Consider the following 123,765-nt stretch of genomic DNA (forward strand, 5'->3'; position numbering starts at 1 on the left):
TATGGCTTACAGCCAATGAAAACCCAAAAGTCATTATCTCAGTAAATTAGAATAAATTAACAAAAAACACCTGCAAAGGCTTCTTAAGCGTTTAAAAAGGTCCATTAGTCTGTTTTAGTAGCTCCACAATCATGGGGAAGACTGCTGACTTGACAGATGTCCAGAAGGCAGTCACTGACACACTCCACAAGGAGGGTAAGCCACAAAAGGTCTTTGCTAAAGAAGTTGGCTGTTCGCAGAGTGCTGTATTCAACCAAGCATAATAATGGAAAGTTGAGTGGAAGGAAAAAGTGTGGTAGAAAAAGGTGCACAAGCAACCGGGATAACAGCAGCCTCGAAAGGATTGTTAAGAAAAAAACATTAAAAAATTTGGGGGAGATTCACAAGGAGTGGGCTGCTGCTGGAGTCATTGCTTCAAGAGCCAGTTTGCTCAAACATAATCTTATAAATTGCAATACAACACATGCCATATACCTTATTGAATGTATAGAATGTAGAATTCAATATGCAGGATGCACAATAGGTCCGTTACAGAAAAGCATTAGAAGGCATCTGTGATTAGTTCTGCAGCAGTCAATATTTCAACCAATTTTCACAAGTTCATAAGGGGGATACTAATTGTATGAGATTTATGGGCATAGAAAAATTGTATAAACCGATTAGAGGTGGGAATTTGAGAAGAAAAACTTTAAATAGAGAATCATATTGGACATTTAAGTTGCAAACGAGAGCCCCACAAGGAATGAACATAAGCCAGGATTTGTATCTACAATATAATTAGGATTTTTTTTTCATTGATCTGTAATACTTTTATTAAGCTTTTCTGTTTGAGCCTATATAGGGTTCATTTTAGTCTTTTTGGTTAATTGCAATTATACTCACAGGTGACTAGCAGGAAGGGGTATATAAGCATGGCTATATCGCTAACAAACAGACCATGATTAAGGCTCCATAGCCTAAATGCGTTGCCTTTTTCTGTAGGGCCCTTGTGGTTTGCCAGTAACCTTTGCTGTTTTTACGAATGTATGAATAAATTTGAAATGTTATCAATATTACATCTATCATCGCTGGAGAATTTTTTTCCTTGTTTCTGATTCATTAAGAGGCGCATGCTTTTACATGAATCAGGAGTGTCTGACAAGTGGCGTGCGCCTTGCCACAAATCTTACTCCAGGCAAGGAATAGAGTAAGATTTCTAGCATAAAGGAACATCAAATCTCGTCAATAATTAGACGAGCTCTGGTGTCACACTCTAGTTCCGCCCATTTTCGCAGAGTTGGGCAAAACTGACATGAAAATGGCAAGTCCAAAATTTTTGCGCAACTTCGAATTGCACAAACAGTTGGATAACTCTTCAAAACTTTTTACAACAGTTTTTTGACATGAAAGCTTGGATGTTTTGGTGTTTTTTTAAAACCTATATGTACTTAAAAGTACTCAAAAGACTTAAAGTACAAATAGCAAATTTTAAACTCCACAGCACCCTGCGATCGTAATATATCTGGGTGACTGGTGGAGCCCCCTGCCTTTTTCTAACCACTTAATTGAGGGTGTTGCTATTCACAGCAGCATCTAATGGGTTAAACTGCTAACTCCACAGGAACCCCATAAGGATTCAAGGTAACCACCTTTCCCATTAAAATCTGTGGAGAGGAGGCTGACTGTGATTCTGCGGGGTTGAGTGTTGTAGTAAAGGACTAAGTAATGTGTTTACTATTATCTACTATATAATTGTCTAAGGGTCACTTCCGTCTTTCTGTCTGTCCTTCTGTCTTTCTGTCTGTCATGGAATCCAAGTCGCTGATTGGTCGTGGCAAAACGCCCACGACCATTGCCACGACCAATCAGCGACGGGCACAGTCCGGGGCCGCTCTTTCCTCACCACAGTCAGTGCCCGCTCCATACTCCCCTCCAGTCATCCAGTCAGCCCTCACACAGGGTTAATGCCTGCGTTACCGGAGCGCAGTGTAACGCACTCCGGTTACGCAGCTATTAACCCTGTGTGACCAACTTTTTACTATTGATGCTGCGTATGCAGCATCAATAGTAAAAAAAAACTAATGTTACAAATAAGAATAATAAAAAAAAGGTTATTCTCACCCTCCGACGTCGCCCACTGTCCTCGGCAGTGCAAGTGGCAGGTTCCGGTGCTAAGGAGGCTATGCGAGAAGGACCTTCCATGACGTCACGGTCATGTGACCGCGATGTCATCACAGGTCCTGCGCTCATACCAGCCCTGGGACCGGAAGCTGCCGCGTTCACCACACACAGGGCCAGGACTTCAAGGGGCCTTCGGAAGGTGAGTATATGTTTATTTTTTATTTTAAGTCTTTTTTAACCACGCATATAGTGCCCATATTGCTATATACTACGTGGGCTGTGTTACATACTGCGTGGGCTCTGTTATATACTACATCTCTGTGCTATATACTGCGTGGCTGCTATGTACTGCGTGGCCTGTGCTATATATTACGTGGCCAGTGTTATAAACTGCGGGGGCTGTGCTACAGTATATACTGCGTGGCTGCTATGTACGGCGTGGGCTGTGCTATATATTATGTGGCCAGTGTTATATACTGCGGGGGCTGTGCTATATACTGCGTAGCTGCTATGTACTGCGTGGGCTGTGCTATATATTACGTGGCCAGTGTTATATACGGAGGGGCTGGCTATATATTGCGTGGCTGTTATGTACTGCGTGGGCTGTGCTATATATTACGTGGCCAGTGTTATATACTGCGGGGGCTGTGCTATATACTGCGTGGCTGCTATATACTGCGTGGGCTGTGCTATATATTACGTGGCCAGTAGGGTTGAGCGAAACGGGTCGATCATTTTCAAAAGTCGCCGACTTTTGGCTAAGTCGGCGTCTCATGAAACCCGATCCGACCCCTGTGCTTGTCGGCCATGCGGTACGCGACTTTCGCGCCAAAGTCGCGTTTCAATGACGCGAAAAGCGCCATTTCTCAGCCAATGAAGGTGAACGCAGAGTGTGGGCAGCGTGATGACATAGATCCTGGTCCCCACCATCTTAGAGAAGGGCATTGCAGTGATTGGCTTGCTGTCTGCGGCGTCACAGGGGCTATAAAGGGGCGTTCCCGCCGACCGCCATCTTACTGCTGCTGATCTGAGCTTAGGGACAGGTTGCTGCCGCTTCGTCAGAAGCAGGGAGAGCGTTAGGCAGGGTCCACTAACCACCAAACCGCTTGTGCTGCAGCGATTTCCACTGTCCAACACCACCTTCGGTGTGCAGGAACAGTGGAAGCTATTTTTTTTTTTTTTTCCCCTCAGCGCTGTAGCTCATTGGGCTGCCCTAGAAGGCTCCGTGATAGCTGTATTGCTGTGTGTACGCCACTGTGGAAACCAACTGCTTTTTTCAAAGCACATATCCTCTTGTTCCTTCCTTTCTGCACAGCTATCTTTTTTGTTTGTCCACACTTTTTATTTAATTTGTGCATCAGTCCACTCCTATTGCTGCCTGCCATACCTGGCTTACATTACTGCAGGGAGATAGTAATTGTAGGACAGTTTTTTTTTTTTTTTGTTTTTTTTTTGTGGGAGATTAAGATTGGCATTTCTGCTACAGTGCCATCCCTGTGTGTGCCATCTCTCACTGAGTGGGCCATAGAAAGCCTATTTATTTTTTCCGTGATTTGTGTTCTAAAATCTACCTCAACACAGAAACACTACATCAATCAGTGGGAGAAAAATATTGGCCTCAGTCAGGGCTTGTGTGCCACTGCTGTGTGTGCGCTATCATTCAGTGGGCTATAGCAAGCCTATATTTTTTTTTTTTTTTTTTTTTTAATATTATTTGGTTTCAAAAGTCTCCCTGAAAAAAAAAAAAAACCTAAAAAAACAGTGGGAGAGTAATATTGCCCTTTCAGCTTGTGTGCCAGTCTTGACTCCTGGGTGTGCCACCTCTCTCCCTCTCATTCAGTGGGCCATAGAAAGCCTATTTATTTATTTTTTTAAATATTATTGGGTTTCTAAAGTCTCCCTGAAAAAAACAAAAAATACATAAAAAAACAGTGGGAGAGTAATATTGCCCTTTCAGCTTGTGTGCCAGTCTTGACTCCTGGGTGTGCCACCTCTCTCCCTTTCATTCAGTGGGCCATAGAAAGCCTATTTTTTTTTTTTTAATATTATTTGGTTTCTAATTCTCCCTGAAAAAAAAAAAAAAACCTAAAAAAACAGTGGGAGAGTAATATTGCCCTTTCAGCTTGTGTGCCAGTCTTGACTCCTGGGTGTGCCACCTCTCTCCCTCTCATTCAGTGGGCCATAGAAAGCCTATTTATTTTTTTTTTTAAATATTATTGGGTTTCTAAAGTCTCCCTGAAAAAACAAAAAATACATAAAAAAACAGTGGGAGAGTAATATTGCCCTTTCAGCTTGTGTGCCAGTCTTGACTCCTGGGTGTGCCACCTCTCTCCCTTTCATTCAGTGGGCCATAGAAAGCCTATTTATTTTTTCCGTGATTTGTGTTCTAAATTCTACCTCAACACAAAAACACTACATCAATCAGTGGGAGAAAAATATTGGCCTCAGTAAGGGCTTGTGTGCCACTGCTGTGTGTGCTATCTCTCATTCAGTGGGCTATAGCAAGCCTATTTTTTTTTTTTTTTTTTTTTTTTTTAATATTATTTGGTTTCTAATTCTCCCTGAAAAAAAAAAAAAAACCTAAAAAAACAGTGGGAGAGTAATATTGCCCTTTCAGCTTGTGTGCCAGTCTTGACTCCTGGGTGTGCCACCTCTCTCCCTCTCATTCAGTGGGCCATAGAAAGCCTATTTATTTTTTTTTTAAAATATTATTGGGTTTCTAAAGTCTCCCTGAAAAAACAAAAAATACATAAAAAAACAGTGGGAGAGTAATATTGCCCTTTCAGCTTGTGTGCCAGTCTTGACTCCTGGGTGTGCCACCTCTCTCCCTTTCATTCAGTGGGCCATAGAAAGCCTATTTTTTTTTTTTTTAATATTATTTGGTTTCTAATTCTCCCTGAAAAAAAAAAAAAAACCTAAAAAAACAGTGGGAGAGTAATATTGCCCTTTCAGCTTGTGTGCCAGTCTTGACTCCTGGGTGTGCCACCTCTCTCCCTTTCATTCAGTGGGCCATAGAAAGCCTTTTTTTTTTTTGGTTTTTTTAATATTATTTGGTTTCTAAAGTCTCCCTGAAAAAAACAAAAAAAACATAAAAAACAGTGGGAGAGTAATATTGCCCTTTCAGCTTGTGCGCCAGTCTTGACTCCTGGTTGTGCCACCTCTCTCTCTCTAATTGTGGGCCATAGAAAGCCTTTTTTTTTTTTTTTTTAATATTATTTGGTTTCTAAAGTCTCCCTGAGAAAAAAAAATAAATAAATTAGGTGGGAGATTAATATTGACATTAGTGCTTGAGTGACAGTCCTGCGTGTGTGTCATCTCTGTGATTTTGTGCCACAGAAAACAGAGTGTGTAACATTGTGCCTGATTTTCCTTGTGGTCTCACCAACCTGTTAAGGGATATTGAAATCATACTGAAGTTATAGCTCACCGTGTAAGTTGTTTGATAGCAACAAATAAAGTTACTTTGGTTAAGATTTTAAAACAATGAGGAAGTCTGGTGCAAGAGGTCGTCGTGGGCGTTCATTGTCAGCTGGTAATGATGGTAGTGGTAGTGGAGCATCAGGTGGTCGTGGGGATAAAAATATTCCACCTAAGTCTGGAGCTGTGGAGCCAGTTTTGTCGTCAGGCTACACAAGGCCTCGAACGCTCTCTTTTCTGGGAGTAGGAAAACCGCTTTTAAAGGCGGAGCAGCAACAGCAAGTTTTGGCTTACATTGCAGACTCAGCCTCTAGCTCTTTTGCCTCCTCTTCCGAAACTGGTAAATGTAAAAGCAGCGCGTCGCTTGTGGATGTTCACGGTCAGGGACAAGTCGCTTCCTTGTCCTCCTCAGCAAAAACTACAACAAGAGAGAAGGATGCAGCAGGCGACACAACGGGTCACTCCATGGAGCTCTTTACACATACCGTCCCTGGCTTAGAAAGTGAAACATTTAACAGGCCATGCCCATTACAAGTATATTCTGACATGGAGTGCACTGATGCACAGCCACAGCCAGAGTACTATGCTGCTCCTTTGACTCAGACCACCACATTGCCCTCTCAGGGTACAGATCCACAATCAGACCCTGATGAGACTATGTTGCCCCGCCACGAACGCTATACCACCGACCGACACAGTGACACAGACGAAGTTGCACACGAGCTCGAAGAGGAGGTAATAGATGACCCAGTTATTGACCCCGATTGGCAGCCATTGGGGGAACAGGGTGCAGGCGGCAGTAGTTCAGAAGCGGAGGTGGAGGAGGGGCCGCAGCAGGCATCAACATCGCAACAGGTTCCATCTGCCGGGCCCGTATCTGGACCAAAACGCGTGTCAAAGCCAAAACCTGTTGGAGCACAGCGTTGCCATCCGGTTAAAGCTCAGTCTGCAATCCCTGAAAAGGGATCAGAGTCTAGGAAGAGTGCAGTCTGGCATTTTTTTAAACAACATCCAACTGATCAGCGCAAAGTCATCTGTCAAAAATGTTCAACTAGCTTAAGCAGAGGTCAGAATCTGAAAAGTCTAAATACTAGTTGCATGCATAGACACTTAACCACCATGCATTCTCAAGCCTGGACTAACTACCAAACGTCCCTCAAGGTTGTAGCACCCTCGGCCAATGAAGCTAGTCAGCAACGCAACATCCCTTCCGTCACTGTAAGGCCACCATTTTCCGCACCACCGGCAGTATCTGTGCAGGTTTCTTTGCCAGCCAAAAGCAGTCAGGGTCAGGGAATCACCAGTTTTGTAGGAGGAAATATTGCATGTAGGGCACCGGCGGAAACAATACCGTCTCCAACCGTCTCTCAGTCTGCCATGTCCACCGGCACACCCGAAAGTTCCACGATCTACAGCTCTCCAGTCCAGCTCACCCTACATGAGACTCTGGTTAGAAAAAGGAAGTACTTATCCTCGCATCCGCGTACACAGGGTTTTAACGCCCACATAGCTAGACTAATCTCGTTAGAGATGATGCCCTACCGGTTAGTTGAAAGCGAAGCTTTCAAAGCCCTGATGGAGTACGCTGAACCACGATACGAGCTACCCAGTCGACACTTTTTTTCCAGAAAAGCCATCCCAGCCCTGCACCAGCATGTTAAACAGCGCATCGTCCATGCACTCAGGCAATCTGTGAGTACAAAGGTGCACCTGACTACAGATGCATGGACCAGTAGGCATGGCCAGGGACGTTATGTGTCCATCACGGCACACTGGGTGAATGTGGTGGATGCAGGGTCCACAGGCGACATCAATTTAGGGACAGTTGTGCCTAGCCCACGGTCTAGGAAACAGTTGGCTGTAGGCGTTCGCACCCCCTCCTCCTCCTCCTCGTCCTCCTGCAGAAGCTACAGCTCTTCCACAGAACGCAGTCGGCCAACCACTCCATCGGCAGATGACACTGTTGCACACCAGTTGTCCCATTATGGGCCAGCTACTGCCAAGCGTCAGCAGGCTGTATTGGCTATGAAGTGTTTGGGCGACAACAGACACACCGCGGAAGTTCTGTCCGAGTTCTTGCAACAAGAAACGCAGTCGTGGCTGGGCACAGTAGATCTTGAGGCAGGCAAGGTAGTGAGTGATAACGGAAGGAATTTCATGGCTGCCATCTCCCTTTCCCAACTGAAACACATTCCTTGCCTGGCTCACACCTTAAACCTGGTGGTGCAGTGCTTATTGAAAACTTATCCTGGGTTCTCCGACCTGCTCCTCAAAGTGCGTGCACTTTGCTCACATATCCGACGTTCGCCTGTACACGCCAGCCGTATGCAGACCTATCAGCGGTCTTTGAACCTTCCCCAGCATCGCCTAATCATAGACGTTGCAACAAGGTGGAACTCAACACTGCACATGCTTCAGAGACTGTGCGAACAGAGGCGTGCTGTTATTTATTTGTGGGAGGATACACGGGCAGGCAGTAGGATGGCAGACATGGAGTTGTCAGGTGTGCAGTGGTCGAAGATACAAGACATGTGTCAAGTCCTTCAGTGTTTTGAGGAATGCACACGGCTGGTTAGTGCAGACAACGCCGTAATAAGCATGAGCATCCCCCTAATGCGTCTGCTGATGCAAAGTTTGACGCACATAAAGGAGCAGGCGTCTGCACCAGAGGAAGAGGGAAGCCTTGATGACAGTCAGCCATTGTCTGGTCAGGGCAGTGTACAGGACGAGGTAGCGGGCGAAGAGGAGGTGGAGGACGAGGAGGATGATGGGGATGAGTATATTTTTAATGCGGAAACTTTCACGGGGGCACAGGAAATTGGTTGCGTGTCACGGCCGGGTTCTGGTTTTTTGAGGGACACAAGTGACGTAGATTTGCCTGCAACTGCCCCTCAACCAATCACAACCGGAGATTTGACAAGTGGAACTTTGGCCCACATGGCGGATTATGCCTTACGTATCCTACAAAGGGACACACGCATTACGAAAATGATGAACGATGACGATTACTGGTTGGCCTGCCTCCTTGATCCACGCTATAAAGGCAAATTGCAAAATGTTATGCCACATGAGAACTTGGAACTAATATTAGCAACCAAACAATCAACTCTTGTTGACCGTTTGCTTCAGGCATTCCCAGCACACAGCGCACGTGATCGTTCTCACACGAGCTCCAGGGGGCAGCAGACTAGGAGTGTTAGGGGTGCACACATCAGAAGTGGCGTTGGACAGAGGGGTTTTCTGACCAGGTTGTGGAGTGATTTTGCTATGACCGCAGACAGGACAGGTACTGCTGCATCAATTGAAAGTGACAGGAGACAACATTTGTCCAGTATGGTTACTAACTATTTTTCATCCCTTATCGATGTTCTCCCTCAACCGTCATTCCCATTTGATTACTGGGCCTCCAAATTAGACACCTGGCCAGAATTGGCAGAATATGCATTGCAGGAGCTTGCTTGCCCGGCAGCAAGTGTCCTATCAGAAAGAGTATTCAGTGCTGCAGGGTCAATATTAACCGAAAAAAGGACTCGTCTGGCTACCCAAAATGTTGACGATCTAACATTCATTAAAATGAACCACAACTGGATTTCAAAATCTTTTGCCCCACCTTGCCCGGCCGACACCTAGCTTTCCTATGAAAAGCTCTTGCCTGTGAATTACTTTTCTAATGTCTAATTTGCTGCTGCAGATTGTACAGCATACGACATGTTTACACCTCCCTAAATGGCCAAACTCCCCACACGGGGCCGTGGTATCGCGACTTGGCGCAAGCACCCGTGAGACTGCTGTTTGTCTGAAGAGGTGGGTGTGCTCGCTTTTGGTTGACGGCATTGCTACTGGGTCCCTCATAGTACAATGTAGTGTCTCTGGCGGTGGTGGTGCGCACCCAACGTCAGACACACCGTTGTAACATGAGTGGCCCTGGGGCGGTCCCGCCGGCCTCAAGAGAGTTCCCCCCTACCCCAGCTCAAACTGGGCTGTACTACGTGCAAAATTATGTCGCACAGCTCCACCAATCTTTAGTCTATTCGCTGACATCATTCAATGTCTGGCACTGACAATACAAATTTGTAGACATCTATGATGCAACTTAAAGTAGTCTGTGTCTGTGTCCTATATTGGCACCATTAAATAGTTACTGCCAAATTACTATGTCAGAAACACAGCAGATGAGCCCACCCCTGTACCTAAGTATGCCATCTTTTTTTTTGTTTTGGTTGTTTTGCGAGACATTAACATCTATTTATATTTTGGGAGTACTGGGACAGACACTCCTTGCACTACTCCTCCACTCAGCACCAAGCTGCCTGCCCGTGTATCCATGTAACCGCTGTAAAACTGCCATGAGCCTATTGTTTGTTATTTTAGGCCTTTGATAGCCTGTCTGCGGTCCCTACTCCTCCACTGACCACCAAGCTGCCTGCCCGTGTATCCATGTAACCGCTGTAAAACTGCCATGAGCCTATTGTTTGTTATTTTAGGCCTTTGAAGCCTTTCTGCGCTCCCTCCTTCCACTAGTCCTCCACTGACCAGACCACTGCTGCCCGTGTACCCCTGGAACCAATTTTAAAGTGCCTACAGCCAGCCCATTTTATTGTGTTAGGCCTTCGAAGCCTGTCTGCGGTCCATACTTCCACTAGTCCTCCACTGACCAGACCACTGCTGCCCGTGTACCCCTGGAACCAATTTTAAAGTGCCTACAGCCAGCCCATTTTATTGTGTTAGGCCTTCGAAGCCTGTCTGCGGTCCCTCCTTCCACTAGGCCTCCACTGACCAGACCACTGCTGCCCGTGTACCCCTGGAACCAATTTTAAAGTGCCTACAGCCAGCCCATTTTATTGTGTTAGGCCTTCGAAGCCTGTCTGCGGTCCCTCCTTCCACTAGGCCTCCACTGACCAGACCACTGCTGCCCGTGTACCCCTGGAACCAATTTTAAAGTGCCTACAGCCAGCCCATTTTATTGTGTTAGGCCTTCGAAGCCTGTCTGCGGTCCCTCCTTCCACTAGGCCTCCACTGACCAGACCACTGCTGCCCGTGTACCCCTGGAACCAATTTTAAAGTGCCTACAGCCAGCCCATTTTATTGTGTTAGGCCTTCGAAGCCTGTCTGCGGTCCCTCCTTCCACTAGGCCTCCACTGACCAGACCACTGCTGCCCGTGTACCCCTGGAACCAATTTTAAAGTGCCTACAGCCAGCCCATTTTATTGTGTTAGGCCTTCGAAGCCTGTCTGCGGTCCATACTTCCACTAGGCCTCCACTGACCAGACCACTGCTGCCCGTGTACCCCTGGAACCAATTTTAAAGTGCCTACAGCCAGCCCATTTTATTGTGTTAGGCCTTCGAAGCCTGTCTGCGGTCCCTCCTTCCACTAGGCCTCCACTGACCAGACCACTGCTGCCCGTGTACCCCTGGAACCAATTTTAAAGTGCCTACAGCCAGCCCATTTTATTGTGTTAGGCCTTCGAAGCCTGTCTGCGGTCCATACTTCCACTAGGCCTCCACTGACCAGACCACTGCTGCCCGTGTACCCCTGGAACCAATTTTAAAGTGCCTACAGCCAGCCCATTTTATTGTGTTAGGCCTTCGAAGCCTGTCTGCGGTCCCTCCTTCCACTAGGCCTCCACTGACCAGACCACTGCTGCCCGTGTACCCCTGGAACCAATTTTAAAGTGCCTACAGCCAGCCCATTTTATTGTGTTAGGCCTTCGAAGCCTGTCTGCGGTCCCTCCTTCCACTAGGCCTCCACTGACCAGACCACTGCTGCCCGTGTACCCCTGGAACCAATTTTAAAGTGCCTACAGCCAGCCCATTTTATTGTGTTAGGCCTTCGAAGCCTGTCTGCGGTCCATACTTCCACTAGTCCTCCACTGACCAGACCACTGCTGCCCGTGTACCCCTGGAACCAATTTTAAAGTGCCTACAGCCAGCCCATTTTATTGTGTTAGGCCTTCGAAGCCTGTCTGCGGTCCATACTTTAAATACTCCTCCACTCACCACCAAGCTGCCTGCCCGTGTATCCATGTAACCGCTGTAAAACTGCCATGAGCCTATTGTTTGTTATGTTAGGCCTTTGATAGCCTGTCTGCGGTCCTTACTTTAAATACTCCTCCACTCACCACCTAGCTGCCTGTGTATCCATGTAACCGATGTAAAACTGCCATGACTGCCTACTGTTTGTTATTTTAGGCCTTTGATAGCCTGTCTGCGGCCCCTACTTGCAATACTCCTCCACTGACCACAATGCTGCCTGGAGTGCCTGCCTGTGTATCCATGTAACCGATGTAAAACTGCCATGACTGCCTACTGTTTGTTATTTTAGGCCTTTGATAGCCTGTCTGCGGCCCCTACTTGCAATACTCCTCCACTGAGCACAATGCTGCCTGGAGTGCCTGCCTGTGTATCCATGTAACCGATGTAAAACTGCCATGACTGCCTACTGTTTGTTATTTTAGGCCTTTGATAGCCTGTCTGCAGCCCCTACTTGCAATACTCCTCCACTGACCACACCAATGCTGCCCGTGTACCCCTGGAACCTATTTAAAAGTTCATAGAGCCTAGTTATATATTTTATTTACTATTAATAAGGCCATGATGGACTACGCTGTACCACGCTACAAGCTAACCAGTCGACACTTCTTTTGCGAGAAAAGCCATCCCAACCCTCCACCAGCATGTAGAAGACCGCATTGTCCATGCACTCTGGCAATCTGTGAGTACAAAGGTGCACCTGACAACAGACGCATGGACCTGTAGGCATGGCCACGGAAGATTACGTGTCCATTACGGCGCAATGGGTTAATGTGGTGGATGCATGGTCCACAGGGGACAGCCTACTAAGTCTGTCTGCAGTCCCTAATTCAAATTGTCCTCCACTGTCTAAATCGGAACTTCCACCTTCTGGCTTTCGGCCTATAGTATCAGAAATTAAACTGCATTTGGCCTTCAACTTTGGTTAGGGCCTACTAACGGCTTCTGCCCCTCCCTGGTGTTGTCCTCAACTAAATAAAGCTGAGCTTCAACCTTCCGGCTCTCATTATGTGGTTTTAAAAAAAAAAATGGTGGTTAGGGCCTACTAACGGCTTCTGCCCCTCCCTGGTGTTGTCCTCAACTAAATAAAGCTGAGCTTCAACCTTCCGGCTCTCATTAAGTGGTTTTTAAAAAAAAATGGTGGTTAGGGCCTACTAACGGCTTCTGCCCCTCCCTGGTGTTGTCCTCAACTAAATAAAGCTGAGCTTCAACCTTCCGGCTCTCATTAAGTGGTTTTAAAAAAAAAAAAATTGGTGGTTAGGGCCTACTAACGGCTTCTGCCCCTCCCTGGTGTTGTCCTCAACTAAATAAAGCTGAGCTTCAACCTTCCGGCTCTCATTATGTGGTTTAAAAAAAAAAAATGGTGGTTAGGGCCTACTAACGGCTTCTGCCCCTCCCTGGTGTTGTCCTCAACTAAATAAAGCTGAGCTTCAACCTTCCGGCTCTCATTAAGTGGTTTTAAAAAAAAAATGGTGGTTAGGGCCTACTAACGGCTTCTGCCCCTCCCTGGTGTTGTCCTCAACTAAATAAAGCTGAGCTTCAACCTTCCGGCTCTCATTAAGTGGTTTTTAAAAAAAAATGGTGGTTAGGGCCTACTAACGGCTTCTGCCCCTCCCTGGTGTTGTCCTCAACTAAATAAAGCTGAGCTTCAACCTTCCGGCTCTCATTAAGTGGTTTTAAAAAAAAAAAAATTGGTGGTTAGGGCCTACTAACGGCTTCTGCCCCTCCCTGGTGTTGTCCTCAACTAAATAAAGCTGAGCTTCAACCTTCCGGCTCTCATTATGTGGTTTAAAAAAAAAAAATGGTGGTTAGGGCCTACTAACGGCTTCTGCCCCTCCCTGGTGTTGTCCTCAACTAAATAAAGCTGAGCTTCAACCTTCCGGCTCTCATTAAGTGGTTTTAAAAAAAAAATGGTGGTTAGGGCCTACTAACGGCTTCTGCCCCTCCCTGGTGTTGTCCTCAACTAAATAAAGCTGAGCTTCAACCTTCCGGCTCTCATTAAGTGGTTTTAAAAAAAAAATGGTGGTTAGGGCCTACTAACGGCTTCTGCCCCTCCCTGGTGTTGTCCTCAACTAAATAAAGCTGAGCTTCAACCTTCCGGCTCTCATTATGTGGTTTTAAAAAAAAAAAAAATGGTGGTTAGGGCCTACTAACGGCTTCTGCCCCTCCCTGGTGTTGTCCTCAACTAAATAAAGCTGAGCTTCAACCTTCCGGCTCTCATTAAGTGGTTTTAAAAAAAAAATGGTGGTTAGGGCCTACTAACGGCTTCTGCCCCTCCCTGGTGTTGTCCTCAACTAAATAAAGCTGAGCTTCAACCTTCCGGCTCTCATTATGTGGTTTTAAAAAAAAAATGGTGGTTAGGGCCTACTAACGGCTTCTGCCCCTCCCTGGTGTTGTCCTCAACTAAATAAAGCTGAGCTTCAACCTTCCGGCTCTCATTAAGTGGTTTTAAAAAAAAAAAAAATGGTGGTTAGGGCCTACTAACGGCTTCTGCCCCTCCCTGGTGTTGCCCTCAACTAAATAAAGCTGAGCTTCAACCTTCTGCTCCAAATTACCATTTTAAAAAATGCAATAGGCTTTTCCGGCCTACTAAAGGTGTCTGCCCCTCCCTGGTGTTGTCCTCAACTGAACAAAGCTGAGCTTCCACATTCTGGCTTTCGCCCTATACTATCAGATATTAAACTGCATTTGGCCTACTAGTGTGGTTAGGCCCTTGAAACAGTGTCTGCTGCTCTTGGGTTTGCTACTCCACTGAACAAAGCAATGCCGCCTGTTTAGTCCTGTTACCAATTTTGAACTGCATGTAGCCTACTTTATTCTTTGGCCCTATATCTGTTTCCTCCTCATCCTGCCCATTGCCCAGCCACTGCTAAATGAGTCTGCTGGTACATTGACCTAGACCACTACATTCCCCTTGTACTCTACACAGCCAGAATCTGACCCTGCTGAAAGTAAGGTTCCCCTTCCCGCATGTTATACCACCTTACACAGGGACAAAGAGGAAGGTGCAGATGAAAGTGCAGGTTCCTTCATCAGGTGGGGGGGCATACTCGTTGGCGACGTCACTGGCACAGGGCCCCTCAGAGTACGCAAAAGTGTCGCTGCTGGTGGGAGGCGCCCCCGCCATGCAAACACACCGCCGTACTTTGAGGGGCCCTGTGCCAGTGGCAATGCGAACGAGTGGGCCCCCCCTGCTTGCTCAGGATCACAGCACTTGCAACTTTTAAATACTTACCTTTCCCTGCAACACCGCCGTGACGTAGTCCGCATTTCCTGGGCCCACGAAAAACTTGAGCCAGCCCTACTCCCCCCACAACTTTCCCCCAATTCCTTATGCCCAACTATTATTATACAGTTAATTAAGATTGGCAAGCTTCAGAAACAAGAATGGATGTTTTTGGCATTAAAATGGGCACTGTAGGTGTTTTCCTGGCCTCCACTCACTGCCGACTATGCTTCCCCATTGACTTGCATTGGGTTTCGTGTTTCGGTCGATCCCCGACTTTTAGCGATAATCGGCCGACTGCACTCGACTCGACTCTGGACAAAATCGGGTTTCCCAAAACCCTACTCGATCTTAAAAAAATGAAAGTCGCTCAACCCTAGTGGCCAGTGTTATATACTACGTCGCCTGTGTTATATACTGCGTGGCTGTCATATACTGCATGGGCTGTGTTATATAGTACGTGGGCTGTGTTATATACTGTGTGGCCTGTATTTACGCACCGGGTATTCTACAATATGTATGTACAGTGGGGCAAAAAAGTATTTAGTCAGTCAGCAATAGTGCAAGTTCCACCACTTAAAAAGATGAGAGGCGTCTGTAATTTACATCATAGGTAGACCTCAATTATGGGAGACAAACTGAGAAAAAAAAATCCAGAAAATCACATTGTCTGTTTTTTTATCATTTTATTTGCATATTATGGTGGAAAATAAGTATTTGGTCAGAAAAAAACAATCAAGATTTCTGGCTCTCACAGACCTGTAACTTCTTCTTTAAGAGTCTCCTCTTTGCTCCACTCATTACCTGTAGTAATGACACCTGTTTAAACTTGTTATCAGTATAAAAAGACACCTGTGCACACCCTCAAACAGTCTGACTCCAAACTCCACTATGGTGAAGACCAAAGAGCTGTCAAAGGACACCAGAAGAAAAAATTGTAGCCCTGCACCAGGCTGGGAAGACTGAATCTGCAATAGCCTACCAGCTTGGAGTGAAGAAATCAACAGTGGGAGCAATAATTAGAAAATGGAAGACATTCAAGACCACTGATAATCTCCCTCGATCTGGGGCTCCACGCAAAATCCCACCCCGTGGGGTCAGAATGATCACAAGAACGGTGAGCAAAAATCCCAGAACCATGCGGGGGGACCTAGTGAATGAACTGCAGAGAGCTGGGACCAATGTAACAAGGCCTACCATAAGTAACACACTACGCCACCATGGACTCAGATCCTGCAGTGCCAGACGTGTCCCACTGCTTAAGCCAGTACATGTCCGGGCCCGTCTGAAGTTTGCTAGAGAGCATTTGGATGATCCAGAGGAGTTTTGGGAGAATGTCCTATGGTCTGATGAAACCAAACTGGAACTGTTTGGTAGAAACACAACTTGTCGTGTTTGGAGGAAAAAGAATACTGAGTTGCATCCATCCAACACCATACCTACTGTAAAGCATGGTGGTGGAAACATCATGCTTTGGGGCTGTTTCTCTGCAAAGGGGCCAGGACGACTGATCCGGGTACATGAAAGAATGAATGGGGCCATGTATCGTGAGATTTTGAGTGCAAACCTCCTTCCATCAGCAAGGGCATTGAAGATGAAACGTGGCTGGGTCTTTCAACATGACAATGATCCAAAGCACACCGCCAGGGCAAGGAAGGAGTGGCTTCGTAAGAAGCATTTCAAGGTCCTGGAGTGGCCTAGCCAGTCTCCAGATCTCAACCCTATAGAAAGCCTTTGGAGGGAGTTGAAAGTCCGTGTTGCCAAGCGAAAAGCCAAAAACATCACTGCTCTAGAGGAGATCTGCATGGAGGAATGGGCCAACATACCAACAACAGTGTGTGGCAACCTTGTGAAGACTTACAGAAAACGTTTGACCTCTGTCATTGCCAACAAAGGATATATTACAAAGTATTGAGATGAAATTTTGTTTCTGACCAAATACTTATTTTCCACCATAATATGCAAATCAAATGATAAAAAAACAGACAATGTGATTTTCTGGATTTTTTTTTCTCAGTTTGTCTCCCATAGTTGAGGTCTACCTATGATGTAAATTACAGACGCCTCTCATCTTTTTAAGTGGTGGAACTTGCACTATTGCTGACTGACTAAATACTTTTTTGCCCCACTGTATATATATAGCAGCCACATAGTATATAGCACAGGCCACGTAGTATTTGTCTGCTATATACTACATGGCTCCTATATACTACATGGCCTGTGCTATATACTATGTGGCTGCTATATACATACATACTGTACATATTCTAGAATACCCGATGCGTTAGAATCGGGCCACCATCTAGTTTCTAATAATCTGCCTGTCCTGGTACCAATTACAAATCTCCTCTTCCAGTGTCATTATGCAAGATGTATTTAACATGTTGTAATATGAAGATGTGTTTTTCATTACACGGAACGAAGTCTCCCTTGGTAATTTGCAAAGTATTTTAAGACCCCGGTATATATGTAAACTATAGGCAGAGTCTCCCCTAAAGAGTGTATTTAATTAATGAGACACAAGTGTTAATTCCCTCTCTGACCATCACAACACTGAATGGATGTGAGGCACAAGGTTCTGATATTAGTAAATGTTGCTCTGCTCCTTTTGTGATACTTAACCTACATCATGTAACAAAGAGTCCTGAAACCAACCATGTAGTGTAGTAGGAAAAGTTGAAATTTAGCCTTAATGATTTTGGACACCTTTGGTGACCTTTTAATATATAGCTTCAGTTTGCAATTTTCATTCCTTAATTCATTTTTAGATTCCCTGATACGGATTAATTGCAGAGATTGGGCAACAAGATACAACATGATTCTTTAAATAAATAAGTGTCCCAAGGAATGTGTGTAACTCATCACACCGTAAAGATCACGGGAAAAGGTTCAATATAAAATTCCTAGTGTTTCCTCTTTATCTGGTTCCCTCCTTCTCTATAGCCTGTTTTTGCTGACCTCTCTAATGCCATACAAGCTTTCTCCCCTCTCCAAATTATGATTATATCTGTGTACAACGTTACCCCCTGCCCTTTAACACTGATAGAAGGTAGATGGAGAACAAAAAGAGCTGACAAATTTGTAATGTTTTTTTTTTTTTGTTTTAAGCAAAATGGTAGAATTTTTTTTCCTGATGACTACTTAGCAAGTTTCATAAATTAAGAAGTTCATGAACAATAAAAAACTGTGCAATAGTGTATAATGCTTTACATAGAAGTGCTTTGTGACCTGTTTTAGTCTTGTTGATGTTTCCACAAGTATGGAAGGTGGACAACCGTCGGTTTCAGTAGCTTCCGAGCTACATGAGATATATAAGATATGTGATTCTTGTGCCAATAAAAAAAAATATTGTTTTTTAGACATAAGTAGATGTTTAAATTTTGTTGATTACTAAAAATGTTATATACCATAATTGTTTAGCTAAGATGTTGTATCTTAAGATCCTAAATAAAGTAAAAATTCTACTTTAAAGGGGTTGTCCACTACTTGGACAACCTTTTCTCTATCAAAATGTTTGGCCCCATAAAATAATAAAGTTTACACTTGCCTCTGGTGTCGTTCCTGCGGTTTCGGCACTTGCTCTCCCGGGGCTCCCGTGCATGAGGAAGTTAGAGATCAGTTGCAGCCCGGACTTTCTCTTCATGCTCGATTCGACAGGACGCGGGGACAGTGAAACAGGCACGGATTAGGCTCTGGTGTCGAAACTGCACAGGAGCACCGGGAGAGTGAGTGCCAACACCGCGGGAACAATGCTGGCACAGAAGGTGAGTATAAGCTTTATTTTATGGGGACCTAGTGAGGGGTATAACAAAAAGTTGTCCAAGTATTGGACAATTTCTTTAATTTATGTTTATTTATCTATATGAAAACTGGGGTTCCATGGATCCAAGCTACTAATAGTGTAAGTATCTTGGTGCAACTAAGGGTTAATGTTGTAACACCCAAGACCCCATAGTTCTGCTAATACTGAGCCCGACTGACAGCAATATAGGGATCTGACAGTAGTGAAACCTAATTTGTTTGTATGATCTTTAGAAGGGTGAAGACCACTGTATCATCGTAATTAGTCTAAAAGGCATTTTGGGGATGATAAACTCCATTAAACCAATTCAGGTGATGCTAAAAGTGTTTTTTATCGGCAGCTATAGAAAGATGTGCCCGTCTTATAATTATTACTATTATTTATTTATATAGCACCATTAATTCCATGGTGCTGTACATGAGAAAGGGGTTACGTAGAGTTATAGATATCGTTTACAGTAAACAAATTTACAATGACAGACTGGTACAGAGGGGAGAGGACCCTGTCCTTGCGGACTTACATTCTATGTGATAATGGGAAAGAGACAGAAGGTAGGGGTTGCGACAGCTCGGGTGGTGGTGAGGCGACAGCTCGGGTGGTGGTGAGGCGGCAGCTTGGGTGGTGGTGAGGCAGCAGCTCGAATGGTGGTGAGGTGGCTGAATGGTTATTGCTGGCTTTAGGCTTTCCTGAAGAGATGGGTTTTCAGGTTCCGTCTGAAGGATCCGAGGGTTTTGAATAATTGGACGTGTTGAGGCATGGAATTCCAGAGGATGGGGGATATCCAGGAGAAATCTTGGAGGCGGTTGTGTGAGGAACGAATAAGTGTGGAGGAGAGTAGGAGGTCTTGGGAGGATCGAAGAATACGTGAGCGAAGATATTGGGAGATTAGTTCAGAGATATAGGGAGGGGACAGGTTGTGGATGGCTTTGTAGATCAGTGTTAGTAGTTTGAACTGGATTTGTTGGGGAATTGGAAGCCAGTGGAGGGATTTTCAGAGGGGAGAAGCAGGCGAGTAGCGAGGAGAGAGGTGGATTTGCCGGGCAGCAGAGTTGAGGACAGACTGGAGCGGTGCAAGAGAGTTATCGGGGAGGCCAGAGGAGGGTATTGCAGTAATCGAGGTGGGAGATGATGAGGGTATGCACAAGAGTTTTGTTGGATTGTGGGTTTATAATGTTGAGGAAGACCATCTGAAAAACCTCATGGCCTTGATATTAAATTCAATTCTTTGTTTCAGTTCAAGCACTTTTTGGGGATTAGCTTCATTTCATTCAATGCTTAATCTGACATGATACCTTAAAATGGATCCAAACGTCTGACTGCAATCAGATCCGGGAGGCAATTGTAATACACCACAAATGGGGTAATATTTGTGTAGCTTTCCTTGGGCTTCTCTTATCCTCTCCTCGATGTCTCCAATTACAAAGGGAGACAAAATGTGGTTATGTATGGCATTGATTCAAACAAAAAGCAGGCAGCACTCTATTGTTTCTTGGTCAACTGTGCAAGCTTTAATCAGACCCACATGTCTGTACGACGTTTCGGCTCTAAATGAGCCTTTCTCAAGCTTGAGAAAGGCTCATTTAGAGCCGAAACGTCGTACAGACATGTGGGTCTGATTAAACTTTGCACAGTTGACCAAGAAACAATGGAGTGCTGCCTGCTTTTTGTTTGAATCTATAGACTTTGGCTAGCCGGTGGATGGGCTTCCTGGAGGCTTTGCACCCAGAGATAAGTGGAGTGTTGTGCTGTTCCTTTTTTTCTATTATGTATGGCATTGGCCACCACAGAACTTGCCTCATGTCACTTCCACATCAAACCATATAAGATGCTTTTCATTTGAACAAGAAGATCTGGAAACTGACCAGAACAGTCCTGTTTCTGTGACTGCGCCACAGGACTCCACTATTATACAGTATAAACCACATCAAGGGCTGAGTCTGTCTGTAAAGCATCCATCTGGTCTAATGCCACATCTAGGTCACACTACGTGGTGGACACTTTATTAGCTTTGATATTGAAAGTGTAAATGGGGATACGTGCTGCACTTCTCCATGTAAATTATATTGTAATCATTTTCAAAAAGTGAAAATTGTCATTTATGTTTCTAATATGTGTAACTTCCATCTCTGGTTATGAGACTGTAATTCTGTATCGGTTATATCGTCCAACCAGTTAAAACCAGACTTGCTTTTAATTTGAGGAACATGTGGTTTTTCCGCGTATGATACATTATCATGGTGTCTGATATCAAGCAGCAGATGTCGAGTCTCAGATTGCATAGCAATGATCTGGCGTTTAGAGAGTGAGGCCCCATTATAAGATGATGGACACATTACTAAGTGGTTAGTGAAAACTAAACAATGACTCTGTTAACCCCTAGGAAACATCTGTGAATATACAAAGTTCTAACCAAGAAGCACAATTTTCTGAATATGGAAGGGAGTTGTTATCCACCTGCTGTGAGCTAGCCTCAGTGCTCCGCTTGCAAGCTGTATAACAAAGAGCTTGTAAATGCTGAGTTCCATGCCTGGGAGTCCAGCCTCCTCGATACACTGCAGAGGTGGCCAGCAATCTAGTCTAGAGAAATCTGACTATGTCCTTTTCATTCTGTTGCAGTCAGTATAGGCATTTGCTTATATTTGGCACAGGACTGCACATTTTAAGCAATTCTAAAGCCCTCAAACCCTTAGATCGATGTCAGCCAAACAGTGGTTCAGCTGATCATTTGGCCAGCAGCCATCTCAGCAGACTCTCCCATACACAGAAGCGCATGTTTGGCCCAACGCTCTTGTGTCCTCCATGAGAGAGTCCTAACCAGACATGTCTGACATCGACTGTTCTCAAAAAGAACAAAAGGATTGTCTGAAATCTCACATGTCAGATCCTTAAAGGGAACCGGTCACCTGAATTTGGCAGGACCAGTTTTGGGTCATATGGGCGGGGTTTTCGGGTGTTTGATTCACCCTTTCCTTACCCGCTGGCTGCATGCTGGCCGCAGTATTGGATTGAAGTTCATGCTCTGTCCTCCGGAGTACACGTCTGCGCAAGGCAATGTACTCCGGAGGACAGAGCATGAACTTCAATCCAATACTGCGGCCAGCATGCAGCCAGCGGGTAAGGAAAGGGTGAATCAAACACCCGAAAACCCCGCCCATATGACCCAAAACTGGTCCCGCAAAATTCAGGTGACAGGTTTCCTTTAAGGAGGTTGTCCCATTTTGGGATGAAAGTTCTTCTGAATTCGACTTCTGAATCCTGGTGGCGTGTGGTGTGCACGCTGTCAGGATTCACAGGTATTGCTGGTGTGAACAGGTGGTCACATGATTGCATGTATGTGATTTGCATACTTCCGCTCACATGCTTGTCCTGTCCTAAGTATTTTTATTATGATAATACTTCCATTCTTTTAACCTCGATTCCACCACCAATATTGGAGGATCCTTGCAGTGTGCGCACCATACAAACTATAATTATCGACGACTTTCACCCCAAGCTTGGACAACCCCTTTGCAAGCGATTGTCGGGGGCTCCTATATACATTAGTCTGTTGGCCAGAACCCGTCATTTTCAGTGGGTTTGGACGACACTAGTCTAATGTTTATTGAGGGAGGGAGACTTTTGCAGTTATTTCAGAGTTAATTCTTCAAATATACCTGTTTCAAAGGATTCTAGATGCCAAATTCCACTGTGTAATCTAAAGTGCCAGTAGCACCACCTATACCTCCAGAACAACATATCTTGACGGGATGGATTATTGAGACAGGACTAGTAGCAGAACTAAATCATTATATAAATTTATTAAAATCAACAAAAAAAATGGCTGAGCTGGGTTTCATGGTTTTTATTAAAAAAAGCACCATCTAAAATCAGAGAGAAAAAGATAATAAAAAAGAAAAAAAATCTTAAAAAGCCACAAATGCTTTAGCGCTCCTGCTTGTCTGCCTGTACATCAATGATGCCTATGTTATACACTTTAATGGACAGATTAACCTTTTATCGACTAGCTGTCGACAATGTATGGATGGTCCGAGTCCTCCAGGATGAGACACATTCTTTGTTACTGCTTCCAGCTCTGGATAACAGATTTAGGTCCTAAAAACCACAACGGTTTTCTATTTCCCAGACTAGATGTTAGATTTAATGAATCTGCTCTACCCTGCACTAAAGTTGTAAAACTGATTTTATTTCATACAGAGAAACCGCTTGGTGCTGAATGTGGCACCTCTAAAGTAAAAATCTTGACTAAAATGATTACACAAGACGTTTCACAACATGAGAAAGGACCAGTAAGTCATTGCTGAACCGTAAACCCGAATCCACACAACTGGATGAATCCGTGGCACAAACGTATGTATAAAAGGCTTTCCATGGGCCACATGTATTAATTTGTGATTGATTTATAATCCATTTGTGATTGATACCTGCTGATTTATCTACACAATTTCCATTAGTCACGGAGCTCTAGTTGTCCTCTACACGTGTGTACCTGGCCAGACTGCCACCCTATACTGTTGTGTAACTGTTCTAGAAGGAAAAAAGATAAAATATTCATTTTCAGCATTTCTGATGTCCACAGTGTTTGTCACCAACAATTACAGAGGATTTTGATTGTAACAATCTTCATGATTTGCTCCAAGAATAGAAAACTAAAAGGAGAAATTGATATAGCAATGAGTGAGCTAAAAAGAGGTATCTTCCTGAGCGGTGGGTTGGATTGAGGTACAGCAGATCCGTTGCCTTTGATGCCTTTTCCTGTTCTTGGTTAATCATGCAATGTTTGGTTTAATGTGGTGATCCAGTGCTAAACAGAGGACATTTTTGTCTTAATGGTGAAAGGAGGACAATAGGAACAGTTGGAATCGCTTCTTCTCTATGCCAAAGCACCCATAGGGTCCCAGGCTGGTAGCACCACTGGGTCCTGCTTCAGCACCTCCAAAACTTCCTCGGGTACATGTTTCTTGTCCACAACAACTTCGTAGACATACTCTGAGAACCATTCATCAGTCATGATGAGGTAACCTAGGCAAGAGCAAAAGTATCTTAATTATTAATAAGTTATAATCGCCCAAGACTCATCTGGAACTTCTTTTTTGCTATGTTCTAACATTTTATACACATTATGTAATTTTACTCAGAAGACCTGTAATTTGCTAAAAAAAAATAGGTAAATGCCTTATAAAAATCCCTGAGCACCCCAGATTATGTATCTCTTTTCCAACTTGAACTGCATCACTCCATAGCAGAGATATTTACATTTGCTTTTTCTGGAGGGCAGTATGTGAGATCTCTGCTATGCCGTCCAACTGGGTGTTTCTTCAGTCTTTCATGGGGAGTGTACTCGACCCCTCTCTCCTAGATGCTGCTAATCACAGCTGGGCAGCTGATCTAAACAAACAGTCTCAGAAGCTACCATGCAGTGATTGGCAGCATCTGGGAGGAAAGGGTGAAATTTCACGTCCCCATAGAAGACTGAAGAAACACCCAGTTGGTTTGCAAAGGAAAGATTTCACATACGGTGATGCATATATGTTTGTGCGTGTATATGCGATATATCTATCTGTCAGGAATATATTGCAATCATACAACACACAAACATAACCATAAACAATCAAAAGTACTTAAGCCTTGAACCCATCTGTGGTGGTACTGGGACCTTGATCTGGGGACTGTAAATTATAGCAGAGAATTCATTATTCAAACACAAAGGTTTCTGGAGATCTAAACACTCTTGAGCTTACAAGTCATGCAGGATCAGAGAAATGTGACGTCAGTTTTTTTTGCAGCTACAAAGTAAAATAAGTTCTTCAAGGTCTGCCAAAATCAGAGGGAATACGTTTCTCTGATTAGAATACAAGCAATTGAGCTTAGCTGAATCTGTATAATACACTTTCTTTCAAGATCCCACCCAAATTCCTGCAATTATGCGGAAAACAAAATGTTTGGAATGTGAGAGCCTTCCAGGGATTGTTAAAGGATTAATGATTACAATTGCGGTAGACTAGTCAATGCTTGACCAGTTTAGCGGTCACTTTTTTCTAGTTGACCACTTGCACCAGTGGCCTTTACAGAGTTGGCCCTACAGCTGTTGTAAAACTAAATTTCCCATCTCATCCCAACAGGGGCATGTATAGAGTTGTAGTATTGTACAACTGGAAAACTAATTTACAGAAAGATATAATTAATAAACTTAATTCGGTGAGTGCGGAAACCCAATCTAATTCAGAAAAGTCCATTACTGCCTGTACAGAACGATCAATGGCGGAGTCCTGGGTACATCACAACAATTAATAATGGGGACCAGCAGGACTGTTATTTCACGACAACTTTATGAAAGTGGAATGCAATACAGGGATTTGTGGAATTGTCAGATGTTCTTTGCATAAACTCAGGTGTCTCTCATTTGCGTAATGGATCTCACCCAGACTGATCCCAATATTGCCCCTGTTTATACAAGGACAGATGATATTACGGTATATATTAGTAGAATTACTGGCTCTGCGTGGATCCATGTGGTTTTACGGTTTGTGTGTGGTTAAAATATGAAGCCAACATATCAGGAGTTGTTGTGCACAGAAACTTTCAGTCTCTAGTAGCGCTCTGAAGAGATTTCAATTTTGGCTTTTGTAATCAAGCACCTGTTTGATTTTACACCCCTTCTTTCTGTATTTCTGCTCGATTACCTTTCTATTATTACAAATCAATAAAAATGTATTTGATTAGAAAAATATTATTTCAAACAGTTCCAATAAGGGAAACCGGTCAGTGCATTGTTACATATGAAGGTAGTGGCATGGCTTTATAGATGCTGGTCAAACAATAAAAATGATCCTTTCTTTATACTCATCTGATGTGCCGCTCATGAGAAATCTAGAGTAGAAGCCATATGCAAATTGGGCTGTAAGCGCTCTGAAGACATGTTCATGCACTTGGCCTACTTGGGCCCTCCTCCAATGTACCGCAGTCTGTTTTGCATAAGGCTTCTACACTCGATTTCTCATGACCGACACATCGGATTTCTACAAATAAGGCACCATATTTATTAGGGGACAAGAGCTTATACAGCCATACCGCTACTTCCATATTTATAAATCGTGCCGACAGGTTCTCTTCAAAGGAATCTAGTCACCTTGAAAATGAAGTCCAATCTGCTGGCATCATGTTAGAGAGCAAAAGGAGTGGAGTTGATTGAAATGTAGTTTTGTGAGAAAAGATTCAGTTTATCTTGTGTTTTAATCATTTAAACCTTAGGTATTTCTGGGATTTTCGGTCCAGTTGGTGGTCCTATCTGCAATTTCATGAAATGCTGACAGAGTAAGAATTTGAAAGTAAGTTTGTTTTCTTTTTAGAACTTTCAATATAACTTGAAAATCACGATACTTCCTCAAACACTACTAAAGTCCTGGCTAACTCTCTTCATTTTCCAAAAATAACGGATAAGGCACACAAAAATCACGAGACTCTGCCTTTTGGTGACGTTCAAAACCTTTCTACATTTTCGGATTCTCTGAAAAAGATTCAAAAAGATATTGTTTCCTTCAGAGATTGCTTGGCTAACTACAAAGATTTTAAAAAGAAAAACAACTTAAAAATCAGAGGAGTTCCGGAATCGGTCCAGCCCTCTCAACTAAAAGACTATATTTCAACTATGATATCTCATTTATTACCTAAAACTAAAGGGAGAAAAAATTTGATCGAGAAGGCTTTCAGACCTTCAGGCCACTCTCTCTCCCAACGGACATAGATGTTATTGTGTCCTTCTACCCGACATAGCAAGAGATGTTATTATGTCCTTCTACCCTAGTTGGGTAAGAAATTATCTTCTGGTCCTAACAAGGGATTCAAAAATACTCCCATCTCCGTACAATAAAATTACTTTTTTTAAAGACCTTTCTAGGGCCACTCTGCAAAAACGGAAATCATTTTACCAAACTACACGTGAGCTTCTGCGCGCCGGAATATCTTATTACTGGATCCAGAATTCCATCTTCCAAGTGAAATTCGTATCAAAACTAATCGCCATCTCTTCTCCAGAATGGACTTCTTAAAAAGATCAGGAATAACATATTCCGCAGCTCCTCGTGGACTCTCCTTCTCATCTCCACCGGACTTTAGTCCCACTTGAAGATCCAGGATTACAACACTTGCTACATTTATATGTGTACCTTACCTGGAGTACATCTTCAATCGTACCCGAAACAACGGACTTTAATATTTAGCTTAAATAATTTAAATATCCAAGAGGTTTCCTAGTCCATTTGATATTGTTTTTATTGAACCGAACTTTCCCTCCAACAAGTCTTAGGGTCACCTACTGGTGTTCCCAGACGCGACAAGCTCTCATATATTTCAAATATTACTGTATATTTTATAGTAGGTTTTGCATTTTTGGATAGTACATTAAAGGGACTCTGTCACATGAATTTGGAGGGAACAATTTTCAGCCATAGGAGCGGGGTTTTCGGGTGTTTGATTCACCCTTTCCGTACCCGCTGGCTGCATGCTGGCTGCAATATTCGATTGAAATTCATTCTCTGTCCTCCATAGTACACGCCTGCGTAAGGCAAGATTGCAAGACTTAACTATGTGTAAACTTACGGAAGTATATGTACGCTTGTCTGTCCCTTATTTTTATAGGGGGTTTCTTTTTTTATTTCTTGTCCCTTTTCCTTCTTGCCCAAGTTTACTTGTCCCATTCCTTCCCATTATTTTATCTTCCTTTCCCACTGCCCCTTATTCTATATCCTACTTCCATATCCTTTAAAATGTTACATTTGGTTCTCTTTTTTTATTGTATCCCTTTCCGTTCCCTTTCCCCATTGTTCACAGCTATATTTTCCCTCCCCTATTCCCAATTCCTGGTTTTTATTAAAAAAAAATTATAAAAATATTTAAAAAGAAAATCACATCACATTTTAAATAAATTCTGCATCATCTTATTTTAACATAGCCTGAAACACTTTCTAGTTATCAGCATTACCATTGTGTGCTTACAAGGAGGTCTATTTGGGGTTGGGATTTCCTCTAATACCCTTATCTTGTTTCTGTAAGGGGGCCTCTTGCAAAACATGGTCACCCAAGTGAACAAAACTTCCGCAAGTTGATAGCCTCCCATTTCCAGGTGGAGATTTCCGGAAATCACTACGTTTTTCCTCCGGTATCAATCAAACTAGAGAGGAAGTTAATTCTCCGATCCATTGTTGCTCTACCAGAAATGTGTTTTATAAACTTGATTAATAGTTTCTGCTTACGATGACTTTGAAGGAAAGAAACTACGGCTAGATCAGACCATGGAGTAGACATTTGTTATAATAAATGAGTAGGTAGTGGGTACACACTAAATGGACATTAGCCAGCTAGCAGATTGTTATTACTGCTATTACCAATGTATAAGGCAGAGACCATGTGAAGAAGGTATAATGAACATAGCTGGATAGTGAAGGTTTCCTTTACAATAAATGTCCTTTAATAAGAACAACTTGCCATCTAACATATAGCATTTGCTGGCATTGCTACAGAGAAACCTTCAGCTCTACATAGGAGTATCCAATAATAAGCTATGGAATCTTTCTTTAATCTCTGTGGCGCTTTACAAAGGTCCATTCCAGACAGTCTGCGCTGCAACCCCGGAACCTCTGCTAATTAATAATGTTGTTTGCCATTGCAAGGATTTGGGGATTTAGCTTTGATTAGAACTTATCCAGGCGGCTCTCAAGTAAAAAAATCTACAGGCAGTTTCAATTTACACTTTCTCCCCAGACACAAGTTTTGTCTCCACGATCTGCTATTCATTACATACCTATCAGGATCCTGGGTTTGTAAAAATACATCAGATCTAGCAGAATGTACAGGAAGCCAAAATGTCAAAGCAATCATATTTCATACATATATACTTTTACATAAGGGACAGAATGAAAATAAACATAGGCTATCACACACTGTTAGACTAAATAACCACAAGAGGAGAACCGGTGGCACTCATCTAGATGTGTATGCACAAAGCTTGGCCCCTCTTTGTCATCCAGGATTTTGGTTAACCTCTCATATGCTTTCTATTACTTTAGGCCAATATTCGACCCCCTTGTTGTTCAGGTGTTTATACTAAAATTTGTAAAGTAACGGTGAAAATATATTAAGTGGCCACTAGTGATGAGCAAGCGTGGTCGGATAAGGTGAGTACGCTCAAGTTCTAATAGAGCATTTTCGGCATGCTCGAAAAAAATGCTCGAGTCACCGCGGCTGCATGTCTCTCGGCTGTTCAACAGCCACAACACATGCAGTGGTTGCCTGTTTGTTAGGCAATCCCTGCATGTGTTTCGGCTGTCGAACAGCTGCGAGACATGCAGCCGCGGTGACTCAAGCATTTTTTTGAATACGATGAAAATACTCGATTAGGACAATAGCATGCTTGGATAAAACCTTATCCAAGGACGCTCGCTCATCACTAGTGGCCACGCTACACGGCTGGTATAGACATGAAATCATGCCCAAGTAGCATGCTATGGCTGTAAGGCTGGTGTTTGCTACAGATAAGTCCTGTACAGGTACTTTACCCAATTATAAAGTGCATATAACCATAGAGAGCTCAGTTTCCCTCTCCAAAAGCCCAAAACTAGATGTAACGTCTGCCTCACCCCTGCTATTTCAATTGTGCTTCTGTTATTCTCTGCACAATACATAAGGTCCGATAGAATGCATCAAAATATGTTCACATAACAAGGCTTATCTCCCCATTATAACAGCAGTAAAGTAAGGCCAGATTTACCTTTATTTCCACGATCATCTCCCCAGGAGTTTTCGACTCGCCATTTTTCAAATTCTCCTTCTTGACCATCCTGGAGACATTAAAGCACATTGTTCAATGTTAATGGGGTAGCTGGAAATAATATAAGAAAAGGGCAACTCTCCAAAAACTCGATATTTGATCAAAAGCAACCAAAGACTTTTGGGTACTAATGCAGATTTTTTTTTTACTGGCGTGAACACTTAGGGTAGATGCACACGGTCAGTAAACACTGTGGGTTGGACGCTGCGTACTTGCACAGTGTTCATCCCATAACGGCCAGGTGTTACAGCATAGTGGATGGGATTTCAAGAAATACCATCTCCATTATGGTGCTCCGGGGCTTCCTTGTGGAGAAGGACATGCGGCGCGTCTTTCCAGACCGCAGCATATCTATTTATCTTGCGGAGATGTGAGCCTCCTCAAGATAAATGTCACCCATAGAATGTATTGGATGCGGTGTTTCCGCACGGTTCGGTGATCACAGAGGATTCACCTGCGTTCAACAGCCAGCAGCGCTTTCGAAAGAGCGGACATGTGCTGAGTCCAAAGTGCTGCCAATTACTGAAAGTGTGCACCTACCCTTATTATATGTGACACCACACTACTTTAACCCATTAGGGACCGAGATTAATGACCAGGTCAAATTTTAGAAATCTGACCAGTGTCCCTTCATGTGGTAATAACTCTGGAGCGCTTCATTGCATTCCAGTGATTCTGAGATTGTTTTCTTCGTGACATATTGTACTTTATGATAGTGGTAAAATTTAATCGATGTGACTTGCATTTAGTTGTAAAAATATCACAATTTTGGTTAAAGGTTTTTTTTTGTGAAAAAAAAAAAAAAATTCGCAATTTTCGAACTTTCAATCTTTATATCCTTAAAGCAGTTAGTCATGCTGTGCAAAATAATTAGTAATTAACATTTCCCATTGTCTACCTTACATCTGCATCATTTTTAAAACGTCATTTTATTTTGTTACGATGTTACAAGAGTTAAAACTTTAGCAGCAATTTCTCATTTTTTTTCCAAAAAATTTACAAAACCTGTTTCCATAGGGACCTGTTCAGGTTTAAATGGAATTTGCAGGGCCTATGTATTGGAAACTCCCCAAAAGTGATACCATTTAAACAAATGAACCTCTCAAATACTTGAAAACTGTTGTCAGTAAATTTTTGTAACCCTTCTACTACGCAAGAGTTAATGCAAAGTGAAATATTTTTTTTTTTTTTTTATCTCTAAGTTGGTGCTTGAGCCCCATTTTTTTCACTTTTGCAAGCGGTAACACCAAAAAGTGGACCCCACAATTTGTTACCCACTTTCTTTCAAGTGCAGCGATACCCCCACATGTACTCAAAAAGTTTGGAGAAACGACAGAGCTCAGAACAGAAGGAGCAATATTTGAATTTTGGAACACAAATTGGCTGAAAGAGATGGCAGGCACCATGTCACATTTGCAGCCCAGAGCCCAGACAGCGGAAACCAGGGCTGTGGAGTCGGTAAGCCACAGTTGCGACTCCGACTCCTGGATTTTATCAGGTTCCGACTCTGACTCCGGCTCCTTCATAAATGGCCAATTCGTAACAATAAATTTACTGTTGTAAAATATTAACATCGTGCTTATTCAGTTTCTCACCATCATATAAGTAATCAGACCACTTAGAGCAAAAACTATATTTATTAGAATACAATTAGAATATAGCAAATAACTTTTATAAACTTTTATAAACTCTTGTAAGTAAATATACAATAAACACTGTTATGCAGTTAATAAGAAGAAATCTATAAATTTGTCCTCAGAAAAAGTATTGCCTCTGTCAGATCCTCCTTCATGGATGCCCTCAAATCTGATCTAATTATTTTGAGAGCAGAGAACAACCTCTCTACACTAACTTGGGTTGGTGGCAAAGCAGTAACCACTCGGGCAACATCTCTGACAATGTCAGGATACAGAGGAATCGCTTGTTGCACTGTTATTTTTGATGAACGGTCAAATTTCTCAATTTCTTTTAGTGCACATGAAAAATTCTGCTGAAATGTACTGGCTGTGTTCTTTGATGGGGATGACTCTTCTTCTATGCGGGAACGCTTTGCACGATCCTTGTGATCCAAATATTTTTCTAAATTAAATTCTTTATCAGTTGATGAGGGTGAAGATGCGGCAGGACGACCAAATTCTTCTTGTTCCTCCTGACTGTTCTGCAACCCTTTCATCCTTACTGCTATTTCAAACAGAGCTTCTTTTCCTTTAGTTAGCTGTTAATCATCTAGAAGAATCCGATGCATTGGGTCTACATAAACAGCTGCCAAAAGAATGTTATTTTGTAATAGTAGCTCCTCTCTCCATTTCATTGATGTAGCAATGCCACTTGCAATTAACCCTCCTCTTTGGGACAGGCGAAACATCAGGTTCTTCCACTCCTTTAAGAAGTTAAGTCCTCTGCTTGTAATTTTTTAGTCACTGTAAATGGGTGCTCTAGCAATTTTTCCAGCTCAGTCACCTGATTCCACTGACTTTCATTTAGCGTCAGTTGAGGGTTATCCATGTCTACAAGAAAGGTTTTCAGTTCAACCAAGCGCTGAATCATTAAGTAAGTACTGCCCCATCGTGTGGCTTGATCAATAATTGCCCCTTTTCCAGCACGTCTCTTCAAAATTGAGTCAACTTTAGGGGTTCTGGCAACAGTAGCAAGATCATCTAAACTATCATGTTGCTGTTCATCTGAAGCAACTTCAGTTTGCTCCTCAGTTACAATACTGTGTTCCTCTATTTCAAACATTTCTGTGTCTGTGGACCCAGAATGTTCTTCTAGCTGCTGGTCACCATCATTACTCTCATTCATTAGCTTAATAGTACTTATCATATTTGAAGCATTGTCAGTTACGACAGAAAGAACTTGCTCTTTTTTAAGTTCATAGTCTTGCAGAACCTTTTCCACCAAGACCTGGAGAAACTCACTGGTGTGATGAGCTTTGGTGTCTTTTACTGCCAATGTCTTGGTAACTATTTCATTTTTGTCACAAACAAATCGGACATTGATGGCAAAATAGTTCACTCTGTGACGTGTTCAGGCATCCATTTTAAGAAACAAAAAGCGTCCCTTGAGAGCTTTTTTAAGTTCTTCCTTTTGTTTAAAAGCTTCTTCGATTAATAATTTTCTTATACTCTCTCTCTCCAGAGAAACACCAAGCTTGCGGGCCATTTCCCCATTCAGACACATAAAAGCTGGTCGTGAAAATAATGAAATAGGCACACTATCCTTTACAACAAGCTCTATGATCTGTTTTTTTAAATGCATCTACTGTCATTGTCACAGTAACTTTGTCACTGACAAAATATCTTGCAACTGATGGCTGCAAAGTTCTCTGCTCCTTTGTTTGGCTGGAAGAGCTGGGTATTGGTTCATTGGTTTGGATGAAGTCTTTCTCATCCACTGCTTTCAGTACTTCTGGATGAAAGCGCTGTAAATGTCTCTTTAGATTAGAAGCTCTGGTAGGAGCATTTTTATCTTTGCCTGAATATGCACTGATCTTGGCTTCACAGCATTTGTTTTCATCTGGATCATTTGTCATACACTGACAGACATAATGTTTTCTATCTTGAGTGATGGTGAAATGTTCAAATACAGCTGATTTAATGTGACGCTTCTTTGACATTCTCAGGTTTTTAATTCTGCATTCATAATCCAAATGACAAATGTTTTTCCTAAAAACAATTGTACAAAATTATTGCCAGGTCGTACAACTGATATAGTGGTCAGTAATACTGTTATTCCTCATGTACTCACAGTTAACTAATGCAAAGTTTGTTGAAAGAATAATACTTCTTACAGTCTTCCTCTTCTGAGTAGCAGCTGTGAGATGCTTGGAAGACGCACACCTAGTAAACATCTAGTCTAGAGGAGGAGCTTTACTACTAAGAATTTGCAACACATTTTCACTTTCAGTTTCATACATTGTAAGTAGGGGGGTTGGGGCACCATGAGGTTAACCAAGTATAAGATTAGATAAGGGCAGTGGAGAACAGTGACACACAAGAAGTAAGAAATGTCTCTATCTCCGGGAGAACTGCTTATCACTGTTGTTCATAGTTTGATAGAATATATATATTTGAGTAACATTTATAAAATTCATATGAAAGTTCATATATGAAATATTAATACATTTTTTTTAAAGCTGGAGTCGGAGTCGGTACATTTCTACCGACTCAGACTCCGACCTCGACTCCAACCAAAACAAACTCCGACTCCACGACTCCGACTCCACAGCCCTGGCGGAAACCCCCCACAACTGACCTCATTTTGGAAACTACACCCCTCAAGGATTTTATCCCGGGGTGTAGTTAGGATTTTGAACCCAAAGGTACTACACAGAATTTGATAACATTAGGTAGCCATATTGAATATGTCTTCATATCCTCATAATCTTTTTTTTTGCTTATGAAAAACCTTAACCCTAAGCCCAACCCTAACGGCAAAGAATTAAAGAAATAAAAATTATGAAATAAAAAAAAATAATCTGACTAAGCGGATGACACAGGGGAGGCATGATTTACTAATTATTGAGCTTTTTTAATTACTGTGATAGGGTCTACCACAGTGATCAAAAGTCAGGAACCAACAGAAAAAAAATCCCTGATCTCGACGGGTGCACTACACATGCACCCACCATTTTTCTTTATGAAGAAAGCTGAGACTCAAGATTTTTGGATGCTGGGGAATGATATTCACTTATTCCCAATCATCATTTTGAAACGGATATGAAGGAATAAGGCACCCTTAGCGGTCGCCGTATCAATACATATCGGTGGTTGTTAAATCAAATTTTTCTATTGGGTTTGAAATTGGCCTACATCTTTGCCGGCCGATGAGGAATGTGTTATTCAGCTATCATCTGCCTCTTAATTGCAAGTGGAGAGGAGCTCTGTCCAAATTGCCTGTTAAATGCTGTTGTCGATCTTAGGCCGGCGTCACACTACAGTAGAATACGGCCGAATGCTAAGCGAAAAAACTTCACATAGCACTCGGCCCAGCATTAATCTATAGGGCAGCTCACATCAGCGTTTTTTTCTCAGGCGTATTCGATGTGCATGTAAAATGTGCATGTAAAATGTGAGAAAAAAAAAATACACTGCACTATACTCCGTGGCCTGTGCTATATACTACGTGGGCTGTGCAATATACTACGTCGCTGGGCAATATACTACGTGGACATGCATAGTCTAGAATATCCAATGCGTTAGAATCAGGCCACCATCTAGTATATATATATATATATACACAGCACAATGCTCACCGATGGGTGCCAAGCCTCCTGGGTCGAGTCGTCCACTCCTCCACCCAATTGTATACAAAAAAAGCAAAAAGAAGGCAGCACTCCAGATACTTATCAAGGTGAAAGCCTTTCAAGGCTTGAAAAAGGCTCAGTGTGAGCCGAAACGTTGCACAGAGATGTGGGCTGAATAAATCCCTCTTGTTTTCACCTTGATAAGTATCTGGAGTGCTGCCTTCTTTTTGCTTTATATATATATATATATATATATATATATATATATATATATATATATATATATATATATATATATATATATATATAATGTGTGTATATACTACATAGATAGACGAAAAGCCGGCAATTCAGCAACTCTGTAGTGTAAAATCACAGCAGGAGCGAACAGCATAGAATAGATGGAGTACATACAGTATAGACACACAGAATAGGTAGTTATACAGATGTAAATGACAAATACAATTAGTACAGTGTGTGCGCAGCTTACTGTATATGTATTTAATTAACATATGAGTTGAGAAAATTTCCCCAACATGCTCGACCTGACGTTACATGGGTGAAATGAGTACATTGGCTGTGCACTCCCAGGACCTGTCTGACGGCACCGCGAGCAGAACTTTCTCACGCTCGCAATGCAGTCAGACAGGTAATAGGAGTTCACAGGGAGACACTGGGCAGCAGTAGCACACGATGCTCAGTGTCTCTGCTGGAGGACAGGCTGTATGGTCGCATCATGCAACCTGTCATTCTTTCATCGATCGCTGATAGGTTGCCATATAAAACCTCGTGCCTGTCAGGGCTGGCCTTCATTTAAGACCCCGATTTTTCCTGTACACAGTAATTCTGTGGTATTGCTGTATATATATATCAGTCGATTTAAGTCCCCTAAGTGGAAACAAAGGTTCAAATCGCCACCTTTTCCTCCATTAAAATTAAAGAAATAAAAAAAATACACGTGGTCCCCCTGTTTGCAAAAGTCTGCTCTATAGAATTAACCAGATCGCAAACACGATAATGAGAAATGAAATGGGTACATCTAAGGGTATGTGTCCACGTTCAGGATTGCATCAGGATTTGGTCAGGATTTTATGCAGGTAAAATCCTGACCAAATCTGCACCTGAGGTCACTGGCAGGTCACCTGCGTTGTCCTTGCGTTGTTTCAGCAATGCAAGGACATGCTGGGTTCTTAAAAGACGCGCCGCATGTCCGTTTCCGTGGGTATGCCGCATGCGTCTTTTAATGGAGACGGGATTTCATGAAATGCCCTCCACTATGCTCTAAAATCTGAATGCTGCATGTTTGACGCTGCGGCTTAACGCAGCGTCAAACACGCAGCGCTTCCTGAACTTGGAAACATACCCTGAGGCGCCCAACCCCCCCCCCCCGTTTGCGGCATGCTCTGCCGATGGGCATGCAACATTCTGGCACATGTCAGCTGATTTCATCAGCTGACATGTGCCCCTAACAGCCACGGGTGGAATCGCGATCCACCCTGCGGCTGTTAATATGTTAAATGCTGCTGTCAATCTCTGACAGTGGCATTTAACATGCTTGCGCCGGAAGTGTGTCACTAATTCCGCCCATGTCACATGACCGCGTGTCGACGATGGGTTGGCATGACAACCCAGGGTCTGCAGTAGACCCCTCTGGTTGCCATTGTCGGATAATTGTGAGCGCCATCCAGCGGCCTGCATTCATAGCAGATGAGCATTTTAGCTACAAACAGCAGGACTGCAGCCATGTTCTGCTCTGTGTAGCACAAGTGATCAGATGGAGACTGTTGAAGCAAGTGTAAAGTGAAAAAAAGTTTAAAAAAAAAAAAATAAAAAAAAATAAAAGTTTAAATCACCCTCTTTTTGCCTAATTCAAAATAAACAAAATACACATATTTGGTATCGCCGAGTTCAGAAATGCCTGATCTTCATTATATAAAACAAATTAATCTGCTATGTTATGCATGTTAATCTAACATGCAATAATGGGTGATTAAAAGATCGTATCTACAGCAAAATGGTATCAATAAAAATTTCAGCTCAACACACAAAAGATAAGCCCTCACCTAGCCTCAGATCAAGAAAAAAAATGTATGGGCAAAATCCCCAACGTGTGCACATAGCCTTAATGACATGGAGAATCATAAGGGTAGGTCAGTTTTAGCATTTAGTGAACATGTTAAAAAAAAAAACCAAAAAACAATTGTGGAATTGCACTTTTTTTTTTTCAATTTCACCACACTTGGAATTTTTTACCCATTTTCCAGTTTTAGCCAATTTTTTTTTACCCATTTTTCCAGTACACGAAATGGCAAACCCAATGGGGTCGTTCAAAAGTACAACTCATTTCGCAAAAAAAAACAAGCCCTCACATGGCCATATTGACGGAAAAATAAAAAAAAGTTATGGCTCTGGGAAGAAAAGCAACAAAACACGAAAACTCAAAAACGGAAAAACCCAAGGTGGTGAAGGGGTTAATTTATTTTTTTATTTTTTTTACGCACTTGAGAATTTTTTTCTGCTTTCCAGTACACCACATGATAAAAATGGATGGTGTAATTCAAAAGTACCATTTGTTTTCCAAAATTAAGCCCTCATGGCTATATCGAAGGAAAAATAAAAAAAATGTTCTCCTCTTGAAAGAAGAGGAGAACAAGGCAAAAAATAAAATAAAAAAATCTTATTAAGAGAAACACTAAACATTTAGAATGCACACAAAATAATTCCTCCCTTATTTGATCCTTGTTGTCCCACATTACAAGCTGAGTAATGGGTGAAGAAATCGTTATCTCAGGTTCGCAGCCATATTCATCTCCTCCTCTTCACTGTACATTGGCTGTAAAAAGGACTAACTGCAGCAGGATCCTCCCCCCACTTCCCAGTCTGCAGCCTTGATAAAGGGACAGAGCTTCAGTCGGTCACCAGCTTAACATGAAACTGATCACCAGGAGAGTAACCTCTTTATTTGCTGCAGAATTTCTATAGGACTTTATTCACACATCAGTATTTTTGAGCAGTATTTCATCAGTATCTGTAGACCAAAACCAGGAGTCTCTTCAATTTTACATACATGTAATATATTACCTAAATAAGATTTGGGAGTTTTAATTTTAGTCATAGATCTCTTCTTTGTCTGAAATACCGGATATCACAGATTTAATAGGTTTCCATGTGAAATAGAAGTGCTATTCATTATTCTGGGACACAAAGTAATAACGTTTTAAACATTTATGTAATCCGATTTATATGTGATGCATCAGTACTAAATAGTCTAAGTTGGTGAAGTGAGAAAAATACAGGCAGAAATTATATTTATAGGATCAAATAACTAAAAATGCCCATGTGCAGAGACTAGAGAATCAGTCCATACGACCACAATAAAAAAGTACGGTATTTGCTTACACACAAAAAATAAAAGGTTTGTTTTGAGTTTTGTCAAAAGACAGGTGGGAGACTCCCCAAATGTATGGAGGAAGGTGTTGTGGTCAGATGAGACTAAAATTCAACTTTTCGGCTACCAAGGTAAACGCTATATCTGCCTCCAAACCAACACTGCCCATGTTTTTCGGCAGCAGGGACAGGGAAAATGGTCCGAGTTGAGGGGAAGATGGATGGTGTGAAGTACAGGGATATTCTTGAGCAAAACCTGATTCAGTCTGTCACCAGAGGAAACCATCTAACATGAAGGAGTTGGAGCATTTTTGCCTTGAGGAATGGGCAAAATTCCCTCTGGAAAGCTCAGAGACTTATCCAAAGCGACCTGCAGCTGTACAGTGGGTACTAGCTCAAAAGGGGGCTTCTACTCAATACTGAGCAAAGGGTCTGAATACTTCTGACCATGTGATATTTCAGTTTTTCTTTTTTAATACATTTGCAAAAATTTCTACATTTCTGTTTTTTTTCCAGTCGAGATGGGGTGCAGAGTGTACATTAATGAGAAAATAAAAAATGAATTTTTTTGAATTTACCATATGGCTGCAATGAAACAAAGAGTGAAAAATGTAAAGGGGTCTGAATACTTTCCACACCCACTGTAATTGCCGCAAAAGGAGGTTCTACAAAGTACTGACTCTAGGGGGGTGAATAGTTATGCACACTGACGTTTTCAGTTATTTTGTCCTATTTGTTGTTTGTTTCGCAATAAAAAGAAAACCAAATGTTCACAGTTGTAGGCATGTTCTTTACATGAACTGATGCAAAACCTCAAAATAAACAGTGAAATTGCAGGTTGTGAGGTAGCAAAACACAAAAAATGCCAAGGAGGGGTGTGTGAACACCTTTGCAAGCCAATGTACAAACACGGATACAAAATACAGACGTGTGAATGAGGCCAAGGTAGAGATTGTTTCAGGATCAAGCAGAAAATGCTGCAGACCAAGGCCTCCTTTCCCCGTATGAAACAACAGATCAATTTTGTGGGGGAATACACTTTGATCAGAGTTTGATACGAGTGGCATCGGTTTTTCTCGAACATGGAGGGCAAAAAAAGAAAAAAAAAATTCTCCACTTTCTCGACAGTCCGTGAAAATTGGACCGCACTCAGATGTCATCCGAGTGCGGTCCGATTTTTACATGAACCCATAGACTTGCATTGCAGATTTGGATCCAACCATTGGATCAAAACCGGACATGTCTCTGCTCGGAAAGCACGGTCTGTGAAGAATCATGAACATTTGAATGCCCCATAGACTGACAGGTATGAGTGCTATCCGTGAAAGCCAAAGATCGGACAGGTGAATGAGGCCTAACCAACATTAAAGATTCCTATATTTTCAACAACAACTTACTTTTAGTTTAATAGTTTTCCCTAAAAAATGTAACCGCTCTTTTGAGTATAGTTTTCAAAGAACAAAAAAAGCGGGCGAGAACCGATTGCCCCCATCACACTGAGCGGCAGCTTATCTGATGCCTTTGATGATATTAGGTGAAGTCCAAGAGTTAACAAGGCAGAGTCACAAGCTCATCTCGTACCAGCAATATGAACAAGGTTTTAATGTTTTTCAAATATAATTGCGGATTTAACTTTTCTTAATCCTTTACCAACGTTATTGGGAAGCACAAATTCCCAGCAAGATTTTCTTTCTTTCACTCTTATGCCATTTTATTAGATAATCCAGATAAGAACCGGAGAAGTGCTGCATTCTGCAACCCCCTGGGAGGGAGGAATAACAAGCCAGGAGGTCGGTGTACAAATTTGATGTTAATGAATCTCCTCCCGGGGGTAGTTTCTCAGCATAAAACATTCATTATATAAGTTCATTACATTCAAGATCATTATATAACATAAGCGGTCTAATTTTCTGCTCTGATGTAAGTATTCTACAGAGTTATGTGAGTGGTGAGAGGTACAGGTTTCAAATAAAGGGCTGCTTTCCCACACACAAAGTACATTTTAAATCAATAGAGTAAAGGTACCTTCACACGAAGCGACGCTGCAGAGATAGCGACAACGATGCCGATCGCTGCAGCGTCGCTGTTTGATCGCTGGGGAGCTGTCACACAGACCGCTCTCCAGCGACCAACGATGCCGAGGTCCCCGGGTAACCAGGGTAAACATCGGGTTGCTAAGCGCAGGGCCGCGCTTAGTAACCCGATGTTTACCCTGTGTACCAGCGTAAAAGTAAAAAAAACAAACAGTACATGCTCACCTGCGCGTCCCCCAGCGTCCGCTTCCTGACACTGACTGAGCTCCGGCCCTAACAGCACAGCGGTGACGTCACCGCTGTGCTTTCACTTTCACTTTAGGGCCGGGCTCAGTCAGTGTGGGAAGCAGACCCTGGGGGACGTGCAGGTGAGCATGTACTGTTTGTTTTTTTTTACTTTTACGCTGGTAACCAGGGTAAACATCGGGTTACTAAGCGCGGCCCTGCGCTTGGTAACCCGATGTTTACCCTGGTTACCAGTGTAAAATATCGCTGGTATCGTTGCTTTTGCTTTCAAACACAACGATACACGGCGATCGGACGACCAAATAAAGTTCTGGACTTTATTCAGCGACCAGCGACATCACAGCAGGATCCTGATCGCTGCTGCGTGTCAAACGAAACGATATCGCTAGCGAGGACGCTGCAACGTCACGGATCGCTAGCGATATCGTTACAAAGTCGTTTCGTGTGAAGGTACCTTAAGGAGTAAGACTTTAAATGGGTTTTCCCACAAGCAAAGTTAATTTTAATAAACATTTTATTCAATAGATCTTGGAATTATAATAATTTCCACAATTGGATGTGATTAAATAAAATGTTCCTGTGCTGCGATAATCCAATAAATGTGTCCCTGCTGTGTACTGTGTAATGGCTCTGTCTGACCGTACAGGAACATGGTCTGATCATACCACATCTCCTGGGCAGGGGAGGCGTAAAAGAATATACAGACAGGACAGCAGAGGATCACAAATAATTATTTTTACACTTAGTAGGAGAAGAGGATCATCATCGCGCTATTGTAAGTGGTATGTCCTGATGAAGGGGTCGTCTGAACCCTGAAACGCGTTGAATAAACCACGCTGAACCTTTACTATTCCTGGAATTCTTCTGGCGGCAGCGCAATGATGATCCTCTTCTCCTAATAAGTGTATACTTCTACCAGGTCCGGCACTGACCTGTGGATCTGCAGTAGCCGCCATTATTATATGCCTTTTTATCGGCCTCACCAGGTGAGTAGTTCTCTTGGTGGGTGCACCCTATGCAACGTGAGACAAGACCCTATTGCCCTTTTTGTGTCTCCTTTTTCTATCAAATAATTATTTTTGTGAGGCCTGTTTTTGAAGAAATGTTTTACATCAAAAAAATAATCAGCTGTGATACCATGATGTCCTGTCTGTATACTCTTTTCCCATTCCCAGGAGATGTGGTATGATCAGACCATGTTCCTGTACGGTCAGACACAGCCATTACACAGTAGGGGCACATTTATAAGATTATCTCAGCACAGGAACATTTTTTTGATACACATCCAATTGTGAAACTTATTATTATTCTAAGATCTATTGATTAAAATGTTTATTAAAATTAACTTTGCTTGTGGGTAAACCCCTTTAAAGTCTTACCCCTATCTTCATAGATGGATATTGTAGGACAGTGCTTGTAAAAACTTACACTTTTGAAACTTACTACCCATTAAAATTTGGTAATGTTCTTGACCGGTTATGCTCTGAAGCCAGGTGTACAAGTCCCGACTTCAGAGGATGAATGCAGTAAGGGAAACAAGCCGTACGCAGGCGCTAGCGATGACGCCGGTGCTTGTAAGTTATATTATCACACCCACAGGGGCATGAGAACATCTAAGTGGGCCGACTAGTCTGAGAACACCAACGCCCCATCGACTAGTCCAAGTCCTCATTTACATATCATAAACGGACTTTAGAAACACTTCTTCTACAGATCTATTTATGCATGTAATATAACACAGGGACTGTGTGTCTACATATGCAGACGCACCTGCAGGTGGTTCTGTGGGTAATGGGGACCTGCCAAGTTCTCTTTAAGTATGGTATTTCCCACATAGTGTTTTAGGAAAAAAAATATGATTTTTGCAGTTCTTTTTTTTGCAGGGTTATTTTCCACCTAGCTGCTGCCAGCCAGGTATTACCAGAAAGCCAATAGTGAAATTGACATTTCTGGGTCCAGGTGTTTTTTTTTTCAATATGCTTCACATGTGACAATTTTTCAGGTGAATTCAAATAATCATCTCTATGATTTGTTAAAAACAAAAGAAACAACAACTAACATGTAACAATGTATGAATGGAAAGAAGAAGCATAATGGACAAAATGCATATAACATTTTTGCACTGGCCAAAAAAGGTCAGACTCGCTATTTTCCACTCAAATTCCTTCTGCCAAACCATGCAGAAGGAAGTTGAGGTCAGTGTCTACAGAAGGGTAGAACACTGCACAGAGGCGAGGACTATGGCGACCAGCGCACACCTGAGATTTCGTAAATGGTGTGCGATGTGACACAAGTAGAGAAATAATCAATACAGAGGTGTCGCTAAACATTAAACTAGGCTCTGGAGGAAGACTCTCCGGAAGATCTTTGTCCTGCCCAGAGATCTTAAAACCTAATTTACATATTACGAAACACTTATTCTAAGTCATCTGATTACAGATATTATTGTATAAGTTTATTCTATGACCTGCAGGTGGGCTTAGTTGTCCACTACTTGGAGAACTCCTTCTCATACAACTCGCTTGGCCTCCATGAAATAATAAAGCTTATACTCACCACCTGTGCTGGCGCCATTCCCGCTGTGTTGGCACTCCTTCTCCCAGGGCTCCCGTGTGTTTTTTGCAACATGTGTCGCCGGCGCCAAATCAGCGCCGGCGTCGCTGTCCCTGCCTCCCGTCGACTTGAGCAGGAAGAGGAAGTCCTAAATCAGGTGCAGCCTGGACTTCCTCTTCATGTTCAATTGGTCCGAAGGCGGGGACAGTAACGTCGGCGCTGTTTAGTCACAAGAGCAGCACCGGAGCCCCAAAACCGCGAGTCCTGACACTGTGGGAATGGTGCCGGCACGGGATGCGAGTCTTCATTGTTTTACGGAGGCCAAACATTTGGATCAAGAAAGGGTTGTCCTAGTAGTGGACAACCACTTTAAGAGGGCTTATCCCTCTAGCAGATTCCCTTTAGGGTTCGTGCAGACGACTGTATTTAGTCTATGAGGCTGTACACATGTCAACATCTTTTTCTTCGGACAGAGTCTGTCCGAGGAAAGTAAATAAATCGCAGCATTTATCGTACTCAACCCTGCAAGTCAACGGTTCATTAAAAAAAAAAAAAAAAATACTACACTAACATCTAATTTTAAAGAACTGACAGAATGGAGAAGATAGAGAAAAATGTTTTATTTCTTCATCTTCTCCACACCAAAAAAAAATCAGGTCACACTATGATCACACTCTGATCAGCATAATCGGACAGATTTTCTCGGATGAAAGAAAATACGGCTGTGTGACCATAGCCCTAAAGAGGTTGTTCAAGTACAATAAAACCTCGCCCCAGTGCCTCAATTTGCAATCCTTGCATGTCTTGTGCCTGTTGAATATATTTTTCGAGCACACGCACATGCTCAGATCACACCTTATCCGAGCACATTCGCTCATCACTAATGCCCAAATGTGCAAGTTGATAAAAGTAGACTGATACTGGAAATCTTTATCTTATTAACGATTATGGTATAATTTGAAAATTGGTATTCCATTAATTTCAAATAATATGGAATTTGGAAAGTGGTATATTGCACCACTATGTAGAACCACATGGACTAAAATATTGCTAATGTGGCCATGGAGGGCTTGTGTGATGAACCAGTAAGGCTTCATACTGTACCTTCTCAGTGACAGCAGTCAGAGCCATGGCGTGCGTCATCATTGAGTCTCCAAATATCAGTCGTTCTGCCTTGTTTATGTTCTTGACAGAAACACCGAACACCAACTCATGATCAAAACTGGAATAAAGGAGCAGAAAGGTTTAATATACACTCAAGCTAAATCCCATGAAAATAAAAAAAAAAGTGAAATAATCTGTGCTTGTTCTTTATGTTTAACCTCTTATTGATGTATCCATTTTCTATTTTTGCATTTTCAGTTTTTTCCTCCTTTGAAAAAGCATAACTTTTTTGTTGACATAGCCATATGAGGGCTTGTTTTTTTTTTGGAGTTTATACCATTTATTTTATCATACAATATAGTGAAAAATTAGAAAATAAAGTTCTAAGTGAGGTGAAACGTCGGGGAAAAAGAAAGCAAATATTTTTGTGGTTTTGTTTTTAAGGTGCTCATAGTGTAAAAATGGAATGATTCTTCAAGTTAGTAGGATTACAGCGATAACTAACGTACATAGCTTTTTTTCCCTTTCTTTTAGTTTATAAACAAAAAAAATAATTTGGGCCGCCATTTTTCAAGACTCATAACCTTATTATTTTTCGGTCAATGGGACTGGAAAAGGGCTTGCTTTTTGTGTATTAAGTTGTAGGTTTTAATGGTACCACTTTGTGATACATACAATGTTTTGATAGCTTTTTGCATTTTGAGGGGTTTTTATATTTAAAAATTATTATTTTTATTTTATTTATTTATTTTTACACTTTTTACGGTAATTTTTAGTCCTCAGAGGGAAGCTGAACCTGTAATTGGATGATCGCTTACACTTTAATTTCAATACTATAGTGTTGCATTACATGGTGAAATCTGTCTTTCATGAAGCACAGCACGGGGACAGATTCCCTACGAGGATGGCATCACTTCAATGTAGCTGTTTAAAGATAGATCGCGATAAAATAGCTGAGTTCATATCAATGAGTTTCCATGTTCTCCCTGTGTTTGTGCGTGTTTCCTCCGCATTCTCCGATATTCTTCTACACACAATAGACATACTGATGGGGAATTTAGATGTGATTCCCAATAGGGACAGCAAAGATGATGTCTGAAAAGTGTTGTGTATATTAATGGCGCTATATAAGTGAAAAATAAATAAAATAAATGTAAGCGGATAAACAGCAGTGACCGGAGATGGCTAGGATCGCTGCTGTTAATGGCAGATGCCAGCTGTATAATACAGCCTGCACCTGTAATGTGTGGAATATGCTCACCTCCTGAGCCCGCTCCACACTCCTGCACCCACTCCAAGGCCTAATAGTACATCATGGGGCAGGAAGGTGTTTAGAGGTTTTTCGACACATAGAGACCCTCATTGATCCTGTGAACAAGAGAGCTTCCTCCATAACTCATGCTACCCATTAAAATTAATGTACTTTTCTTGCGCTACTCACTTACTCATCGGGAAGTGAGAGGCACCGGTGACTATAAATTTACATGATGATCATGTAGGAGTCCTGGCAGGTATCTGGAGACAAGATGTCTCCTGATTGAATTTGCCTTCTATGACATATCAGTGAAGACCCCAGTGATGCCCCCCATCAAATGTGGGAGTGGCGCCTGAATAACTCTTAAATGGAAAGACACATATATGACCAATAAAAGGGCTATAACTAGTTCATTCTCGTAATCTCAGGTCATAGACCCCTCGTTTGACACAAGAGGGTTTTAATACTGGAGGTTAGGACCATCCCGGTTGGGGTATACCTTGGCGCTGGTGGGAAGGCTTCTATGCTTTTAAATCAAAAACAGTGTTTACTAAGTGCCCCATGTTATTTATATGCACTATTGCTCTTACTTACTGTAGGGTATATGTTTATTTTGTTTCTAACTTAGGTTTTGTCCATAAAACCCTTTTGTAAGCGAGCCGCATTGACCGATGACCATCATGTTTTCAGCATTTTTTTCTTTTTGGGTGGCGGGGGGGTGTTGTGAACTCCGTTTTCAGGCTCCCTCTTGTGGTCACAGATGGTATTGTGTGACTTTGGATTTTTGGCTCCCCCTGGTGGTTTGGTTTATTATCCTGCGGGTCTGCTGGATCAGCTGCCTCGTTATTCACCAGGGAGGCTCCTATTTAGCTCTGCTTCACTTCCACTTGTTGCCGGCTGTCAATGTATTCAGTGCTATTCTGATTACTCCTGTTTATCTCGTTTTCTGCCTCTTCAGGATAAGCTAAGTTCTGTTTGAATATTTTTTGCTCATCTGCCTGCAATATGATTTCTGTGTATGATGAGTCTAGTCCAGCTTGCTAACATGTGATTTCTTTTTGCTGGTAAGCTCTGGGGTACGGAGTTGCTTCCCCCGCACCGTTAGTTGGTGCGGGGGCTCGAGCAATCTATGCGTGGATATTTTGAATAGGGTTTTTTATTGACCGCACAGTTTCCTTCCTATTTTCTGCTATCTAGTATTAGCGGGCCTCATTTGCTAAATCTGATTTCATCTCTGCGTTTGTGCTTTCCCCTTAACTCACCGTTAATATTTGTGGGGGGCTATTCTATATCTTTGGGGTCTTCCACTGAGGCAAGTGAGGACTTACTTTCCCTCCAGGAATAGTCAGTTTCTCAGGCCGTGAAGAGACGTCTAGGATTTTTAGGTAACGTTCCACGGCTGCCTATAGTTGTTTGCGGATAGGATCAGGTTGCGGTCAATCTAGTTACCACTTCCCCAGAGCTAGTAGTCTGTTCAGTTACTTAGCTAGTCCGACCTGCGATCCTTGCCACTAGGATCATAACAGGGGGGAGAGAATACAGTGCTATTACCTAATAGATTCCGAAAAGCATTTAATATATACTAAAATAAGCATGAAAAATAGAAGCGCTATTTATGAATTCAGCTGCTTGAGACAGGAAATATGAGGAATTACATTTCTGGGCAGAGACTCATTAAATATCTCACTTATCTGCCCTGTAATCAGTGTATATTTCACGGCTGGAGGGAAGAAGTGAGATAAGGGCGCAGAGCGGAACAATTCCCAAATGCACGGGTCGCTCTGCGCCACTCTTGTTTATACAACTCCTATGCAGACCTTTGCGTCACCGTGGTTACAGAATACAAATGACTGACGAAAACTTTCAAATTTAAAAAACAAATTGTATTTAAAGACCTTTTTCTATTACTCACTGAACCGATTGCTGTAGGTAATAAGACCACGTCTTCTCAAACACAGCTGTATTACACAGAGGGGAATGAATGTACGACAAATCAAAGCGAAGCCTGCACTAAACACTTCTTGGGGTCCGTGCAGCACGATAATGGGGAAATGAGCGTTTGTAGTAAGGCTCGTTTCCGACAACTGGTCCATTTAAACAGACCAGCAAACATGCAAAAAAAATTTGAAAAATGGTCGTACAACAGATGCAATTATTTTTAAAGCTTACCATCACCCGGTGTAAACTGGGTATGTGCTGCCAATATCATAATGTATGGGAACAGAACGATAGTGTTAAAAAATAATCATTCTGTGCACTTCTATATGCAAAGATTGAAGTACATTTTCCCCCAAGATGGACAAGCCCTTTAAATGACCGCCGATCAGCTTACTTGACATTACATCATTTACTGGCCACGATGATGTAGTTTAACAACGGCCCAATAGTGTGTCTGAAGATAAGAGCACGGGTTTACATTTACTTTGGAGAAAATGATCATGGTTTTTTTTTTGTCACTTGTTAATATCTAATCACATTTTGTATACGTTAACAAAATCCAATTTCCCATATAGTCTCAGCACTACTTATGATTTTTTTTCCTTGGAATTCAACTTACATGTTCAAGTCATTGATTCCTAATTTTCCTTGAAAGTGCTTTCCAACATCACATCCAAACCACACAGCCTATGATAAATGAAGGAAAATGCTAGTAAGGAGTCAAAGATAATGCAAAAATATAAACCCTCCTGTTAAAAAGTTGAAGGGGTGGACCCCGCAAAATTTTTTCTCTTTAAAAGAGGCTATATCTAACTTGCTGATTTACTGGGGTTCTATCAAATGGGACTTCCTCCAATCTATAAAAAAAAATGTGTTTTGAAGCGCCCCATTAGAATAAAATCGTAGTCGCGTATACACGCCACTGCTTAATTTACTACCTATGGGATTACCGTAGACGGCATTGTAAAATGATTGGCCATCTCCGGCAGTCCCATACACAATGAACGCAACTGCCAGATTCTATGGGACCTTTTAGTGTCCAGTCTCTGGATTGTTGGGAGTCCCAGCTGTCGGCCTCACCACAATCCCGTTCTGTGGATTGGTGCTAACGTACCAAGTTGGGGAAAAACCCTATAACACCCGTCTGTGGATTCGGCAGACCTCAAACACATATTCAAGTAATGAATAACTAATGATGGGCAACCTATATGCTGATCATGGGGTTTCGACCATGCAGATCAGCAGAATGTAGGGGCTCAGATCCCCACAGCCCATTGTTTGTGCTTGGTCATTCTAAATAAATGCCACGCTGGGTGAAAAAAAACAAAACCAAAGTACTGTACCCACCTCCCCATCCTTTATTGAGGCCGCTGCCAGCTTTTTTAATACTTCAATAGACTGATTATTATATAGTGTTTTCTTGCCTTCCACCATGTTCCCAAGGAACTGAACAGTATATAGTTTCTCAAAAGGGTTTTGTGGTCGAGGATCATTTACAAGGCAGATCTGCAGAGAGAAACAGATAAAAACAGAAATCTTTTAATGAAATACTAATACAACACAGTGCTCAAAGGTACAAAACAATCCTCCATATTGATATTAAATAACCATCATTCTGCATTTTTATTTCATAAAGCAATACCACACATGAAAATAAGATATACAGTATATATATATATATATATATATATATATACACTCACCGGCCACTTTATTAGGTACACCTGTCCAACTTCTTGTTAACACTTAATTTCTAATCAGCCAATCACATGGCGGCAACTCAGTGCATTTAGGCATGTAGACATGGTCAAGACAATCTCCTGCAGTTCAAACCGAGCATCAGTATGGGGAAGAAAGGTGATTTGAGTGCCTTTGAACGTGGCATGGTTGTTGGTGCCAGAAGGGCTGGTCTGAGTATTTCAGAAACTGCTGATCTACTGGGATTTTCACGCACAACCATCTCTAGGGTTTACAGAGAATGGTCCGAAAAAGAAAAAAAATCCAGTGAGCGGCAGTTCTGTGGGCGGAAATGCCTTGTTGATGCCAGAGGTCAGAGGAGAATGGGCAGACTGGTTCGAGCTGATAGAAAGGCAACAGTGACTCAAATTGCCACCCGTTACAACCAAGGTAGGCCTAAGAGCATCTCTGAACGCACAGTGCGTCGAACTTTGAGGCAGATGGGCTACAGCAGCAGAAGACCACACCGGGTACCACTCCTTTCAGCTAAGAACAGGAAACTGAGGCTACAATTTGTACAAGCTCATCGAAATTGGACAGTAGAAGATTGGAAAAACGTTGCTTGGTCTGATGAGTCTCGATTTCTGCTGCGACATTCGGATGGTAGGGTCAGAATTTGGCGTAAACAACATGAAAGCATGGATCCATCCTGCCTTGTATCAACGGTTCAGGCTGGTGGTGGTGATGTGCAGCCGACAAATCTGCGGCAACTGTGTGATGCCATCATGTCAATATGGACCAAAATCTCTGAGGAATGCTTCCAGCACCTTGTTGAATCTATGCCACGAAGAATTGAGGCAGTTCTGAAGGCAAAAGGGGTCCAACCCATTACTAGCATGGTGTACCTAATAAAGTGGCCGGTGAGTGTGTATATATATATATATATATATATATATATATATATATATATATATATATATATATATATATATATATATATATATATATATCACATGAGAAAAATCTGCTACTTTCTCCCCCTGGACTGATCGTTCACTCTTAATTCATGGGTGACATATCTGTATTCGGTGAAGACATACCATATATTCACATCACTCAGATAGGAGACAAGTTGGTGTGGAGGGGGAGGAGCTGGAGGCTGTCAGACATTCTGCTGCTGTTTTCCCTGAAACACATTTCTCCGTAGAACTTTATGAGCACCAACTGTCACATCCCATCTCAGTAATGGAACAGTCTATATTAACTAAAGACAGATTTTACACCTGAATTGAGAATTTGGAGAATGAAGGATCAGTTTGCGAGGAAAAAGAAAAGAAGTGTAATTCTCTCATAAGATAATGTGTATCTATCTATATAGGACGGTCACTTACTCTTTAAATATTCTGTACATTCTCAGTCTCACTATTAGACTTTTCTAAGAAAATGTTAGTACATATTCAGGAAAAAAATGTGCTCAATTTAAAGAGATCAAATAATATTTCTTGGATTTGTATTAACTAAAACCAGACTTTATCAATATTTTTTTTATTTACTATATAATACCACTACCTGACGAAGCGGAAGCGAAACGCGCGTTGGTGCGGTGGGCAGTGGAGTGTCAGACTGGTTGGTATGATTTGTCTTATGCACTTTTATTAATTGCACCATAGGATCAACGCTGGCTGACCACATGGTTGTTTAAATGTGCACTGTAGCTGCTATGTATGGATATTAATTTTCATCACTTAATTGCATGGTTCTATTCATCAATCGTTTTATTTCTTTTATCATGTTTGTGTATGCTTTTATTATTTGGTATTAATTGCCACTTGGTATTTATCACTTGATTTTTGCATATTTTTTCACACTTTTTATGTCTTACATGGAGTAGTTATAAGGGTTATTTTCTGCTTTATTATTGGTGCATAATTTCTCATTGATATTTATTTATATAGATTTTTTTTATATATGTATATATTTTTTTACCGATCAGTCTGATATTCCTTGCCCCCGTCACACATTAATTTTGCTATTGTTTTTTATGCTATTAATTTTTTAATACAGGATTTTTTGTGATGCCAATTTTTTCCTGTATGAATATTTTATTTTAATTATTTTTTTCTCTTTGGTATTTTGTGTGATACATTGTGTCTGGTATTCTTAGTTTTTTATAATCAATATATTTATGGTATTTCTTTTCTATATAGGTATTTTCAGCTTCATATGAGACTTCAATCTTGACTAAGATGGCAGCTTCTGTGGCCATTATAAACAGTCAGTGCCCATCGACTGCATCACGAGGGGCCGATAGAAGATGGTGCGCATCTGTGCGCCAGCACCGTCACTTAAATACTATTGTCAGAGATGGACAGCAGCATTGGAATGAATTAGCAGCAGCTCCGGTTGTCGCACATTTAAAAAAATAAAATAAAATAAATTCTATGTATATTATATGAAGACTTTTACTGTTTTAAGTTTGCAATGAGTCTTTCTTTGTTGTAAATGACTTTGTTATTCATCACTTGTTTGTTGCCATTATTCTATATATTAGCTTCACGATAATTGTGAAATATGTCTGAGATGTTTCGTGACAAACCAGTATTCCAATATGCGGACACGAGTGATGGCTGAGTGATATGCTGCAGAACAAACAACATCATGGGAAGTGGATGAGAGGGAGGGCTGTTATCATAGTCTTAAAGCCAGGAAGAGCTGATAAAAACAGCGACAGACAAATTCTCTGAAGTCTGGATGCAGTTTTCTCGAATTTCTCCAGCCAGCACATGTGTTTTGTTTTTTCAGGGCAGAATAAGCAGTATAGTCTTACAGAAACATATTCCAAGAAACATTAGGAACATGAAATGTAGGAAAACTTCCACAGTATAATTATTAAATTAGCCACAAACTTGGTACGAGACTATTTGTCACTTGTTTTTTATTAAAGTAAACCAAATCTAAAGTGATCCACATGAATTACAATGATTCAATTCAAATATAATGGATTGCATAAAATTCTACTCATTCAAATAACTAAACTCTAGACACTTTTGGAAAATATTAAAAAGACATGAAGGGGTTTTTCAATGTAAAAAGTGGACCCCAAACCCTTTAATATAGAAAAGATAACAAATGGTAATGCTCCTAAGGATTCATTTGAGGGCGCGGATAGCAGCGCCGCTTCATAGCTTCTATCACTCACCCTGCTCCTATCGCCACCCCCGGAATGACATCTCGTGTCAGGGAAATAGGCGATGGGGACAGAAGCAGAGACTGTATCTGCGGCCACTGAAGCTGCGTCACTTTTCCATCACCCCATTCAGAAAAAGGACATAATCAGAGTACACACATCTTTTTTAGATGCTCACCTTGTCTTCCACATTGTAAACCGGTTTTACATGCTCCTTATAAAAATCCTGGGGTGTCACAGGTCCAATCTTGTGATAAGTCTTCTCTTTGTCCCTGAATTCCCAGGTGAAGGTCTCTGGTGGGCTCCCTACACATATACTCACCACCCGGTATACCTGAAAAATAAAAACAAACAAACGATTTATATTCCGCCATCAAAAAGATAATGCACAATGCTTATTTAGCGTTTTTATGGAAGCAGATCAGACGATCATTCATTATAGAGAGGAGATTGAGAAGGTGTTGACTTGGCCTTCAAACTCCCCAGGTCTTAGTTGGATCCAACAGTAGCTGTAGGGTGTGCTGGAAATCTCATCGGACATAGAAGATCTGCTGCGAAAAGTCTTAATACTGAATACTGGCATAAAACGCTTTGAAATGTTGCCAACGTTTTGCACAACACCAGTTTTAAAGCAGTTCCACCAAAATGGGTGGACGTGGGGCGGGATGAGGTGTGGTTTATGTGCCCACCCATCATGTTCAACAAAGGCGTTGGCTTTTCTTTTTTTTTTTTTTTACACCCAATATGCTACTCCAGTCCCTAACCGGAGTAGCATTTCTGTCAAGCCACAAGCCGATGAGAAGATGCACCAAATTAATTACGTAATTTTTAATGAATTCTTCGCATTGTCCTCTGATGAGTCCTAGTGAGCCATTAGTATTAGATAGAGGAAACTGTCGCATTCTTTGTGGAGTCTGTGCCTCAACAGATCAACGTGGATTCAGAAACAAGAAGGAATTGCACATTATTAGGTTTTCTTTTTATGGATGATTGGTGCACATGGAAAAACACCCAAGACAAATAGATTTGGCATGTGCCATGCATTTTGTTCTTTTTATTCTGTGGGAACTTGAGCCTGAAGTCGTGAAACCACAATGGTCCGGGCTCCACACATGATGTAATGATCTGCTCAGAAGAGATTTGGGTGTGACACCCCCTGGTTGGCATACTACAGGCAACTGCAGAGGAAATTTCAGTAAACAGATCAGAGACTAGATATGGAGGAATGCCGAGAATTACTGAAGTGCCACAGAACAGGATGCCGGAGGGCTGAGATTACGGCACACAAACATTGGACTACCGAGGGCATACCGCAAGTTATGACATGATGGGAGGGCAGGAAGAGGGCACTAAAAACTCCGCTACTCCACAATCAGCGGTCTCAACGAGCTGTCAGCAAAGTGCCAACTGCAGAGATATGCAGGGTGTACACTACTAATGAAAGGAGGAGAAAGGAAAAAGGAAATGCTTCATTGTTAAACAATTCACTTGGCAACTTTGTCTAATGATCGAAGACGTGAAAAAGAATCTACATATCCAACAAATGACACGAGCCGGTGCCAGAGGCATATCACGGGTTGTCAGCACACCGGGGGTGCAAGGCAAATATTGTGCCTCCTAGCACAGTAAAATGCCCCTGAGTACGCCTCCAAAAGAAATAATGTCACCTCCATTGAAAAAAAAAAAGTTGATACTCACCTAATAAAATCTACCGAGTCCACTTTTTCCCTTAATAGTCAACCCAATGCAGGGACACGTCGTGCAGGGATGAGGTGCAGCCTGTGCAGGGATGAGGTGCAGCCTGTGCAGGGATGAGGTGCAGCCTGTGCAGGGATGAAGTGCAGCCTTTGCAGGGATGAGGTGCAGCCTGTGTAGGGATGACATGGTGCAGCCTGTGTAGGGATGAGGTGCAGCCTGTGTAGGGATGACATGGTGCAGCCTGTGCAGGGATGAGGTGCAGCCTGTGCAGGGATGAAGTGCAGCCTGTGTAGGGATGAGGTGCAGCCTGTGCAGGGATGAGGTGCAGCCTGTGTAGGGATGACATGGTGCAGCCTGTGTACGGATGAGGTGCAGCCTGTGCAGGGATGAGGTGCAGCCTGTGCAGGGATGAGGTGCTGCCTGTGTAGGGATGACATGGTGCAGCCTGTGCAGGGATGAAGTGCAGCCTGTGCAGGGATGAGGTGCAGCCTGTGCAGGGATGAGGTGCAGCCTGTGTAGGGATGACATGGTGCAGCCTGTGTAGGGATGACATGGTGCAGCCTGTGCAGGGATGACATGGTGCAGCCTGTGCAGGGATGAGGTGCAGCCTGTGTAGGGATGAGGTGCAGCCTGTGTAGGGATGAGGTGCAGCCTGTGTAGGGATGAGGTGCAGCCTGTGCAGGAATGAGGTGCAGTCTGTGCAGGAATGACATGGTGCAGTGCAGCCTGTGCAGGGATGAGGAGCAGCCTGTGCAGGGATGAGGAGCAGCCTGTGCAGGGATGAGGAGCAGCCTGTGCAGGGATGACATGGTGCAGCCTGTGCAGGGATGACATGGTGCAGCCTGTGCAGGGATGACATGGTGCAGCCTGTGCAGGGATGACATGGTGCAGCCTGTGCAGGGATGAGGTGCAGCCTGTGCAGGGATGAGGTGCAGCCTGTGCAGGGATGAGGTGCAGCCTGTGCAGGGATGAGGTGCAGCCTGTGTAGGGATGAGGTGCAGCCTGTGTAGGGATGAGGTGCAGCCTGTGTAGGGATGAGGTGCAGCCTGTGCAGGGATGAGGTGCAGCCTGTGCAGTGATGAGGTGCAGCCTGTGCAGGGATGACATGGTGCAGCCTGTGCAGGGATGAGGTGCAGCCTGTGTAAGGGATGAGGTGCAGCCTGTGCAGGGATGAGGTGCAGCCTGTGCAGGGATGAGGTGCAGCCTGTGCAGGGATGACATGGTGCAGCCTGTGCAGGGATGACATGGTGCAGCCTGTGTAGGGATGAGGAGCAGCCTGTGCAGGGATGAGGAGCAGCCTGTGCAGGGATGAGAAGCAGCCTGTGCAGGGATGACATGGTGCAGCCTGTGCAGGGATGACATGGTGCAGCCTGTGCAGGGATGACATGGTGCATCCTGTGCAGGGATGACATGGTGCAGCCTGTGCAGGGATGACATGGTGCAGCCTGTGCAGGGATGACATGGTGCAGCCTGTGCAGGGATGACATGGTGCAGTCTGTGCAGGGATGACATGGTGCAGTGTTATGATCCCGTGACCTTGGAGCCGCATGAAAGACTTTCTCAGGAGTAGGTGGTACCTGTACTGACCGCAAACCCTAAACTAACACCGCAACTAGAAGTAGCCGTGGGATGTACCTAACACGTCCTAGACACCTCGACACAGCCGGAGGACTAAATACCCCTATAGATGGAAATGGGAATTCTATCTTGCCTCAGAGCAGAACCCCAAAGGATAGGCAGCCCCCCACAAATATTGACTGTGAGTATAAGAGGAAAAACACACGCAGACAGAAAAACAGGATTTAGCAAAAGAGGCACTTCTAGCTAAATAGAAAAGGATAGGACAGAATTCTAAGCGGTCAGTATTAAAATCCTAAAAATATCCACAGCAGATAATACAAATATTCTACATCTAACTAAAGACATAGAAAGTATATCTGCATCTCCTGAGAATCCAGCATGACTGAAAAATCCAAACAAAGTCTAAGCTGGACAAAAAAACAATGAATTGCACTAAATTGCAAAGCACACTGCATGTGTGCACAGAGACAAAAAACCAGACACTTATCTTAGCTGAATTGGCAGCAGGGCATGAGGAGCCAGAGAGAGATGCAATCCCTCCAAGTACAATGGACAACTGGCATGGACTCATGGATCCTGCACACCTAAATACCTAATAGAGCTGCAATCAGCAGAAACACCTGCCCTGGATTACAACCCCAAGACAACTGCACTACCACCAACAACCACCGGAGGGAGCCCAAGAGCAGAATTCACAACAGTACCCCCCCTCCTTGAAGAGGGGTCACCGAACCCTCACCAGAGCCCCCAGGCCGATCAGGACGAGCCAGATGAAAGGCACGGACTAAATCAGCAGCATGGACACCAGAGGCAAAAACCCAAGAATTATCCTCCTGGCCATAACCCTTCCATTTGACAAGGTACTGAAGCCTCCGCCTCGAAAAGCGAGAATCCAAAATCTTCTCAACCACATACTCCAACTCCCCATCAACCAACACAGGAGCAGGAGGATCAACCGAGGGAACAATGCGCACCACATATTTCCGCAATAAAGATCTATGGAAAACATTATGGATGGCAAAAGAGGCCGGAAGGGCCAAACGAAAAGACACCGGATTGATAATCTCAGAAATCCTATAAGGACCAATAAACCGAGGCTTAAACTTAGGGGAAGAAACCTTCATAGGAACATGACGGGGAGACAACCAGACCAAATCCCCAACCCGAAGCCGGGAACCAACACACCGACGACGGTTAGCAAAACGCTGAGCCTCCTCCTGAGACAACACCAAATTGTCCACCACATGAGCCCAAATCTGCTGCAACCTGTCAACCACAGAATCCACACCAGGACAATCAGAAGGTTCAATGTTATGATTTTCCCAATGGCAGGGAAATCAAAATAACAACGGACTAGCTCTCGGGTGATGGGAACTAAAGTGACCGTGACCTGAACCTGACACGACACTGGAAGTAGCCGGGGAGTGTTTCCTACGATGCCCTAGACACCACGCGCCAGCCGGAGATCTAACTACCCCTATCAGAGGAATATACAGGCCTGCCTTACCTCCAGAGATGAACCCCAAAAGGAGATAGCAGCCCCCCACAGATATTGACGGTGAGTCAAGAGGAAAAGACATACGTAGGATGAACAGCAGATTTAGCACAGTGAGGTCCGCTTTCTAGATAGCAGAAGTACAGGAAAGAGTCACTTCACGGTCAACTTCAAAACACTAATCAAAAACACCATCCTGAAATTACTTTAAAACTCCAGTGACAACTCATGCCACTGGAGTGGCAATTTCAGTCCACGAGAGCTTCCAGCTACAGAGAGTCACATTGCAAATAGCTGGACAAAAATAGCATAAACTAGAAACAAAATTCAACTTAGCTGAACAGGATCTTGAGGCAGGAGAATGCAACAGAATGCTACTGATACATACCAGCAGCCAAGCAGCCTTAAATAGGAAACTCCCCTAATGGGTGTCAACAGGTGATCAAGGATAGAAGAAGGCAAATAAGTGGCACTACCATAAAACACCACCGGGGGAGCCCACAAACAGAATTCACAACAGTACCCCCCCCTTAAGGAGGGGGCACCGAACCCTCACCAGAACCACCAGGGCGATCTGGATGAGCACTATGAAATGCACGAACCAAATCAGGAGCATGAACATCAGATGCTGTCACCCAAGAATTATCCTCCTGACCATAGCCTTTCCACTTAACCAGATACTGAAGTTTCCGTCTGGAAACACGGGAGTCCAAGATCTTTTCCACCACATACTCCAACTCACCCTCAACCAGCACAGGAGCAGGAGGATCAGCAGACGGAACAACCGGCACCTCATACCTCCGCAACAATGACCGATGAAAAACATTATGAATAGTAAAAGATGCTGGGAGGTCCAAACGAAAGGACACAGGATTGAGAACCTCCAGAATCCTATAAGGGCCGATAAACCGAGGCTTAAACTTAGGAGACGAGACCTTCATAGGAACAAATCGAGAAGACAACCAAACCAGGTCCCCAACACAAAGACGAGGACCGACACGCCGATGACGATTAGTGAACTGTTGAGTCTTCTCCTGGGACAACTTCAGATTGTCCACAACCTGTCCCCAAATCTGATGCATTCTATCAACCACAGCATCTACTCCAGGACAATCCGAAGACTCCAATTGACCGGACGAAAAGCGAGGGTGAAACCCTGAATTACAAAAAAATGGAGAAACCAAAGTGGCAGAACTGGCCCGATTGTTAAGGGCAAACTCTGCCAATGGCAAAAAATCAAGCCAATCGTCCTGATCAGCGGACACAAAACACCTCAAGTAAGTCTCCAAGGTCTGATTAGTACGCTCAGTCTGGCCATTAGTCTGAGGATGGAATGCAGACGAAAAAGACAAGTCGATGCCCATCCTGGCACAGAACGCCCGCCAAAATCTAGACACAAACTGAGTACCCCTGTCAGACACTATATTCTCAGGAATACCATGCAAACGCACAACATTCTGAAAAAATAGAGGGACCAGCTCAGAGGAGGAGGGCAATTTGGGCAAAGGTACCAAGTGAACCATCTTGGAAAAACGGTCACACACCACCCAGATGACGGACATCCTACGAGAAACAGGAAGGTCAGAAATAAAGTCCATAGAGATGTGCGTCCAAGGCCTCTTAGGAATAGGCAAGGGCAACAACAACCCGCTGGCCCGTGAACAGCAGGGCTTAGCCCGAGCACAAACATCACAAGACTGCACAAAAATACGCACATCTCGAGACAAGGAAGGCCACCAGAAGGACCTAGACACCAGATCCCTGGTGCCAAAAATTCCAGGATGACCTGCCAACGCGGAAGAGTGAACCTCCGAAATAACTCTACTGGTCCTGTCATCAGGGACAAACAGTCTACCAGGCGGACAGCGATCAGGCCTATCCACCTGAAACTCCTGCAAAGAGCGCCGCAGGTCTGGGGAGACAGCTGACAATATCACCCCATCCTTCAGGATGCCAGTAGGTTCGGAATCACCAGGCGAGTCAGGCTCAAAACTCCTAGAGAGGGCATCCGCCCTCACATTCTTAGACCCAGGCAGATATGAAACCACAAAGTTAAATCGAGAGAAAAACAACGACCAGCGCGCCTGTCTAGGATTCAGACGCCTGGCTGACTCAAGATAAATTAGATTTTTGTGGTCAGTCAAGACCACCACCTGGTGTCTAGCACCCTCAAGCCAATGACGCCACTCCTCAAATGCCCACTTCATGGCCAAGAGCTCCCGATTTCCAACATCATAATTTCGCTCAGCGGGCGAAAACTTTCGAGAGAAAAACGCACATGGTCTCATCACTGAGCAGTCAGGACCTTTCTGCGACAAAACTGCACCTGCTCCGATCTCGGAAGCATCTACTTCAACCTGGAACGGGAGCGAAACATCAGGCTGGCGCAACACAGGAGCAGAAGAAAAGCGGCGCTTAAGCTCCCGAAAGGCCTCCACAGCCGCAGAGGACCAATTAGCAACATCAGCACCCTTCTTGGTCAAATCAGTCAAAGGTTTAGCAATGGCAGAAAAACCCGCTATGAATCGGCGATAGAAATTAGCAAATCCCAAGAATTTCTGAAGACTCTTTAGAGAAGTAGGTTGTATCCAATCACAAATAGCCTGAACCTTAACAGGGTCCATCTCCATAGATGAAGGGGAAAAAATATATCCCAAAAAGGAAATTCTCTGAACCCCAAAAATACACTTTGAGCCCTTCACAAATAGAGAATTAGCTCGTAAAACCTGAAAAACTCTCCTGACCTGTTGAACATGAGATTCCCAGTCCTCCGAAAAAATCAAAATATCATCCAAATACACAATCATAAATTTATCCAGATATTCACGGAAAATATCGTGCATAAAGGACTGAAAAACGGAAGGAGCATTCGCGAGACCGAAAGGCATTACCAAATACTCAAAATGGCCTTCAGGCGTATTAAATGCGGTCTTCCACTCATCCCCCTGCTTAATCCGCACCAAATTATACGCACCACGTAGATCGATCTTAGTGAACCACTTCGCCCCCTTTATGCGAGCAAAAAGATCAGTCAGTAAAGGTAACGGGTACTGGTATTTAACTGTAATCTTATTCAGAAGTCGATAGTCGATACAAGGTCTCAATGAACCATCCTTTTTACCCACAAAGAAAAACCCTGCCCCCAAAGCCAGAAAAAACGCATCTACATTTAATAACGCAGGATCCCCTGGCGACAATGCAAATGCCCAACTTTGTGGGTCACCCCGCAATAGAGAAATAACAATTTTAACCTGTTGCGCAGGATCACCAGCAGAGTGAGATTTCAGAGACAAAAACAATTTACAATTCTCTCTGAAATTCAAAAAACGGGATCTGTCTCCGGTAAAAAATTCAGGCATAGGGATCTTAGGTTCAGACATTGGAGCACGTATAACAAAATCTTGTAAGTTCTGGACCTTTGTAGCCAGGTTATTCAGACCTGCAACCAAACTCTGTGGATCCATGATTCAAACAGGTGTAACCAAAGCCATTCAGAGATTAAGAGGAGAGGAAAAAAAAAAAAAGGCTGAAGACTGCAGTTTAAGCAAGGAGTACAAATAAGCACTAAGGTGCACTTTCCAAACACAGAAGGAAAAAAAACCCTTTTCATATCCTTTCCTGCTTTAGTGCATAGTTTTAACACATGTTGGCCGGCATCGGACCAGCAGCCAAGCAGCCTTAAATAGGAAACTCCCCTAATGGGTGTCAACAGGTGATCAAGGATAGAAGAAGGCAAATAAGTGGCACTACCATAAAACACCACCGGGGGAGCCCACAAACAGAATTCACAACAGTTCAACTTGCCCCGAAGAAAAACGAGGATGAAAACCAAAATTACAAAAGAAGGGCGAAACCAAGGTAGCCGAACTAGCCCAATTATTAAGGGCAAACTCGGCCAATGGCAAGAAAGCCACCCAATCATCCTGATCAGCAGACACAAAGCATCTCAAATAAGTTTCCAAAGTCTGATTAGTTCGCTCGGTCTGGCCATTTGTCTGAGGATGAAACGCGGAAGAAAAAGACAAATCAATGCCCAGCCTAGCACAAAAGGCCCGCCAAAACCTAGAAACAAACTGGGAACCTCTGTCGGACACAATATTCTCCGGAATACCGTGCAAACGAACCACATGCTGAAAAAACAACGGAACCAAATCAGAAGAGGAAGGCAATTTAGGCAAAGGCACCAAATGAACCATCTTAGAAAACCGGTCACAAACCACCCAGATAACCAACATCGTCTGGGAAACCGGAAGATCTGAAATAAAATCCATAGAAATATGCGTCCAGGGCCTCTCAGGGACCGGCAAAGGCAAAAGCAACCCACTAGCACGGGAACAACAAGGCTTGGCCCGCGCACAAGTCCCACAGGACTGCACAAAAGAACGCACATCACGCGACAAAGAAGGCCACCAAAAGGACTTACCAACCAAATCTCTGGTACGAAAAATCCCAGGATGGCCAGCCAACACAGAACAATGAACCTCAGAAATCACTCTACTAGTCCATCTATCAGGAACAAACAGTTTCCCCACTGGACAGCGGTCAGGTTTGTCAGCCTGAAATTCCTGCAGAACCCGTCGCAAATCAGGGGAAATGGAAGAAAGGACCACCCCTTCCTTCAGAATGCCGACCGGCTCAAATACCTCAGGAGAATCAGGCAAAAAACTCCCAGAGAGGGCATCAGCCTTAACATTCTTAGAACCCGGAAGATACGAGATCACTAAATCAAAACGGGAGAAAAACAGGGACCATCGGGCCTGTCTAGGATTCAGCCGTTTGGCAGATTCGAGGTAAATCAGATTTTTATGATCGGTCAAGACCACAATACGGTGCTTGGCTCCCTCAAGCCAATGTCGCCATTCCTCAAACGCCCACTTCATAGCCAACAACTCCCGATTGCCGACATCATAATTGCGCTCCGCAGGCGAAAACTTACGGGAAAAGAAGGCACACGGTTTCATCAAGGAACCATCAGAATTCCTCTGAGACAAAACGGCCCCTGCCCCAATCTCAGAAGCGTCAACCTCAACCTGAAACAGAAGAGAAACATCTGGCTGACGCAACACCGGGGCAGAAGTAAATCGGCGTTTAAGCTCCTGAAAGGCAGAGACAGCCACAGGGGACCAATTCGTTACATCAGCGCCTTTCTTCGTCAAATCGGTCAGGGGTTTAACCACACTGGAGAAGTTAGCAATGAAACGGCGATAAAAATTAGCAAAGCCCAAAAATTTCTGAAGGCTCTTCACAGATGTGGGCTGAATCCAATCATGAATGGCCTGAACCTTAACCGGATCCATCTCTATAGATGAGGGAGAAAAAATAAAGTCCAAAAAAGAAACCTTCTGCACTCCAAAGAGACACTTAGACCCCTTCACAAACAAAGCATTATCACGAAGGATCTGAAATACCATCCTGACCTGTTTCACATGAGACTCCCAATCATCGGAAAAAATTAAGATGTCATCCAAATATACAATCATGAATTTATCAAGATAATTCCGGAAGATATCATGCATGAAGGACTGAAAAACAGATGGAGCATTAGAGAGCCCGAATGGCATCACAAGGTATTCAAAATGGCCTTCGGGCGTATTAAACGCAGTTTTCCATTCGTCACCCTGCTTAATACGAACAAGATTATATGCCCCCCGAAGGTCAATTTTAGTAAACCAACTAGCCCCCTTAATCCTGGCAAACAAATCGGAAAGCAAAGGTAAAGGGTATTGAAACTTGACCATGATCTTATTCAAGAGGCGATAATCAATACAGGGTCTCAAGGAGCCATCCTTCTTAGCAACAAAAAAAAATCCCGCTCCCAACGGTGAAGAAGATGGCCGAATATGCCCTTTCTTCAAAGACTCCTTAACATAACTCCGCATGGCAGTATGTTTCGGCACAGACAGGTTGAAAAGTCGGCCCTTAGGAAACTTACAGCCTGGAATCAAGTCAATAGCACAATCACAGTCCCTATGCGGTAGAAGGGAACTGGACTTGGGCTCATCGAATACATCCTGAAAAATCAGACAAAAACTCTGGAACTTCAGAAGAGGAGGAAGAGGAGATTGACATCACAGGAATGTCATTATGAACCCCCTGACAACCCCAACTAGTCACAGACATAGACTTCCAATCCAACACAGGATTATGTATCTGCAACCATGGAAAACCCAGCACAATAGCATCATGCAAATTATGCAACACCAGAAAACGACAATCTTCCTGATGGGCTGGCGCCATGCACATGGTCAGCTGTGTCCAAAACTGGGGTTTATTTTTAGCCAAAGGTGTAGCATCAATGCCCCTTAAAGGAATAGGGTTCTGCAAAGACTGCAAGGGGAAACCACAACGCCTGGCAAATTCAAAGTCCATTAAGTTCAAAGCGGCGCCTGAATCCACAAACGCCATGACAGAAAATGACGACAATGAGCAGATCAAGGTCACAGATAACAGAAATTTAGGTTGTACAGATCCGATGGTAACTGAACTAGCGATTCTCTTTGTACGCTTTGGGCAGACTGAAATGACATGAGAAGCATCGCCACAATAAAAACACAACCTATTCTGACATCTGAATCCTTGTTGTTCCGTTCTAGACAGAATCCTATCACACTGCATAGGCTCAGGCATCTGCTCTGAGGACAACGCCACAGCGCGAACAGTTCTGCGCTCCCGCAAGCGCCGATCAATCTGAATGGCCAGAGACATAGAATCACTCAGACCAACAGGCGTGGGAAACACCATAACATCTTTAACAGATTCAGAAAGACCCTTTCTGAAAATTGCCGCCAAAGCATCCTCATTCCATTTAGTCACACAGACCATTTTCTAAATTTCTGACAATACAATTCTGCCGCTTCTTGACCCTGAGACAGGGCCAACAAGGTCTTCTCCGCTTGATCCACAGAATTTGTTTCATCATATAATAATCCTAGAGCCTGAAAAAAGGCATGTACATTATGCAAGGCCGGATTCCCAGATTCCAGGGAAAATGCCCAATCCTGAGGGTCCCACGCAGCAGGGAGATGACAATTTTAACCTGCTGAATGGGATCACCAGAGGAACGAGGCTTCAGAGCAAAAAACAGTTTACAATTGTTTTTAAAACTCAAAAATTTGGACCTGTCCCCAAAAAACAAATCAGGAGTAGGAATCCTAGGCTCTAAAAGCGGAGTATGAACAATATAATCAGAAATACCCTGTACCCTAGCAGCAAGCTGGTCTATACGAGAAACTAATCCCTGAACATCCATGCTAGCACAAGACTCCTCAGTCACCCAGAGGAAAAGAGGGAAGAAAAGACAAAGCAGGCTACAGAAAAAAAAAATGGCTCTTTCTTCCCTTCTTCTGAGATGCATTTAACTCATTGTTGGCCAGTTGTACTGTTATGATCCGGTGACCTTGGAGCCGCATGAAAGACTTTCTCAGGAGTAGGTGGTACCTGTACTGACCGCAAACCCTAAACTAACACCGCAACTAGAAGTAGCCGTGGGATGTACCTAACACGTCCTAGACACCTCGACACAGCCGGAGGACTAAATACCCCTATAGATGGAAATGGGAATTCTATCTTGCCTCAGAGCAGAACCCCAAAGGATAGGCAGCCCCCCACAAATATTGACTGTGAGTATAAGAGGAAAAACACACGCAGACAGAAAAACAGGATTTAGCAAAAGAGGCACTTCTAGCTAAATAGAAAAGGATAAGACAGAATTCTAAGCGGTCAGTATTAAAATCCTAAAAATATCCACAGCAGATAATACAAATATTCTACATCTAACTAAAGACATAGAAAGTATATCTCAATCTCCTGAGAATCCAGCATGACTGAAAAATCCAAACAAAGTCTAAGCTGGACAAAAACACAATGAATTGCACTAAATTGCAAAGCACACTGCATGTGTGCACAGAGAGAAAAAAACAGACACTTATCTTAGCTGAATTGGCAGCAGGGCATGAGGAGCCAGAGAGAGATGCAATCCCTCCAAGTACAATGGACAACTGGCACGGACTCATGGATCCTGCACACCTAAATACCTAATAGAGCTGCAATCAGCAGAAACACCTGCCCTGGATTACAACCCCAAGACAACTGCACTACCACCAACAACCACCGGAGGGAGCCCAAGAGCAGAATTCACAACAGTGCAGCCTGTGCAGGGATGACATGGTGCAACCTGTGCAGGGATGAGGTGCAGCCTGTGCAGGGATGAGGTGCAGCCTGTGCAGGGATGAGGTGCAGCCTGTGCAGGGATGACATGGTGCAGCCTGTGCAGGGATGACATGGTGCAGCCTGTGCAGGGATGACATGGTGCAGCCTGTGCAGGGATGAGGAGCAGCCTGTGCAGGGATGACATGGTGCAGCCTGTGCAGGGATGACATGGTGCGGCCTGTGCAGGGATGAGGTGCAGCCTGTGCAGGGATGAGGTGCAGCCTGTGCAGGGATGAGGTGCAGCCTGTGCAGGGTGAGGTGCAGCCTGTGCAGGGATGACATTTTGCATACAAAAACAAAATAAGATGATGGCTAAAAAGCCATGGCCAGCTCACCGATCCTTGCAGGCGCACGGAGCTTCGTCTCGGATCCAGACGAGGGATAATTACAAAGTAGAAACAGAAGGTGCTCCAGCTCCAATAAAAGAGATTCTTTATTAATGGTTAAAATCCAGTGACATAATAGATCCTTGCTGTAGTACAAAAGTGGGGGTACAGAGCCCATGCAACGCGTTTCGATCGCTGCCGATCTTAATCAATGCATGATTAAGATCGGCAGCGATCGAAACGCGTTGCATGGGCTCTGTACCCCCACATTTGTACTGCAGCAAGGATCTATTATGTCACTGGATTTTAACCATTAATAAAGAATCTCTTTTATTGGAGCTGGAGCACCTTCTGTTTCTACTTTGTAATGACATTTTGCAGCCTGTGCAGGGATGAGGTGCAGCCTGTGCAGGGATGAGGTGCAGCCTGTGCAGGGATGAGGCGCAGCCTGTGCAGGGATGACATGGTGCAGCCTGTGCAGGGATGACATGGTGCAGCCTGTGCAGGGATGACATGGTGCAGCCTGTGCAGGGATGACATGGTGCAGCCTGTGCAGGGATGACATGGTGCAGCCTGTGCAGGGATGCTGACATCTTGTACAGCAGTTTCCATCTCCCTGCTCCACCAAGGATCCAACCGTATTGGGGTCATGTTGAAATCTGGGGCATGTGCACGCGCTCAAATATTTACCACTAGCATCACTTTTTAAAAGACATAAAAGTTTTTTTGTTTTTTTTAAAAAAAGGGGGGGGTGCAATTTTTGGAGATGCAACATTTTGAAATATGTAAGAGAAAAGACTACTTTTATTTTCAATATAGAAATTGTGTTCCCCTGTGACTCTCCTCGTCCACGTTACACCACTGGCTGGTTCTTCAGCTGCCACGAGCCTCCATGGTCAGCTTCTGCCTATACAGTGGGGAAAAAAAGTATTTAGTCAGTCAGCAATAGTGCAAGTTCCACCACTTAAAAAGATGAGAGGCGTCTGTAATTTACATCATAGGTAGACCTCAACTATGGGAGACAAACTGAGAAAAAAAAATCCAGAAAATCACATTGTCTGTTTTTTTAACATTTAATTTGCATATTATGGTGGAAAATAAGTATTTGGTCAGAAACAAAATTTCATCTCAATACTTTGTAAAATATCCTTTGTTGGCAATGACAGAGGTCAAACGTTTTCTGTAAGTCTTCACAAGGTTGCCACACACTGTTGTTGGTATGTTGGCCCATTCCTCCATGCAGATCTCCTCTAGAGCAGTGATGTTTTTGGCTTTTCGCTTGGCAACACGGACTTTCAACTCCCTCCAAAGGTTTTCTATAGGGTTGAGATCTGGAGACTGGCTAGGCCACTCCAGGACCTTGAAATGCTTCTTGCGAAGCCACTCCTTCGTTGCCCTGGCGGTGTGCTTTGGATCATTGTCATGTTGAAAGACCCAGCCATGTTTCATATTCAATGCCCTTGCTGATGGAAGGAGGTTTGCACTCAAAATCTCACGATACATGGCCCCATTCATTCTTTCATATACCTGGATCAGTCGTCCTGGCCCCTTTGCAGAGAAACAGCCCCAAAGCATGATGTTTCCACCACCATGCTTTACAGTAGGTATGGTGTTTGATGGATGCAACTCAGTATTCTTTTTCCTCCAAACATGACAAGTTGTGTTTCTACCAAACAGTTCCAGTTTGGTTTCATCAGACCATAGGACATTCTCCCAAAACTCCTCTGGATCATCCAAATGCTCTCTAGCAAACTTCAGATGGGCCCGGACATGTACTGGCTTAAGCAGTGGGACACGTCTGGCACTGCAGGATCTGAGTCCATGGTGGCGTAGTGTGTTACTTATGGTAGGCCTTGTTACATTGGTCCCAGCTCTCTGCAGTTCATTCACTAGGTCCCCCCGCGTGGTTCTGGGATTTTTGCTCACCGTTCTTGTGATCATTCTGACCCCACGGGGTGGGATTTTGCGTGGAGCCCCAGATCAAGGGAGATTATCAGTGGTCTTGTATGTCTTCCATTTTCTAATTATTGCTCCCACTGTTGATTTCTTCACTCCAAGCTGCTTGCCTGTTGCAGATTCAGTCTTCCCAGCCTGGTGCAGGGCTACAATTTTGTTTCTGGTGTCCTTTGACAGCTCTTTGGTCTTCACCATAGTGGAGTTTGGAGTCAGACTGTTTGAGGGTGTGCACAGGTGTCTTTTTATACTGATAACAAGTTTAAACAGGTGCCATTACTACAGGTAATGAGCGGAGGACAGAGGAGACTCTTAACCCCTCTGTGACCTTAGACGTACTATCCCGTCGAGGTGACCTGGGCCTATCTGACCCTCGATGGGATAGTACGTCATAGCCGATCGGCCGCGCTCACGGGGGGAGCGCAGCCGATCACGGCCGGGTGTCAGCTGACTATCGCAGCTGACATCCGGCACTATGTGCCAGGAGCGGTCACGGACCGCCCCCGGCACATTAACCCCCGGCACACCGCGATCAAACATGATCGCGGTGTACCGGCGGTATAAAGAAGCATCGCGCAGGGAGGGGGCTCCCTGCGGGCTTCCCTGAGACCCCCGGAGCAACGCGATGTGATCGCGTTGCTCCGAGGGTCTCCTACCTCCCTCCTCGCCGCAGGTCCCGGATCCAAGATGGCCGCGGCATCCGGGTCCTGCAGGGAGGGAGGTGGCTTACCGAGTGCCTGCTCAGAGCAGACACTTGGTAAGCCTGCAGCCCTGCACGGCAGATCGCAGATCTGGCAGAGTGCTGTGCACACTGCCAGATCAATGATCTGTGATGTCCCCCCCTGGGACAAAGTAAAAAAGTTTTTAAAAAATTCCCCACGTGTGTAAAAAAAAATAAATAAATAAAATATCCTAAATAAAGAAAAAAAAAAAAAAATTATTCCCATAAATACATTTCTTTAGCTAAATAAAATAAAAAAAACAATAAAAGTACACATATTTAGTATTGCCGCATCCGTAACGACCCAACCTATAAAACTGCCCCACTAGTTAACCCCTTCAGTAAACACCGTAAGAAAAAAAAAAAAAAAAACGAGGCAAAAAACAACGCTTTATTATCATACCGCCGAACAAAAAGTGGAATAACACGCGATCAAAAAGACTGATATAAATAACCATGGTACCGCTGAAAACGTCATCTTGTCCCGCAAAAAACGAGCTGCCATACAGCATCATCAGCAAAAAAATAAAAAAGTTATAGTCCTGAGAATAAAGCGATACCAAAATAATTATTTTTTCTATAAAATAGTTTTTATCGTATAAAAGCGCCAAAACATAAAAAAAATGATATAAATGAGATATCGCTGTAATCGTACTGACCCGACGAATAAAACTGCTTTATCAATTTTACCAAACGCGGAACGGTATAAACGCCTCCCCCAAAAGAAATTCATGAATAGCTGGCTTTTGATCACTCTACCTCACAAAAATCGGAATAAAAAGCGATCAAAAAATGTCACGTGTCCGAAAATGTAACCAATAAAAACGTCAACTCGTCCCGCAAAAAACAAGATCTCACATGACTATGTGGACTCAAATATGGAAAAATTACAGCTCTCAAAATGTGGTAACGCAAAAAATATTTTTTGCAATGAAAAGCGTCTTTCAGTGTGTGACGGCTGCCAATCATAAAAATCCGCTAAAAAACCCGCTATAAAAGTAAATCAAACCACCCTTCATCACCCCCTTAGTTAGGGAAAAATAAAAAAAAATTAAAAAATGTATTTATTTCCATTTTCCCATTAGGGTTAGGGTTAAGCCCCAGTCTCACTAAGCGAGATCGCTAGCGAGATCGCTGCTGAGTCACAAGTTTTGTGACGCAAGAGCAACCTCAGTAGCGATCTCGCTATGTGTGACACGTAGCAGCGACCAGGCCCCTGCTGTGAGATCGCTGGTCGTGTCGAAATGGCCTGGACCTTTTTTTGATCGTTGAGGTCCCGCTGGGTAGCACACATCGCTGTGTTTGACACCTTACCAACGACTTCGTTGACGACTCAGACACTGAATCGTCATAATAGCTCCCATGTGACATCGTTGTACAGGTCGCTACAGGTCGCTGGTGAGATGTCAAACAGCGAGATCGCAGCAGCGATCGTTGGGAAGATCTCACTGTTTGACATCTCACCAGCGACCACATAGCGACGCAGCAACGATCCCTGACAGGTCGTATCGTTGTTGGGATCGCTTTAGCGTCGCTAAGTGAGATGGGGCCTTTAGGGTTAGGGCTAGAGTTAGGACTAGAGTTAGGGCTAGGGTTAGGGCAAGGGTTAGGGCTAGGGTTAGGGCTAGGGTTAGGGCTAGGGTTAGGGCTAGGGTTAGGGCTAGGGTTAGGGCTAGGGTTGGGGCTAGGGTTGGGGCTAGGGTTGGGGCTAGGGTTAGGGCTAGGGTTAGGGCTAGGGTTAGGGCTAGTGTTAGGGCTAGTGTTACAGCTAGTGTTAGGGCTAGTGATAGGGCTAGGGTTATTGCTAGGGTTAGGGCTAGGGTTGGGGCTACAGTTAGGGTTGGGGCTAAAGATAGGGTTAGGGTTTGGATTACATTTATGGTTGGGAATAGGGTTGGTGTGTCTGGGTTAGAGGAGTGGTTAGGGTTACTGTTGGGATTAGGGTAAGGGGTGTGTTTGGATTAGGGTTTCAGTTATAATTGGGGGGTTTCCACTGTTTAGGCACATCAGGGGCTCTCCAAACGGGACATGGCATCCGATCTGAATTCCAGCCAATTCTGCGTTGAAAAAGGAAAACAGTGCTCCTTCCCTTCAGAGCTCTCCCGTGTGCCCAAACAGGGGTTTACCCCAACACTCAGGACAAATTGGACATCATCTTTTGGGGTCCAATTTCTCCTGCTACCCTTGGGAAAATACAAAACTGGGGGCCAAAAAATAAGTTTTGTGGGAAAAAAAAGATTTTTTATTTTCACGGCTCTGCGTTGTAAACTGTAGTGAAACACTTGGGGGTTCAAAGTTCTCACAACACATCTAGATAAGTTCCTTGGGGGGTCTAGTTTCCAATATGGGGTCACTTGTGGGGGGTTTGTACTGTTTGGGTACATCAGGGGCTCTGCAAATGCAACGTGACGCCTGCAGACCTATCCATTTAAGTCTGCATTCCAAATGGCGCTCCTTCCCTTCCGAGCTCTGTCATGAGCCCAAACAGTGGTTCTTCCCCACATATGGGGTATCAGCGTACTCAGGACAAATTGGACAACAACCTTTGGGGTCCAATTTATCCTGATACCCTTGTGAAAATACAAAACTGGGGGCTAAAAAATCATTTTTGTGAACAAAAAAAGAATTTTTATTTTCACGGCTCTGCGTTATAAACTGTAGTGAAACACTTGGGGGTTCAAAGCTCTCAAAACACATCTAGATAAGTTCCTTAGGGGGCCTACTTTCCAAAATGGTGTCACTTGTGGGGTTTTTTAATGTTTAGGCACATCAGGGGCTCTCCAAACGCAACATGGCATCCCATCTTAATTCCAGTCAATTTTGCATTGAAAAGTAAAATAGCGCTCCTTCCCTTCCGAGCTCTGCTATGCGCCCAAACAGTGGTTTACCCTCACATATGGGGTATCGTCGTACTCAGGACAAATTGCACAACAACTTTTGTGGTCTAATTTCTTCTCTTACCCTTGGGGAAATAAAAAAATGGGGGCGAAAAGATCATTTTTGTGAAAAAATATGATTTTTTTATTTTTACGGCTCTGCATTATAAACTTCTGTGAAGCACTTGTTGGGTCAAAGTGCTCACCACACATCTAGATAAGTTCCTTAAGGGGTCTACTTTCCAAAATGGTGTCACTTGTGGGGGGTTTCAATGTTTAGGCACATCAGGGGCTCCCCAAACGCAACATGGCGTCCCATCTCAATTCCAGTCAATTTTGCATTGAAAAGTCAAATGGCGCTCCTTCCCTTCCGAGCTCTGCCCTGCGCCCAAACAATGGTTTACACCCACATATGGGGTATCAGCGTACTCAGGACAAATTGCACAACAATTTTTGGTGTCCAATTTCTTCTCTTACCCTTGGGAAAATAAACAATTGGGGGCGAAAAGATCATTTTTGTGAAAAAATATGATTTTTTATTTTTACGGCTCTGCATTATAAACTTCTGTGAAGCACTTGTTGGGTCAAAGTGCTCACCACACATCTAGATAAGTTCCTTAAGGGGTCTACTTTCCAAAATGGTGTCACTTGTGGGGGGTTTCAATGTTTAGGCACATCAGGGGCTCTCCAAATGCAACATGGCATCCCATCTCAATTCCAGTCAATTTTGCATTGAAAAGTCAAATGGCGCTCCTTTCCTTCCGAGCTCTGTCATGCGCCCAAACAGTGGTTTACCCCGACATATGGGGTATCAGCGTACTCAGGACAAATTGTACAACAAATTTTGGTGTCTATTTTCTCCTGTTACCCTTGGTAAAATAAAACAAATTGGAGCTGAAATAATTTTTTTGTGAAAAAAAGTTAAATGTTCATTTTTATTTAAACATTCCAAAAATTTCTGTGAAACACCTGAAGGGTTAATAAACTTCTTGAAAGTGGTTTTTAGTACCTTGAGGGGTGCAGTTTTTAGAATGGTGTCACACTTGGGTATTTTCTATCATATAGACCCCTCAAAATGACTTCAAATGAGATGTGGTCCCTAAAAAAAAATGGTGTTGTAAAAATGAGAAATTGCTGGTCAACTTTTAACCCTTATAACTCCGTCACAAAAAAAAATTTTGGTTACAAAATTGTGCTGATGTAAAGTAGACATGTGGGAAATGTTACTTATTAAGTATTTTGCGTGACATATGTCTGTGATTTAAGGGCATAAAAATTCAAAGTTAGAAAATTGCGAAATTTTCAAAATTTTCGCCAAATATTCATTTTTTTCACAAATAAACGCAAATTATATCGAATAAATTTTATCACTATCATGAAGTACAATATTTCACGAGAAAACAGTGTCAGAATCGTCAAGATCTGTTGAAGCGTTCCAGAGTTATAACCTCATAAAGGGACAGTGGTCAGAATTGTAAAAATTGGCCTGGTCATTAACGTGCAAACCACCCTTGGGGGTGAAGGGGTTAAAGAAGAAGTTACAGGTCTGTGAGAGCCAGAAATCTTGATTGTTTGTTTCTGACCAAATACTTATTTTCCACCATAATATGCAAATTAAATGTTAAAAAAACAGACAATGTGATTTTCTGGATTTTTTTTTCTCAGTTTGTCTCCCATAGTTGAGGTCTACCTATGATGTAAATTACAGACGCCTCTCATCTTTTTAAGTGGTGGAACTTGCACTATTGCTGACTGACTAAATACTTTTTTTCCCCACTGTATGTATACATTAGGATGGCCAATTTTAGTAGAAACCTAATGCATTGTGGACCAGTGTAAGGCGCTTCCATCACACATCTGTGAAAAAACGGTATCGGTGCTACCAGTGCTTTCCATGCGTGTGTCCATTTCGACTATTAGTGTGCCAACAGTATAAAGAAAGAATTAGATTACAAAGCTTCTCCCATCCTTTGCAATGTTAAACACGTACAGCACATGAATTGTACACTGATGCTATCCGTGTGCTGTACTTGTTTTTCACTGACCCACAGACTTGTGTTGGCCCTTGTCATCCCTGCTGCTGGAAAAAAACAATAATTTCTCCATGTTTTTTGCACGGTCCAGGTAAAAATACAGATATCACCTTAGGTTATATAATGTGTACATACTGTATCTGTGAAATAAAACGGATACCGCAAGTAATTGAAACACGGGGGTCTGAAGGAGACCTAAAGCTGCTGCAAATGTATTAGTAATGGCCTGTGAAGTGTTGTACTATGGTCTTTCCTCCATGCTGGCACTACATTCACCAACAGGGCACAAAAGGGGCTTCATACATATTCTGTTTGGCCAAAATGCTGTATATTTAATTAAAAAAAATAATATAAATATATAATGTAAAATGCTGTATGTTTATTATAATATAAATATATTTACATCAATGAAAAATATTATTTACTTATATATATTTTTATATTAAATATACAGCATTGTACATTATATATAACCTTTACATTGTAAAATAATGGCACATACACTTTCACAAATGTCCCATTCCTTTAGTGAAACAATCCCTGACCTGAGCCCGCCGTGATAGCACATTACAACTCTTTAGTTTCGATGCTACTGTAAATAATCCGATTCATTAATACTAAACCGAGGAAGTGCAGAGATCTATGCTGTAGTCCTAAAGTAAAGGTAAAGATTACATAATGTGCTGCACGAAATATAACAAAATGATATTAGTGGTATTCAAAGGTGAACCCCAAATTAGTCAGCGTGTGTGTGTCTACAGTAGAAATCCTCACCCTGCATTTTTACATACATTTTAGGTTGTTTTCATATATTCAGGACGGCTTGCTGCACATTTTTCTCCAAGTTTCCCAAAAATAGGAAAAAAAACCCCAAAAACTTGCATTTAACCTAAATCTAACAATGAGGTTTATTATTAAGCCAGAAAACCCATCACCATGAGATTCTTCTCCACTTCTATTACAATAAATCCTAATTGGCTTCTGTTGTTGCTCTCTGGAGCGGCGCTGGGACTCTGTGACCCATTCTGTGTCCCCCTCCAATCTTTCTTTAGGCAGGAGGCAAGATTTATTGTAATAGTAATGCAGAATCCCTCTAAATACTGTTCTTTATGTCTTGCCAAAAAATGTGAACTGTGACATCAACTTCCTTAGAAGTAGAGCAATGACCTACAAGACAGAGGAAGAACAAAGGCTGTTTCTGAAAACTTGGTAGTGGGGACAATGCTCAGTTATACAGTATCTCGGATGTAGAAAGTCAGCGAAAATGTGAACTTCAAAAAGGCTTTCTTCACAAGCATAATAATAAATGGAGTACAGCCTAAACCGCTCAGGTCCGGCACCTATAGGCCGTCTGGAAACCAACTTTTAATGGCTGTAGAACAAATTCAATAATCAAGAGAAGCAGAACCTATAATACTATTTAACAAAACATAAATGGAACCTTTAAACAGAAACTGAGCTATAAATGGAACACGTACATGCAGTGTGATCAGTGGGCGGCATGATATAACGAAGTTGAACAAAAAAAAAATATACGTTTGTTGGAAAATTTTCAGTAAAACTTACACTGAAACCACTGGTGTTTACATGCATGAGTCCAGTGGGCGGTCCTACTAGTGACTGACAGCTATCGCTGCATGCAGTCATACAGGGAAGACTGTCAGTCACTGACTAGGACCGCCCCCTGGACTTATTCATATAAAGATCAGGGATTTCAATGAATAAACGCTTTCCTGAAACTTTTCCCATAAAAAGCTCACGTGAATCTGATCGGCTCCTCCTGCCTTATAATGTCCTGCCTGTAGATCAGATACTATCTTCATCATGACAGGTTCCCTTTAAGTTTCATGATAGAAACCAAAACTATGAACATCTGTTTTAGACAAAAGCCAGATGTGTCTAGACCTAGAATGGTCCAATAATAAAAAAAAAAAAATTCAACTAAAGAAGATTCTTTTTTTCTTTCATCTGGACACCACATAACACCAAAGATGAAATAATCAGCGTAATGATGGCGGCGTGCCCGTCACTACAAGGTAATATGGGCAACGTTGACGGCAGAGCCCTACACCAGTAAGTCCAGCTCTTATAATGAGCTGCTAGAAAATGCCATCAATACCATTCATTTACTAAAATTGTGCTAGTTGCAAAAAAAAAAAAAAAAAATTATATATATATATTTTATCTTTTTTTCTTGAAACTAGAACAATTTTTGATTTTGGTATCCCACCCAAATGACGATTTTGGCCTTGGACGGTATTGGTGCGCTTTATTATTACTGTTTAGTGTATATTGAAATTTAAGAACAAACACATGGATGCTCACACAGTATTAATAAATGCACTTCAGGCCAATGTATGGTCTTCTAATTTTAGTCTTGGGATAACAGGGACATAGAAGGCTACAATAGTTAATAGGTGTTTGTAGTGACTACATGCATTTCTAATCTCTTATCTTTTATTTCAGCTGTTTCAAAAAAGGAAAAATCCTAAAAACTGGAGTATTTTGCCATTTCTTGACATGTCTTCTGCTATACTGCTCTCTTGTGGTTGTCACAGTTCATCAAAACATAATGGTAAAACAATATATAAATCACTTTTATAATATATGGCAAATGCATTTAATATGGAAAACAACAACATATATTTACCAGGTTTTCGCCGACCTGGAGCCCTAACCCACTGTTCGCCCTCTGTCTGATATATTGAGATCACAAACATTTTACAGCCTGTGATGAATACAGAACCTTGGGCAATTGATCAGAAACAAAGGAGCTCTCAGCTGCCCTCTTGTGGCTACAATGGTATCTGAACACATAAAAGTTAGGAAGGTACCAACTGTGGAATAAAATATAATCTATACAAAGGTTATGGACAATTTTCTAGCTGTTCTTGATGAGGGGGTGTGTTAGTTCCTGTTTGATAAAGTGATGAAGCATTGAAAAAGTGGCGTGCGCCACAAATCTTACTCTAGTCAGTGACTGGAGTAAGGCTTCTGCTGTAGGGAAAACCACTGCTCCTCATTAAATAGATGAGCTGCAGCGTTGCACCTTCCTACCGCCCCAGCTCTGCCCATTCTGTTAGAGCTAGGCGAAACTGGCGTGAAAACTTCGTATTGCCCGAAAATTGTGCAACTTTTCAAAGCTATTTATGCCAGAATTCGGGTGTAAATTGCTTGGATGAATTGGGGCCAGTGTATTTTTTAGGCAAATTGAACTTGGAAAAGTATGGAATTTTGGTTGCGTGTGAAAAAACAAGAAAAAACAAAAAAGGGTAGTGGATTGGCGGCTAGCTGGAGATTTTCAAATCTATTTCCACGTGGAAATGGCATTAATAATAAAGTATAAAATCTGCAACTAAATCAGCACAAATATCTGCAATAAAATCTGCATGTAGCAAAAGCGAATTTCATGGCGGCACAAATAAAAAAAAAAAAAAAATGCGTTCAGAATTTTTTTTATCCACTAAAATAGAGAACTAAACATATCAGGTATCATCATAATTGTACGGACTTGAAGAATTATTTTTAATTACCGCTGTAAAAATAAACCATTTCACAGCAATTGTAGTTTTGAATGACACCATTTATTTTACTATATAAATATATGGAAAAATGGCATAAAATTTTTTAAAAATTTCAACTGGTCCCATAAAAAGCAAGGTCTCAGTGTGTTAATACAAGAAAAAAGTAACTGCTCTATGAAAAAGGGGAGATGAAAGTGAAAAAAACCAAAAGAAAATTGTCAGCATCCTTATGGGGTTCAATAACTTAAATCACTTCAGCAAAACTAATGCAGCTACTGAAACGGGGAACGGTCCAGAATATCAAAGAATTCAACGTGCCAACCATACCCGAAGTGAGAAACATGTCCGTGAGAAACATTCAGTCTGAGGGTGGAATTTACCAAGCTCGGCATTTCTTACACCGGTTTTAGTCTGGACAGGAGTAAAATGCTACAAATATTAAATGGCAAAAGTCGATTTAATTTGTCCAGAAAAGCAAAGTGACACCAGCTACAGAAAGAGCAGATTTGCATAATGTTATTCACCGCCTGTGTAATGGTGGGAGAGCCCCTCCCCTCATGACGCGACAACAGCAAGGTAAAAAAATACAAAATTTAGCATAAAACAAAGTGTTTTTTTTTTTAATGACAGAAAAATGGTGCACATCACTTAATAATTCTCACCATAGTATTAACATCATATCCAAACATAATATAGCACTCACCTCCTCTATCATAGTGTCCAAAGCCACAGAGATTTCTTCCTTGGTGCAGCCGCTGGATACCATGTTCCTCAGTCTTAGACAATATTCCCTCATCTTCAATAAACAGAAATCGAAGATTGCAAATTAAGAAAAATGGCACAAAAGTGTTTTAATTTCAACTCTCACATACACATAAATGTAAGAATCTGTCACTATAATATGGTGCAACTCTACACAATCCGACATGCTTATTACTGACTTTCTGGACAGTGACACGGTGACCCTATTACCAGCGGGAATGTTAAAAGGAATCAGGCTTTGCCATGTAGTCTGAGAGCATGATGTAGGGGCGGATTCCAGTGATGCGTCACTTACTGGGCTGCTTGCTGTCATTTTGATACACAGTTTACTCTGTTGCAGATCTAGCAGCTCTCTTCATTGCTGAACCCTACATAATCTTACCCACACCACTGATTGGCAGCTTTCTGTGTTCACTGTGCATAGGCAGAAAGTTGCTAATTAGTGGTGGGGGCAGAGTTATTGACTAAGATGCAAGACACCTAGTCCTGTAGTGATAGTCTCCCTGCTGATAAAACACTCATTTTCTTGAAACGACACAGTCCAGTAAGTGATACATCACTAGAATCAGGGCCTCTGCCCCTACATCATGCTGCTCTCAGATTACATAGAATGCTGACAGATTCACATTAATGCCTAGTTGTTAAATGTGTGAGTAAATTGTGCTGTTCGTTTGTTGATGTAGAGTTCTGAGAAAAAAATGGAGACTAAACAGAGTATGGACAGCTCCTCCCATAAGATGCTATGGTTCCGCAAAAGTAAAATGTACCAAGGTGCATTGTACGAAGACAATCCTGGTATGCAAGATGAACTTATTAGGCCTCTTTTTACTAATTCTAAACACTTGTATGGGCTGTTACCTAGAAAATATGTTTAGAAATTAAGCAAAGTGCACAAATTGGCCAATTCATGAGAACCCATCAATTTGTGTGTAGAGCCATGATGGAGTGAAACCATAGGAATTCCCTTGATGACAGGAACCAAGCAGCAGCTGAAGAGGTCAATGTTGGTGCGAAGTTTCGACATGTACAGTAAGTCCTCTGTTCAGGATCAATGTTCCCAGAGTTCCGGCCGTTTGCGCTTACTGAAGAATTACGACTGCTGCCCTGAGCGTGCGTGACGGCAATAGCTGCGGGCTCTTCCGTGGGCTAAAAAGATTATCCTACACGCTCCTACGTCCTCCGATTATAGCTCATGACAGTCTTTTATAGGTACTGATATTAGTAGATCGATTTTCAATTAATATTTATAAATGTCCGAATAAATTGCTCATCGCTTGTCCCCAAAGGTGAATAATTCTATCTCGCCATTTAAAGGGAACCTGTCGCCTCAAATTGGCGGGATATTTAAATGAGTTTTTACCGGTCCGATGGGCGGCGTTTCCTCTTCATTTCTCCACCCCGTCCATCCCTGTTGTCCACAATATGTTAGTGAATTAGAGTATGTGAGCGCCATAGTTGGCGCGTGCGCAATGCAATCTTTAGTGGCGCATGCGCAGTATGCTTTGCCCAACTGTGGGCAAAGCCGAAAAGCCCGCGCACTATGTCCCGCAACACAGCAAAATACTTCCAGGACATAGTGCGCAGTAATGCTTTTCGGCTTTGCCCGCAGTTGGGCAAAGCATACTGCGGGTGCGCCACCGAAGATTGCATTGTGCACGCGCCAACTATGGCGCTCACATACTGTGGACAACAGGGAGGGACGGGGTGGAGAAATGAAGATGAAACGTCGCCCATCGGACAGGTAAAAAGTCATTTAAATATCCCACCAATTTGAGGTGACAGGTTCCCTTTAAGCCTGCTGGACTGCCCGTATTTAATTGGAATATCCACCGGCTTTCTGCTTTCGACATTTGATGTATATAATTACCTTCTCTTCAATGTTTTTCTATGCCCCAAAAGGATGACCGTTTCATTTACCATTGTGTGCTACTTTGTAATGTTTGGACAGTGGATATCCTAGTTGTATGCGCATTGTATCACACTAACCTGTAATTCCCGGTTGGTTCTCCCCACATATAGTTTATGACAGTGCCATTGAATGCAATAAATGATGCCTCTGCTGTGGTTATAGGATTCATTTACGCGATACACTTGGTGAGTTCTGCATTGAGCAGGGGGTCGGACACGATGACCCCGGAGGTCCCTCCCAGCTCATACATTCTAGGATTCTACAGTAGGAGTAGGTAACTATCCCTCTGTAGTTCCAGGAGTATATACTGGACTGTTATTTCCCGTCGAGTGGCACATTGTACTTTTTTTTACAGGGAAAGAAACCACACTTTTGTGATTGAGTCGTATGTCCCAATGGGTATGGATTTTTACATAACTTGCTAGGTTCCTCGCATTTCTGTAAATGAAGCAAGGCTGGGGTGGAATGAGTTCTCTTATGATCATGTCCTGATGCAGAAAGGACCGATGTTTACTCATACTGTGTTATGATTAGGATACTGAAATGATTTTCATTCACCTCCATACCGACATTATTATTGGGGGTCAATAAGGATTCCCTAGGTATTTCCTCTATGTTCTTGCACAAATTTTTTATCATGATTCTTTTAAATCGCATAAATTGCCCCCTAGGGATATTGATAAGCCGCATCAGTATCTATTAGGAAGAAGCCATTACTGTCGGTCGGCTTGCTGTAGGATTTAGTGGCTATATTATCTCCATTAATAAAAATGGTGATATCTAAGAAGTTAATTGATACAATACTAATGGTGGAGGTGAAGTTTAAATTAAAATATTTTGATTAATAATATTTACTAACTGCGTTAATCTTCTCCTCTGGACCAAATATAATGGTGTACCCCGAACCATCAGAAAGAGAACTCATCGCATTACTTTTGTGTATGATGTTTCTCTCCTGAAGGGGTTAAATGGCGGGAAAATGTGCTTTTTCCTGCCGTTTTGCTCCTACATATTCACTAGATGTTTAGCTTGACAGAAATTAGCAGTTCTCCCCTTATCTTAAATGGGGGATAAAGGATGTAGGACTGTGGCTTAACTTAGAAGTTGCCAGCAAGGTTGGGTGGGATACAAAAGGCTACAACGCAGCCAATTTGTAAGAAAGGTACCTGTTTTGCTTTCAATGAAGAGCAATGTAAATGGATGAAGACGTGCAAATATAGGCACGAGCGTTCTTTTTGTGGTGGGGCACACCCAATGGCAAAATTATTTAAAAAGAGCTAATATGCCGGGTCACCCCTCCACAAAAGAATATTTTAACAAAAGCACCGACGCCAGTAAAATTGGAGAACATGCTAATGTGGCAAGAGCGGTACCCAAACCGCAAGATGGATAAATTATTAACTGAAGGTTGTAAGAAAGGTTTTGTCATTTACGGATGTCAGTTGTTTATGGGTTAATAATTTGAAGTGAGCAGAACTACACCAAGAGGTGATGTTAGCGAAGTTAAGTAAGGAGATTAATGCAGGTAGAGTGCCTGGACCGTTTTCGGAACAACCATTTCCTAATTTTCGTCTGTCACCTCTGGGTGTAGTAGCAAAGAAAGAGCCGGGCTCCTTCAGGTTAATTCACCACTTGTCATACCCATATGGTGCTTCATTGGAATTATGGTCTGTGCAGGTACTGCAATTATCACCTGTGCAATACTAAGGAAATACTGAAAACATGACATTTTGGTGGCTCTTGAGGACCGGAGATGGGGAACACTGGTATGGACGGTAGGTTGATGTCAGTGTCTTACACATCATTTGATGAAGCGGTGGATATAGTTAGAAGGTTTGGCCCTGGAGCATTGATGGCTAAAGCCGATATTGAAGCAGCGTTTCGATTACTACCTATCCGCCCGGCTGGTTTCAACTCATTAGGTTTTCAGTTTAAAGGTTGTTTTTAATGTAGGTAAATGTTTTCCTAAGGGGTGCCCAGTATCTTGTTTTCACTTTGAGGCCTTTTCTTCTTTCATTGAATGGGTAGTGGAGGTGCAATGTATGAAAGGTGGAATTGCGCATTATTTAGATGATTTTTTTTGTTCATATGACCTAGTGAGTCAGATGTGTGTAGCCAGATATTGGTTTCTTTTCAGCAAATTTGCAGTGATTCTGAGATCCCATTAGCTAAGGATAAGACGGTACCGGTTAGAGAAAGAGAAAGAGAGTGAAATGTAGAAACGCGTTAGCCGCAATATTTTCAAAGCAACAGTAAAAGAAGTGGCGTCTTTGTTAGGCTTGTTGGCCTTTGCTCACAGGGTTATGCCTATGGGTAGAGTGTTTTTTAGGCGGTTGTGCATGCTTATCGCATGGATAAGGAACCCATCTTTTTATGTGCATATTTCAAGGGAAATAAAGGAGGATCTTGAGGTTTGGCTTGAATTTTTAAAACATTTTTATGGCAAAGTTGTTTGAAGAGACCACTCTATGGCACTGGAGGACATGAATTTATTTACTTTATTTGATGTGTACGGATTGAGAGGGTTTGGTGCTTTCTGGCGTGGTAATTGGCGTGTGGCTAGGTGGCATCCGGCCTGGGTAAAGAACAGAGTGATGAAGAACTTCGTTTTGCTAGATCTTTTTCCAGTTTTGGTACAGTAGCTTTAGTCTTTTGGGGCCCTCAGCTAGATAACAAATCCATTTTACTGTCAACAGATAAAGATTTTCGCTGTAAATTGCCTGTCGTAGTGGTGTAGTTTAATGGTAAAGTTGTTGAGACATATGGTTTTGATTTGTTTAAAATTGATTATCTGGTTGAAGGCACTGCACATTGAAGGTAAAAGTTATGTGATATCTGATGCACTTTCTCAATTCCAGTTCACAAAGTTCTTCACGTTGGTCCTGGGGGCCAAAAGGACGGGCGAAGAATGTCCGCAATATTTATGGAGAATAATTTGGTTCTAGTGATGGAACTCTTTCAATGGTCTGTGGCTTCATCAACATGGAATAGTATTTTTGCGAAATGCGAACAATGGTACAGTTTTTGTAGGAAGAGGAATTGGGATTGGTTTCAGAGTTTGGAGCAAGCTGCTTTGGCATTCTGTATGATGTCATTTGATAAAGGGCTTGCATACTCTACGGTGGTAAAAAATGTGGCTGGTGTGTTGTTCTTGAAATATTTGGAAGACAGGACATTGAATAGTTATTTCCTAGTAAAACAAATTTTAAAAGGTTACAAGAAGGATCAATGTGTCCGTGACGGCAGGTGTCCGATTACTCCTGCTACTCTAAAGGATTTGTGTATCATTTCTCGTTCTTGTTGTTTTGATTCATATGAGTCTTTCCATTTTTCAGCCGCTGCCTTACTGCTATTTTTCACCTGCTCTGTGAATTGGGGAGCTGTTGCCCATGAACAAGCAAGAAGGGGATAGGATGGTCTTAAAATATGCATCAGTTAAAATGGGTTATTTGATGATTCATATGGTTAGGTCTAAAACCGATCCTTCCAGGAAGGGCAGTAGTCTAAGACTAATGCGTTTCCCTGAAATCATTATAAATCCAATTTGTTTATCAAGAGAATACTTAGGTGTGCAGCCAGCAGGGTGCAGGCAGTTACTGCTGCACCAGTCAGCCTTGCCCTTAATGCAGTTTCAATAAGGAAATGTCTGTCAAATTCGGGATTAGGTGATAAATATTTCTCAACCCACTCGTGTCGTACTGGGGCAGCAACGTAGGCCGCTAGGTTGGGACGGAGTAAAAAGGTAATAAAAAGACTGGGAAGATGGTAGTCTAACTTATTAGTTGAACATTAGAAAGTAAATTTGTGCTAATCTTCTGTTTATATAGTTTTTACGGTCTGGATTCTGGGGCACTCCTTCATTCATTGGGTACAGATCAGAGCGCAACATAGGTGCTACGGGCCAAACCTGTCGTTGTTTCCTGATCGAGTGAAAGTATGTTGGCCAAGGATAAGTTGGCAAAGGTCGGATGGCCTGATCGACCAGGTGATGCTGAGGAGCGAGAGAGTTCCAGCCCCAGATATAATTAATGTCCACTTTGGAGGAAACAACAATGGGGAAAGTGGAGCTATTATTTCACATTAAAAGAAAGTTATCAGAAATCAGAAGGTGTTTTCCAAAAGTTAAGATCGCGTTTTCTGAAGTTATTCCTAGGTTACTCTGGGTTACATCAGTGGATCTTAGATACAGCGAAAAGATAAAGAAATGCTTGAATATAGGGATTTTTGTATACTCACCGTAAAAACCTTTTCTCCGAGCCACTCATTGGGGAACACAGAACTATAGGTGTGTTATGCTGCTGTCGCTAGGAGGCTGACACTAAGTTGAGACAAAAAAAGTTAGCTCCTCCCCTGCGGTATACACCCTCATGCTGGCTTCCAGAGACCCAGTTCAGTGTAAAAGCAGTAGGAGATCATTAACAACATATAACATAACATTAGAGTATAACATGTCAGAGTAAGCCAAAAGCCAAAAAAGAAACGAGCCATAAGGCTAACAGGGTGGGTGCTGTGTCCCCCAATGAGTGGCTCGGAGAAAAGGATTTTACGGTGAGTACACAAACATCCCTATTTCTCCTTCGCCACATTTGGGGACACAGAACCATGGGACGTCCCAAAGCAGTCCCTGGGTGGGGAACAACATAACCAAATAACTCCGTATACCAACTGACTATAAGTGCGCAACGGCCGCTTGCAGAATACGTCTGCTAAGGGCCGCATCCGCAGAAGATTGAGTGTGGACATTGCAGTGCTTCGTGAAAGTATGAAGCTGGACCACGTTGCGGCCTTGCAAACCTGCTCTGCCGACACCTGGTGCCGAATGGCCCAGGAGGCACCCACCGACCGAGTTGAGTGTGCCCTAATCCCTGCCGGGATAGGTCTGCCCCTGACCCGATAAGATTCTTGAATAGCTGATCGGATCCATCTGGCTATCGTGGCTTTTGAAGCAGCTAAACCCTTTCTGTGACCCTCAGGGAGGACAAAGAGAGAGTCCGATTTACGGAAGGGGGCAGTCCTAGAAATGTACCTCCGGAGAGCCCTTACCACGTCCAAGGTGTGAAGGGCCTTTTCAACCCTATGTCTTGGCTGTGGACAGAAGGAGGGAAGAACGATATCTTCATTAAGGTGGAAGAATGAAACCACCTTGGGAAGAAAAGACGGAGGTGGGCGTAGGACCACTTTGTCCTGGTGGAAGGTAAGGAAGGGCGCCCTGCAGGACAGTGCGGTCAACTCTGAAACTCGCCTGATAGAGGTTACTGCAACAAGGAAGGTGACCTTCCAGAAGAGAACAGTCAGCGAGACATCTTGCAGAGGTTCAAAAGGGGACTCCTGAAGAACACTCAGGACCAAATTGAGATCCCAGGTCTCTAACGGCATTCTATAGGGGGGTACTACGTGGGAGACCCCCTTAACAAAAGTCCTGACTTGCAAGTTAGCAGCAATCTTACGTTGGAACAACACGGATAATGCCGAGATCTGACCCTTGAGGGAACTGAGCGCCAGACCGGAATCCAAGCCGGACTGGAGAAATTCCAGAATGGAGGGAACCGAAAAAACGAGAGGGGGGCGTCCACGGACTCTGCACCATGAGAAGAAGGCTTTCCAAGTGCGGTGATAGATGCGAGCGGAAGACGTCTTGCGAGCGCTTATCATGGTGGCAATGACTTGCTGGGAGAAACCAGCCTGAGTTAGTATCCAGGCTTCAACAGCAAAGCCGTTAAACGTAGGGCCCCTGAGCTCTGGTGGTAGATCGGCCCTTGGCAAAGCAGATCTGGGCGATCTGGTAGCTGCCAGGGGACGTCGGAGACGAGTTGAACTAGCTCTGCGTACCACGCGCGACGTGGTCAATCTGGCGTGACTAGGGTCAAAGGAACCCCCTCCCTCTTGATTTTCTGGATAACCTTCGGTAGTAAGGGAAGCGGAAGAAACATGTACGGGAAGTGGAACCGATGTCATGGGGATATCAGTAAGTCCACCCCGATGGCCTTGGGATCCCGACAACGTGCTATGAAATTGGGAACTTTTGCGTTCAGTCTGGACGCCATCAGGTCCACGTCCGGAGTCCCCCAGCGAAGGCAAATCTGCTGGAAGACCTCCAGGTGGAGTTCCCACTCACCCGAGGCAAGACCCTGACGGCTGAGAAAATCAGCCGCACAGTTCTCGATGCCTGGAATGTGCACTGCAGAAATGATGGAGCGGTTGTTTTCGGACCAACAGAGAATGTGGGAGACCTCCCGCATCGCCGCCCTGCTGCGGGTACTCCCTTGATGGTTTATGTACGCCACCGCTGTGACGTTGTCTGATTGAATGAGAATAGGGTGACCCGCAAGGAGGAAATGGAAGCGTCTCAGGGCAAACCTGATGGCTCGAATCTCTAAGATGTTTATCAGAAGTCTCGACTCCCGAGACGTCCAACGCCCCTGGGCAGTGTGGTGGCGAAATACTGCTCCCCAACCAAGGAGACTGGCGTCGGTAGTCACCACCAGCCAGTGAATTGGGAGAAAAGACCTTCCCTGGCTGAGAGATGATTCCAACGTCCACCATTTGAGCGCTTGCCTGATCCACGGGGACAGAGGACATGGCCGATTGAGGGATAAGGGACTCCTGTCCCAATTGTCTAGCAGAGCCTGTTGTAAGGGGCGGAGATGCAGTTGGGCGAAGGGGACTGCTTCCATTGCGGCCACCATTTTCCCCAGGATCCTCATGGCAAACCGAGTGGAATGAGGAAAGGGACGACAAAGTGTCCGGGTTCCCTGCTGGAGCGCTTGGGCCTTGGACCGAGGAAGCAGGACCAGCCCCTTGGACGTGTCCAGGATCATGCCTAGGAAGGAGATCCGCTGGGCTGGCGTGAAACAGTTTCTAAGGTAATGAGGACGCATGTGTCGCAGGCATGATAGATGACCTCCTGATCAAGGGCCCGTCCTAAGTATGGCAACACGACCACTCCTCGGGAGTGAAGAATGGCCATGATCGCCGCCATGACCTTTGTGAATACCCTGGGCGTTGTGGCAAAGCCGAAGGGTAAGGCCGTGAATTGAAAATGGTCCTCTTGGATGGCAAAACGCAGGAACCTTTGATGTGGCGGGAAGACTGGGATATGGAGATAAGCATCTTTGATGTCTATTGATGCTAGAAACTCTCCTGTCTCCATTGAAGAGATGACCGACCGGAGGGATTCCAACCTGAAGTGCCGGACTTTTACATACTTATTTAGGAGCTTTAGATCCAAAATAGGGCGCACCGTCCCATCCTTTTCTGGAACGACGAAGAGGTTTGAGTAAAAACCTCTAAATCTCTCTTGTTCTGGAACCGGAACAATGACCCCGTTTTGGCGGAAAGTTTCGATGGCGCAGTGAAGTGCGCGAGTCTGAGCCCCTGAACTTGGGAGACGAGAGGGGAAGAACCGTGCCGGAGGGGAGGCAGAGAATTCTATTTTGTAACCAGAAGACACCAGGTCTTTGACCCATTCGTCATGGACAACAGAAAGCCAGACATGTTGAAAAAGAAGTAGGCGTCCGCCTACTTTGGTGGTGTCGACCGGAAAACTCCCCGAGTCATTGTGAAGGGAACCTGGAGGGCCTGGTTCCCCTGGTTCTGGGTTGCCTAGGCTTACCTCGCCAGGACTGATTCGGCCTGTATCAGGGCCGAGGGTCTCTCTCCGTACGTGGAGATTGTTCTGATCTAGACGAGGTTGTGGAGGTGGACCAGAATGGGCTACTGAGAAAGGGCCAAAAGCGAAAATGTTGCTGGCGCTGAAAAGTAGTCCTAGGCCTGTGCTGTGGGAGGAATTTGCTTTTTCCTCCTGTAGCATCGGAAATAAGCTGGTCTGATTTTTCTCCAAACAGACGTCCGCTCTGAAAAGGCAGAGAAATCAAAGACTTTTTAGAAGAGGAATCTGCACGCCACTCTCTAAGCCATAGTGCTCTTCTAATGGTGATGGCGTTTGAGGCAGCAATTGCAGCACAGTTTGCGGCATCTAAAGACGCATACATCACATAGTCTCCGGCCATGGCAATTTGTTTGGCGAGATCCACAGCCTCAGACGGAAGAGCCTGGTCCTGAATGGATTTTGCAAGGGCATCTGCCCAGAAAACCATTGCTTTTGCGACCCTTACCGCAGCAAAAGAAGGGGATAGAGAGGAACCTGAGGCTTCGTACACTGAGCGAGCAAGGGAATCTATTTGACCTTCTGTGGGATTTTTAATCGAGGCCCCATCAGGTACGGGTAGCCAAAAGCGACACCGGAGGATCCACTAATGGAGGTTCCGTCCAATCTTTGACAAGATCTGCGGAAAAGGGATACTTCGTTTCCAGGGCTTTCTTTCCCGTAAAGCGCTTATCCGGTTGCTCCCTGTGTCGCCGGACTATATCTAAAAAGTCCAGATGAGAGGCGAACACCCTATGGGATCGCTTGGTTCTTTTAAAAGATACCGCATGATCCGGAGCTGAATTAGGGTCATCGTCAACCTTTAGCGCGTGACTGACGGCTTCAATGAGGGAGTCCACAGTCGATTGAAACTCTGGAGAATCCGGGTCTCGCAAGAGCGAGAAGCGCCAGGTCTGGGGGCAGGGCCGCAAAAGTGATGCGAGCGGTGGGCGGGGCCTATCGAGGATGCAGCCCACACTAGGCCGAAGCCAGGGACTAAATTTATGGCTACAGCCGGCGCGCACCCGCCGAGAAGATGCCCCGGAACCCTGTGAAGTCCCTGCCGCTATGGAGCCCTCCTATAGCCGCCGGAAAATGACCCCTCCCGGGTGGCACTTACCCAGATATGAAGGGGATTGCAGCGCAGCTGTGCAGCAGGTCAGAGCTGTGCCTGGGTGTTGTGAATTCTGCTTTTGGGCTCCCTCCGGTGGTTGTAGGTGGTAATGCAGTTGCCCCTGAGTTGCAGTCCTGGTCAGGTGTATCTGCTGATTGCAGATCTGACTGGGGTATTTAGGCGTGCAGGATTCATTAGTCCTTGCCAGTTGTCAATTGTTGTTGGGAGGTGTAGGACCTCTGCCTGGTTCCTCCTGCCTTTCTGCCAAATCAGCAAAGATAAGTGTCTGGTTCTTTTTCCCTGTGGCACACATGTTGTGTGCTTCACAATTCAGTGCTATTCTTTGTGTTTTCTTGTCCAGCTTAGATTGTGTCAGTATTTTCTCAGTCTTGCTGGATTCTCTGGAGTGGCAGATATACATTCCATGTCTTTAGTTAGATTGTGGAACTTTTTGTATTATCTGCTGTGGATATTTTTGGAAGGGTTTTAATACTGACCGCCTAGTTATCTGTCCTATCCTTTCCTATTTAGCTAGAGTGGCCTCTTTTGCTAAATCCTGTTTTCTACCTGCGTGTGTCTATTCTTCTCCTACTCACAGTCATTATTCGTGGGGGACTGCCTATCCTTTGGGGGTCTGCTCTGAGGCAAGATAGCATTCCCATTTCCATCTATAGGGGTATTTAGTCCTCCGGCTGTGTCGAGGTGTCTAGGGAGTGTTAGGCACATCCCACGGCTACTTCTAGTTGCGGTGTTAGTTCAGGATTGCGGTCAGTACAGGTTCCACCGACTCCAGAGAAAGTTTCATGCGGCTCCAAGGTCACCAGATCATAACACCCGGGGTAGTTAGGACGGTGCAGGGTTGGGGGAGCCTCCATCCACCAACCACTTAAAAGGGGGGTGGAGAGGAACCGTCCGCCTCCTTCCATCATCCGCTTTGTTCAGTGGTGATGCAGTGGGGGCTGCACGGACACCACGATGGAGGGTGCCTCTGAACATCCAAGGGTATGACCTGGTGGGCAGGGCAAAATGTCAGGCAATAGGCCTGGCTTCAGAAGAGGATACGTGGAGGTGACACTCCATGTGCTCGTCTGTTAAGCGATGCAGGGAGATCAGCGCCCTTGAAGGGGTCCGTCGCCCTAAAAAACAGCCGAGGCAGTGGCATCCCACGTCTCAGGAGAGGATACGGAGAGGCGACACTCTCCGTGCTCGCCTGTTGTTGGTTCAGGGAGATCGGAGCCTAGAAAGGTTCCGTCGCCACTTCATCCGGGTAAAAAATTAAACAGTAAAAAATCAAAAATAAAAGAAATTCTGGTCTGAATAGCAGACCCTGTGTGCCTCCTACAGACACTAAGCTTGAACTGGGTCTCTGGAAGCCAGCATGAGGGTGTATACTGCAGGGGAGGAGCGAACTTTTTTTGTCTCAACTTAGTGTCAGCCTCCTAGTGACAGCAGCATAACACCCATGGTTCTGTATCCCCCAATGTGGCGAAGGAAAAAGATCAGTTTATACGTTTTTGCCATTAATCGGAGGTTTTTCATTTTGTCACGTTGACTTGGAAGGTGGGTTTCCCGGTCATATAGAGATGACTTGGTACATTTATAGGAGAATGGTAACTCATGGTGGGTTGAGACCATGCTTGTCTGGTTAGGCAAGATGGCCTGTTGGAGTTAGTCATTCAGGTATCTGAATGGACAGAAAGTTTTTTGCTTAACTGGCTTAAGCTTTTGCTAAGCTTGGGTGATTGGTTATAAACTGTTGGTTATGGAAAGTCTAGAAAAGTTGTTGAGTATAAATGCTGCATTTATAGGATTATAATTAAAGGCCGTGGCCAATTTTATCCACCCGAGTCAATGTGTCAGAATGTTTAGTTTGCGCTGTATAGATAAGGTATAGTGGTTGTATTGTGTAATGCCATGTCATAAATGAAGCGTTTACAGAGGACTAGATTTGCACCAGTCGGAGCGTCTCTCATTCCCACCCATCGACAAATAAAAAAAATATATATATATTACAATCCCATCCAAGAAAGGTTGCCTTGTTGTGGTTGATAGAATCTCATGGATTGACCAATGTCTGCGCCAAGTACCTTCATTTTTAAACATGTTTTCCATATCAGAAATGCAGTTTCAATTTGATATATTCAATCCTTGAGTAGCATAGCATTTACAGAGTGGAACTGTATTTTCTTGTTTGTATATTGGGAGTAAGATTTCTGGCGTACTGTACGGAATGGAGACACAAGCGTCTGGCCAGACACTCAAGATTCAAGAAGAGGTATGTACCTCTTCAAGAATCAGGTGGGTCTGAGACCACCATGCCCTTTCATCAAGACAGGCAAGAACATTGCCAGTCTTGATGAATCGGGGCCTGAAAGTTATCGTTTGGGATCTGCACTAATCCCGAGAACACACCCTATCTAAATGGAGCAGTAGCTGTACATGCACACCACCACTCTATTCATCTTCCATGAGACTGTTGTATATAGTCGATTGGAACTACAGATAGGTGAGAAGGTCCAATGTTGAGAATAACGAATGAAAAATTATCAAAAATGAATAGTTGTTTTTTTTTTTTACCTTGTGATTCAATATGTCGTTCATTCTACGAGTGGCCTCGGATGTATGGGATTCTGGGAAACATTTCTTTGGGATGACACCATATTTTTCTATCGGAGAAAAGAAAAGGAGAGACTTGTAATAGTTTATTGATTTTGTTTGTCAGAAAGTCTAGATTGGGTAAGCGCTAAAAATTTGCCAATCAGACACACACACACACATTCTGTTCTGTAGGATCACTAGGCCTGTGCCTATAAGATGACCCTAGTGGAGGGGGTGTCTGCGGAAGTTATGTACATAAGACCACACATGGTAAATTATTATATTTATAATAAATAATATCATAATATTATTAATTATTCATTTATTTGTTAATTATGTGATCGCAGTGTCGTGTGGATGACAGGAGGACATCAACGGAGGAACAAGGGTAAATCCTTACCGATCAGGTTAACAAGCATGTCCCACTGGCCTCCATCATTGCTGGGGTTTGAGAGAAGAAACTGCATGAGTCTCCCATCAATTGGCTCATCCTTATGTGCGGTTTCAACAAAAGCATTTAGGAAATAATTGCAGCGTTCCACCTGTTGAGGAAGAAGATTGTTAATAGGGTCTCAATAGTGAACCACTAGGGAATACAATGGATTCTCAGAACACACATGTATGGACCATGTCGGAAGAAAGGTTTGGCACGGTGTTACTCAGAAAAAAGATTTATTGCTCTTAGTAAAAGAAACCACAAATAATTCCCTAGGAGAAAGGTTACCTTTTAGTAGATGGTTTTCCAATAAAAAGTTGTTGTTTTTTTAAATCCATAGTATTACAGACGTAAAATATAAACTCTCAGCGGTGATAACAAGGTAGTTGGCAGCGTTTCTCCTAGGTATTGGCTGCAGTGGTCATGTGCGCTGCAGCCTGTCACCAATACCAGAGGCAGCGGCAGAGAGGCAGCACTGCATCTGCACAGGGTGACTACAGTTATATGAAAAAGTTTGGGCACCCCTATTAATCTTAAGCTTAATGTTTTATAAAAATTGGTTTTTTTGCAACAGCTATTTCAGTTTCATATATCTAATAACTGTTGGACACAGTAATGTTTCTGCCTTGAAATGAGGTTTATTGTACTAACAGAAAATGTGCAATCTGCATTCAAACAAAATTTGACAGGTGCATAAGTATGGGCACCCTTATCATTTTCTTGTTTTAAATACTCCTACCTACTTTTTACTGACTTACTAAGGGTATGTGCACACATTGCGGATTCTCTGCGGATCCGCAGCGTTTTTTGCAGTGCAGAAACACTGCAGATCCGCAATTGATTTACAGTACAATGTAAATCAATGAGAAAAAAAAATGCTGTGCACACTTTGCGGAAAATCCGCTGCGGAAACGCTGCAGTTTAAAAGAAGTAGCATGTCACTTCTTTTTTGTGAATCTGCAGCGTTTTTGTACCCATTCCATTTTAGAAAACCACAGGGGTAAAAAACGAATCCACAAGAAAACAGCAGCAAAACCGCACAAAAAAACGCTGCGGAACTGCACAAAAAAAGCGCAGGTGCGTTTTCTGCCAGGAGAGGCAGAATCCGCACGAGAAATTCCTAAGCCTAATCCGCAACGTTTGCACATAGCCTAAAGCACTTTTTTTGGTATTGTAACCTCATTGAGCTTTGAACTTCATAGCCAGGTGTATGCAATCATGAGAAAAACTACTTAAAGTGGCCACTTGCAAGTTGTTCTCCTGTTTGAATCTCCTCTGAAGAGTGGCATCATGGGCTCCTCAAAACAACTGTCAAATGATCTGAAAACAAAGATTATTCAACATAGTTGTTCAGGGGAAGGACACAAAAAGCTGAAATGGAAGAACACAGGTACAGTTCTTGTTAAGGCCAGAAGTGGCAGGCCAAGAAAAACATCAGAAAGGCAGAGAAGAAGAATGGTGAGATCAGTCAAGGACAATCCTCAGACCACCTCCAGAGAGCTGCAGCATCAACTTGCTGCAGATGGTGTCACTGTGCATTGGTCAACTATACAACGCACTTTGCACAAGGAGAAGCTGTATGGGAGAGTGATGCGAAAGAAGCCGTTTCTGCAAGCACGCCACAAACAGAGTCGGCTGAGCTATGCAAAAGCACATTTGGAGAAGCCAATTTCTTTTTGGAAGAAGGTCCTGTGGACTGATGAAACCAAGATTGAGTTGTTTGATCATACAAAAAGGCGTTATGCATGGTGGCAAAAACACAGCATTCCAAGAAAAACACTTGCTACCCACAGTAAAATTTGGTGGAGGTTCCATCATGCTTTGGGGCTGTGTGGCCAATGCCGGCATCGGGAATCTTGTTAAAGTTGAGGGACGCATGGATTCCTCTCAGTATCAGCAGATTCTTGACAATAATGTTCATGAATCAGTGACAAAGTTGAAGTTACGCAGGGGATGGATCTTTCAGCAAGACAATGATCCAAAACACCGCTCCAAATCTACTCAGGCATTCATGCAGAGGAACAATTACACTGTTCTGGAATGGCCATCCCAGTCCCCAGACCTGAATATCATTGAACATCTGTGGGATCATTTGAAGAGGGCTGTCCATGCTCAGCGACCATCAAACTTAACTGAACTGGAATTGTTTTGTAAAGAGGAATGGTCAAAAATACCTTCATCCAGGATCCAGGAACTCATTAAAAGCTACAGGGAGCGACTAGAGGCTGTTATTTTTGCAAAAGGAGGATCTACTAAATATTAATGTCACTTTTCTGGTGAGGTGCCCATACTTATGCACCTGTCAAATTTTGTTTGCATGCAGATTGCACATTTTCTGTTAGTACAATAAACCTCATTTCAAGGCAGAAACATTACTGTGTCCAACAGTTATTAGATATATGAAACTGAAATAGCTGTTGCAAAAAAAAACAATTTTTATAAAACATTAAGCTTAAGATTAATAGGGGTGCCCAAACTTTTTCATATAACTGTATATGACTATAGTAGAGTTTATTTTTTATGTCTGCAAGGCTATGGAAAAAAAGATAAATTTCTTGAAAAATTACGGTACTTTAGGATATGTAGAAACGGCATCTTTTTCAGGTGAATTCTGCCTGGACCTGCCTGAAAAAGCACTCAATAAAGATTCAAAATAATGAACATATGCATGGCAATGACAAAATGACTTACTGTGCATACTTTACGGGGTTTTTTTTACTTATTCAGGCTTCGAAAGGCCATGAAGAAGCTCAATCACCTGACCATTCTTCAGGTGGTTTCGGCTTGGAAGCTGACATTATTTTGTATTCCAAAAATAAAAAATATATCCCCATGGGACATCAATTTTTTGTAATAAAGCGATACTCATTGTGATCGGTGGGCCCAACAGAAGCAGAGAAATTACCGATTTTTCTGCTCAAACATAGTGCGAACACAGCAACATTTAGATTAAAAAAAAAAAATGCAGTAGCAGTTAGTTAAAAAAGCTGTTGTCCCCCATTTCTTTCTAGTCCCAGGAGTCCCTGGCTGGACATGACATAATGCAGAGAGAGTGCAGGATCACAAGCTTCAATGTAGTGATATCAAAAAACGTCCCTGCAGACGAGGAACCTGCACCACTTGTCTATTTGGATTTTGTTAAGACTTTAATGGCTAACAAAAGTAGACACATGTACCAAGCCTAACATGTCCACTGCTCATCTCCCCTCCAGCAGGTCTCAGCACAGGAGAAAGAAGTTACAGGTCCTCTCTTCGGGGCCGGCTGAACACAGGTAAGTTTTTCAAGAGAGGAAGAGGAACATTGTGGCTGGCACTTTAATGAACCAGCTCTGAGTCAGTGTATTATATAGGGAACAACCAGATTGCCACAATATTGTAGCGGGATTTCCTGGGGCAATGGGATCCCTCCCTGTCCCTTAAGGTAGGAGGGCCCTAGGCTATCCTTGTTCCACATATTACCCCTGATGGTGGAGTTGCTGGGGTCTCCTACCTTGCTATGCTTCTATATGCACGCTGATCTGTTTCCTTCCCCACCAAGAAGGTATGGGACAGAAGCGTATAGGATAATACAAGCCTGACAGACAGGGGAAACAGACAATGATAAAAGAAAAAAACAGTCATACAAATACACTCACTAAACAACTGAGTGGAAAGCAAACCAAATGGGAGAGGATTAGGATAAACACACAATACCAAATCCACGCTGATATCTCCTGTAAACTACACCAACAGACTGGTACTAGTTCAGAACTCTCCTTCACCGCCAAACCAGGAAGTTGGAACTATCACCAGAAATTCCCTAGTGCAAGTGGAGAGCATATATACCTGAGAAGAGTGGCCAACACAGAACTGCAAAGACAAACCAGGGCGGAGAGCTCCAGGGACGATAGTCAGAACTGATTAACCCTTGCAATAAGAGTACAAGGAAAGACTGCACTGCTAATAGGAAGGTGAAGCAGATTAATACGTGCAGGGGTTTGTGCAACCAGACGGCGCAGTCTTCTGGCCCCTCTCTGTCCCGGTATCACCATGACACTGATACTATAACAATATCAGAATTATTGTATGAAAAAAAGCACTCTGCAAGTTAGGGAACTCATCAGTAATGTTGAACTCTCTTATTTTAAAGGGGTTGTTTCTGTTTACGGAAAACCCATGTCTCCCCCAATCCATCTTCCTTGGGTCCAGCACAGAGTCTCTGCCTCTGATCACGGTGCAGTGAATAATGAGGCTCAGCAGTTCTACCAGAGATGACAGCACAAGCTGCTGAGGTCTCTGAATGGCTGCAGCTCTGGTGACGTGACGTCAGCGCTGCAGACAAAAACAGAAACTGAAAGCAGTGGCAGAGATAAGTGCTGGACCTGTTGAGAAGAGGAAAGCCCAATTTTGTTTCTTTAAATTAACTGTAGTTGGGAGACAGGTTTTTCAAAACCAGAAAATCCATTCAGGGCTCCATTCACATCTCTGGTAGAAACCAGTCATAAATGCTGTCATAAAGGTCAAACCAAGTAGGTCCAAAAATTACGGCCTCCATGACAAACCCCTTATAGTCCGTTATGCATTATTGGTGTCTGTTTTGTGATGGATCCATCATGGCTGACGTTTTTCCCTTTTAATTTCTGATTTCTCAGGAAATTTAGAAAAATCTTTCAGGAGAGCAGTACTTTTGTTATTACAATACTGGGGATAATTTTTGGGCAGGGCAAGGCACCAAACCTGCAGCCACAGACTTTTCAGACACATTGTTATAGAACGTCTCTATTAGTAATATAACCAAGATTTATGTAACGTCAGCAAATCAGACATCGCAAATAAGTGTGCCTCCTCGTGCAGATCAACTTCATATGGCTTTAATAGAAAACATGATGATAACAACCAGATAAATTTACCTTATCCCAGAAAAACAGGTATGACTGGCTAAACTCAAATTCTTCAAGATTGAACTTCTTTATAAAAGGTAATCTCATCACGTTCAGACAGGAAAATATCCAGCACCTTCCTGCAGAGATGGAGAGAAGACAACAATCTATAATATATGGTGTAATAGGGGCAAAAATGCCAACCAGATGGCAGTCTGGAACATTTCATTATATTCATCCCAATCATACAATGTACATAGATTAAGTCATTAAAAGCTGGAGCAGCAGCCACAATTTTCAGAATTAGGCTGGTGTCACACTATCAGTATTTGGTCAGTATTTTACCTCAGTATTTGTAAGCCAAAATCTGGAGTGGAACAATTAGAGGAAAAGTATAACAGAAACATATGCACCACTTCTGCATTTATCACCCACTCCTGGTTTTGGCTTACAAATACTGAGGTAAAATACTGACCAAATACTGATAGTGTGACACCAGCCTTAGGCCATGTTCACACAGTGCGTTTTTTACTGCAGAACCGCAGCGGTTTTGCCGCTGCGGTTCCGCAGCTGTTTTCCATGCAGGGTACATTACAATGTACCCCTATGGAAAACAGGAACCACTGTGCACACAGTCCTGAATTTCCCTTAAAAAGCCGCGATGAATCGGTGCGGGAAAAAAGAAGGAGCATGTCACTTCTTTGCCCGAAACTGCAGCGGTTCTGCACCCATAGACCTCCATTGTGAGGTCAAACCCGCAGTAAAACCCGCAGATCAAAAATATATCTGCGGGTTTTATTGCGGTTTGTGGTGCAGAACCGCTGCAGCCGGAAGTGCGGGGAAGCGGCCGGAAGTGCGTGGGCGGAAGTGCTTGGGCGGAGAGACATGGAGGCATACCATCGCATGGGGATCGTGTCGGCCGTTTGATTGATTTGGTATGTGTGTGTGTGTGTGTGTGTGTGTGTGTGTGTGTGTGTGTGTGTGTGTGTGTGTGTGTGTGTGCGTGTGTCCCCATGCGACGCTAGTGCCACCATTGTGCTAAGTCGCCGTATGGGACTACTACTCCCATCCGGTATTAGGATGGGAGAGTTGTCCCTGTGTCCGGCGACTTAGCACAATTGTAAAGTTACACAAAACACCTACACACAATACACATACATGACACACAGTACATACAACATATAACACAGAGTGTATACTCACCAACAGCACACTTGTAGGCGAAGCCCTCGATCCTCCAGGAAAAAATCACAAAATAAAAAATCAAATTCATACTCCCTGTCCGCAGAATCCATAAAACGAGTGTCCCACGCCGATCGGCTGCTCTCCGGCGATACACTGCCAGGAGCGAAGCTCCTAGCAGTGTATCGCGTACTGTTCCGGAGTTCAATGACTCCGGCGTCTCGGTTAACGGCAGTACAGCTGCGTTGAACTTTCCCACGCAGCACTGCCGTTAAGCGAGAGTGCCGGGGTCAATGACCGCCGGTAAACTCGCTCGCGCATGCGCAGTGACACACCGACAGGAACTATGGCTCCTGTCAGTGTGTTGCTGCAGCCGTGGAGAGCAGACATGTCTCCGGATGTGTCTGTTCTCCATGGAAAATCTTCGTGGGATACGTGGCACTTAAATACGTGGCAATTAAATAAGTGACACGTGGCACTTATACGTGATACGTGTCACTTAAATACGTGATACGTGGCACTGAAATACGTGGCACTGAAATACGTGATACGTGGCACTGAAATACGTGATACGTGGCACTTAAATACGTGACACGTGGCACTTATACGTGATACGTGTCACTTAAATACGTGATACGTGTCACTTAAATATGTGGCACGTGGCACTGAAATACGTGATACGTGGCACTGAAATACGTGGCACGTGGCACTGAAATACGTGGCACGTGGCACTGAAATACGTGATACGTGGCACTGAAATACGTGGCACGTGGCACTTAAATACGTGGCACTGAAATACGTGGCACTGAAATACGTGATATGTGGCACTGAAATATGTGGCACGTGGCACTGAAATACGTGATACGTGGCACTGAAATACGTGGCACATGGCACTGAAATACGTGGCACGTGGCACTGAAATACGTGGCACGTGGCACTGAAATACGTGATACGTGGCACTGAAATACGTGGCACGTGGCACTGAAATACGTGGCACTGAAATACGTGGCACGTGGCACTGAAATACGTGATACGTGGCACTGAAATACGTGGCACGTGGCACTGAAATACGTGATACGTGGCACTGAAATACGTGGCACGTGGCACTGAAATACGTGGCACGTGGCACTGAAATACGTGATACGTGGCACTTAAATACGTGGCACTGAAATACGTGGCACTGAAATACGTGGCACTGAAATACGTGATACGTGGCACTGAAATACGTGGCACTGAAATACGTGATACGTGGCACTGAAATACGTGATACGTGGCACTGAAATACGTGGCACTGAAATACGTGGCACTGAAATACGTGGCACTGAAATACGTGGCACTTAAATACGTGATACGTGGCACTTAAATACGTGGCACTTAAGCTATGTTCACATATGCGTTGTGCGCCGCAGCGTCGGCGCCGCAACACACAACGCAAACAAAAACGCAGCAAAACGCATGCACAACGCTGCGTTTTGCGCCGCATGCGTCCTTTTTTTGATTGATTTTGGACGCAGCAAAAATGCAACTTGCTGCGTCCTCTGCGCCCGGATGCGTGCGCTGCAGTGACGCATGCGGCGCAAGACGCAAGTGCGACGCATGTCCATGCGCCCCCATGTTAAATATAGGGGCGCATGACGCATGCGGCGACGCTGCGGCGCAGACCGCAAATGTGAACGTAGACTTAAATAGCTGGATAGAGCTGGATCCGCGGGCTGTGATCTGGCCTACGCTCAGCACTCTGCGGAGCGCTGTCATTCAAAACACGTCCACTCATTTTGGTGTTTAGTCCCAAAATGGAGGATGGAAGAAGAAAAGGGTTGGACAAGGAAATGACATCATTTCTTTTTCCCCCACTGCAGTTAAAGCTTTATTTGTGTCAAACACAGACAATCTGCAGAGAAAACTGCATAAAAAACCGCACTAAAAACCGCATAAAAAACCGCACCAAAAACGCATCAAAAACGCACCAAAAACGCACCTGCGTTTTCTGCCAAGAGCTGCGGTTTTTGTCCTGAAAAAAAAGGATTGAAATCAGGATCGTGTGAACATACCCTTAGGCTTATTTTTCTTACAGAGTTATTGGCTTCTTTTCAGCAACGTTTTTGAAAAAGTGGCATCAAGAACTTGCTTTAATATCTGATAAGTGAACAATTTTTCAGTGGGATCTGCTCACACGTCTGTTTTAGTGAACACCTGCATTCCCCATACTGGAGCAGCTTTTCTTAGATCTCCAAGTTGTTCCGTGGAAATGCAAGAATAAATTGACATCTGCATGTGACCAATCTCTTTGTCAATATGGTGCTTCCCTACCCAGCGTGCTACTGCTGATTGGACAGTGGGAAAGTATACACCCCTAAACTGGTAACACCTAGTTGTCAATTTACTCTTATATTCCTAGTCAGAATAACAGAGGAAAGTAGAGTTCTAAGAAAAGACGGACTATGAATGTTATAGGAAATACAATTATTTATTAAACCAGACAAGTGGTGGAAGCCAGCAGGCTGTCTTTATCCATCCTATCAATCATATGCATATTTGCAGATTAAACTGGTAGCCCCATCTTATAATAGCAGGACACATCGGTCGGATATTCTACAACATTATCATCAATGAGGGTCCAATCTGAGAAGTTCCTGCTGAACCTGAAAACCAAGGGACTGAAAGCAACTGAATGAAGCTGCACCCGACACAGAGGGAGGCTGGGCTACAAAGCTTAAAGGGGTATTCCATCTCCAAAATCCTATCCCAATGTGTAGTAGGTGTAATAATAATATTATTAGCAAATACCTCCAATTAGAAATGTAGTATAGTTCTTCTGATTTGCTATATCACTTACTTCAAGTGCAGGCATTGCAGTAGCTTAGATATCCATGGCTACGACCACTAGTAACTAACCAACTATCACTATAAGAGTGGTCGTAACCATGGATACCTAAACTATTGCAATGACCTGTACATGGGGTAAGCGATATAAAGAATCAGAAGAACTATACTACAATTCTAATTGGAGGTATTTGCTAATATTATTATTATACTGACTATATTCTGGGCTAGGATCTTGTACATCTGAATACCCCTTTACCTAGTTCTTTTTCTGCATAGAAGGGTATTCAGACTCCACTCATTTGCGTTTCAGAGATTGAGCAGATCCGGTGACGTCAGGTCTACTGGTACCTGCCTGGATGAATGCGTGATTGACTAGTCTAGTGCACCGGCCGTCCCGCTTATTAGTATTCATTAGAACAGGACAAGGGCACAGCACCTGCAGATTTATCGCTCATCCCAACAGGTATCAGACGTGACATCACCAGCCCTACTCACCTCCTGATGCCGAAGTATCCCATCAATTCCAAGGATGCTGGATGTCTGGAATCATTTTTTTGCTGGGAAATCCAATTTTAATTGACATTTTACAGTAACCAATAAATACACTTATCACAAAGCAGATCATCATGAAAGCTTAGTACATTTGCATTTTTTCCCTAAATTCCATCTTATAAAAATGTAATTCTCTACTATTCTATTTTATATAGGTTAAAAAACAAAACCAGATACAATCTAGCATACACCAGGACTCCCTACATTCAGTGTATGCACCAGAGCCTAATTCATTATGAATTATGGTTTTGCTCTGTTTTATAAGGAGAAAAATAGTTTTTGCAGGGACAAAATGGACACGTGAAAAACCATTGGCGCAAGACTTGAGGTGTGTTCACACTGAGGTTTTTCAGCAGTTTTTGTGGGGAAAAGCTATGAAAATTATCATCAGAAACTGTGGATTTACACAGGGTGACGTACTGACAAGAACTGAAAAGCTTAAAAATCAATGCATCCGATCGGTTTGCTCGATGTCAGGTCATTTAAAGGAACCTGTCTGGGCCAATAATGCTATCAACCTTCAGATATAGGGTTAATCTGTAGGTAGTGTTGTGAAGTTCCTGGCAGCAATACTGAGAATGCGGCACTAGGGAGAATATGAACTTTGTTTCTCCCGGGAGCCTCCGTATTTCAGTCAAACAAGCATGTCCGGAGCAATTTCAGTCACTGCCCCCAGCATGGAGTGCGGCATCTTAAGCGCACCTCAACGGACGGACAGCTCACGGTGCAGTGCATCAGTACGGAGCCGGCTGTCCGCCAGTCGGGACAGCCGACGCTCTCAATGTTGGGAGCAGTGACTGAGTTGCTCCTAGCATGAATTTTACAGACGTAGTTTATGCGCTCATACGTCCGTAAAACTCGCTAGTGTGACGCCGGCCTAAGTGTCATGTCATGTCCCCAACACACCTGATAAAATACAGATAAGGAGGCCGACCCTGGAAACTCATTCTGCAGCCAGATATACACAGTGTAATACAGCAGCTATAAGAGGTAAATGGTGCAATACTTTTAACGAAACTTAATAGCAAAAATGATTTCTAGCCCCAATGGCATCCATTCAAGTAATAAAAAAAAAAATGGTCCCCAAAGATAGACAACCCCTTTAAGAAAAGATATGAAGGAATAAGATTGGCCAAATTCATTAAGACTGAAGTGTCAGAAACGCCAAATTCTTAAGAAATCGGGGATATAGATCCTATAATGCAGTTTCTATGAATTTTGGGGTTTGTGGTTTGGTTGTCCTGTTTTTAACATATATCAACTGGATAAGCCTTAAAGGGAACCTGTCAGCAGGATTGTGCTCAGTAACCTACAGACAGTGTCAGGTCGGCGCCAGTGACAGGTTCCCTTTAGATGTCTGGTGTGTGCCCTATTTTGCGGATATGCCATACATCCGGCACGTGTACAGGCATAGAACTGCTTTCACCATTCATACATTTTGGATCAGCTATGACAATATAGATTATTGCTCCATCACTTATAACCAAACACAACCAAGCAGATCTCTGAAGAAAGCGTCATACCTGAGTTTTTCTGGTTGGTGACCGGTTTGCCCTCAGCGGGGATGGTGTGCTGGAAGACGTGGACACTGTCCTGGACTGTCTGCCTCTGTAAGCACACCTCCAGGGGGTCACTGCACGTCGCCACATTCTGGGCCAGCACAAAGCGGGGCTCAGCCTTCAGCTTCTTCCTAAAAGCCGCTGTTTTATCTAAGCTCAACCCTGGCCACACAGGAGACAAATAACAGCAATACACATGTTATACAAAATACCACAACGGGGACATAAAGGAACTGATTGGACAAGAACCCTTGTTAGAATTGTCTATGGGCAGTGATCAATAGGCCTCGTTGACGTTACTTATCAATAAATGTACGTGGAAATAAACTTTTCTTTCTGTCTGGCTTTTATTTTCTGACCCCTTCTTAATGATTATGGCTACAGCTCTCCTTGCCTGAGCTCCAAGTAGCAGATTCTGAGTTTCGGGCTGCGCTACACGCACCAGGCTGCCCTCTGCCTGCACTACACGCACCAGGCCGCCCTCTGCCTGCGCTACACGCACCAGGCCGCCCTCTGCCTGCGCTACACGCACCAAGCCGCCCTCTGCCTGCGCTACACGCACCAGGCCGCTCTCTGCCTGCGCTACACGCACCAAGCCGCCTTCTGCCTGCGCTACACGCACCAGGCCGCCCTCTGCCTGCGCTACACGCACCAGGCCGCCCTTTTCCTGCGCTACACGCACCAGGCCGCCCTCTGCCTGCGCTACACGCACCAAGCCACCCTCTGCCTGCGCTACACGCACCAGGCCACCCTCTGCCTGCGCTACACGCACCAAGCCGCCCTCTGCCTGCGCTACACGCACCAAGCCGCCCTCTGCCTGCGCTACACGCACCAGGCTGCCCTCTGCCTGCGCTACACGCACCAAGCCACCCTCTGCCTGCGCTACACGCACCAGGCCACCCTCTGCCTGCGCTACACGCACCAAGCCGCCCTCTGCCTGCGCTACACGCACCAAGCCGCCCTCTGCCTGCGCTACACGCACCAAGCCGCCCTCTGCCTGCGCTACACGCACCAAGCCGCCCTCTGCCTGCGCTACACGCACCAGGCCACCCTCTGCCTGCGCTACACGCACCAAGCCGCCCTCTGCCTGCGCTACACGCACCAAGCCGCCCTCTGCCTGCGCTACACGCACCAAGCCGCCCTCTGCCTGCGCTACACGCACCAGGCCACCCTCTGCCTGCGCTACACGCACCAAGCCGCCCTCTGCCTGCGCTACACGCACCAAGCCGCCCTCTGCCTGCGCTACACGCACCAAGCCGCCCTCTGCCTGCGCTACACGCACCAAGCCGCCCTCTGCCTGCGCTACACGCACCAAGCCACCCTCTGCCTGCGCTACACGCACCAGGCCACCCTCTGCCTGCGCTACACGCACCAAGCCGCCCTCTGCCTGCGCTACACGCACCAAGCCGCCCTCTGCCTGCGCTACACGCACCAAGCCGCCCTCTGCCTGCGCTACACGCACCAAGCCGCCCTCTGCCTGCGCTACACGCACCAAGCCGCCCTCTGCCTGCGCTACACGCACCAGGCCACCCTCTGCCTGCGCTACACGCACCAAGCCGCCCTCTGCCTGCGCTACACGCACCAAGCCGCCCTCTGCCTGCGCTACACGCACCAAGCCGCCCTCTGCCTGCGCTACACGCACCAGGCTGCCCTCTGCCTGCGCTACACGCACCAGGCCGCCCTCTGCCTGCGCTACACGCACTTTACAGACTTCTATCGGTAATTTTATATTTTACACCGCATTACATGTTCTGCACAGCTTGCACTGTATTACTTGTTCTGAACTGCATGTACCGTAATACATATTCTGCACTGCATACACCATATTACATGTTCTCTACCGCATTAGCTGGTTTGCACTGCATTATGTTCTACACTGATCTCTACCTTTGGCTGGAGTCACACTTGCGAGTGTGATGCGAGAAACTCGCGTGAGTCTCGCACATCAATACCCGCCACTGCTGCTGGCACTCGGACCGGAGTGTGCGGCTGTATAGAAATCCATGGAGCCGGATGAGCTGCTCCTGCGGACGCCATGTAGTGCAGAGCGTCCTGAAGCACTAATGTCCCGGTGCCCGGCAGCTGTTACTGACTTCATATATAAGAGGATATATTATTTGTATTATTCATCACACTTATCTCTTCCTCATATGTTTCAATTTTGGAGGCTGAGGAAGAAATTCTAGGTTTACCCACGATCAGCAATCACTGCGGGTTTCCGGCTAAGTACTTGTGCAGTGTCCAACCCGCAGTGTCCAGATGTTACAGCCTAGTGGATGGGATTTCAAGAAATCTGATGCCCACTATGCGCCCAGAGACGCCCGCGGAGACTGACATGTGTGGCGTCTTTCTCCGTTACTAGGTCATTATTACCAGGGCTGTGGAGTCGGAGTCCATTTTGGTGGAGTCGAGTCGGTGTCATGGCTTACCGACTCCACAGCTGATTATTACCGCACGATGAGCGCCCGGATAAAACCCACAAACACCGCGGTGGAACGGGTTTCGTTTTGGAGCTTTTTTCCCCATTTTTCCGCGCACTGTTTAGTAACACGACCGGCCGTTCAAAACGACAACTCATCTTGCAAAATAAAAAATAAATAAATCTCGTACGAAAAAAGAAAAACAAGTTACGGCTCTTGTACGAAAACGCATAAAAATTAAAAATCTGCTGCGTCCTCAGAGGTTAACTGTTTAACATCCCCTTTAAGCAGACCCCTCCCTCCTCCTGTCTGTGGTGACCCCTGCAGTCAGGACACTCATCTATATGCCTGGCACCCATGCAGACAAACAGTGCTGATGCTGATCCACAAGCATGTACAGCAGTCAGAAAAAAAAATGCTGGGACTTCTGGTTCTACAACACGTGACAGGTCAGTGGTCATTGGTCACACAAACCCGCTGCAGAACTACATAAAAGCCACGCCCATCCATCAAACCACGCCCCGTATAAGAAACCCCACAGCCCATGCCCCGCCCATGACTCAGCACCAGCGTCTATGGCCCTAAAGAGGAAAAAAAAGAGCAGGTCACCTGACCGCGTCCGATGTGAGGACCGCGGGGTTATATAGTCTGTCTCCCCCCGTGTTACCTGTGCTCATGGTATGTTCCTGTGCTTATATAACAGCGGCGCTGTGCAAAGCGTCTTCTGTACCGAGCCGGCAAGTCTCGTTGTCTCCGTGCGGCTTCCGGGGCTGGAGCAGGAAGTGGCGGACACACTTGCAGCGTGTAGAATGAATCCGGCTCTATGGGGAGGGATCTGGGGGCGGTATTGGAAGGGGGCTTTTTTTTTTCCAAACACGTGATAATATACCATAAGTGAAAGGGAAAGTGAATGTGAGAGGAAGTGACCGCCGGGGGCGCTGTGCTGTGTCTGCATGGGCTGTTAAAGGGATTTCTCAAGGTGTTAAATTTGCAAACAAGTGACTTATAAAACCATTTACTAATAATCCGCTCTGTTCCCAAGCACTGCTTGTCACCTAGGTTACTGGCCATCTCCACTGGCCTTCAGAGGTGGCCGGTTTCCTAGGCAATGACTGCACTGTAAGCACTGATCTGATTTTTTTCTAGCACTGGAGTGGTGCTTCTAATCTAATGCCGTCTTCATCTTCTGTCGGCGCCGTCCTGGTCCTGCACCATCTTGTGACCACAACTTCTGATTGGCCGGAAGTTAGAAGTAACCATCACAGGCTCTCAATGTTAAGGTTGTCCACTATTACATTGATGTCCTACCCTTAGGACAAGTCATGAATGTGTGATCGGCCGGGGTCCGATTCCTGGCACCCCCGACGATCTGCTGTTATCGGTGTTCCTGAGCTGCTCCGTCTTCTGGTAATGGCTGATGCTTGGTACTACACATCCGCATCCTGTAGATGGAGCAGCTCGGTAGAAAAGCACTTCCTGCCGGCAGGCACCAATACCGACAGGGTCGGACTGGGGTGTCTGGGGCCCACCAGGGGAATGGACTCCAGGGGCCCACCCTACAGCTATATGCAAATATCTGTCATTATAGCGGAGCATCAGCTGTAAAACACAGGCGGCTGCTGCTACTGTGCGCCCCCATGACTGGGATGTATAATCACGATAGTTTACATTAATGGAGTTCTTGGTTAAAACAAGTTATCACCCATCCATGGGCTCCACAGGAGAGGTTACATAGTTACTAAGTCCGAAAAAAGACATTTGTCCATCCAGTTCAGCCTATATTCCATCATAATAAATCCCCAGATCTACGTCCTTCTACAGAACCTAATAATTGTATGATACAATATTGTTCTGCTCCAGGAAGACATCCAGGCCTCTCTTGAACCCCTCAACTGAGTTCGCCATCACCACCTCCTCAGGCAAGCAATTCCAGATTCTCACTTCCCTAACAGTAAAGAATCCTCTTCTATTTTGGTGGAAAAACCTTCTCTCCTCCAGACGCAAAGAATGCCCCCTTGTGCCCGTCACCTTCCTTGGTATAAACAGATCCTCAGCGAGATATTTGTATTGTCCCCTTATATACTTATACATGGTTATTAGATCGCCCCTCAGTCGTCTTTTTTCTAGACTAAATAATCCTAATTTCGCTAATCTATCTGGGTATTGTAGTTCTCCCATCCCCTTTGTTAATTTTGTTGCCCTCCTTTGTACACTCTCTAGTTCCATTATATCCTTCCTGAGCACCGGTGCCCAAAACTGGACACAGTACTTCATGTGCGGTCTAACTAGGGATTTGTACAGAGGCAGTATAATGCTCTCATCATGTGTATCCAGACCTCTTTTAATGCACCCCATGATCCTGTTTGCCTTGGCAGCTGCTGCCTGGCACTGGCTGCTCCTTGGCTGTACTTTTTGCTGTCACTTGTTGCTATGTGCCCTTTTCTTTTTTGCATGCTGGTATTGCTTCATCCTTAGGTGTGCCATCTTCATCCTCTACAAAGATTTGATATCGGTTCTTCAGTTGTGTGGTTGGTGATTTTTCCATGGTCTTCTTGCTTCTTTTGGTCACATGCTTCCACTCATCTGCTTTTGGAGGTTCTCTGACACTTTTTTCACCTTCTGTGACCAGTAGAGATGCTTCTGTTGTGTCTAGGAAGTCTTCATTCTCTTTGATGAGTTTCAAAGTTGCTATTCTTTCTTCCAGACCTCGCACCTTTTCTTCTAAAAGGGCCACTAGTCTACACTTCTGACAGGTGAAATTGGATTCTTCTTCTGGTCGATCTGTGAACATGTAGCACATGCTGCAGCTCACCATGTAGGTTGTCACATCTGCCATGTTGCTCCTAGATCCTGCTGACTTGCTGTGTGTTTTCCTTCTTGTGTAATCTACTCAGCCAAGCTTTCTTGCAATAATGTCCTACAGGCAAAAATTCTTTTGATGATGCTTTCCAAGCAGCTGGTCCCGGCTGTACCCAACGATCTTCTTGCTGAGGGAGACTCTTTGCTTTTCCCAGAAGGCACCTGGAATATGCAAATTATCCTCCTCAAGCTTGAATCCCTGGTTTGGTGATGCTTTCCAAGCAGCTGGTCCCGGCTGTACCCAACGATCTTCTTGCTGAGGGAGACTCTTTGCTTTTCCCAGAAGGCACCTGGAATATGCAAATTATCCTCCTCAAGCTTGAATCCCTGGTTTGGTGATGCTTTCCAAGCAGCTGGTCCCGGCTGTACCCAACAATCTTCTTGCTGAGGGAGACTCTTTGCTTTTCCCAGAAGGCACCTGGAATATGCAAATTATCCTCCTCAAGCTTGAATCCCTGGTTTGGTGATGCTTTCCAAGCAGCTGGTCCCGGCTGTACCCAACGATCTTCTTGCTGAGGGAGACTCTTTGCTTTTCCCAGAAGGCACCTGGAATATGCAAATTATCCTCCTCAAGCTTGAATCCCTGGTTTGGTGATGCTTTCCAAGCAGCTGGTCCCGGCTGTACCCAACGATCTTCTTGCTGAGGGAGACTCTTTGCTTTTCCCAGAAGGCACCTGGAATATGCAAATTATCCTCCTCAAGCTTGAATCCCTGGTTTAGTGATGCTTTTCAAGCAGCTGGTCCCGGCTGTACCCAACGATCTTCTTGCTGAGGGAGACTCTTTGCTTTTCCCAGAAGGCACCTGGAATATGCAAATTATCCTCCTCAAGCTTGAATCCCTGGTTTGGTGATGCTTTCCAAGCAGCTGGTCCCGGCTGTACCCAACGATCTTCTTGCTGAGGGAGACTCTTTGCTTTTCCCAGAAGGCACCTGGAGTATGCAAATTATCCTCCTCAAGCTTGAATCCCTGGTTTGGTGATGCTTTCCAAGCAGCTGGTCCCGGCTGTACCCAACGATCTTCTTGCTGAGAGAGACTCTTTGCTTTTCCCAGAAGGCACCTGGAATATGCAAATTATCCTCCTCAAGCTTGAATCCCTGGTTTGGTGATGCTTTCCAAGCAGCTGATCCCGGCTGTACCCAACGATCTTCTTGCTGAGGGAGACTCTTTGCTTTTCCCAGAAGGCACCTGGAATATGCAAATTATCCTCCTCAAGCTTGAATCCCTGGTTTGGTGATGCTTTCCAAGCAGCTGGTCCCAGCTGTACTCAACGATCTTCTTGCTGAGGGAGACTCTTTGCTTTTCCCAGAATGCACCTGGAATATGCAAATTATCCTCCTCAAGCTTGAATCCCTGGTTTGGTGATGCTTTTCAAGCAGCTGGTCCCGGCTGTACCCAACAATCTTCTTGCTGAGGGAGACTCTTTGCTTTTCCCAGAAGGCACCTGAAATATGCAAATTATCCTCCTCAAGCTTGAATCCCTGGTTTGGTGATGCTTTCCAAGCAGCTGGTCCCGGCTGTACCCAACGATCTTCTTGCTGAGGGAGACTCTTTGCTTTTCCCAGAAGGCACCTGGAATATGCAAATTATCCTCCTCAAGCTTGAATCCCTGGTTTGGTGATGCTATCCAAGCAGCTGGTCCCGGCTGTACCCAACGATCTTCTTGCTGAGGGAGACTCTTTGCTTTTCCCAGAAGGCACCTGGAATATGCAAATTATCCTCCTCAAGCTTGAATCCCTGGTTTCCCTAAGGTGATCGCTTAGGTCCGACCATTAGAAACTGCACTGATCGGAAGAATGGGGAAGTTTTGTCCCTGACAGGACACTTTTATCCCTATTTTAAAATACAGCGGCAGGTGGGATATCTAACCGAAGCTCCATTCATTCTCTTTGGGCCTTCCAGAAAAAAACAAGTGCAGCCACAGAGTGAATGAATGGATCAGTGATCTAGTCGGGCATGCCATTCCAGGCTAATGGGGATAAAAAGTTCCACATTTTGCTGAATGGGTCCAAGCAGTCAGAACCCCACCAGTCAGTACGTTATCACTTATCCTATGGAGAGGTGATTACTTTTTTCCCCACAGGAAACCCCCTGTAAGTGCGTCTCTGCTGCTGTGTACAAAGCATTAAAACTCTAATGGAAATAAAGAATCTTCTAATTAATATCAGAGAGAACAAATGACGCCATACACAACACAATCCACTATACCAAGACCAATAATACCACATACAGGAAGAAATACCACCACACCATGACCAGACCACATAGTGACCGAATAATACTACATACAAGGGACAAATGCCGCCACACCATGAACAGATCACATATTACCACCACATAGTGACTGAATAATATGACATATTAGGGCAGCACGGTTCAGAGGTGCAGTCTGTCCCGGGGAGGGTGAAGAAAGGACAGTTTGTTTTTAAAATGGCAATCGGGGGACAGGAGTTTATGAAACCAGAAAACTCCTTTAATGCTTCCAACCTCCGCTGCTTCACTGCAACTCACACTATCAAATCAGTCAGGAAGGATTTAGGGCACTTTTACATGGCGATATTTTACATCAGTATTTGTTTCAGATGCCAGGAGAGGATCCAAAACACAGAAGAGGTGAAAATGATTCAGTTATTAATTTCCTCTGATTGTTCCCCTCTGGTTTTTAGCTTACAAATACTGATGTAAATTACAGCCCCAAATACTGTGTGAATGAGGCGAGGAAGCTGCTTGTAATCCAATAATATAGTGTGAGTCCTTAGTCCGAGGATGAGCGCACACTTGCAGGTGCTGCGGCCGGCAGATGTCCAGATGTGTGACCCAGTGATGTGTGATGGACCCCGACTCCCAAACATCAATCAGACATAAGCACAAAATAAATACACGAAGCATCGCAATTAGGTGTCAAAGGTTCACAACGTTTATTTAAATTCACATGACACTGAAAATGGCACAACCCCCGACTCATGAAGAGTCACCCCCCAGCACTCAGGAGAGGAAAAAATCCCTGTGGTGGAAACCTCTAGGGAACCATGGCTGGAGGATCGCCCTTCCCTTGGGCTTAGAGAGTTAGTCCAATATATAACAGATGGAACTGCAGTATTTTATAATTTGTATATTTTACCACAATTAAAGAGGTTTTGCACTTTTTAGATGCAGAGATTGGACAGATAACTAGGACTTTACAAAGAAAAAAATTAAAAGGAAATTACTTGTAAAATAATATAGGGAATTGTATTTCAAGCATTTTCCTAATGTACATTCTACATAGTTACATAGGCTGAAAAAAAGACCTAGGAACATAAAATTCAAACTATATTCATAGTTCTACATTTTCTATTGTTAAATTATTTATAAATCACAATGTCATGTTTTGTTAAAAAAATATCCTGCCCTTTTTTAAATGCTGCTATAGTGTCTGCCATTATTACCTCTTGTGGTCGGCATTCCACAGTCTGACTGCTCTAACTGTAAAGAATCCTTTCCTATTTAGCTGCCAGAATTTACTTTTCTCCATGTGAGAAATTGTTTCATTACTCTTTGTAAGGTCCTCAAAAGTGATAAGTCATGTCCAGTACTGTGCATTGACCACATATGTATTTATACATATAAATAATATCTTGTAATAATGTAGTTTCCGCCTTTGAACTGATTCTAAATTCCAAATATCTTTTTAAAATGTGGAGCCCAAATTGGATCCCATATTCTAGATGTGGCCTCACCAGTGATTTATAGAGGGGTAATAATACATTTGAATCACGGGATTTTAGCTCTCTTTTTATACACCTTAAAATATTGTTTCCTTTTGCAGCTGCTGCTTGACATTGAGCACTGCTGCTCTGCTTACTTGTAACGAGAATACCCAAGTCCTTCTCCTGTTCTGTAATATCTAATATATTTACATTTAATCTATATGCAGCAGTACGATTATTCCCGTTGTGGTAAATTACTCTACATTTATTAACATTAAACTTCATTTGCCATGTGTTTGCCTTTGCAAAATTCTTTTCCAAATCCTTTTGTAATATTCTAATGTCAGAGGTTAATAATCTATATATGCAGTTTGGAAGGTGCCTTGATCCATTGGAAAAGGTAGGGATATCCAGATTTTTGGGGGGATTAAAAAAAAAAATGTATTAGTAGAATTGAATAAAAATAGTACATTTTGGAAAAGGTCTCACATTTTTTCTACAGTACTGGGAATGTTCTGTTTTTATTGAATTCTGCTAAAAAGTTTTTTGTTTTTTTTTTAAGCAAACAAATAGCAGGTAGCCATAGGAAAAGATAAGGATATTTTTTCCTATTACTACCACCAAGCAGGAGTGGTTTTTCATCCGAGCTGGCTAGTTCAAAGTGGTTGAGCTGGATCACTCTCTCTCATGTATTGCCTTGATCCATTACTTTTAGATTCAGAACAGCTGTGGTGTTAAAATAATTTTTACTTAAAGGGAATCTGTCAGCAGTTTTTTGCTATTTCATCTGAGAGCAGCATAGTTTAGGAAAAGAGACCCTGATTCCAGCAATGTATCACTTAGATGACTGGATGCAGCAGTTGTGACACAATCAGAGTTTTTAGATTTGACAATGCAGCAGAGCTGAGAAAGCTGACCATGCCCCTACAATTAACCCTGCCTACACCATCATTGATTGTGGATACTTCACACTAGACCTTGGAAGTCAAGGTCCCAGAGTCTGGAGGAAGAGTGGAGAGGCCACAATCCAAGCTGCTTGAGGTCTAGTGTGAAGTTTCCACAATCAGTGATGGTTTGGGGAGCCATGTCATCTGCTGGTGTAGGTCCACTGTGTTTTACCAAGGCCAAAGTCAGTGCAGCCGTCTACCAGGAAATTTTGGAGCACTTCATGCTTCCCTCTGCTGACAAGCTTTTTGGAGATGGAAATTTCATTCTCCAGCAGGACTTGGCACCTGTCCACACTGCCAAAAGTACCAATTCCTGGATTACAAACAACAGTATCCCTGTGCTTGATTGGCCAGCAAACTCGCCTGACCTTAACCCCATAGAGAATCTATGGGGTATTGTCAAGAGGGAGATGAGACATCAGACCCAACAATGCAGACGAGCTGAAGGCTGCTATCAAAGCAACCTGGGCTTCCATAACACCTCAGCAGTGCCACAGGCTGATCGCCTCTATGCCACGCCGCATTGATGCAAAAGGAGCCCGACCAAGTATTGAGTGCATTTACTGAACATTCATTTTTTCAGTAGGCCAACATTTCGGATATTAAATTCATTTTTTCAAGCTGGTGTTATTATTATTATTATTATTATTATTTATTTATATAGCACCATTGATTCCATGGTGCTGTAAAGTATTCTAATTTACTGATATAATGGGTTTTGTGTTTTCATTGGCTGTAAGCCATAATCATCAACATTAACCCCTTTACCCCCAAGGGTGGTTTGCACGTTAATGACCGGGCCAATTTTTACAATTCTGACCTCTGTCCCTTTATGAGGTTATAACTCTGGAACGCTTCAATGGATCCGGTGATTCTGACATTGTTTTCTCGTGACATATTGTACTTCATGAAAGTGGTAAAATTTCTTTGATATGACTTGCGTTTATTTGTGAAAAGAATGGAAATTTGGTGAAAATGTTGACAATTTTGCAATTTTCCAACTTTGAATTTTTATACAATTAAATCACAGAGATATGTCACACAAAATACTTAATAAGTAACATTTCCCACATGTCTACTTTACATCAGCACAATTTTGGAGCCAAATTTTTTTTTGTTAGGGAGTTATAAGGGTTAAAAGTTGACCAGCAATTTCTCATTTTTACAACACCATTTTTTTTAGGGACCACATCTCATTTGAAGTCATTTTGAGGGGTCTATATGATAGAAAATACCCAAGTGTGACACCATTCTAAAACCTGCACCCCTCAAGGTGCACAAAACCTGCACAAAACATTCAAGAAATTTATTAACCCTTCAGGTGTTCCACAGGAATTTTTGGAATGTTTAAATAAAAATGAACATTTAACTTTTTTACACAAAAAATTTACTTCAGCTCCAATTTGTTTTATTTTACCAAGGGTAACAGGAGAAAATTGACCCCAAAAGTTGTTGTACAATTTGTCCTGAGTACGCCGATACCCCATTTGTGGGGGTAAACCACTGTTTGGGCGCATGGCAGAGCTCGGAAGCGAAGGAGCGCCATTTGACTTTTCAATGCAAAATTGAGTGGAATTGAGATGGGACGCCATGTGTTGTGAATTCCGTTCTTGAACTCCCTCCTGTGGTCATGAATGATACTTCGGCGAGTTCTGTCCGTGGACTCCCTCTGGTGGCTGTGAGTGGAACTGCTGGTTCTGAGGTTGCTTCCTCAGCTGCCCTCGTTTGCGGCTAGGCTGGCTTCTCTATTTAACTCCACTCAGATCGTTACTCCATGCCAGCTGTCAATGTATCAGTACTGGTTCAGATCTCTCTCGGATCTTTCTGATGACCTGTCTACTCCAGCAGAAGCTAAGTCCCTGCTAGTTCATTTGTTGTTCATTGTGTACTGAATATATTTCTTAGTACTTGCTAAGTTCTAGTCCAGCTTGCTAACATGATATTGCCTTGCTAGCTGGAAGCTCTGGGTTGCAGAGTGGCACCTCCGCACCGTGAGTCGGTGCGGGGGTCTTTTTGCACACTCTGCGTGGCTTTTTGTAGTTTTTTGTGCTGACCGCATAGATCCCTTTCCTATCCTCAGTCTATCTAGTAAGTCTGGCCTCCTTTGCTGAAACCTGTTTCATCCCTGTGTTTGTGACTTTCCTCTTAACTCACAGTTAATATATGTGGGGGGCTGCCTTTACCTTTGGGGAATTTCTCTGAGGCAAGGTAAGGCTTATTTTCCTATCTTTAGGGGTAGTTAGCTCTTAGGCTGTGAAGAGGCGTCTAGGGAGAGTTAGGTACGCTCCACAGCTATTTCTAGTGTGTGTGTTATAGGATTAGGATTTGTGGTCAGCAGAGTTCCCACTTCCCAGAGCTTGTCCTGTCTTCTAGTTTAACCATCAGGTCATTCCAGGTGCACCTAACCACCAGGTCCATAACAGCCATGTTGCGTTTGAAGAGCCCCTGATGTGCCTAAACATTCAAACCCCCCACAAGTGACACCATTTTGGAAAGTAGACCCCCTAAGGAACTTATCTAGATGTGTGGCGAGCACTTTGACCCATTAAGTGATTCACAGAAGTTTATAATGCAGAGCCGTAAAAATACAAAAATTATATTTTTTCACAAAAATGATCTTTTGGCCCCCAATTTTTTATTTTCCCAAGGGTAAGAGAAGAAATTGGACTCCAAAAGTTGTTGTTCAATTTGTCATGAGTACGCTGATACCCCATATGTGGGGGTAAACCACTGTTTGGGCGCAAGGGAGAGCTCGGAAGGGAAGGAGCGCCGTTTGACTTTTCAATGCAAAATTGACTGGAATTGAGATGGGACACCATGTTGCATTTGGAGAGCCCCTGATGGGCCTAAACATTGAAACCCCCCACAAGTGACACCATTTTGGAAAGTAGACCCCTAAGGAACTCATCTAGATGTGTTGTGAGAGCTTTGTACCCCCAAGTGTTTCACTACAGTTTATAACGCAGAGCCGTGAAAATAAAAATTATTTTTTGTCCCACAAAAATTATTTTTTAGCCCCCAGTTTTGTATTTTCCCAAGGGTAACAGGAGAAATTGGACCCCAAAAGTTGTTGTCCAATTTGTCCTGAGTACAATGAAACCCCATATGTGGGGGGGAACCACCGTTTGGGCGCATGGGAGAGCTCGGAAGGGAAGGAGCGCCATTTGGAATGCAAACTTAGATGGAATGGTCTGCAGGCGTCACATTGCATTTGCAGAGCCCTAATGTACCTAAACCGTAGAAACCCCCCACAAGTGACCCCATATTGGAAACTAGACACCCCAAGGAGCTTATCTAGATGTGTTGTGAGAACTTTGAACCCCCAAGTGTTTCACTACAGTTTATAACGCAGAGCCGTAAAAATAAAAATCCTTTTTTTTCCACAAAAATTATTTTTTAGCCCCCAGTTTTGTATTTTTCCAAGGGTAACAGTGTAAATTGAACTCCAAAAGTTGTTGCCCAATTTGTCCTGAGTACGCTGATACCCAATATTTGGGGGGAACCACCGTTTGGGCGCATGGCAGAGCTCGGAAGGGAAGGAGCGCCATTTGGAATGCAGACTTAGATGGATTGGTCTGCAGGCGTCACGTTGCATTTGCAGAGCCCCTGATGTAACTAAACAGTAGAAACCCCCCATAAGTGACCCCATATTGGAAACTAGACCCCCCGAGGAACTTATCTAGATGTGTTGTGAGAACTTTGAACCCCCAAGTGTTTCACTACAGTTTATAACGCAGAGCCGTGAAAATAAAAAATCTTTTTTTACCACAAAAATTATTTTTTAGCCCCCAGTTTTGTATTTTCCCAAGGGTAACAGGAGAAATTGGACCCCAAAAGTTGTTGTCCAATGTGTCCTTAGTACGCTGATACCCCGTATGTAGGGGTAAACCCCTGTTTGAGCGCACGGGAGAGCTTGGAAGGGAAGGAGCACTGTTTTACTTTTTCAACGCAGAATTGGCTGGAATTGAGATCGGACGCCATGTCACGTTTGGAGAGCTGTTATGACCCCAGTGGACAGGGTCTCAGAGGAACGTGTAAGTCTGCAAGATACAAAAATCCAGCTCATAGGGCTGTGGTAACTGGGTTGACCAAATAGCTACTCCTAACGCCAACACTAGAAGTAGCCGGGGATCATGCCTACGGTGATCGCTAGATGACTCGCGCCAGCCGGAGAATCTAACTACCCCTAGGAGAAGAAAACAAAGACCTCTCTTGCCTCCAGAGAAAGGGACCCCAAAGCAAGATACAAGCCCCCCACAAATAATAACGGTGAGGTAAGAGGAAATGACAAACACAGAAATGAACCAGGTTCAGCAAAGAGAGGCCAGCTTACTAATAGCAGAATATAGCAAGATAACTTATCTGGTCAACAAAAACCCTATAAAAATCCACGCTGGAGATTCAAGAACCCCCGAACCGTCTAACGGTCCGGGGGGAGAACACCAGCCCCCTAGAGCTTCCAGCAAAGGTCAGGATACAGATAGGAACAAGCTGGACAAAAATACCACACAAAACAAAAGCAAAAAGCAAAGAAGCAGACTTAGCTTGAAAAACAGGAACCAGGATCAGAGGACAAGAGCACAACAGATTAGCTCTGATTTCAACGATGCCAGGCATTGAACTGAAGGTCCAGGGAGCTTATATAGCAACGCCCCTGAACTAACGGCCCAGGTGAGGATATAGAAAAAGACAGACGCTCCAGAGTCAAATCACTAATGACCACTAGAGGGAGCAAAAAGCAAAATCACAACAGTACCCCCCCTTAGTGAGGGGTCACCGAACCCTCACCACGACCACCAGGGCGATCAGGATGAGCGGCGTGAAAGGCACGAACTAAATCGGCCGCATGAACATCAGAGGCGACCACCCAGGAATTATCTTCCTGACCATAGCCCTTCCACTTGACCAGGTACTGAAGCCTCCGCCTGGAGAGACGAGAATCCAAGATCTTCTCCACCACGTACTCCAACTCGCCCTCAACCAACACCGGAGCAGGAGGCTCAGCAAAAGGAACCACAGGCACAACGTACCGCCGCAACAAGGACCTATGAAACACGTTGTGGATAGCAAACGACACAGGAAGATCCAGGCGAAAGGATACAGGATTAAGAATTTCCAATATCTTGTAAGGACCAATAAAACGAGGTTTAAATTTGGGAGAGGAAACCTTCATAGGAACAAAGCGGGAAGAAAGCCACACCAAATCCCCAACACGTAGTCGGGGACCCACACCGCGGCGGCGGTTGGCAAAGCGCTGAGCCCTCTCCTGTGACAACTTCAAGTTGTCCACCACAAGATTCCAGATCCGCTGCAACCTATCCACCACAGAATCCACCCCAGGGCAGTCAGAAGGTTCCACATGACCCGAAGAAAAACGAGGGTGGAAACCAGAGTTGCAGAAAAACGGCGAAACCAAGGTGGCGGAACTAGCCCGATTATTAAGGGCAAACTCAGCTAACGGCAAGAAGGTCACCCAATCGTCCTGATCAGCAGAGACAAAACACCTCAAATAAGCCTCCAAAGTCTGATTAGTTCGCTCCGTCTGTCCATTAGTCTGAGGATGGAAAGCAGACGAAAACGACAAGTCAATGCCCATCCTACTACAAAAGGATCGCCAGAATCTGGAAACGAACTGGGATCCTCTGTCTGACACAATATTCTCAGGGATGCCGTGCAAACGAACCACGTTCTGGAAAAACACAGGAACCAGATCGGAAGAGGAAGGCAGCTTAGGCAAAGGAACCAAATGGACCATCTTGGAGAAGCGATCACATATCACCCAGATAACAGACATGCCTTGAGACACCGGAAGATCAGAAATGAAATCCATGGAGATATGTGTCCAAGGTCTCTTAGGGACAGGCAAGGGCAAGAGCAACCCCTGGCACGAGAACAGCAAGGCTTAGCTCGAGCACAAGTCCCACAGGACTGTACAAATGACCGCACATCCCTAGACAAGGAAGGCCACCAAAAGGATCTGGCCACCAGATCTCTGGTGCCAAAAATTCCTGGGTGACCTGCCAACACCGAGGAATGAACCTCGGAAATGACTCTGCTGGTCCACTTATCAGGCACAAACAGTCTGTCAGGTGGACAAGAATCAGGCCTATCAGCCTGAAATCTCTGCAACACACGTCGCAGATCTGGAGAAATAGCTGACAAGATAATACCATCCTTAAGAATACCAACAGGTTCAGCGACTCCAGGAGCATCAGGCACAAAGCTCCTGGAAAGAGCATCGGCCTTCACATTCTTTGAACCTGGTAAATACGAGACAACAAAGTCAAAACGGGAGAAAAACAATGACCAGCGGGCTTGTCTAGGATTCAGGCGTTTAGCAGACTCGAGATACATCAGATTTTTGTGATCAGTCAAGACCACCACACGATGCTTAGCACCCTCGAGCCAATGACGCCACTCCTCAAATGCCCATTTCATGGCCAACAACTCCCGATTGCCCACATCATAATTTCGCTCCGCAGGCGAAAACTTCCTAGAGAAAAAGGCGCAAGGTCTCATAACAGAGCAACCAGGGCCTCTCTGCGACAAAACGGCCCCTGCTCCAATCTCTGAAGCATCCACCTCAACTTGAAAGGGAAGCGAGACATCAGGCTGGCACAAAACAGGCGCCGAAGTAAACCGACGTTTCAACTCCTGGAAAGCCTCCACGGCAGCAGGAGCCCAATTAACCACATCGGAGCCCTTCTTGGTCATATCCGTCAAAGGTTTCACAATGCTAGAAAAGTTAGCGATAAAACGACGGTAGAAGTTAGCGAAACCCAAGAACTTCTGAAGACTCTTAACTGACGAGGGCTGAGTCCAATCAAGAATAGCTCGGACCTTGACTGGGTCCATCTCCACAGCAGAAGGGGAAAAAATGAACCCCAAAAAGGGAACCTTCTGTACACCAAAAAGACACTTTGAGCCCTTGACAAACAAAGAATTTTCACGCAAAATTTTAAAGACCATCCTGACCTGCTCCACATGCGAGTCCCAATTATCAGAAAAAAACAGAATATCATCCAGATAAACGATCAGAAATTTATCCAGATAGTTCCGGAAAATGTCATGCATAAAGGACTGAAAAACTGAAGGGGCATTAGAGAGCCCAAAAGGCATCACCAAGTACTCAAAATGACCTTCGGGCGTATTGAATGCGGTTTTCCATTCATCCCCTTGCTTAATGCGCACAAGGTTGTACGCACCACGAAGGTCTATCTTGGTAAACCACTTGGCACCTTTAATCCGGGCAAACAAGTCAGACAACAGCGGCAAAGGATACTGAAATTTGACAGTGATCTTATTTAAAAGCCGATAGTCAATACAAGGCCTCAAAGATCCGTCCTTTTTAGCCACAAAAAAGAATCCCGCACCAAGAGGGGAAGAAGACGGACGGATGTGTCCTTTCTCCAGAGACTCCTTGATATATGAACGCATAGCGGTATGTTCAGGTATCGACAGATTAAACAGTCTTCCCTTAGGAAATTTACTGCCTGGAATCAAATCTATTGCACAGTCACATTCCCTATGAGGAGGCAATGCACTGGACCTGGACTCGCTAAAGACATCCTGATAATCAGACAAGTACTCCGGAACTTCCGAAGGCATAGAAGAAGCAATAGACACAGGCAGGGAATCCTCATGAATACCACGACAGCCCCAACTAGACACTGACATAGCCTTCCAGTCAAGGACTGGATTATGGGTCTGTAACCATGGCAGCCCCAAAACAACCAAATCATGCATTTTATGTAGAACGAGAAAACGTATCACCTCGCGGTGTTCAGGAGTCATGCACATGGTAACCTGTGTCCAATACTGCGGCTTATTTTCTGCCAATGGCGTAGCATCAATACCCCTAAGAGGGATAGGATTTTCTAATGGTTCAAGAATAAAACCACAGCGCTTAGCAAATGAGAGATCCATAAGACTCAGGGCAGCACCTGAATCTACAAACGCCATGACAGGATAAGATGACAGTGAGCAAATCAAAGTTACAGACAGAATAAACTTAGGATGCAAATTACCAACGGTGACAGGACTAACAACCTTAGATATACGTTTAGAGCATGCTGAGATAACATGTGTAGAATCACCACAGTAGTAGCACAAGCCATTCCGGCGTCTATGAATTTTCCTCTCATTTCTAGTCAGGATTCTATCACATTGCATCAAATCAGGTGTCCGTTCAGACAACACCATGAGGGAATTTGCGGTTTTTCTATCACATTGCATCACATCAGGTGTCTGTTCAGACAACAACATGAGGGAATTTGCGGTTTTGCGCTCCCGCAACCGCCGGTCAATTTGAATAGCCAGGGACATGGTATCATTCAGACCTGTGGGAATGGGAAAACCCACCATAACATTCTTAATGGCCTCAGAAAGGCCATTTCTAAAATTAGCGGCCAGTGCACACTCGTTCCAATGTGTCAGCACGGACCATTTCCGAAATTTTTGGCAATACACCTCAGCCTCGTCCTGGCCCTGAGACATAGCCAGCAAGGCTTTCTCTGCCTGAATCTCAAGATTGGGTTCCTCATAAAGTAAACCGAGCGCCAGAAAAAACGCATCAATATCAGCCAATGCCGGATCTCCTGGCGCCAACGAAAAAGCCCAATCCTGAGGGTCACCCCGTAAGAATGAAATAACAATTTTTACTTGTTGAGCAGAGTCTCCAGACGAACAAGGTTTCAGGGACAAAAATAATTTACAATTATTCCTGAAATTCCTAAACTTAAATCGGTCTCCTGAAAACAGTTCAGGAATCGGAATCTTGGGTTCAGACCTAGGATTTCTGGTAACATAATCTTGTATACCCTGCACACGAGCGGCAAGCTGGTCCACACTTGTAATCAAGGTCTGGACATTCATGTCTGCAGCAAGCTTAAGCCACTCTGAGGTAAAGGGGAAAAGAAAAAAAAAAAAAATGAGAGAGGAAAAAAAAAACTCAAAATTTTCTTTCTTATAATCCCACTTCTGCAATGCATTAAACATTTAATACTGGCCTGGCATACTGTTATGACCCCAGTGGACAGGGTCTCAGAGGAACGTGTAAGTCTGCAAGATACAAAAATCCAGCTCATAGGGCTGTGGTAACTGGGTTGACCAAATAGCTACTCCTAACGCCAACACTAGAAGTAGCCGGGGATCATGCCTACGGTGATCACTAGATGACTCGCGCCAGCCGGAGAATCTAACTACCCCTAGGAGAAGAAAACAAAGACCTCTCTTGCCTCCAGAGAAAGGGACCCCAAAGCAAGATACAAGCCCCCCACAAATAATAACGGTGAGGTAAGAGGAAATGACAAACACAGAAATGAACCAGGTTCAGCAAAGAGAGGCCAGCTTACTAATAGCAGAATATAGCAAGATAACTTATCTGGTCAACAAAAACCCTATAAAAATCCACGCTGGAGATTCAAGAACCCCCGAACCGTCTAACGGTCCGGGGGGAGAACACCAGCCCCCTAGAGCTTCCAGCAAAGGTCAGGATACAGATAGGAACAAGCTGGACAAAAATACCAAGCAAAAAGCAAAGAAGCAGACTTAGCTTGAAAAACAGGAACCAGGATCAGAGGACAAGAGCACAACAGATTAGCTCTGATTTCAACGATGCCAGGCATTGAACTGAAGGTCCAGGGAGCTTATATAGCAACGCCCCTGAACTAACGGCCCAGGTGAGGATATAGAAAAAGACAGACGCTCCAGAGTCAAATCACTAATGACCACTAGAGGGAGCAAAAAGCAAAATCACAACAGAGAGCCCCTGATGTACCTAAACAGTGGAAACCCCCCAATTATAACTGAAACCCTAATCCAAACACACCCCTAACCCTAATCTCAATGGTAACCCTAACCATACCCCTAACCCTGACACATCCCTAACCCTATTCCCAACTGTAAATGTAATCCAAACCCTAACCCTAACTTTAGCCCCAACCCTAACCCTAACTTTAGCCCCAAACCTAACTGTAGCCATAAACCTAGCCCCAACCCTAACCCTAACCCTAGCCCTAACCGTAGCTCTAACCCTAACCCTAGCCCTAACCCTAATGGGAAAATGGAAATAAATACATTTTTTTAATTTTTTAATTTTTCCCTAACTAAGGGGGTGATGAAGGGGGGTTTGATTTACTATTTATAGTGGGTTTTCTAGCGGATTTTTGATTGGCAGCTGTCACACACTAAAAGACACTTTTTATTGCGAAAAATGTTTTTTGCGTTACCACATTTTGAGAGCTATAATTTTTCCATATTTTGGTCCACAGTCATGTGAGGTCTTGTTTTTTGCGGGACGAGTTGACGTTTTTATTGGTAACATTTTCGGGCACGTGACATTTTTTGATCGCTTTTTATTCTGATTTTTGTGAGGCAGAGTGACAAGAAAAAACAGCTATTCATGAATTTCTTTGGGGGGGTGGTTTATACCTTTCCGCATTTGGTAAAATGGATAAAGCAGTTTTATTCTTCGGGTTAGTACGATTGCAGCGATACCTCATTTATATCATTTTTTAATGTTTCGGCACTTTTATACGATAAAAACTATTTTATAGAAAAAATAATTATTTTTGCATCGCTTTATTCTGAGGACTATAACTTTTTTATTTTTTCGCTGATGATGTTGTATGGTGGTTCGATTTTTGCTGGACAAGATTATTTTTTCAGCGGTACCATGGTTATTTATTTCCGTCTTTTTGATCGCATGCTATTCCACTTTTTGTTCGGCGGTATGATAATAAAGCGTTGTTTTTTGCCTCTTTTTTTTTTTTTTTTTTTTTACGGTGTTCACTGAAGGGGTTAACTAGTGGGACAGTTTTATAAGTCGGACCGTTACGGACGCAGCGATACTAAATATGTTTACTTTTATTGTTTTTTTATTTATTTAGATAAAAGAAAGTATTTATTGGAACAATATTTTTTTTTAATTATTTATTTAGGAATATATATATATTTATTTTTTTTTTACACACGTCAATTTTTTTTTTTTTACTTTTTTACTTTGCCCCAGGGGGGCATCACAGTAAAGTGACAGATCGCTGATCTGACACTTTGCTGTGCACTGTGTCAGATCAGCGATCTGACGTGCACTGCTGGAGGCTTCCCGGCGCCTGCTCTGAGCAGGTGCTGGTAATTAGCCACCTCCCTGCAGGACCCGGATGCAGCCCTGTGGCCATTTTGGATCCGGGGCTTGCAGGGAGGAGACGCTCGGTACAAGGTGAGCACATCGCCTTGTACCGATCGTCTCAGGGAAGCACGCAGGGAGCCCCCTCCCTACGCGATGCTTTCCTATACCACCGGAACACTGCGATCATGTCCAGAATGTCCTTTTGCATAGCCTGGGCCAAAGTAGTCAGGATGGTGCAAATCACGCTTGCGGAGTGGGCACTGATGAAGGACCTCTGCACCCTTCTGCACAGTTTTGAAATGGTTACTAAGATAATGCCTTCATCAGCATCACTATTCCGGTCATCTACATGCTGCAGTACATTTTGAATAGTCTGCATGAGGAGGTGGTGGTCCCAGAGGAAGAGGTGGAAGCGGAGAAGGATGCGGAAGGGATAACAATGTCTCAAATTTTCGGACAGTTGCACAGGTGGGTGCCATGGGAGGGTGGCTTACAGCAATCGAGTGGGGCTCATGGTAGTGTTAGTGAAGGTGCAGGAGTCAAGGAACAAATGGAGGAGGACTAGGTGTTCAACATGCAACAGTCAGGAGAAGAAGAGGATAGTGATCCACTCTCTGTTGTCTGTGGTTGGCGGGAGGGGACTGAGGAACTAACCATGAGTGTTACCCTGACACCAACACACCATGGACTTCCACCTCATGGAAGCACTCGACACATCAGCGCCTTCTTGCTGCACTAGCTTTAACATGCTGCCCGTATTCTAAGGGCTAGAAATAGTGCTGACTACTGGGTTGCCACTCTGTTAGATCCACGGTACAAGAACAAATTTAGCCAGATGCTTCCCC

General features: G+C 43.8%; 1 protein-coding gene across 1 annotated transcript; it reads right to left on the reverse strand.

The window, feature by feature from the left end:
• Positions 1 to 22,401: 22,401 nt before the first annotated feature.
• On the reverse strand, positions 22,402 to 105,104 carry BLMH (bleomycin hydrolase). The gene is made up of 12 exons (XM_077294272.1): positions 104,967 to 105,104; positions 101,844 to 102,041; positions 95,791 to 95,900; positions 90,866 to 91,007; positions 90,445 to 90,533; positions 77,141 to 77,233; positions 52,201 to 52,356; positions 48,506 to 48,664; positions 47,778 to 47,845; positions 43,966 to 44,083; positions 29,338 to 29,407; positions 22,402 to 23,594 (listed from the first exon to the last, which is right to left on the reverse strand). The coding sequence occupies exons 1-12, from the start codon at positions 104,974 to 104,976 to the stop codon at positions 23,446 to 23,448; spliced, it is 1,362 nt and encodes a 453-aa protein (XP_077150387.1). The 5' UTR covers positions 104,977 to 105,104; the 3' UTR covers positions 22,402 to 23,445.
• Between the last annotated feature and the right edge of the window lie 18,661 nt (positions 105,105 to 123,765).

Source organism: Ranitomeya variabilis, chromosome 3, assembly GCF_051348905.1.
Source record: "Ranitomeya variabilis isolate aRanVar5 chromosome 3, aRanVar5.hap1, whole genome shotgun sequence".
NCBI classification, from domain to species: Eukaryota; Metazoa; Chordata; class Amphibia; order Anura; family Dendrobatidae; genus Ranitomeya; species Ranitomeya variabilis.

Coding starts and splice junctions, on each gene's coding strand:
- BLMH (XM_077294272.1), bottom strand. Junction 90,534..90,865: donor CATGCTTGTTAACCTGATCG/GTAAGGATTTAC, acceptor TTTCTCCGATAG/AAAAATATGGTGTCATCCCA. Junction 29,408..43,965: donor TGACTGCTGTCACTGAGAAG/GTACAGTATGAA, acceptor TAATGTCTCCAG/GATGGTCAAGAAGGAGAATT.